Genomic DNA, 144,179 nt, shown 5'->3' on the forward strand with positions numbered 1-144,179 from the left:
CATTCAAAAGCTAGCAGAAGGCAAGAAATAACTAAGATCAGAGCAGAACTGAAGGAGATAGAGACACAAAAAACCCTCCAAAAAATCAATGAATCCAGGAGTTGGTTTTTTGAAAAGATCAACAAAATTGACAGACCGCTAGCTAGACTAATAAAGAAGAAAAGAGAGAGGAATCAAATAGACGCAATAAAAAATGATAAAGGGGATATCACCACCGACCCCACAGAAATACAAACAACCATCAGAGAATACTATAAATGCCTCTACGCAAATCAACTAGAAAATCTAGAAGAAATGGATAATTTCCTGGACACTTACACTCTCCCAAGACTAAACCAGGAAGAAGTTGAATTCCTGAATAGACCAATAGCAGGCTCTGAAATTGAGGCAACAATTAATAGCCTACCCACCAAAAAAAGTCCAGGACCAGATGGATTCACAGCTGAATTCTACCAGAGGTACAAGGAGGAGCTGGTACCATTCCTTCTGAAACTATTTCAATCAATAGAAAAAGAGGGAATCCTCCCTAACTCTTTTTATGAGGCCAACATCATCCTGATACCAAAGCCTGGCAGAGACACAACAAAAAGAGAGAATTTTAGACCAATATCCCTGATGAACATCGATGCAAAAATCCTCAATAAAATACTGGCAAACCGGATTCAGCAGCACATCAAAAAGCTTATCCACCATGATCAAGTGGGCTTCATCCCTGGGATGCAAGGCTGGTTCAACATTCGCAAATCAATAAACGTAATCCAGCATATAAACAGAACCAAAGACAAGAACCACATGATTATCTCAATAGATGCAGAAAAGGCTTTTGACAAAATTCAACAGCCCTTTATGCTAAAAACGCTCAATAATTTGGTATTGATGGAACGTACCTCAAAATAATAAGAGCTATTTATGACAAACCCACAGCTAATATCATACTGAATGGGCAAAAACTGGAAAAATTCCCTTTGAAAACTGGCACAAGACAGGGATGCCCTCTCTCACCACTCCTATTCAACATAGTGTTGGAAGTTCTGGCTAGGGCAATCAGGCAAGAGAAAGAAATCAAGGGTATCCAGTTAGGAAAAGAAGAAGTCAAATTGTCCCTGTTTGCAGATGACATGATTGTATATTTAGAAAACCCCATTGTCTCAGCCCAAAATCTCCTTCAGCTGATAAGCAACTTCAGCAAAGTCTCAGGATACAAAATTAATGTGCAAAAATCACAAGCATTCTTATACACCAGTAACAGACAAGCAGAGAGCCAAATCAGGAATGAACTTCCATTCACAATTGCTTCAAAGAGAATAAAATACCTAGGAATCCAGCTTACAAGGGATGTAAAGGACCTCTTCAAGGAGAACTACAAACCACTGCTCAGTGAAATCAAAGAGGACACAAACAAATGGAAGAACATACCATGCTCATGGATAGGAAGAATCAATATCGTGAAAATGGCCATACTGCCCAAGGTGATTTATAGATTCAATGCCATCCCCATCAAGCTACCAATGAGTTTCTTCACAGAATTGGAAAAAACTGCTTTAAAGTTCATATGGAACCAAAAAAGAGCCCACATTGCCAAGACAATCCTAAGTCAAAAGGACAAAGCTGGAGGCGTCACGCTACCTGACTTCAAACTATACTACAAGGCTACAGTAACCAAAACAGCATGGTACTGGTACCACAACAGAGATATAGACCAATGGAACAGAACAGAGTCCTCAGAAATAATACCACACATCTACAGCCATCTGATCTTTGACAAACCTGAGAGAAACAAGAAATGGGGAAAGGATTCCCTATTTAATAAATGGTGCTGGGAAAATTGGCTAGCCATAAGTAGAAAGCTGAAACTGGATCCTTTCCTTACCCCTTATACGAAGATTAATTCAAGATGGATTAGAGACTTAAATGTTAGACCTAATACCATAAAAACCCTAGAAGAAAATCTAGGTAGTACCATTCAGGACATAGGCATGGGCAAGGACTTCATGTCTAAAACACCAAAAGCAACGGCAGCAAAAGCAAAAATTGACACATGGGATCTAATTAAACTAAAGAGCTTTTGCACAGCTAAAGAAACTACCATCAGAGTGAACAGGCAACCTACAGAATGGGAAAAAATTTTTGCAACCTACTCATCTGACAAAGGGCTAATATCCAGAATCTACCAAGAACTCAAACAAATATACAAGAAAAAAACAAACAACCCCATCAAAAAGTGGGGAAAGGATATGAACAGACATTTCTCAAAAGAAGACATCCATACAGCCAACAGACACATGAAAAAATGCTCATCATCACTGGCCATCAGAGAAATGCAAATCAAAACCACAATGAGATACCATCTCACACCAGTTAGAATGGCAATCATTAAGAAGTCAGGAAACAACAGGTGTTGGAGAGGATGTGGAGAAATAGGAACACTTTTACACTGTTGGTGGGATTGTAAACTAGTTCAACCATTATGGAAAACAGTATGGCGATTCCTCAAGGATCTAGAACTAGATGTACCATATGACCCAGCCATCCCACTACTGGGTATATACCCAAAGGATTATAAATTACTCTACTACAAAGATACATGCACACGTATGTTTATTGCGGCACTATTCACAATAGCAAAGACTTGGAATCAACCCAAATGTCCATCTGTGACAGACTGGATTAAGAAAATGTGGCACATATACACCATGGAATACTATGCAGCCATCAAAAAGGATGAGTTTGCGTCCTTTGTAGGGACATGGATGCAGCTGGAAACCATCATTCTTAGCAAACTATCACAAGAAGAGAAAACCAAACACCGCATGTTCTCACTCATAGGTGGGAACTGAACAATGAGATCACTTGGACTCGGGAAGGGGAACATCACACACTGGGGCCTATCATGGGGAGGGGGGAGGAGGGAGGGATTGCATTGGGGAGTTATACATGATATAACGCCATGCACATGTACCCTAGAACTTAAAGTATAATTAAAAAAAAAAAAAAAAAAATGTTTCAAGCCTTAGTGTCCATAATCAGCAAAGAAAGTTATATTCTACTTTTTCTGTCTAGTAAGTTCAAAATTCTGATTTAACACTGATAATCCTATACTTAACACTAAAAATGACAATTTTTATTGTTACTTGATTGAACATCTATATTCCCCTCAAAAATTCATTCTGATAAAATAGGCCTTATAGTAAAATGATCACTTCTGCAAATTCATATACAGCAATTGGGAAACGAGGGAGTGCACAAAAGGATACAATTAAAATGTTTCCAAAATAGTAATTAATGTACATCAGTAATTTCTAAGGTAAACTTCAGAAACATACTTTTTCCCAAAAAGTTTTAAAAAAGAAAACTCACTCTAAGAACTAAGAGGGGATTGCCTTTGATATTTCTGAGAAGCTTAAAAAGCACTGTGAGCATCATCCTTTTGGAATGAAGCATGAGATTAATAACACTGCTCTGCCTCTTGCAGGGCCTTTTTTTTTCCTTTTGAATGCTCAATTGAGAACAGACCTGTTAGAAAGTTCTCTGTAACCTGGATTTTCCTTTTTTCTGCTAATTCTGTTGTCACATAAGTCACTCTCTGCTGCCCGACTCAGCTAGCACCATTTAAGCCACATGGCAAGTGGAGTTATTACTCAAATCTGTCTCCCTAAAGGCTCAGCGGTTAGGGTTTTTCAAAGATATTTTGGTAGGCAGGGGACTAAGGAATGGATGCTGCTGATTGTTTGGAGACACGATCATAGTGATATAGGAGTAAAGAAGAAATTATTTAGGTGGATAGTGAGGGTAGGGAAGTTCTTGGTAACATTTTTCCTTTAATGAAAAGTAGCCCCAAATCATTTTTTTTTTCTAACAAAGAGCAGCCTGTAAAATCGAGCTGCAGACATAGAAAGGCAAGCTAGAAACTTGCTAGGTGAACGCTGGCAGTTGTGCCAATAGAAAAAGGGGGTACCTGGCGGCTAGGCATGTCCAACATGGCAGCTCCATCTTCCCTTCTCTTTGCCAGCCACATGTACAGTAAGGAGGAGAGAACATGGCACTGGCCAAGTGGAAAGCCCATTTGAATAGTAAGATTAGGGTGGGACGGCCAGCTTCCCCGAATGCTATGTAACTGTCACACCTGGTCCACCTAATCTGTGGGCCCTATGTAAATCAGACATTACTACCTCCAGCCTGTCTATAAAATCCAGTGTACTCTGCTGGGCGCTGGAAACCCCATTTGGATGATCTCTCTCACAGGAGAGAGAGCTGTTCTCCTTTTTCTTTTTTTTGCCTATTAAACGTTTGTTCCTAAACCCACTTCTTGTGTGTGTCCACATACTGAATTTCCTTGGTGCAAGATGACAAACCTCGGGTCTTTACCCCAGACAACAATGCCGCTTCAATAGGTGTTGGAAAATGGTCATCATATGCTGAGTCCCTACAGTACCAGCTGAGTCATGAGTCATGCATTTGGGTCGGGTCAGTAGGTTGCCAGAATGCACAGGCTGAAAAATATCTCAAAAGATCAGTCTTAGGTTCCACAATAGTGGTGCTATCTACAGAAGTAATTGGGGCCAGGTGTGGTGGCTCACACCTGTAATCTCAGCAGTTTGGGAGGCTGAGGCAGGCAGATCGCTGAGGTCAGGAGTTTGAGACCAGCCTGACCAATGCGTGAAACCCTGTCTCTACTAAAAATACAAAAAAAAAAAAAATTAGTTGGGCATGGTGGTGTGTGCCTGTAATTCCAGCTACTTGGGAGGTTGAGGCACAAGAATCACTTGAACCAGGGAGGGAGAGGTTGCAGTAAGCCGATATCACACCACTGCACTCCAGCCTGGGTGACAGAACGAGACTCTGTCTAAAACAAAACAGAACAAAACAAAGAAGTAATTGGGGAAGTTTCCCATCTTGTGACCTCTGGAACAATAGCAGTTTATCATTTTGTTATGCCTGTATCTTAAAAGAATTCATACCTCATTCATAATCTTAACCTAGTGGCCTTTCATTAGTTTTACAAAGGCAGTTTAGTTGTGGGAAGGGCTATGGTCATCCTTGCTTTAAAGTTAAACTACAAACTAAATTCCTCTCAGTTAGTTTGACCTATGCCCAGAAATAACCAAGAACAGCTTGGAGGTTAGAAGCAAGATGGAGTCAACTATGTCAGTTTCTATTATTGTCATAGCTTTGCCATAATTTTGCAGTTTTACTAAGACAAATTCATTATGAATGAAGATATTTCACAGCCTCAGAGTGTCTGTAATTATAATGATGAGTATAAGTAAAAAGTGCCAGAAGCTATCCTACTGTCTTTCTTTGAAATATTTGATATTGTGCATTTTAGGAAACATGGAAAGAACACTGCCCAGCATGGAGGAAAGTAGGGACAAATTATTCTTGATTTTCAAAGGCTTCCTTCTTCTTTCCCAGGTTTCTTATGCAATAAAAAGAGAGATTCTGTTTCCTTACCAGAAAACTACCTATTTAAAGAGACTTGCAAAGGCCAAACCAAAGGTGTGTTAAAGCAGAATGAACTGCCTTTCTGAAATAAGTATTCAGCCTACTTCATTCACACATCAGGCTTCATGATATAACATTGCTGTTATATTTCCATTGGACATTTTCTCTGAGTGTTCTGCCAAAAAGAGCCATTTTTAGAATTGAGAGCTCATGTCTGAATTCCCTATATTTGTACACTAGCTATCACAACCTTTCACATTCTCAAGTGTGTGAAAAAGACTTGAGGTTGAAGAGTAAAGCTATTTGCAGGTGTAGTCATCTCTCAACCTCAGTGAGGGTTTGCAGCTCTTGAAAACTTTTGAGGAAAGCTTTCTGTTTGATGTGGATGATGGTGAGAGTTATTTATGTATTGTGGAGCCAATGTAATTCCTTGGTGAGGAGAATTTTCCCAGCTAATGAGCTAGCAGTTGGGCTTAGGTCAAAGTGAATTAAAGTAGAGCTTTTAAACCTGAGTAGTCACATTCAGAGCGTGTCCCCCTACTTGTAAGGGAGGGTGTTGGTGTTTCTGTATATTTTTTAAAGGTAGAAAGAGTGTGAGTAGGATCTGTACTTTCACTACTTCTAATCCTTTGTGGCTAGGGCTTGGTCATCAATCTTCCTGGCCAAGAGACACCTATTTTTCCCCTGTCTTAATTTTATTAAAGCCACAAAGGCAGAGAGGAGAATACCTATTTATTAATGTTAGATGCTGACTCAAATGACTAACAAGCCCCAGTGCCGCAAGAAATAAACCACCCAGAGTCAGAGCTGGTTCTGTCAAACTTGTTTTTAGATATGTGGTTGTTTTAGACATCAAGGCAGTTTATAAAATAAAATCCTTTCCAAGTTTTATATACTTGAAATGGAGATTAATATATTTTTTGTTTTTATGTACCAGCAGTTTTGAATAATCTCTAATTTTAATCAAAATGATAGATTTTATTTTTTAATTCACTAAAACTTTTCTCTCAAAAAATACAGTCATCTGAAAACAGATAACTGAGGTCATTAAAACCTGATGATGTCTCTCTCACTTTTTCTTTCCATGTATATAGGCATGTGTGTATGTATATGTGTGTGTATGTGTGTGCGAAATGTTCATTTGGAAAGTAAAAATATGTAAGTTTCTTGAACTGCATTAAATAAGAAATTATTTTTACTTTTAATTTTCTTTGAATATAAGTTATTTTCTGACTGACTTCTTACTTTGATATCTCAGATTTAGATAAATAGCAGCTGAAATGACTTGCCATCCAAATGATGGCTAGTACAAATGTGGAGCACTAAAGTTTTCCTGTGTATCCCTGCATACACACATATATGTATATTTTATTGGCATATGTATATAATATGTACCCTGTATATTATATACTATGTTATCTACACACACATACACACAGACACAATGTTTATAGTATATACCCTGTATATCCACTTCTTCACTAGCAGCATTCGCTAGAAAACCATACTCAGAAGAAATAAAGCAATACATAGTGACTGATAATCATATTACTAGATGCTGTTGTGTTGCCATGCTATAATTTGATTTCTAAATTAAGGTTACTGAAAGAGGAGCAATTTAAATTTATGTGACACAAATTCTATACTCCATGGTTATAGTAACTTAATCATTGTAAACATACTGGAGTTCTTTTTATTTGTAATGTCAATTTATTTAATAACTACATAGCCAGCCTGTATTCTACACCCCCACTGCCTTGGCTCTTTGCTGGGAGAAAAACTGAGCCACTTCTATCCTTACAGAATAGTCAGTCTGCCATGATAGCACCGCTCCCTGTATAATAATATGATTTTACCCTCAGTGTTGCTTTTCTATGTTGAATTTGTAGCAGGTCTGTCTGGTCATATGCATATGCATATTATTTAAGGAATAAACTGAAAAGTAGCATCTCAGTGATTATGAATGACGCTGATAGGCCCCTGAGAAGATTCTTTTTTTCTAAGAAGTTATTGGAAGGCCCGTTGGGGAAACTGAAATTCCTGGTTCCTTTTGTTTCTTAATAGAGTCGGACCTGGAAGGCCTTGATGATCTAGGTACTCTTTATGGCAACATCCACCAGCAACTGAATGAAACAATGAGACACCGCAGACACGCGGGAGAAAACGATTACAACATCGAGGTACTGCTGGGAGTGGATGACTCTGTGGTCCGTTTCCATGGCAAAGAGCATGTCCAAAACTACCTCCTGACCCTGATGAACATTGTGAGTAGTGATTCCTTTTTAAAGCTTTTTGATCTTTTAATTCACTTCTCTTATTTGTTGGTACCCTTTGGCAATCTGTGTGAGAACTTCCATGACTGTGCCCTGCATCCAAAATATGTACATGATGGCATTAAATTTAAATTATTGATCTACATATTTAAAATACAAGAATGCTAAAATAAAGGAAGCATAAAGCAAAAGTTTCTTTTGGTTGATCAAGTAGTTTTCCATTGTTATCAAGGGGGAATCATAAATTTAAAAAGCCATAGTGAGATGGAATTAAACCATGAATTGTAATTTTTATTTTGTTCTGGGGATAATCAAAACTCACAGGACTTTGTCCATCTGCTTTGATGTGGCCCATGAAGGATGAAATAGTTCTTTCTAGAATCACTCTGCTTCACAGGATGATGTAGAATGATTTATGCCTGGTAACTCTGTGGATTCTTGTTGTTACAGCTTTTGAACAAATGTGATTTTTTTCAACATTATAAGACCGAAGGTAATGTATTTATTAAAACAAAGCCTACAACTATTGGCACAGTGCTGCACAGCAACCACTAATGGTCTCTTTAAATTTATCTTTATTTCTCCTTTATGAACCTTAATCAGATTCAGAAGAAATTTTGTCAATATCCTGAAACTTGTGTTCTTTCTTTTTAAATTGGCAGAGAACAAATGAGGAGAAATAATAACATGTAAACTACCTACTTGTAAAAGATAATTGAGATGTTGATGTACTCTATATATTTTACCTCATGCCAATATAAAATACGTATTATATCGATCTTACAAATTTATTACCTAAGCCTATGCTCTGTTTTCTTCCCCTATCTCTCAATCCACCCTGCCCCTCGCACAACTTTTGATATTTAATATAATTTCTTGGATATCTATAATTTACCTCTTTCCCCCATGCTTAAGATTAGATTTCAAGCAACTGTAGTGATGGAGAAAAATTATTAATTTCATGAAACATGATTTTGTTTATGCTAATATCTGTTAATAATATTTTGGTCTATTGAGATAGCAATTTATAAAATTACACTTATGCCATATCTCTGTGAAAAGGAAAATGAGTACAGAAATTCAAACACATGTTTATTTGTTCTTGGCACTAATTTCTGTTATGAAGACCAAACAACACACAGAAAACAAATTACTAGCCTTGGCAATAGATGTGTATAGACGATCATCATTTGTGAATCACATGAATGTTTTCAACTCTTGACAATGAACTTTTCGTATTAACCTTTTGACTATTAACTTTTTGCTAGTTGTGTAACTTTGGCATGCTTCTTGGACTCTCTGTCCTGCTTCTGTCCCTTTATCAGCATATTGAGAAAAGTAATATGGATGTTGGGAGGATGAAGTGAGTAAATACAAGTCATCCATTATTTACAGTGCATATACAGATGCACAAATAGAAAATCATATTTTAGCTCTCTATACCAAATTTTACTTTGTAAGTGATCTAAAATTTCAAAATTCCTATGAAGATGTTATTCTTATGTCATTCATTATGTCCCTGGGCTACTTTTTTCTAGTATCTGGAAGACAATCAGTACAGACTTATTTGGCTAGGCTTTTGGAGTAATACAACAGAGATTTTGATATGTTTCTTGTCCTCATAGAACTTATAACTATTAGAGGAGAAAAAAAAATACATGGGAAAATTAGAAGGAAAAAGAACCTAAACAATAAAAGTCATGCTATTATTAAGTCATATTATAGGCAGTGTATCATAAATGCTATAATACTTTAGAAAATGGAGATGTGACCATAGTTATCCAATCATTAAATGATAAAATTATTAAATTGGAATTTAGGAGGGTGAGGCTTTAGTTTTAGTCATACTATTAGTTGGCTTTGTGACCTTAAACAAATCATCTCTTTCTAGGACTTAGTTTTCATCATTATATAAACTTGAAAGATTTAACAAGTTTATTAGTTATGTAATTCATCAAGAAGTTAGGAGTTAAACTGCTTTTAGAGATTTCTTTTCCTGTTTTTGTTGTTTTTTGTTGGCCTTGTTTGTGTTTTTTGAAGGACATGTGAAAATGTGAAGGATTTCTATGTAGGAATGGCTACAGTATATTCACCAGACAGTAAGTAGTAAGTATGATTTTGAGAGTGTCAAAGGAATAACAAAGTGATGCATTTTATGTTTTAAAAACAGTCAAGAAGACTTTTGTTCTTAAATCTATTTAAAAAATGGATAATAGGCTAAGATTCTGTCTCAAATACAAATTATTCTAAATCATCAGAGAATGGAGCTATGAGAGAAAATAATTTTTTTAAACTGAATATATTAGTTGCATTTTAAGTAATTAATATTGGAAAGAGATTTGGAGAGGTAAGAATAACACTTGTCCCCTTCCCTCTCCAACTTCATGACCAACTGAAAGATAGACATGGAAATCACACAGATGAAGAATGAAATAGTTTTATTATTGATTAGAACTGAATTGCACATACAGTTGCATATACTTAAGTGTATAGTCACAAGGTTTTCATTATTCTAAATCAGGTTCTCAACTGAAGATACATTTGTGTCCATGTCAGTTCCCAGGGACATTTGGCCATGTCTATAGACTTTTTTGTTGTTGTTACCACTGGTGGTTGGGGCGGGGGTGGAGGGGAATGCTACTGATAATAGTGAGAGAGGCCTCGGATGCTGCTCCGCATCCTACAGCGCAACAGACAGCCCTACACAGCATAGAATTTTTAATTATCTGGCCCAAAATGTCAACAGTGCTGAGATTTAGAAACCTTGCTCTAAATTAGTCTTATTCCCAACTCTCATCACTCTCCAACTGGATAATTTCAGGTTTTCCCCCTGGTGTCAGGTGTACAACTTTAGGCAAGACAGACAGCAGACTGAAGTCTTCCCTCTCCTCCATACCCACTGCCCTGTTGTAGCCTGTCAGACCCAAAATACTGACCTGAGCAGGCTCTTTCCTTTTCCTGTAATTCATCATCAAATGAGAATGAGAAACAGAAAGAGAAACCAACAATGATACCCTAATGAAGCTAACTCATGGAAATTCAAGACCAGGAACATTCAGTTTTTTTCTAGCAATGTTCAAATAACTATCTCCTGTGCTGGCCATGCTTTATGATTTCTCATGGTCATCTAAAATTATGACTCACCAGGCTTGAGGCCTACATAAACATAGAGACTTAGATGAAATGTCAGATAAGATCCTGGAGAGAAACTGTAGAAGAAAGCTAACAGCAAAAAAAGTTCTATCTTTTTACATTGATTAGGATGAAAGGTATCCCTATGGTAGAGAAAAGATCTTGCTCTCCTTTAAAATTGTTTGTCAACTTTGCCTTGGTTGACTACTCAGCAGATGTGCTCTTCCCTTTACCTGGTTGTCAATTTCATTTCCATATCAGAACCCAGATGGTAGTTCCTGAATTAAGGGAATACTTTTAGGTCCAAGTAATTTGCTTCAGAGTATCACCTTAATTTAAACGGGGCTCCCTTTTAAAGAGAAGCTTATATTTGTTGTGTCATGCTTTTATTGAAAAGAGCTCATGTATTAAGTGTTAAATGTGTATTTAATGAAAGAAGAACAAATGAATATAGATAATGTAGAGGTAGATCACAAACAATCTTGGGAGGGAGTCAGAAATTTTGGACTCAAAACGAGGAAATAGATGGCAAATGCAATGATATAATGGGAGCAGTGTTTAAGAAATAAATGATCAATGATTGTGTATCATATATTCTTTCCAACTATATTGCAAGATGGAAATTACTACAATTTTTCCAGAGGAAACAGAGACTTTTAAAATGTTAATAAAATTTAGCTAAATTTTAAAAAATTATTTACAGTTCATAAAACAGTCTCAAGTAATGATAAGGTTGTAAAGCTAATCATTAAAAAAAGATAGTGTTACTGGGAAGAGAAACTGGCTTAGAATGTTTAAGTTATTTTTAATTTTAACTCAATCATAATTTAAGCATAATGAGAACACTTAAAACACAGTATTTACTATTATATGTCAGCAGTAATGTTAAATCTCTTTGGTTTATCTGCTGTTTTAAATTAGCCATGCAAGTTGTCCACCTTTTGGATACAAATATATTTAATCTATTTCAGGGCCGTATTTCCTAATGACAGTGATGACTGTGCGTGTGAATGAGGTAAAATTCTGTAGGTGTTGCCATGCAAATGTTTGGATACAGGAAAGGTAGCTCACTATGTTAACACTTTTCTCTGGAGGCTTGAGGGTCAAGTGAACAAGTTTGAGCAGGCCCTTGATGATTTCGATATAACTTCCCAAGAAAGGAAGGAGACCCTCTAACTCATCCCCACACCTTTGTGAAGCAGTGGAGAGAATAATCAGATCTCTTCCATCTGCTTTTGTTTAACCTCTTTCTATTTTGTAGATCTTGACATTTCACCAAGCTTCCTATATGAAGAAGAAACACATAGATATGAACATATCCAATGTTTTAGTGTTTCAAATAAGAGATTTGTCATATATGTTAAGCCTTTCTTAGGATTCCATATCATATCTTGTTATATTAAGAAATGTTTAGGCCGGGCGCGGTGGCTCAAGCCTGTAATCCCAGCACTTTGGGAGGCCAAGACGGGTGGATCACAAGGTCAGGAGATCGAGACCACCCTGGCTAATACGGTGAAACCCCGTCTCTAGTAAAGAATACAAAAAACTAGCCGGGCGACGAGGCGGGCGCCTGTAGTCCCAGCTACTTGGGAGGCGGAGGCAGGAGAATGGCGTAAACCCAGGAGGCGGAGCTTGCAGTGAGCTGAGATCCGGCCACCACACTCCAGCCTGGGCGACAGAGCCAGACTCCGTCTCAAAAAAAAAAAAAAAAAAAAAAAAAGAAATGTTTATAGTTTTACTATCTTGTAACATGGTTGATTTGCTGGGAAAGTGGTTCTCAGCTGTGGGGCATGTCTCATACTATAAATATTGACGCATCGTCTGCCTTGTACAAGGCCTATTTTAGGTATTGGGAATATTCCAATAAGCATGATAAAAAATCGTTGACCCTCTTGGAGCTTGCCTGAATCCTCCACTAAGCTTCAAGAGAGTAGAGTTTTTAAAGTTTTAATTTCCTGACATGGTCCATAATTATCACCCCAAACCTCAACAGGTGCAGTTCTCTAATAGGTTGATTGTTCCTTGAGTGCAGTTACTGTATATTATTAAGCCTCATAATTATATCAAAAAGCGTCTGCCGTGTGGTAGACATGCAATAAAATTTTGATTGATTCAGCCTTTTAATAAATATTTTAATGCTATATACCAGGTATATGGTGGTTAACACAAAATAAACTTATTTCCTGACCTCAGCAAGATTATAGACTGGTGGAGAAATCAAATAATTACATCACAGGTTACATAAGAACTATGCAAGGAACTGACAGTTTGCCGGGAAAGAGAATAACAGAGCAAATGGGTGATAGAGGTGATACATAGACATTTTGATTAAGAAAACCTTCTTTCAGGAATTGATTATTAAATTGAGACTTAATGTAAAAGATCCAGCCATTTAATAAGGGCATATGTTTTAGTAACTAAAAGAAGGTCATCGTGGCTCAAGTTTAGTGTGTAGGAGTTAGGCAGAGCTAGGAGAAGAAGGCAAGCATCTTTCAGGTCATGGGAGGAGCTTGAATGCAGTATTAAGTAAAAAATAAAAGCCTTTGAGGGTCGGTTCCTGCTCTCGGTCTTGTAAAGAAAAATTGGAGAGGCCTATGGACAATGAAGACAGACCCAACTGGAAAGTGAATATAAATGTCTAGGCAAGAGAGGATGATTTATTAGACAATGAGGATTGCAGTAATAATAGGTGGTTTATGGTAAAATCAGTAGGATTTGCTATTGAATCCATGGGCTGAGGGAAAGAGATGAATCTACCATAATTTATACTTTTTTTTGACTTGAACATTCTGTTTGTTAATGGTTCCATTTATGTGGATGAGTTGGTCAATGAAGAAAATAGATTATGGAGAATTAAGGTTAGCGATGAAATCTTTGAAGGTACTTGAAATCATCTAGTTTTGAATCTAGATTCAAAATAAAGATTTAATGTTAACAGTGAAGGATAATACTACTAACATTTTAGTTCTTTGTGCCTGAAACTCTGATGAATACTTTATATAAATTATTTAATACTTTCCAACGCTAAGATGCATTCAACCTTAATCCCAGTTTACAAATAAAGAGATTGAAGCTGAAAGAAGTTAAGTGATGTTCCCAGGGTCAGACAGCTAATATGGCAGAGTCAGGACCTGAGCCCAGATCTATATCTGCCTTCTGAGCCTGAAGCTCTTCCTCCCCAAACTTCACTGCCTCTCATTACAAAGTTGAGTCATTTTATATATCTCTTGCTAGTTAAAACTCTGATTCCTTTATCTGTTTCTGTGTCGTGTTGATACAACTCAAGTCTTTGAAATGAGAATTCAGTTAGTTACCTGATTGAATCAAACCAGCTAGCAATCTTGTTTAAAATTCTAACAGGATGATGAGGCAGATTTTTACGGTTAAGAGGGTAGGTTGTTTTCGTGCCAGATATTTTCCATCAGCAACACTGTGCTGTCTGTGACAGGTCAAAGGTATCTTTTTTTATTTGCTAAGATCTTATTTGCTAAGGTCTTCTGGGTCTAATGTGCCTATTAACATTTTTAGAGTCCTGTAAATAATAGAATTTATGCCTTAATCTCAGGATTTATTAAATGATAAGAAAGCAGTTAATTTAAAAGAGTGCCTCCCAGTACAAAGAAACAGTCTTGGACTTCTAAGAAATTATAAATTATTGAGTGAATTCATCAATTTCTTTGTATATTGAAATTAGCTACTTATGATGGACAGTGAACCAGCATAAATGTGTTATCTGAACAGGGCAAGCTTCCCTAACCAGTATTTGTAAAGAAAATATAAACTCCACAGAAGTACCCTGGTCCTTAAAAAGTATTAATGGACTTATTCAAGAGTTAGCAGCAAATATATGTGGTTACTGGTTACTTAACGATGGTTATATAAATACACTACTTTTGATTTTTTAACTTTTTCTGAAAACATTGAATGTGAGTGCAATGCAGATTTACCTGGAAAGTATACATATTCATGCAGCCTTAGCATATCATGTAGCAGTTTTCTATTCTGAGTCATTATCAATAATCCATTTCTTACATTTGAATTCAAATCAATCCTCTAGGCATTTATTCACCTAGCATATATAACCTACCATAGGCAAGGTCCTATTAAATTATTGGGAGACAAAATTAATAAAACATAGCTCCTTTCTACAAGGAGCTAATTGTAGCAGGTAAAATTAACCAATCAACAAATGATAATACAATGTGATAGAGATCTAGAAAATATATTAATCCTCAAGAGATTCAGTTGCAGAGTACTATGTAAACATGAATTGAAAAAGAGAGGATATGGTTTGGCAAATAATGCCAGTGGCCATTGAAATCTTCATAAGAGGACATATCATTTGAGTTGGACTTTTCCAACTCAATTGGCATTTTCCTGCTAGAAAAAGGGGAGAGAGGTTCTTGGAAGATGGGGAACAGCTTGTAACAAGATACTAAAAGTTCATGGAGTCTTTGGAGCCACTCTAGATTGGCTGCATGGTAAAATTAAAACGTATTTAGGGGAGATGGCAGATGAGGAGATGGAAAGAGAAGCTGGGGCTAACTTTAGAAAATAATAAGTGCCATACTGAGTACTTTGAATTTCATCTTGTCAAAGAAGAGTCATAAAGGGTTTTTAAGAAGATTAGTGACTTGATCAGTCCATGTTTTAGAAAGAGATGCATTATTAGAATTATTTGGAGGAGAGAGACTCTGTTAGACACTATGCTATGAACACAGACACATAGTTTCTAAGTTCATAGTGTCTATCTAGGTCCATACTCCTTGTTACGTACACTATACTTCCCTCCCTCAACAAACTGCCTTAATTTCCCCGATGTGAATTGAACATACCAGATCACAGAGACAGATTGCAGCAAGCACAAGTTGTTTCCGCCGCCTTTTATAAAATCATACTCACCTTCCCAGGAATATCCTGAATCTATCACTCTAGAAGTAAGTCCCCACATCACATGCTACCTTAACATAACACAACATCCGCACAGTCTTGCTGATTTAAGAGGTCCCTTAGATTTTTACTGAAACATCTCAGTTTCCTCTTCCTTTCCCCCATTTGCTTTTGCAGCCTCAAATTCCCTTCCTGAAATTCGCACATCCTTGTTTCTTAGGTTACAGATATCAGACTGACCTTATCCTTCCTTACTTGTTCCAGCCTTTATATTTTCCCCGGTTGTAAAACACAGAAAAAGTTTATAGCATCCTGTGCTAACCCATCTTTCTCAATCTTGAGGAAAGGTAAACAATTCTACCTGGGCTTTTGGTATGTGTCCATCGTTACAAAGGACACAAGAGTCTGTAGGGCCTCACAGCTGACTGCCTATTCTCGGGCTTTCCAAAGCTCCTTTGATACTTAAATGAAGTAAAACATAATTCACATAAAAGGAAAGACTCATGTTTATTGAAAACAACCATCGACCCTTACAATCTTCCTTTCTGGAGAGCTACTAAAATGTGCCCAAATCGCCTACATACAAAATATTTACAAAAGTTTTAACCAGTTATTGCAACAGTCTGCATGAGCTGGATGGTTACTAAGCTGCTGGGTGTGGAGGTGGACAGGTTTGAGAGATGTCTGCAGTACTTGGTAGTAAAATGACTCTAATACTTGAAGAAGAAGAAGGAACCAAGGATGATTTAGTCTGTAATTGGGATAAAATATTTAGAAGAGAAGAACAGGTTTTAGAGATGAGATGGGTGTATACTATGAGGTATCCAGGTATACTTCTAAATAGATAGTCCTATTACTAAAGTTGAACGGATGGCCCTCACGCGTGAGAGAGATGAATCATTGTTAGATATAGAAAAGTTTGGGGCCAGGCATGGTGGCTCATGCCTGCAATCCCAGCACTTTGGGAGGCCAAGGTGGGCGGATTACCTGAGGTCAGGAGTTCAAGACCAACCTGGCCAACATGGTGAAACCCCATCGCTACCAAAAATACAAAAATTAGCCAGATGTGGTAGCGTGTACCTGTAATCCCAGCTACTCGGGAGGCTGGGGCAGGAGAATTGCTTGAATCCAGGAGTCAGAGGTTGCAGTGAGCCGAGATGACGCCATTGTACTCCAACCTGGGCAACAAGAGTGAAATTCCATCTCAAAAGAAACAAACAAACAAAGCAAAACAAAACAAAAAAACAAAGTTTGGAATGTATCAGCCTATAGGTATTGGTTGAAGAAACAGCAATGTAGAGAATATTGCAGGGGAAACAGGTATCAAGAGAACAGTCAAAAAACAAACAAACCTTGAGCAACACTGACATGCAAAGGTTAGGCAAAGAAAGTAGAGCAAATCATGCTAAAGAAACAGAATAGTGTTATTGAAGAATATCATGGTAAACAGTACCACATCCCACAGAACATTGTAGATAGGTTTTTTTTTTCTTTTTTTTTTTTTTCATGAAAGAAAGTTGAGAATATTACTATCCCTAGGAAGGAAACAATTAAACAAGGGACATGGAGGGGATTTTTGGAGTGACTGTCTAGAGACTCAGTGCTTCCACCATGACAAAACAGCAACAACAACAAAACACAACATAGAGCAAGGTATTTGCGAAAAGAGAACAGGCGCTGATAGCACATAGACTTGAGAGCTTTGCTAATCATTTGAGGAAAACACTGTGTGTCCTCTCTGGGTCTCAGTCTCTTTATAAAGTAGCAATGAGAATGTCTGTCCTCTATAGGATTCTGAGCTCTCTAATACATGTTGAGCTTTTGCACTTGCTCTTCCCTTTGCCTAGATTGTTTTTTCCCTAAACAGTCTCACAATTATTCCTTCCTGTCCATGGTTCTCCCTTTCCTGACTACCCAATCCCAAATAGTACCCAATCTTCACCTCCTCTTGTCCTCCTCTATCTTGTCACTCATATATTTGTTTTCTTCATTACACCTATTCCCATTTCAAATGACATTGCCTGTATGTCTTTTTGCATTCATTTTTTTCATGCCTATAGGCTGTTTTGCCCAATAGAATATATGCTTCATAAGAACAGAGTGTTTTATGGTATTGACTATTCCATTCTCCACCCCTAGAACATTTGGGCACATAGCAACTGTTCAATAAATATTTGATAAGAGTATCAATAAACAGTAGTTATTATTCATATGAGATTGGAGATGAGGGAAGAGTTGGCAGATTGGAAGACACCTCTGTATTCTGAGGAAAAGGAATATTGAGTATGGGGCTGAGAATCCAAGCAGGTATGAATTTGGAACTTTTACCTACGTAAGAGATAGTTGTGGACAGAGTAATATTTTTTCTCAGTCCATTTCAGAATTCTTTTATATCTAGCCAGAATCACTTAGGCTATCTCGTCAGTACTTGTTTACTTTCAGTTAACCAAAAGTCTCTTTTAAACAAATTTTTGTATATATGTGGTGTTTATTTGCTTCTATATGAATAATAGCAATAATTACAGCTATTTTTTTTTTGTACTTGCAAGGGCCAAGCATCAAGTACTGTACCTATATAAACTCATTTATTACTTTCAACAGTCCTATGAGGATAATACTGTAATTATCCCAGTTTACAGGTGAGGAAACTGAGGCACAGAGACAAATAACATGCCCAGCATCACACAACTAAGATCGAATCCAGGCACTCTAACGCAGAGCTCATGCTCTCCACTGCTAAGCTATCCAGCCTCTCAAGACCTAATCCACCCATCTGAACAAAAAATGAGTATTGCTTTGTTGAAGCCAGACAAAGCTGTTCATCAGCTAGTCAGACAAAGCAGGTCAGATTGTCCTGCCAGCGAAATGTCCTGGGAGAATTTGTCCTGTCCGGGAACAAACCTGGAAGGAATTTTCATTTCAAGGAAAGGAATACTTGATTTGATTTTACCTTTTCCTCCCTCACATCATTGACAAACTCTTCCAACATCAGGTCATCTGAAAATTGAATTAATGTTCTGTTCACCCCTTCTTTCAGTTAATTTAATAAAGACTCTAGGCTCAACCCTGAACACCTCACAGAAAATCTACCCATGGTCCAATAGGTTGGCTCACATGGTGAAAAGATACTCAGTTTTTTTTGTAGATGTACTTTGGTTTGCATTATGCAGTGTCAAATACATCATTTAGAATGTTTATGCTTACTGCTTTTCTTGCAATCCAAACCACTGGTTGTACATTTCACCCTTGATTTCTTTTCTTGTTTAATTTTTCTTCTCTAGCTCCTCTTTATTTCTTCTCAATATTTTGTGGAATACCCTCATACTGGTCATCAATAAATCCTATTTATATTAAATTTAAACTCTGACTCCTCATTTGCTTAAAATTTACATAAGGAAGATTATGAAAAGAAGCTGCAAATTTTACATTCTCTTTCTCAATATGTTTCCACACTATATTCTTAAAGGTTGAGAATCACTATTGATGATTTTAAAACCACATCCTATGCATAATGACAGTGTTGTGGCTTGCAGGTCTGTGGAAGTACAGCAAAATGGGTATAGCTATGACTCTGAAGTCAGACTGCTCATTTTTATCCCTTGCTTGTGTACTAATTGTGTGATCTCAGGCAAGTTACTTAACTTCTCTGGGCAATGAGAACATCTGTCCGCTATAGGATTCTGAGCTCTCTAATTTATGTTGAGCTTTTGCACTTGTAAAATGGAGTTAATATCTCTAAAGTTATTTCAAGGATTACTTGAATTAGTATAGGTAAAGTGTTTAATGCAGTGTCTGGAAGCTGATAAGCTCTCTGTATTATTAGCTGTTCTTTTTGTTGATTTTGCTTTTACTTCAGAAAAGTTACTTTCCTTTTCACTAAAAGTTGTAAAATTACTTTCTTAATAAATAAGAAATTATTTAGAATTATTAAGAATTTCCTAATAAGAATTTAGCCCATCTTGACAGATTCAAATTGCTAATTTAGTATATCCTTTTAGCTATTTCTCTATATTATTTGAGTGTTAAAAACAGCTAAATCATGAGAATTTCCTTATGCCTCTTATGTAATTTTGTAATCAGATGACATTGAAAAAAGTCTAAATAATGATTTTTTCCAATATTTTTCTTTGCTCTTAAGAGTCAAATGAGTAAGCATTTAAAACGTAGCATTTGTCTCAGGTTATAATGTTTTACAATTCTTATTTAATTTCAAGGAGATTGTTTCATTTATGTGTAAATATAGTAAAACACCGGCATACTGACTGGTATGTAAGCACATTCAGGTGAATGAAGCAGCTTGTCCTTTGCCCCTCTGAAGCATGCATACTGCCATCTGCTGGAAATAGCTTTTCAATGATTTTTTCCCAATAATTTTCTTGATAATTTAAACTAGATATTTCAATGAGATTGAGATTTAACAAATTTCAAATAGAAGAATCTTGAGGTCCCTTTCAGTAAAAACTATGATTAGGGCAATTGTTTTTCTTGAACTTTTCAGGTAGATTATGAAAATACACTTGCAATTTTTTTTTAAACTTTGTGCATGGATGGGGGATAGGTGCTCAAGTACTTTGTATTTTACTGAGTATAGTTATATGGCATCTTGCTTGTTTTGAGCAACAACACTGTGAAACAGACAAAGGAAGTAAAATTAGAGTTTGTCAACAAGAAAAGCAAGAATCAGGTTAAATGACCAACCAAAGATCACTCAGTTTATCCATGGCCAAGCTGGGAACAGAACCCAGGGTTTTGAATATCTAATAATATGGTGCTATATTATTTCTCCAACTCTTATCATACTCCATGTGTTTCCGAATAGAAAAACAGTGCATCTCAGGAATTGATAGGGCCTGGCAAGATGAAAAGCAGTCAAATTATTAAGTGTATTTTAGAAGTGAACAATATGGAGGAACTTTTTTAATCCTTGAAAATCAAAATAATAAGGTACAGTGCTTTGTACAGTATAGACAGCTGGTTATTTGCCACATTGAAAGAATACTTTGTGCTGTGTAAAAATATTATTCCCTTGTATTTGATTATTTCTACCTGTAATAATTTATGCATATATTGTGAATCTCAAAATGCGTGCTGACTCAGAACATTATTAAACTGATTTTTGTTTCTACTGGGTCACCCTGTTTTCTAATTAGCCTGGCATAATAGTGACGTTTGTTAAGTAATACTTTTATTTGGATGAATGGTAAATCTGAATTTTAAAAATTCCCTTTTATTCACTTTGTAATATCATATTTGCTATTGAGATTAATAATTTTGTCCATTGTACTTTCTTGACACTATGTTAATTTATAATTCACTAAGTACAAATGAATTTACTAATTTAGGCTGACTATATGTACATTTTATACTAACTCAAATATCACAAGCTATTTGTTATTATTCCCACCTTTCCTTCATTTTATTATTCTAAGACTTTCTGATGTAGGAGCTTCCTATAGCATTGATGTATTACATATGTTGCAGTGTAGCTGTCACTGTTATGTGCATTGGCTTAAGTGCCTCCTACATTTTCTTACTTCTCCTTCTCCAGAAATTAATTCACTCTTTCTGTCTCCTTTTCTTTAGTTTTGTTTTATTGTTATCTAGTTTTGTTTATTTACTAACACTGTTCAACCTTATTTTAACATCAAGTGCGTTTTACATTTCAACTTCATTAAACTAAGTACATGTTATAAGGTGGTGTGCAAAGCCATATTTCTAATTTGAAACAGCTGCCTTACAAGAAGCCTCTTGGGATAGACATGAGTCTCTGAATGAATGTGTTGGTGACAGGCCTGGCTATTGACTTTTAACTTTTATTGCAACTATAAAGTTAGGAATATGTTATCAGATAATGAATCCAGAAGAGGAGGAGTGGAAGAGTTGATTAACTTTTCAATTAGGCAGCATGAAGTGTGGCATAAGATAAGAGAATCAGCCCATGACCAAAAAGCCCATGAGAAACAACGGCTTTTGTCTAACTTTCACTTTTTCTTTATATTGAGCTGAAATTTACCCCTTTAATAATGTGAATGGTTTTAAGTTTTATTTTCTATAGATATACAGAATGAATCAAACCCCTTTTCCATATGAAGGCTATTAATTCTTCTATGTTTTTCTTTTCTACTTCTCATACTCTAATATCCTTAAAAACCCCTTCCTCCCTCTCACTCATAAAATTTTTGAGCAATTTGTTTGCATGAGTTAACTGTCTTAATTCTCACCCTAACCCTGTGAGATGTTATTTTTATTATGTCCACTTTATTGACACTCAGAATAATAAAGGTCTCACAAGCAGTGAGGGGTTGAACCAGGATTTATCTGAGACTATTAATGTGGGGCATTCAGGCTTTTAACCATTATGTCTCCCCAACTCTTCTTTATAAGACACATTTTCTGGCCTCCTTGCTGTTAGCTCTTCTCATGATATATTCATGTTTTGTCAAGCACCTCTGTCATAAGACAGCCCAGAAAAATGCACTCAATACTTCAGGTTTTCTGTAGCCTAGAGTGGGACAACTTGGGCATGAGCTATCTGCCTGCACACTTACACAATCCAAGTGTGCATTGCAGATTTTTTTCCACAGCTTGCCTTATCTTGTGGAAGTATTAAATTGAGTCTTACCAGTCTATGTATGTGAGTATGTGTGTGTGTGTGCATGTGCATTTGTATATATGTATAAATGTATGTGTATATATATTCATGCATTTTTCCACTTAAAAGGACTTTACATCTTTTCTTTTTAAGTTATACTTTGTTATCTCTAGCATATTCTAGCTTAGCCAGATTTTTTACTTCCACCTTCGCTGTTCTTTTCTTGTTTGTGACTTCTACAAATTCAATAAGTATACTTTCAGTCTACATTCAAGACCCTGATTTTTTTAAGGTTTTCTGTGCAGTCACGTTGGATTCTTGAAACAATTCAGTTGAATCTTCTTGGTCTGTGTGACAAATCGAAATATTATGATTTGTGAGTTTCTTGTTTTAGAGCATTCTTCAGTCATTCTTGAGTTATATTTATTTTTAAAGCCACTCTCTATGAGATTATGCCTATCTTTTCTGTGCAGGTTTCAGATTGCTGTGCTTACTGTTCAAATCTCCTGGATCTGAAGCTGAGTTGCAGTTAGTTTTTCATCCCTCTTTTAGTCTTTTTAACAAGTGTCGAGTCGTTGTTTTTGGGAACAGCCAAGAACTTTGCATTCTAGCCTGATAACTCCACCTTTCTCCTTCCTGCTAACATTTGCCATGTTGCTAAGTATTTTTTATTTGCAATAATTTTGCACTAGCTTAATGAGAAGATACAGTTACAGTTCACTTCAGATTCATATCTGCCAATAGCTCACTGTGTGTTTTGCATGTCAGTTAATTTCTACAGGCTTTATTTTCCTCATCTATATAAAACAGAGTTGGACTACAACCTCTGAGGTTGCACTTATTCCAACATCTATGATTTTAAAGTATACCGAGTCACTTTTAGAAATTTCAGTGAACCAAGATCGCACCACGGCACTCCAGCCTGGGCAACAGAGCAAGACTCCATCTCAGAAAAAAAGAAAAGAAAAGAAAAGAAAAGAAATTTCAGCCTAATTTTTTGAAATTGAACAAAAAGCAGTGACTCAGAGTTGCATCCAGGGCTGACATTCATCTGATAGGTACTCGTACAGTCTCCTTAGTAACTTAAATATTGGAGGATTTCTATCTTGTAGCACTTTCAAGCAATCGCCTCAGCTGCCCCACCTGCTAGCTGGCTCTCAGATACACTACCACAGCTCCTGCACACAGACCCCATAGCCATTGGATCTCTCAACCAGACGTAGCACCCCTAGTTGTCACAGAGACACCCCAGTAGGCAAACGCTTGCTGTTTTCCTTTACTGTGGTTGCGGGCAACTCACAGGCTAGCAAATGATTTGCCAAAGTCACCTTCCTGTGGTTGCTTTTGGCTAATGTTATATTTGGATTACATCACACGTAGACTCCTTCTAACACCGCACTAGTATAACAAGACCCTTTTGAACATATCCTGTACGTTCATATTTCTGTGGAGTTTACAGAATTAGCAATTTACATATCCAAAGATTGTTCCAAAGCTAAAAGTAAATGACTACATTTCAGAGTGCAGCTGTTAAACTCAATTTAAAAATAGCAATTTACTTACCTATTTGTGGTGGTTACACAGCTTATATGTACATCTCATGAAATCTTCAGTGTTTCATTTCTTTTAGCAATTATCTTTTTTTGTTTCTAGGTGAATGAAATTTACCATGATGAGTCCCTCGGAGTGCATATAAATGTGGTCCTGGTGCGCATGATAATGCTGGGATATGCAAAGGTAGAATGTCTTAAAAAATGAATTGTAAACATCAGGGACTAGGTTAGCAAATAGAGGACTAAATTGTTCAAGCTACGTCTAACTTATGGCGTAGATATATTCCACATAAACCCCTACTTGCTTGAGATTGAGGAGAATAAACTGCCATGTGAGTGGAGACTTCCAAATTTGAGCAGATGATGAATGATTTTTATGCGGCTGCCATTTGCTTATTTATTTCTGTCTAAAAATGTAGATAATTACCTTGACTTCAGGTGTGACTTATGAATGGAAAGAATGGATACTATTATGAGGAGAGAGAATTTCCTTAGCCTAATGTTATCATCGAGTGTGTGTTCCATTTATTCATTAGAAGCAATTATATTGAATGCCTACTAAGTGGCAGATATTTTCTAGGTGCTTGGAATGTACAATGAAGAAAAAAGACAAAGATCTTTGTCTTCTCTTGATTCACTAAAAACAATGTTGTATATACATATATCTTTCCCCTTAAGAAGAGTGAGGTGCACAGTGAATACTTTTCATTTAAAAGAGCTTTACTTTTTTCAAAAGCAAAAGTTGGATAAAAACGCACATAGTAGGCATTTCATGTAATATAATTGATTTTAGCTACTTTAAGGAGGAAACATACAGGAAACAACTAGCTTGACAACTTTCTTGATTTTTAAAATTACACATCTCTCTCTCATAATTAATCCTCCTGATTATGAAATACTAATGAAGTTGTACATTTAGGAAATAGGGAAAATCCATGTGTTTGCATTTCATTAAATAGTTAACATCTACGTATCATTTTATAATGATAGAGTGTCATCGACCTTTATCACATAAGCCTGACCTACTTTATATTGCCAACAAGGAATATGAGTTAACTCCAGCTGGAAATAACAGCCTCCAATTGGTTGTTAAAGCATTTGTTTGGAAAAGTATGTGATCAGTATATAAAAAAAGGAAGCTGATTTTATTAAGAATGTAAACACTGGTAATAACATTTGCTGAACTATAACAAAATTCAGCCTGTCAGTCAAATAGGGACTAATTTTTGGTTCCAATTTCAAATTTCATTTCATCAGAACTACTCTGAGAAGTGTGGCTAGTGGTTTCTTGAAGGTTGGACCCTTTTCCCCCTGAACTTTTAACTCCTGACCCTAATGTGATGGTAGCAACATTCGATGAACTTATTTTCTTATATCAGAACTGGAAGAGTCCACCCCTCTTCAGTAGCGTAAAGTTTAAAAAAATGGGAGTTTTTCTTTTTTTTAGTGTAAAGTTAATGTAATTTGATGGTTCTGCATAGACTAAGATTTCACCAGCCTTGCCAACTCATGGAAGAATTCATATTCTCCCCAAATGTTGATTAATTCTGGATCAAAAAAATAAACAAAAATCTTAATTAATATTTTATACATTCACATCTCTGGAAAAACATGTCAGAATCTTTCTCAATATTTTTGTTCTCACTTCTATGAAACTCAAATCTAAGCTGAACCAGGAATTATTTAGACTACTAAAATTATTACCTAAATGGTTAATATTAAGTTGCCTCACAATAGCAAATCTCACATCAAACATTCCCGTACTTTGGGAGGCCAAGGCAGGCAGATCATTTGAGGTTAGGAGTTTCAGACCAGCCTGACCAGCGTGGTGAAACCCCGTTTCTACTAAAAATACATACACACACACACACACACACACAAAAGAATAGCAGGGATGGTGGTGGGCGCCTGTAATCCCAGCAACTCAGGAGGCTGAGGCACAAGAATTGCTTAAACCCGAGAGGCAGAGGTTGCAGTGAGTCCAGATCGTGCCACTGCACTTCAGCCTGGGTGAGAGAGTGAGATTCTGTCTCAAACAAAACAAAATCATTCTCATAAATGGTATCACTTGACTTTCCCACAGGTAAAATTGTGAGATTCTCTCTCAAACATAACACAACCATTCTCAAAAATGGCATTATTTGACTTTCACACAGGTAAAATTGATTATTATTAAAATACCCTTCATGGGCATTTAGAATTCATAAATCACAGTGAATATCAAAATAAGCCCTAAATATTATTGAATCATTGTTTAAATACTTTAATCCCAAATTCAATTCAGATAAAATTGTCAAATGAAGCCTTTGGGAAATTGTCATGTGTGTCTTTAACATATTGTTTTCTCTTAGTCCATCAGCCTCATAGAAAGGGGAAACCCATCCAGAAGCTTGGAGAATGTGTGTCGCTGGGCGTCCCAGCAACAAAGATCTGATCTCAACCACTCTGAACACCATGACCATGCAATTTTTTTAACCAGGCAAGACTTTGGACCTGCTGGAATGCAAGGTATTGCCATCAATGTGTAGAAGAAATACTTAAAGTCATGACTTTTAAAACGTAATCCTAAATCAGGCAGTCTATTCAAATGTTCAGCTCTCCACCACCACTTTCCACCACACTCCGGCCAAGCATACATTTTCTTTCTGATGCTTCCAGTGACTTCTGTGGAGTTCTCAATGCTAAAAGCCACTTAAATACCATCATAAATTATACTTGCTTTTCAAATAGTGATTGTGCATTTGGGGGCATGGAGGGGATGCTGTAAAATGCAGTGTGATTTCCTCTAACTGTTTGGAATGAAAAAAGAGATGCCATGAGAAATGACTGCTGCCAAAGAGCTTTCTTCCAAAGTCAGCTTACATTTATCTAATAAATTCTGATGTGGACTTTGGAAGAAGCAGACTGATGATTTTCTTTTCAACATTGATGGAATTTCTGGCTTCCTTCATCAGTACTACGATATGAAGGACCATTTACTAAAACAGAAAGACAGGGCTTAGCTGGTGGGCAGAAGAGAATGGTAACCCCGGGCCATTCCTTCCCTTAGGAAAGGAGAAAATGCAGACACAGTGAATCTTTTTAGAGACCATTACCTGTGGCCTTCCCGAGAGAATGTGACACAATGCTAGTAGGGAAATAAAGCTGCCCCTGTTTCCTGAAAGGCTTTTACTTTTTTTCCCCTAGGCAAAGGTCCAGTTGTAATTCTTAATGAGTCTTCTCATAAAATGAAAATAAAAGTAATTGTTATTCTCTACAGGATATGCTCCAGTCACCGGCATGTGTCATCCAGTGAGAAGTTGTACCCTGAATCATGAGGATGGTTTTTCATCTGCTTTTGTAGTAGCCCATGAAACGGGCCATGTGTAAGTCACTGCTGACAGCTATAAAGCCAAAAAAAGATCTTTTCTTTCCTGCTTCTCCCAGTATTGTTTCCTCTTTGGGCAGAATGCATGCCAGCATGCAATTCTTGTCTTTTGCCAAGTGTGAAGAACTGCAAACAGAGAAGAGGTCATGCACTGAAACTAAATGAGTGACTGGCTTGCAGAGGCACTCCTGTGGTTTTCAGAGCTATAGAATAAGAAAGGCATTTCTGTCAGGTTGCTGTCAATTTCTGTTTCTGTGACTTCTTCAGGAAAGCCACACTGACTTAAAAATACATTATTTCCCAGGGCTTATTTTCAAAACCAAAATTAAGTGAAGGTAGTAGCCCCTGATTCTTACCACTGAGGTCTTTTTTGTTCTAGGTTGGGAATGGAGCATGATGGACAAGGCAACAGGTGTGGTGATGAGACTGCTATGGGAAGTGTCATGGCTCCCTTGGTACAAGCCGCATTCCATCGTTACCACTGGTCCCGATGCAGTGGTCAAGAATTGAAAAGATATATCCAGTATGTCCCCTGCTGCATGTCAGGAGAGTATTTATTTTATAGCTTACAGACATAAAACTGACTCTTAGGACTTGATCATAGCAAAATTCCCAGTAAATGAAAACTATTTTTGATAATAAATATTTTCTTATGACTTAGAACATTCGGCACCACAATTTTATCATGGAGTCATAATACTTGAAGCCATAAGTCTACAATATAAGTAAATTTTTAACTGTAATGTAATTTTCCTTTAGTAAGTTGTTATAGAATCTTTGATTAATGGTCAAACTTGAGGTTGCAGGGAGGACAGTCATGTGGTTCCTGCATATGATACCAGCTGTGCTCTACAGTATAGGTGTCAGGATGTGCCCTACCATACCATGTGGTGGTTTAATTAGTGACTCAAATAATCGTGGCTCTACTACACCCCTAAGTCATGCTTGGTTTACTTTCCTGGCATGAATACAGGTAAAGAGTCTTTTTCTAAATGGAACCGAAACCAAAACCTTAAATATATGTTTTTGTGAAATTGCTGTATGATCTGGGATGAAATTCTAAAGTGTATAAGCAAAGACTACTTTTTTTTTTTTTATCAGGACCTGATTTTTTTAAATGAACATTTAACTACATGCGATATTTTTCTTCCTACAGTTCCTATGACTGTCTCCTTGATGACCCTTTTGATCATGATTGGCCGAAACTCCCAGAACTTCCTGGAATCAATTACTCTATGGATGAGCAATGTCGTTTTGACTTTGGTGTTGGCTATAAAATGTGCACTGCGGTATGTTGCTCAGAGTTGATGTAGATTTTGCATCTTGAAATCTGTTTGTGTAGCTCCTGCTTGGTGAGATTTGCAGACTCACTGGTGCAAGTATAATAATATCTAGCAATTATTTTGTGTTCATTGTGTTGCTATGTGCTACATCTACATGCTTTAAATATATTCTCTTATTTAATTCTCATGACAGACTAGAAGAGAGCTGATGTACTTTTATTTTACAGAAGATAAAACCAAGACTTAGAGATTAAGCAACTTGCTTAAGGCACACAGCTGGTAAACAGGGGAACTGGACTTTGAAACCAAGGCTGCCAGGCTCAAATCTTCATGTTCTTTTCATCCCCTGATTTTTGTGACTTTCAGAGAAGATGACTGTTAAGCCTTAGATTTATTGCTTTTCTTTAGCTTGATGGCAGAATTCCATGTATGTGTGACCATAGGGAAGGATTGTGCTGGTATAGTCTAATAAAAGAATCATGTGGCATAGCATGGGAGTCAGGACCATGGGTCAGGTCCTGGATCTGATACTTTCTTTTTTTTTTTTTTTGAGACAGACTCTTGCTCTGTCGCCCAGGCTGGAGTGCACGATCTCGGCTCACTGCAACCTCCACCTCCCGAGTTCAAGCAGTTCTCCTGCCTCAGCCTCCCGAGTAGCTGGGATTACAGGCATGCTCCACCATTCCCAGCTAACTTTTTTGTATTTTTAGTAGAGACAGGTTTTGCCATATTGGCCAAGCTGATCTCAAACTCCTGACTTTGTGATCCACCCACCTCGGCCTCCCAAAGTGCTGGGATTACAGGTGTGAGTCACTGTACCCAGCTGACGCTTTTTAAATGTATAACCTTGGGCACCATATTTAATCTCTCTGGCCTACTTTCCTTATGTGTAATATGTGGAGAATGATAGTATTTATCTGATAAGATTGGTGTGAGGACTAAATTTGATAATATAATTAAAGTGCTTAGCACAAGAAAGGCACATATGTATGTTCAGTGGAATCCATTAAAACCAGTCTTCCCTGTAACTATTCACATTAGCGTTATGTTTCATTAAATTTCCATATTGGTCTTTAGTAGTTCATTAAAAAAAAAAAAAGAAGGACTTTTTCTATGTTGGAGCAAACTTTGTATGTTAGAGCAAGGAACATAAGTATTTCATGGGGCTAGAAAGAAATTGATCTGCTGTTTGAAACCTTCCATATGCAACCATTTGGTCTGTCTATAAAGTATACACTGTGAGCTCCTAATTACTTGCATTAATGTTTTAGATCGGAGAATTTTCTAAAGCTTTGACTTAATGTCGTGGAAAAGTAGAATTTCCACATTCAGTAATAAGGATTAGAACAAAAAACCCACATCTAAAAATTTGTACTAATAAAAAAATTTCTATGCACATTTCTATGCACATAGGTAATTAGCAGTATAAGCAATAGATATGTGGATAAGCTGTTGTTTGATATTTTTAAAAATCTAGATAATGATTGGTAAGATGTTTACATTTAGAGAGAAAAAGAGCAAACAAGCAAAGAACACACACAAATATACATGTTTGCTTATACAAATATTTGGATATTATAATGTGGTGTGTTAGGAAAATAAAAACCATTCTGAAGAGTATGAAAACCAAGACTAGTCTCGTGCTGTTACTGTCTTACTTGTAACCATAACTATAGCCCTAACCTGTAACCCATATTTCTCAGCTATGGATTGGTATGAGAATCAAATATATGGAAAATATTTCATAAACTGTATGAATGTATTATGATATTTTGTTGCACCTGGAATACTTTATCTTACACAGAAACTTTGACAATTTTTTCTGCTTTGGGTCAACTATTTATAAGTATTAATCATTATCATTATTATTATTATTTTGAGATGGTGTCTCATTCTGTCACTCAGGCTAGAGGGTACAGTGGCGCAATCTCGGCTCACTGCAACCTCCACCTCCTGGGTTCCAGAGATTCTCCTGCCCCAGCCTCCCAAGTAGCTGGGATTATAGGCATGCACCAACATGCCTGGCCAATTTTTTTGTATTTTTAGTAGAGACGGGGTTTCACCGTGTTGACCAGGCTGGTCTCAAACTCCTGACCTCAGGTGATCCATCTATCTCAGCCTCCCAAAGTGCTGGGATTACAGGCATGAGCCACTGTGCCCTGCCCTTTTATTATTTATTTTCAACAATCTATCTCATACCTACAGAGATAAAGAAAAGACATTTTGATAGCTTGAGAGCTGCCAAACCATTATCTTTTCATATTTACAATATTCATGATAATTACTAAGTCTTTAGAAAATTTCCACAGTCTATTTGAAAAACAAAACATAGAAACATCAAGAAAAAACATTAAAAGTCAACCAGATAATCTCAGACAAATCATTGTTTATCATTGTTATTTTAGAAAAGAATAATAAAAGTATTTTCTACCTGAAATTCTTATGCAGTTTTTTGTTTTTTTTTTTTTTTTAATATGTCACAACTTTGGCTATTAACTTGAAATACACACATCCAAGAAACAGGACAGAAGAAACTGTAGAGAATATATTTTTGGTGTATGTCATGCTAGCTGAGAGTTCACTGAGAATTTGATTATCTATCTTCCAGTTCCGAACCTTTGACCCATGTAAACAGCTGTGGTGTAGCCATCCTGATAATCCCTACTTTTGTAAGACTAAAAAGGGACCTCCACTTGATGGGACTGAATGTGCTGCTGGAAAAGTGAGTATATCTGTTTACACAATAAATATGTAGCGTGTTGCATAATTATCATCTTTAAAGGTCTGGAAAGTGGTGAACACAGCTGCACTGTCATTTTTATGAAAACCATAGTATGCAAGGTTTTATTATAGTAATGTACTAAGATAGTATACTAGATCCCTGTGGCTAGGGTAACAAATTATCACAAACTTGGTGGCTTGAAACAATGATTATTTATTCCCTCACAGTTCTAGAGGCCAGAAGTCAAAAATTAATTTCAATGAACTGAAATCAATGTGTGGGCAGGGCCATTCTCCCTCCAGAGGCTCTAGTTGAGAATCTTTTCTTTGCTGCTTCCAGCATCTGGTGGCCACCCCACATTTCTTGCTTTGTAGCTGCACCACTCCAGTTTCTGCTTCTGTGGCCACATTGCCTTTTCCTCATTTTGTGGGTCAAGTCTCCCTCTACCCCTCTCTTATAAGGATACATGTAATGGCATTTAGGACCCCATGGATACATTTTAAAATGTTTAAGTTAATCACATTTGCAAAGACCCTTTTTCCAAATAAGCTAACATTTACCGGTTCCAGGGATTAAGACTTGATATCTTTGGGACTACAATTCAGCCCACTATTGTCAGACTAGGAAGAAGCAGCTCAGCAGACTATCTGCCCCCCTGGTAGTGGGATCTGATTGACCTGCTGGCATCCTATTCCTTGTGAAAGCTGCCCAGAAATAAAGTCATGTGAACTTATACAGAAGATTTGGCCTTGTTCCTTAGGGAAGGATGCCCAGAGGTTTTAAATCTCAAATTGTGTAGTCAGGATTGAATGCTCAGAAATTGGCTTAGTGCCAAGCTATGCTACTCGTAAGGGCAAAGATCCCAAAACAAAGGCATGTTAAGAACTCAAGTTGAAGAGCTTTGACTAGTTTAGAAATGAGAAATTGTAGGCAGGACCAAAACCTGATACAGAAGATTTATATGGTGTTTAGTTCTTTCAAAGCTCAATTTCAAATGTGTATAAACTGTACTTGTGACAAGGATTATATGCATATTAATAATAAAACCTGTCTTTTTAAGTATTTGCACTATATTAGGCACTATGCAAAGCACATTATATACAATGTTTTGCTTTGGGAAAATTCAATATCATAAACTTCTGACTAAAAACAAGAACATAACGAGTTGATTCAGTTTTGCTTTATAAAAATTATATAATTAACTTTTTAATATCCAACTTTCTTAAATATATTGGTGTTATATTGAAATTTATAAAAGTTGAGTTTTAACAAATGCTTTTATTGTATGTAGTATGAAAAAGTAAGTCAAAATGTTGGAGAGGAAAATGACTAACATCTCTTGAGCACCTGCTGTATGCAGGGCACTCTAAGCTGGGTGCCTATAGTATCAGAGTTCTGGTAGCCCCACTTAAGTACTTCTTGGTCAGATGGCCTTCAACTGCTTGTGAACCTTTCTGGGCCTCAATTTTCCTCATCTAATTGGTGATGATTATATATATGACCCATCTATCTCTCAGAATCATTGTGAATGAAAAAATTTACAAGTTAAATAAAAGTGCTTTGAAAGCTGCATAGGTTTTGGACATGTTATATTATCTAAGTCAAGACATATTTTATGTTATCATTTTTAAAAAGATCATATAGCCCTCAAAGTATTCTGATATGAGATAGGTAGTGACAGATGAAGGGTAAAATATTACCAACTGTGCAAGCTGGGTGCTCAAAGAGTTCTTATTGATTATAATGTTTGATGCTCACTGGGGAATGTATCATTTAAAAACTTAGTCTGAGTGAATGTTGTTTTTCCATTTTAATTTTATACTTGAAAAATACAAGTCTAAATTACCCTTTGATAAGGTATATTAATGATACAATTGCTTTTGGATAATTTTAAATGCATCTCCACCTGGAAGAAAAAAGAGCAGTAACAAAGCCCTTTAACTAGATGGTGCTTGTATAACAACTTCAACTTTAGTGTACGCATGATTTTAATAATTACCCTTTGTCATTTTTCTAAGTGGTGCTATAAGGGTCATTGCATGTGGAAGAATGCTAATCAGCAAAAACAAGATGGCAATTGGGGGTCATGGACTAAATTCGGCTCCTGTTCTAGGACATGTGGAACTGGTGTTCGTTTCAGAACACGCCAGTGCAATAATCCCATGTGAGTATATCCTTGTAATTCTTATTATTTTTAGAGAAACCAGAAAATACTTCAATATTATGTTATTAGTATTCTGTTTTATAAAGTGCATGTAAAACACAGGGCAGGAAAAGAAATTGTTCATGGTTCATAAACTAGTCTGTGTTTTCAATACATATCCATTGATCAGTCTTGTGACAAGCAGTCAGTGATGAAGATAAGAAGATCAAATGGAGATTGAATATTTGTAAAGAAGTTGCTGTTCAGGAATATTAAGAAGCTGAACAAGGAAAGTAGGTCACTGTGCCCTAAGGGCGTGGGCATGGGCATGGGCACTGCGAGATTGACTGCCAGAAGCAAGGGAGTGTCCAGGAAAGAGCGGTACCGAGCATACAGACTCACTCTCTTCAGGGAGTGGAATGTGATCGCTTCAGAGGAGGGCAAAAGAAAGATTGTGATAGAAGGCCAGGTGACTGTTGGGGGAAAGTTATCCATTCATTCACTCAGACTACAATTATTGAATCCCTATTGTGTGCTCAGCAATCTTTATGAAGAAAAAAACAACTGAATTATCACATTTAGAGGATTCTTCCTTGTCTAGGGTTTTATATGTGAGCAGCTTTTTCTCTTTGTTTCTGGCAGCAGGATGGCTCTGAGCATGTCTTTCGTAAGACTGTCTGATGCCACATACCTGCCTTCACAGGAAGAGATGATGGTAGTATTAGAAGTAACAAAGACAATAAAAATTAAAAGATCAGCTGAAGTTCATTATGAGCCAGGGTTTGTTAGGAGTGCTTTAAATAATGTCAGCTCATTTAATCTTCACAATTTTCCTCAAAGGGAAAATATATTATTATTTGCATTTTACATATGAGGAAACCGAGTCATGGAGCAATGACCAAAGTTTCTTTGAGCTGCATCTATGTGTTTTATGCATGGTGGAAAAATATCATTGTATTGATTCAATATACATGCTTTTTTTTTTCTTACACACTTTTGCCATGCATTTAAAATATATGATTTGAAAAGCTGATTTAAGTTGAGCTTTGTGTTTTGTTATATTTTTCCACCCAGCAGGGAGAGAAGGGTGCTTTTGGAAAGGGACTGAAATTAGGAAGTATGAGTTCATTCACTTTGTGCTGGCAGCCCAGAAACTCTGGCTTTATGCCCTCAAGCACTGTGTCTGCAAGCTTCAATTGCTAGACAGAAGCCAAAAGGCCTTTTTAAGTATTGTCTTTTCTTTAGGCCCATCAATGGTGGTCAGGATTGTCCTGGTGTTAATTTTGAGTACCAACTTTGTAACACAGAAGAATGCCAAAAACACTTTGAGGACTTCAGAGCACAGCAGTGTCAGCAGCGAAACTCCCACTTTGAATACCAGAATACCAAACACCACTGGTTGCCATATGAACATCCTGACCGTGAGTAGTCTCCTGCTCTTCTCCCTGCTGTGTGGATGGTTACTCACAGTTTAAGCTTTGCCAGCACCAATCCCATGGACTCTTGATCCCTACTTGGTAACTTAGGAAACTTGGTGCTTATAGGAGTAAGTTCTCTTCGGTTTCTAAGAATAAGGCTAAAGTACCCTTTCTGTAAAGAGGTAAGAATTGTGCAATAGTTCCTGGCAAGCAGCACTATCACCATCACTGGTGAAAGACCAGTGGAAAGGAATGCCTGGGAGAGATGTTGGAATTCCTGATTCAACCAAAATCCCTCTACTAGGAAATACTTCTGGAATATTGTGATCTTTCCTTTCTGAACAACTAGAGAAAAATCTAGTACTTTGACAATTGAGTCAGGACCAAGAGAAAGATCATTATTTAGTAACAGAAGATACCTTATAACCTTTTACTTTTGTACTATCAACTAGTATAAAAAATACATTTGGAAATTTTCTTTCAATGTTTCACTTCTTACTTCTGAATTTTTGGTTAAATATGTCCAAGTGGCAACTTTTTGCCATACTTCTTATTTGAGTGAATCAAAGGAAATAGTCATGTGATTACATACACCACTGGGTTCAGTTCAAATCCGCCTTAAAGGAAAGAAGAATACACGTAAGAATTCGAAGTTGCAATGCATTAAGAAGAAATGCATTATTTTTATCTATTTTGGTGAAGTGAGTTGCATCCTGTAAGAGACAAAAACTATGGTAGGTAATTGAGGCAAATCAGAGACATTCTTTAGTGCTCTAATACTACAAAAACTAAACTGGTTTCGAATTAAAATTTATGTAAGAGCTATGGTGAAATCTAGGGTTGCCGGGGGCAGTCCCGGTTTATCCCTGTTGTTCCTGCTATTACTAGAGCCCCTTTTCTAGTTTAGATGATAAATTATATGGTCACCTTAGCTAAAACAAATATGTCAGGTGTACATACTTTTCTCCTTACTCCTTATTTGTTTATACAGTATTCCTTTTGTTTTTGGGAAATCACATTGAAACTTTATATTTAAAAATAAAACAAACTATGCTGTTCAAACATTCCATTTTATGTAAATAGTTAATTTTATCCTCCATCTTCTGCAGCCAAGAAAAGATGCCATCTTTACTGTCAGTCCAAGGAGACTGGAGATGTTGCTTACATGAAACAACTGGTGCATGATGGAACGCGCTGTTCTTACAAAGATCCATATAGCATATGTGTGCGAGGAGAGTGTGTGGTAAGTTCAAATTGCTTTCCCAAAGGCTTTCTACAGTATCTATGTTTACTGTCATTCATCTGCACATTTTTAATTTTTTAAACTATTTTATCTTTGAAATCACATTACAATAAGTGTCCATGAATAGTTCAATAGCTAAAATACATTTGGGAGACATTATACTTTCTCAAATCAAACTTTGGTCACTGGCAGAATCAAGGTTTAAATAATTTTCCTAATTTCCAGCCAAATGCCTTTTCTAAGTATCTCTGAGGCCTCTAGGTTGGGAATACAAATTGGTAAGGATGCATTTGCTTCGGATATTTCAGTAGCCATCTACTATTAAAATATAAGGTCTTTTTAAAAATAATCAGTGCTAAGTGTATTTAATCTTTTGTTGTAAAAATAATAAGACATTTCTTTCTCACCTTCTAATCAATGCTAACTTTAAATGCTAAATTTCACATTAGAACAAAAGTTGTTGAGAAGCAAACATGGTTATTTTTTGCTCCATTTAATCTCATGTTAAAAATGCATTTTATTTCTTGTGTTCATAGTTAAATTGATATGAAATTATCTTATTAACTGAAACACTGCTCCTAATGTATATTTCCTGTATACTTCAGCAAAACTGAAGTGTTGTATTAAGGAGTCTAAAGTAATTGAGCTTACATTTTCCTGAAAGTATAGTATGTTTTGTTCAGCTTTTACCTGCCACAGTACCTAGTACATTAAATGTGTGTGTCCCTTATTTTCCCTGCCACCTTTCATCCCATACTTTTGAGTGCAGTAGTGTATTGTGTATCATTATTCTACAGTGATTTACATTAAGAACATGGCTTGGTTCAGAAAACCTTCAGTATTTCCCCGTTTCATGGGAAAATGTAAATGCTTCCTGGTATTCAAGTTTTCTGCAGTCTGTTCCATGCAGATTTTTCATTGTTCTTTCCTTATCATGAAACACTAACCTTCCATTGGTTTAAATATGGGTTTAGATGTTGACCTCTGAACCCACTTTCCATGAACATACAACCTCTCTGGCTTTGTTGTAACTCGTCTGCTCTCCTGAAATGCTTTTCCATTCTGTGTTTCTTTGGCCCCTGTGAAAGTCTTCACCACTCTTGTGAAGCTTGATCTCACATCCTAACCATCTTTTAAAGATTACACTAATATACAACTCACTATTATACATCATCATAAATGTGAGAGCAGCAAGGGAAAAGCACTTACTGTTTTTTTGTCTCCTCAGCATCAGCTACATCTGTGCTCATTATATGTGTGTTTGATGACTATGACAATTTAAAATGGTGTAAATATTTCATTGGACTAGAGGAAATATATCCTTTATCACTTAGGGTACAAGTCATTTGATTTCCCCCTATTAAAAAAAAACTAAGGTATTAAAAATCATGACTACAGTGGCAGTTCGCTGTAAATTGGCTGACTGTGGGCCATGAAGGGTTCATTATTCTCTGGGATGTTGACCACTACTGGGCACATTAAAATTAGCCACATTTGACATCTTCTCTCTCCAGAAAGTGGGCTGTGATAAAGAAATTGGTTCTAATAAGGTTGAGGATAAGTGTGGTGTCTGTGGAGGAGATAATTCCCACTGTCGAACCGTGAAGGGGACATTTACCAGAACTCCCAGGAAGCTTGGTAAGATGAGGTCTCTCATGAATTTAGTATGCTTCTCTGTGATTTGTACTTTTTGAAGCTTCTTCTTTCAGAAATGCAGCATTTTCTCTATAAACATAACCAAAATTTAGCTGCTGATTTATTGTTATTCAGATTACCTTTTAAGGAACTTAAAAACAAAACAAAACAGAAAAAAACTTTGAATGAATTCGTACTCCATAGTGTCAATGATGAAAAAAATACATACTAAATTTAGAAAAGAAACAAATAAAATCAGTATCGGTTATACTAGCTAGCCAAAATATGTATTTTATTTTGCATTTTTAATAAAATGCAGATTGAATTATCAGAATTGATGTTTATTTTGAATTCCTGTTGCACATAAATTATTGATCAGGAGTTTAAAAATTATAAAACTTTAGATACAACTTTTAAAGTATCACATTAGTTTTACTTATTTTAAAAGTGAACAGTTTTATCCTGTTTATAAATCTAGGAATCTTGGATCTGTATTTCACATAATTTTTAAAAATTTACTTTAAACAAAATTGAGGTACAACCAAAAACTAACCTGAGATATAATTGCTCATGTCTGTAAATGTTTATGCTTGTTACATAGTCAATAACTTGGACTTAGACATACACTGAAGGTTCAAAGGTAGAACAAAAAGCTGTCGTCATACATCAAATAATAGGCAATATTATCCATAGTTTAATAATATTCATTGGAATTTTCATAAAAGATTTGTATACCAATATTTATTACTGAATAATTTCTTGAGTTCGTATCAGATATTCAGTTCTTCAATAAGGATTTATTGGGCAAATGTTTCTGGGATTTCAGCACTTAAAGATAAATTTGATGTGATGTTTGCTTAAGAAGATTTTCATGTCTTCCAAAGAGCTGTTGGTATCTTATAAAATCATGAAAGTAAAACAAAACCAAAGAAATATGGTTTACATTAAGTATATTGTCATCAGGGTGATTTTTCCTTTTATAAAAAAGTCTTCATCCATATGAAATAATTCTCTTAGTTTCTTGTTTTTACTCCCATTGTACCCCAGCTACCTAACTCAATTACTAGGAGAATATATTCTAATGTTTTTCTTGTTACTGATGTCTTTGCTATTCCTGTGTGATAAATTACTTTGTTTTATACTTTGAAAATTGTTCAAAAGCAAATATTGCTGTTTCTGATTGATTGCATTATTTTATTAAAGCAAAGAAATATAATTACATACATGTATTTTCAGTGGAGTCAAATGTAATTTTCTTCATCTTGCTGTGAAATAATGTACTGTGCTTTCTTTATTCGAGTTACATTTTATTCTTTTCTTTTGGATGTAAAATAATTCATTTTGTTTTATTTCCACAGTGAATTAATGTAAAGAAAAGGTTTTTCCATGTTCATTCATTCTATATTATGTACAATATAAAGTATTGGTACTGTTTTTCAGGTAGCTCAAACATTATGCTAAACTTGCAAATCAAGGCCAAAAGAACATTAGAAAATTTTCATCTGTCATACCAATTCAAACAGTTCAAAGATAATCTAACATCCATATCTTTGCACTAATATTGTCATCATAGTGATTTAATAGACTGATTAACCTTTTCCAACAGGAAAACATTTAAGCAAGAGGTGCCATAAAGAATTGAAGTTGCTGGAAAATGAAATCTGCAAGTATTCAACTTCAAATAATCTACTTAGCCTTACTTTCATGCTTAGTCTTACTTTCATTGACTATTAATAGTTTATTGGCATTATCTATTACAAATGCATTGTGACTTCAACACATAAACTTACAGAACATATTTTATATCTTGCCTAACAAAATATATGACTTATGAGATAGTCAATGAAACAACAAGACTTTGATAAACATGAACCCACCACTAATTAAAGACATTCTATTTAAGGGAAGACAAGAGGCGCTTTCACTTTACCCAAAGGAGCTCGTAATATTTCTCTTGCTGAAACAAGAGAAGCTAAAAACGTACTGGGTAAGTTGTAGCAAACTGCAGAAAGATGGGCATCCATAAATGGCATCAAGCTGTTTTGCTCTACTTGGCATCTTAAGCATGTTCCTTCTAGCCACTGTGTACTCAGACAAACATGGTACATTTCATGTGTTAGACTTTACCCCAGGCTAAAGTGCTCAACACCCTGATCCCAAAAGGACCACTTTATTTAGTTAGGACACTAATAAATATTGTGAAAAATTTAGGTAAATCTATTCATAGGTATATATTATTGTACATATACAAATGGCAAAAACACTTTTTTTTCTTATTTCATCCATAATTGTGGATTGATAACTGCATTTCTGTTAATACTCTCCGTAGAATATGTACTGGATGTTTCATAATGTATTGAAGGTGTAGGTTACATAATCTTCTTATATTCATTTATTTATATGATAATGAGATGTATAACATCTGTTCTAATTGACCTGACTATTGTCAGGTCATAATATTTATGATTTATGGGCATAATATTAATTCTAAATGACTGTAAGATAATTTTTAGGACGTGATAATATCAACATAGTATGTGATATATGACATTTACAGTAATAGGAATGATATATGATATTAAAACCCAAAGCAACCAATTAAGCATATTGATTTTCTTATTTCTGGCTTAGGAGGTTTTGAGGTTAGGGTGCATATAAAGGCAATGCGTAACACAATTTGCACACATTTTCCAACTAAGTGGTTTAAAATCCACGTTGTCAATTTGGTTAAAATAGTCCCATCATAAAACTTGTCTAAAGCTTTAAAATTAATGCTGATCACAAGAAAAATGAAAGCACTGATTTTTCTCTTGTAACTCATTTATAATAAAGAAGGCTTTAAATATGAAAATATTTTAATAATTAGAAGTTTATCTATCTGTACTTCCCTCTTAGACTTTTAAAATAATATGTAGGCAGATAACATATCCCAAAAAGTTCACCACTTAAGTGAACTTTCATTAAAAGTTGACTCCACTTGAAAAGGATGGTTTAGAAAACTAGAATCACACAGAAGGACACAGGAAAGTATAGTATTTGCCTGAATTGTTGTTGACATCATTTGAAGGTCAACACAAGATAAGTGACTACTACATTGGTAACAAGATTAACTTTTTTCCCTCTTTAATAAAAAAAAAAGTTTCCTCTAATTTCATGTTGGATGTCACAAAAGCTACCAATGCTTTGAAGTTAATTTCTGAAACTGCTTCTTTAAATTTATGGATGCCCTCTTCTGCATGCAGAAGCAGTAAGAATGTAGTGCTCAACTAACCATGGTTATTGCTTTTGTTTTCTTCTTTGCATCCTACAATATTTACTACACATGCAAAGGGTACCTTAAGATGTTTGATATACCCCCTGGGGCTAGACATGTGTTAATCCAAGAAGACGAGGCTTCTCCTCATATTCTTGGTAAGTGTTTCTGTCTGCTGGATCTGCTTCAACATGCACTGAAACATTGAAATGTCAAAGAAATCGTAAATATAGATATGTGTATATGGACATACATATATGTACATATATGTGCATACACATATGTAAGAATCAAAATCATACATAAATGCATTAATTGAATGTTATGTAGGTTTTTTGGTCATTTCTCCCAACTATGCTTACTTTAAAATACAAAATATTAAAAAATAGAGCTTTAATTTTTTATGGAAACTGGGGTTGGTTCCTAATTATATGAGGGAAAAAATCATTTGACGAGTTTATATTTCTTATACACTTTTTGCTCTGTAATAGGGGATAAGAAAATAAATATGTTAAAATCAACTAAATTAAGGAATGTCAGAAAAATTCATCATACTTATGTTGACAAATAAGTTCTGATATTTTGATTGATCCAATACTGTACATTGCCTTATTTTTATTGTATTTTACATTCTTTGAAAAGCAACCACAGGTGAATTTTAGTAATCTAATCTTAAATTATTCTAATATCTGACATGTGTCAGGTTTTTGACTGGCACATGCAGATCCATTTGCCACAGAGAGCTGATTATAATTTCCACAAGGATATTATTTTTTCTTTTATGAGAAGATTACATGGAAATGTCACTTTAAAGAGCTTTAAATTTAAATTGTATAGACAAGTGTAAACATAACTTTCCTATTCCTTGGCCTATAAGAACACTAAGATAATTTCCGAAACTAAGACATCACATATCAACTCCATGAGAATTTACAGCCAATCGTTTTATTTCAGTTGTGACTTTAAAACATGAATTGTTTTATGGTGTTTCATAGAATTTTTAAACACATTTAAACTATGTTCACTACTAAATGTAATAATAGTCTAGCAGTCAGCTATAGGCCTTTCTCCAGTATTTAAAATTCCTTATTTTTCATCCTAGAATTCATATTAATGTCCTTGGAAAAAATAGACCAGTTTAAAGCCCAAGAGGAATAGATACATTTAATTAAAATTACTCATGTTTTCCACACATTTTCAATAATGGTAGTAACATGAAATTTTGCTTTCTAATATAACATTATATTCTGATAAATCTAAAATTTAAAATCCTAGTCATTATTTTTTACTCACTAAGCCAGCATTTTATTTAATTTTATAATATGTAATAAATGTATACTACATTAAGAATTCCATTAGCAGTAAGCAGCTTTTTCTAACTATATGAGTAGGTGATATGGCTCTGAAATTTTACAATCATGAGAACTAAATTGTTGGCCTGAAAAATTACTTCAACTATGTTGGATGACTATAAATATTTTGACCAACTTTTTAAAAAATGCAATAAATAAACGATCACGTTATATGCTATCCTAGCATAAATTGTTTCTATTAATTATTGAAAAAGTAGCTGTCATTTTCAAAATATTCCCAGTTTTGTAAGGAAATATATAGGATAAATGATTTAGAAACTATTAACCTCTTTGACGATGTTTTCAAATGGGAATATTTGCAAACATTATTTTTGCCTATTTAACCATCTTGCCATATTTTCGACTAGTTGGGAATGCTTCATGAGAGTTTTGAATGCCTAATCAAGAGAATGGGAATAATATCAGAACTAACACCCATTTTGGTTGCTTGCTACTAATAAAGAAATATGGTCATTGATTTGTAGAAAGGATATATGTGCTGTGAATCTTCAGCACTTAATATGATAAAATAAAATGTATGCTGGTTACTCATTTTTCTTCCTTTAGCTATTAAGAACCAGGCTACAGGACATTATATTTTAAATGGCAAAGGGGAGGAAGCCAAGTCGCGGACCTTCATAGATCTTGGTGTGGAGTGGGATTATAACATTGAAGATGACATTGAAAGTCTTCACACCGATGGACCTTTACATGATCCTGTTATTGTTTTGGTATGTGGCATTACGGGCTCATGGTATAGTTGGTTCAGCTTATTTTATAATTAATCTATCTGAAGACACTTTTACCTTGAACATTAAACGTACTTTGAACATTGAAAAATGAGTTGCCTTTTAAAATAATTCCATTTATCTTCCCCCCTATTCTTTGTGCAATATTTTCATGTAATTTATTGTATATATATTATAAACTGAATAAGGCAGCATTCTGATTTTTGACTTAAATAATCAGTTATCTTTTAAAGACAACACTAAAAGTAGATTTTTGTATTTACCCACATATTTACCATTTCGTATGCTTTTCATTCTAGTTTGTAAATCTAACGTTCCATCTAGTATCATTTACCTTCAGTATAAAGATCTTCCTTTAGCATTTCTTGTGGTGTGGGTATATCGGCAAGTAATTCTCTCAGCTTTCAATGATCTGAAAATATCTTTATTTTCACCCTCATTTTTGAAGGATATCTTTACTAGATATAGAATCTGAGGTTGCTAGTTTTTTGTTTTTTTGTTTCCTTTTTTCCCTTCTTTCAACACTGTGTTTTTATGAGCTAGCGAGTTCCAAGGGTTTGGGGGCTGAGCAAAGAAAAAGATATGGCCACAAGGTGGCAGTAGCACACACACACTTTATTTGAGCGCGGCCTCAGCCGGTTTGCAAGTGGGGCCACCACCCAGAGGACAGAAGGGCAAGGGAACTTCGGAGGAAGAGGGGAATCTGAGGTGGTGTATGTGCCTAGGTGGTGTCATTCAGCAGCAGCACAGCAGAGAGTCTGTGGGTCAGAGGCTCCAAGGGAGGCAGCAACGTGAGGTCCTTATAGCCAGAAGGTCTTACTCATATCTAGCAGACGTTGGATGCAGTTTCCTATAGCTGTGCAAAGCAGGCAGTCCCCAAATGGCTAAAACTCCCTCATTTGGGCAGCATTAAAAACAATTGGATGTATGAAAGTTTGTATTTGGCAGCAGAGGGCTTTTGAGCTAACAGATCTCAGCCTCAGCGTGCTGTGAAGAAATAACCTAGGGGCCAATATACAGGGGCCCTCTTTTACTCATTTATACAGCACTTGCCTTCTAGAATCCATCATTTATGTAGAGAAGCCTCATTTATATCGCTGCACTGTGTGTAATGTGTCAGTTTTCTCTGGCTGCCTTTTAGGATTTTCCTCTTCATCTTTTTGTTTTGTCTTGTTGATTTAGCAGTTTGACTGTGATACACTCAGTTTACGGTGTTCTTTGTATGTCTTATGCTTGGGGTTCAGTGAGAATCTTGGCTTTGTAGGTTGATGTTTTTGACGAAATTTGGGTAAATTTCCCATGATGTCTTCTCCTTCATTGTTTTTCCCAAACCATCACCCCCACCCCATCTTCCTCTTTTTTACTCCTAGGACTCATTTAAATTTGTTGAAATTGTTCCACAAGTCTCAGGCTCTGTTCATCCTTTTATAATCTTTTTTAAAATACATTTTTCAGATTGGATTATTCCTTTTGAGCTCTAAGTCTCTGTTTCTCTTATGTGATCTCCAGTCTGTCCTTGAGCCTATCCAGTAAATTTTTCGTATCAGATAGTGCACTTTTCTTTTCTAGAATTTCCATTTGGTTCTTTTTGTTGTAAAAACCATTTTTTGGCTGAATTTTTCATAATGTTCACTCATTACATCTAAGTTACCCTTTAAGTTCTGGGTCTTCACGTTGTCTATTTTTATTTTATGACTCACATTTCCTGCTTCTTTTTTTCTTGTACACTCGACATTTTGGAAGATAAATTGTAAGGTGTCTGGTTTTGTTCTGGCAGGCAGTTAAGTTATTGTCAGATCATCCTGATCCTTTAAGGCCTGGTGTTATTCTTCCTTGCAGCTATTCTATTTTAGTGTTGTCCTTCTTCCCATGGTGTGGCCTTTCTTGGTGCTACGCTTAGCCCTGCCTGGTTTTTGGTATCTCTGTCCCACTCCGAGCACCCCCCTCACCGTGGACTGCCTGGTGTCTTGGCCATACACAGACCAACCCTCAGTCATGGACCCATGGAGATTTCTAGGTGATCTCTCTAAGCAGGCCCCTCTTCTTTAGTGCCCTGCTCTGAAGGTTCCAAACTCTAATCTAGCTCCTCTGCTCAGTCAGACGGCTGGACTGGGCTTGGGCTCCTCCTCTCTGTGTCAGGGTCCAGAACCTGGCCCTTTTCAGGAATAAGACCTGGCTTGTTTCTCTTCTTACAAGGATTGGTATCCTTTGTCATGTTATCCATTGCCAAAAAGAAAAAAAGTTTCTGCAAATATTTTGCCCAGTTGTACAGCTTTTAATATCAGGAAGGCAACTCCATTACTCCCTCATGGATGACAGCAGAAGACATGTACTTGATTTGAAATTTATTGTTAGTTTCTGTTTTATACAGAATTTTTATTTGTTGGATTTCCTATAAAATATTATACTAAAGTCAAATTGCTCCACTCAATTTTTAGTCTTTTTTCCTCTGAAAAGTAGTTCCCTTTTGAAATATCTGTTCGAATCTTTTGCCCATTGTTCAAGTTGTTATATTTTCTTTTTGTTGAGTTTTGAGAGCTCTGTGTGTATTCAAGTCCTCTGTGAAATACATGATTTGCAAATGTTTTCTTCCAGCCCATATGTTGTCTTTTCATTCTTTCAGTAGTTTCTGTCATGGAGCAAAATATTTTAGCTTTACCGAAGTCCAATTTATTAATGTTTTCTTTTGTGGATCAAGATTTTGGTGTTATGAAATTTTTTTGTGTCTAATCCAGCATCAAAACATTTTCTCCTACTTTTTTTGGTAACTGTCTTAGTTTACATTTAGGTATATGAATCACTTTGGGTTAATTTTGTATGAAGTATTAGGTCCTTATTTTTGCATATGGATGTCCATATTAGTTATCTATTGTTATAAAACAAATTACCCTCAAACTTAATAGCTAAACACAAACATACTTATAGTTTCTGTGCAGCATGTATCTGGACACCACTTAATTGACTAGTTCGGGCACAGAGCATCTGATGAGTTTGCTGTCAACTGTGGCTAGAGTCATCTCAGAGCTTGACTGGGGGTTACTCTGCTTCCAAGCTTAGTCACATGGTTGCGAAAGGCCTCAGATGATTGTTACCCAGCTTTTCCATGTGGTGGGTAGCAGTTCATGATTCCTTGCCACCTAAGCCTCTCCATAGGATGTATATACATCCTCACAATATGACACTGACTTCCACTACAGCAAGTGACTCAAGTGAGACAGAACATGGGACAGTGAAACCAAGACGGAATTCTCAGTCCTTTTTTACCTAATCTTAGACATATTTCTTAAACCACCACTATGTCTAGTTATTTTAGCACTATTTGTTAAAAGACTGTTCTTTCTCTGTTAAAATACCTTTTCAATTATGTCAAAAATTAATTATACACATTTATATGGGTCTATTCTATACTCTCATTCTGTTCCATAATAAAATATATATTAAAGTTTTATTTAGATTATTTTAAATATGAATGATTGGAGGCCAGAAGCTCTATTTCACGCTAATATAATTACTTTGTATTATTTTCTAGCAACATGAGTATCTGGCTTTAGAGACCTGATGCTTAACCATCATGATAGATGCTTCAAGACCTGCCCACTGATTATAATCTGACCACAGCAAGTGGTGTGGGCTAAAGGTACAAGAGAGAGATTTGTAGCTAGGAGACGAGGGTGTGGACAAGCAATGTTCTGTCATTATGACATTGCTTTTCCATTCTGAGTTCTGGAACATGGTGGCTAGGCTGTCTGGGGCAAAGAGAATTAGATATCTGGCTAGAGTGTAAGGGTTGTTCGAATGGTGCTTGATTTTTTAATGCTGCTTTAAAAACAAAGACAGAAAAAAGAATAAAAGCCAGATAACCAGATCCTCAACCCCCACTGGTTTTAGTATCACCTCATTTCTCAAACAAAAGGTAGTTGTAAACGTGTAGTTTGGAATACCAATGAATTGCACTTTTCTCCCTTTGCATAATTAGTAAAATCCTATGAAAGCTACATGAAAATCAATTAATTTTTTAAAAGACAAATTTGCCCTGAACAAAATTAAAAGGCAAGAGACAAACTGAGAAAATATTTGCAACTCTTATTACAAAAAGAAATTCATATCTTTAGTGCACAGATTATTTAGGAGAGAAAAAATGTTTGTACAGTTCCAATAAAAACCAGGACAGTCATGCAATGTACAGTATTGAAAATATAAGTGAGTAATAAACTTAGGAAAATTAAACTTTATTAGTTATCAAATAAATAACAACTAAAATCGTGATATTTTTCCCATCCAATTAATGAAGATGAAAATTATGTAATATGTAGTGTCAAATGGCCACTTTCATACACTCTTGTTATTAAAATAACAATTGTTCAAACTGTTCTGGAGGACCATTCACCAGTCTATCAGAAGAACTAGGACTCTAAAGTGTTTGTTCCCTTTAGTCTACTAAGAAAAGCCAGACATCCCCAGAAAGTTGGGAAAATTTCTAATCAATACAAATATTCAAGAGTTACCACACACTTATTAACACTAATACATAACACTTTTAGGATTACAGACTATGCTGACATTTAAAAGTATATTTTCTTTTTTTTAACTATTTTTGTACAAGTGCAATTTAGCTACATCGATATATTGCATTGTGGTGAAGTCAGGGCCTTCAGTGCATCCATCACTGGGGCAATGCATATTGTACCCACCAAGCAAGTTCCCATCATTCAACCCCCTTCCATTTCCCCTGACCCATCTGAGTCTCCAATGACCATCATTCCACACTCCAAAAGCATGTTTTCAAAGAATATTTACTATCTTGAGAAATGTGCATGAAATAAACAAGGCCAGAAAAGTATATATGTCTGTACACACACACACACACACATACACACACACACATACGCACAATGTCTTGAGGAACTATCACAGTAATAAAAGTGACTGGTTTTCTATAGTTCGGTAGAATTATGATTTTTTCCTTTTCTTTATATTTTTCCATAATGTATATATTTTCTGGAGGGAACATTACTATCTTTGTCATCAGAACAAAACATAACAAAACAATTTCCTTTGAAGACAATTTTAAAATGCATTAAAATTTTTAAATTTTAAATTTAAGTTTTAAATTTTAAAATTTTAATCCTTTAATTTTAACTTTAATTCTTTACATTTAAAATTTAAAATCCTTTGAAAAGGAGATGGTATAATTTAAGGAAACCTACAGTGAATCTTATAAAGTTATTATGTTTATAATACAAACTCTTACCCCTCAGTGTATGTATTTTTTAATACTTTTGTGTTAAAAGTGTTATAGATATTTCATCTTCTTCTTAAACAGGGCACATGTGCACTATAGTTGACAGAAATAAAAACATTGTAATTTTTGAAACTATTTGAAAGTTTTCAGTTTTAATAAGAGCAATATTCTGAAATATTTGTAATTTGACACTCAAAATGTAAAACCCTCAGGTGATTTACATATTGATTTCATGTGTATGTTAGATTATACCTCAAGAAAACGATACCCGCTCTAGCCTGACATATAAGTACATCATCCATGAAGACACAGTACCTATGATCAACAGCAACAATGTCATCCAGGAAGAATTCGATACTTTTGAGTGGGCTTTGAAGAGCTGGTCTCAGTGTTCCAAACCCTGTGGTGGAGGTAACAATTGAACACATTTATTATATCAAAATGTAATGCATATAAAACCCAATCTTGCTTCTACCTTTATGGCTGTCTCTAATCGAGGTCACAATCTGAGAAACACCAAACATAACCATCAAAACATCAATACAAAACATTTTTACTGAAAGAATCATCAAATAATAGGATTCCTTTCATAACAGTGACAGACTGTAAAATCTTCTTGTCCTTTTCTCTCAGGTCCTTTGTCTTGCATTCCTGTACTGGTCCTCTTAATCACTTTATTCTTCCCAAACTCCAAAACTCTCCCAAATTCATTGTACTCTGCTTCTCACCTTTCTTCTTCCCTACTTTTACTTTCTATATCTCTCTGCATTTCTACCAGAGTTAATAATAAAAGGGCTATTGGTTGCATGACTGTGTAACTGACTATGCTATGTATTTGAAACCAGATACTGTTCTAAATGCTTTATATATCAATGCATGAATACTCACAATGGCCCTATGCAGTTGGTACTATTGTTACCTCTGTTAAAGTGGTAGCAAAACTGAAGGACACACAAGATAATTTCCCAGAGCACATAGGATTCAAACCCAGATAACCTGGCTTCTGAACACATGCTCTCACTCACTGCACTGTGCTACCTCCGTTCCCTTTCCAGAGTCCATTAAGCTGGACTTAATGTTTCTCAATTTCTCCCATCATCGGTTCCTCTAGTTCTAAACAAGTGCTCCATTACCAATTATCCCCCATGGGCAGGAGAAGGCAAGAGGCTGTTACAAAAATGTCAACAAATAATTGAGAACAAAATTTGTATTAGGCAGTGCTTGTGTAAATTATTTATTTTATAATTTTAAGTTCAAGGCTGTATTTCTAAAGTGTTTTCTTGAGGGAGGCATACAATAGTTAATTATTTTAAATGACATCTCTTTATCCATTACAAGATGCCCATTTAATTTGGACCCTCCCTTCTGCTGTACTCTCAACATTTACTTGGTCACAATATTTGTCAGATATACCTTCTTCATATCTACCACATCTATTCCTTCTTCACCAGACTCCAGTCACCACTTTGGGAGGGACGATTATTGCAATAGCCTTTTAACTAGTCAACTAATATTGATGTTCTTCTCTGCCTTAATTTATAGGGTAATTTTTCTTGAATGAATGCATGAATGAATGGTAAAATTATATTATTTCCCAGATTAAAATCTTTCAGTCTTCTAATATGTTGTCCTGAAGACACAACATCACTTTATGCAGCATTCTTTCTAAGTGAATCACTTGAATCTCATCATTAGAACACAATTAAACAGACCAAATTGTGGAACATTTGATAAAACAAATGGTTTTTAAATTTCAAAAATAGTAAATGCCGTAAGACAAAAAGAGATTCAGTAATTATTTCTGATTGATGGAGGCTACAGACATAACAGTTAAATGCAACATATGATCCTTGACTAGAAAAGGATTGCCATAAATAACATGATAGGGACAACTGAACATTTTGGAATAGGTCTGTATGTTAGATAATAGCATTATGTCTATGTTAAATGTCCTCATTTTAAGAATGATATTATAGTTATATAAGAGAATGTACTTCTGAAATCTATGCTTAAATATTTAGGAGTGACGGATCAGGATATCCTCAACTTTCAAATGGTTTGGCAAAATTATATGTATATTTACACACATACGCATTTATAAAGAAATACAGCAAATGTGGTGACATAAGTCACAAAATCAATCTAGATGAAAGGTATACAAATATTTGTTGTATTTTCTTACAACTTTTGGATAGGTTTGAATTTTTTCAAATATATATACATAATTACAAATATAAAAGTTGATGTTTGAGAGACCCTCAGTAACGCCCTATAACCTTCACAATAATGTCCAAGAACTTGTAAGACACTGAAGGCTTTCAAGATCTGATCCTTCCCTACCTCCTGCCCTCTTCAACATGATACTTCAGCTTTCTGAAGAAACCACAGTTTTTCATATGTTATTTCCTTTGCTTGGAGAATAATTCTGCTTCATTTCCATTACCCCATACTATTTGAACTTCAATATTCTGCTGAAGGAAAGTATTGATCCTCCAAGCTTTCCCCTCCCCTCCTCCAAGTTACAGATCTCTTCCCTCTGTGTTCCTTTAGTGCCCTCTACTGTAAGTTATTTACATAGTTTTCTAAAAGCCTATGTCACTAGATATTGTCACAGTGGTTTTCATATCTATCTCTCACACTAGACTGTATATTTAGAGTCTAGGTCTTTAAGAAGCATGCAGTTGCAATATTTTTTAAATGTATTCTCTGAAAAGGCAAACGTTTTTGTTTATTTAATGTTCTTTGGGACCTTCAGCACCTATTGAAGTGCCAAATTGTATACACTCAATACATATTTATTGAATGGATGAATAAATGTATGAATGAGTGAGTGAATAATCAAGTAACTAACAGCATGAATAAGTGATTAAATCCAAAGAAATTTATTTCCTTTTCCAGGTTTCCAGTACACTAAATATGGATGCCGTAGGAAAAGTGATAATAAAATGGTCCATCGCAGCTTCTGTGAGGCCAACAAAAAGCCGAAACCTATTAGACGAATGTGCAATATTCAAGAGTGTACACATCCGCTGTAAGCATTTATTTTAACTATCGTATCTGTAGGTCAAAATCAGGACTTCACTGCCTTTAGCTCTTTTTAGTTTTGATTTTATTTTCAGTCAAAGCTCTATATATACATGGTTTAAATAGTCAAGTCACTTCACAGGAATTATATAAAGCTCAATTGTGCCTTTCACCACATTCTTGTTCCTCAAAAACAACCACTTTCAACTGTTATATTTATTTTGATATTTGGTAATTACTTGTTTCCTTCTCTCTAAGTCAAATGTTTTTCCTTCTATTCCTTGACTTTTTTGGGAGGTAGGTTAGACATTATACATTGAATTTTCACTGTGAAATGTGAAGATTGTATTATTTTGTGACCACTCTGCAAATGCACACCCAGAGGCCACACTTTCTCCTTCCCTGCTACTCCCGTTGCTGACCTAACATACCTTTTACTGATCGCAATATTCAGGGTTTATATTAACATGTATCTCTCTTAATACCTGAGTCACATAGCATGCACATTATTATGGTTTCTTTCTTGTAATGTTTCTTCCAGAATAAGTGCATATTTTGATTTTATGTATTTGATCTTCTACTACTTTTCTGTAATTCATTCCCAAACTCTCTTTCTCAGTATCAATCCCCTCAAAATACTAAACATCCAAATATCCTGTCACTGTAATCTCCATAGAAACAGAAGAATCTTAGAGAACAGAGTTCTCTGTGTTCCAGCTCCAGCTTGGACTTTTTACCAGCTTTCATCCTAGGGTTTCCTTTCATCATCCTCCTTGGAATTCCTACTACCTTTCTCTTCTGTGGGATTTCCTGTTATTCCAAACTATATATCATCCCTAAGACTCAGAAATATTGTTCTATTATTATCTACACTCAAGTGTTGCTATTGAAAAGTTGGTTGCCATTCTGATTCTCAATTCTTTCTCTATGACCTGTTTTGGTCTCTATGTCTTTCAAAGTTTGTAGGACCGTCATTTTATTCCTAGTGTCCTGAAATCCCAGTGATGACATTGACTTGGTGCTCATTTTTACTCATCATTGTGCTGTGTACTTGTAGAGATTTTTGATTGAAAAATAAAAAATGTATGTTTTTATGGGGTACAGTGTAATGTTTTGATGGATGCATACATTGTGGAATGATTAAATTCAGCTAATTAACCAATCTATCACATCACATACTTATCATTTTTCGTGATGCAGACATTTAAAATCTGCTCTCCTAGCAATTTTGAAATATCCGTTTCATAATTATTAACCATAGACACTATGCTGTTCAGTAGATCTCAAAAACATATTTCTTCTAACTGAAACTTTGTACCCCTTGACCAACATCTCTCCATTACTCCTTCACCCTCACCCAAGCACCTAATCACCACCATTCTAGTCTCCACTTCTATGAGTTCCACTTTTCTAATTCCACATATGGAATCTAGAAAATAAGTGAAGGTCACATGGTATTTGTCTTTCTGTGTCCGACTCATTTCACTTAGCATAACTTCCTCCAGTTTCATCTATATTGTGGCAAATGACACAAACTTTTAAAAATATAAAATGGATATCTTTCATCTCTGGAAGATTTTCTCGTATTTTTTTTTTTAATTCTCCTGTGTTCTTCAGTGTTCTTTCTTTCTGGGACATTTGTAGCTTGGATTTTCTCTCCTATTGTTCATTGTTGCACTTGCTGAGCCTTTCATTTTTGCTCTGATATCATCAATATTTAAGAGCTCTAGGTATTTCTTTTTCAAGGCATTTGATTTTTATTTCACAGATGCAATATATTCTTTTATCTCTTCTGGAGTATCAAGGATTCATTCCCTGTTTCTAAATAATTTATTTTGAGTTCTTTTCTTCCATTTCTCCACACCCACTCCACCTCCATCATTTATGTTAGAGGATTTCCATGTGGTAATCCTGGGATGTTCATACGTGTATAAAAATGCAGGGTTTAGAATGCTGATTAGAAGTTTGCCTTATAGTCATAGCTGGTGGGCTCAACTATAGGGTGATCTGACTCAGCCATTTTATTAAAAGGCCCTCAATTAATTGTATATTTAGGGCTTTTCTTATAAAATAGATTCCGTAGAGCAGAATCAATCTCTTCCTAAGGAGTGTAAGCCAGTTTAAATGCTGTTCTGGAAATGTTATGTGTATAGGTGTCTAAAGCGATCTCACCACATCACAGATGGATTTTTACATAATCTTCTGTTTTTACTATGGTTTCTTTCTCTCTTGATCATGCCTATTGTATCCAGCTAAGTCTGGTTCACATTCTACAGAGGATAATAAACCTCATGTCTTCTGCATTGGAGGAGGGCAAATCACCCTGTATGGTTAAGAATCAGAGGGTCTAATTGCTTCCAAACAGACTTTTCATTAGTTCTCCTGCTTTCGGTCTTGGTTTCACCCTTGTTTTCACAGCTCACACTGTATCTAAGGCCTCTAATCCCTAAATGTTTCTAAAGTTCTGCAGTGCAAGTCAGTTTGCTCATCACCTTATACTGCTGAGTTGGACTTCATTCTTCCTAATCTCCTGAGTTAGTTTCCATATGTCCATCTATTTTCTAGGTTCCTAAATTGTGTTGTTGTGACTTCCTCTCAAATTTCTTTGTCTTTCTAGATTTATAACATTTTTGTCATTTACTTTCATTCTGAGATCTTAGGAGGGAATGGAGGTAATCAGAAGTACCTGTATCTGTGAAGTATATTTGTCTTCAAAAGAGACTCATCATTGAGGTCTTCAAAATTGAGCAAAATTCCTCAGTCCAGTTGTCATGATACATTTTACCTCCAGTTTGACAAGCTAAAGCAGTCTTAAACTGTGAATACCAAAGATTGCCAAGGTTTTAGCATGGTTATATTTTGGTGTCTCTTATATATGGAGAGAAAAAAAAAATTGCAGAGGGAAAGTAACTTTGGAAAAGGCAAAGTTAATTTTAGCCTGAATTACATACAGACAGATTGCATAACCAGATGGAATCAATGGTGACAGCCCTTTGGGACTTGGTAACCATGTGTACTGGAGAACTGTGTGTAATGTCGTATCCACAGCTGATTTGGAAAGTGCTTGGGACACTAACACTAGAATCTGGGAATGTCCCCTGGTAAATATTTTGGAAAATGCCTCTGGAAATACTGCTATCAGGTGCATTTGTGTGAACAGTTTTTACCCAGCCCCAATGCATACCACCCTTACCTCTTGTCAGGCCCAGTAAGGGTTAATCAGAAGAACTGCATTATCCAAATGATATAGATATGTCAGGTAGCCTTCATAGCAACAACTGTAGAAATAAAACCGTCATATCAGTTAAAATATTTAAACATGAGTGAGCTCTCTAGATTTCATAAAAATGTGCCCTCTTCCAACCCAGAAGAAAACATGAGGTTTACCCTCTGTAGAATGTGAACCAGACTTTTAACTGTGTATAATAGACATGATCAAGAGAGAAGGAAACCATAGTGAAAACAGAAGGTTATGTAAGCAAATCGTAAGTGTGTCTTAGCAAGCATTAGATGGATTCTGTTTTAAAAATTCACTGTCAGATGTTTAACACTGTTAGAAAATATGACTGAGAGTGAGTTGGTGCTATCCTTGAAAACTGCCTTCATGCCTGAATCTATAGGGCAACTTTAAGATGAGTTTCAGAAACCCTCTGTAGATCATCCTTTTCGGAAAAGAGAAGGTTTCAGCGTCACTGAGAAGCAGGAAAAAAAAAATTAGTAGGGCATTAAAAGTTTCAACCTGCTATTGCTAAAAAGTGATCCATTATATCCGTCTTTCTGAAACCACTTCCTGAACTGCAGTGTGCCCACTAGGTTGCAAGTCACTCAGAGAGCAGAAGAGTCTAGGCTTTGCGGGTGGGAATGTGTGCACTATACATACCAGTGATAATTTCAGTGTTAAACCCCCGCACCCACAGCTGGGTAGCAGAAGAATGGGAACACTGCACCAAAACCTGTGGAAGTTCTGGCTATCAACTTCGTACTGTACGCTGCCTTCAGCCACTCCATGATGGCACCAACCGCTCTGTGCACAGCAAGTACTGCATGGGTGACCGTCCCGAGAGCCGCCGGCCCTGTAACAGAGTGCCCTGCCCAGCACAGTGGAAAACGGGACCCTGGAGTGAGGTAGGTGTGTGAATTCTGAGCATGCATATGTAAAGTGTGTGTGTAAGCATGTGTAGATATTTTAATTTGGCTTAAACATCAGTTAGGCTTTGTGTGAACTGAGAAACAACTGCATATTTTGTAATTACCTGGAGCTATTAGGAAAAATTAATGCTTTAAAACAGTACCTGCACTTACGTTTAGTTGGTAGGGGCAAACCATGTTTATGTGTTTCATAACATAGTGAAGAAGTCTGATAGATGACTATTCTTTTGTCCAATATTTTTGTTGACTTCCCTGTTCCTTCAGGATAAATTCCAAACCCCTGATACTGAATGCAGGGCCCAGCACCATTTTGCACCGCACTAACTCCTTTTATTCTTTCTTCATTCCTACTCTTTGTCCCAGTTCGAGTAAACTTCCCACTGTTCCAAACAGACCATGCTTGTTTGAGCCTCCTACCTTTCAGCTAACTTGGACTCCCCCTCCTCCTACCTGATAATTTCTCCTTCTCCACCAAAGCTCGTCTCCGTAGTCCTAATGACCATCTTCCAGGTGGTACCTTTCCTGGCAGTTCCTCCTCTACATCTGAAAGGCAGTGCAACTTAACTTTACCATGCTGTTCATGACAAAGTATTATAACTCTGATTCTTGAATCTGTATTTGCCACTAGTACACACATTTCTCAAAAATAGTGTGCCTGGTTTCCTCAGTACTCAGCTAGTGCTTAGCATACCTGTCCAGATGATGTTTGTCTGTTAATTGGCTGACTCCATGTTGCACTGTCAGCTATTACCACCTGTCTTAGATATTTCTAAAGATTCAAAATAAGAAATCTTGGGGTCATAGGAGAATCATTTATAGGAGGAAAGGGCATCAAAAATCAGACAGGAAACTAATGAGGAAGTGGAGAGTAAGCCCAGAAAGGAAGAAACAAGCAAGTTGTCTTATCTATTTCTTGCTGCTTTAACAGAATATCATAGATTGGGTAATTTATAAAGAACAAAAGTTTATTTGGCATATAGTTCTGGAGGCTGCGAAGTCCAAGGGTATGGCACTGGCATCTGAAGAGGGTCTTCCTGTAGCTGAAGGCATCACATGGCAGGGAAGCATGCAAGAGAAACACAGAAGATCCTTCTGTCAGGAGCCCATTCCTGCAATAACTAACCCATTCTCAAGATAATAGCATTAATCTATGCCCATAAATCACCTCTGAGAGGTCCCACCTCTTACAGGTCCCTCTCAACATTATTACAGTGGCAGTTAAATTTCAACCTGAGTTTTGGAGGGGACATTCAAACCATAATACAAGTACAGGTCACCCACATAGGACCGTAATGCTAACTCATATCAAAGGCTCAGTAGAAGTCCCTCCTCCATAGCACCTTCCTAGGGCCATTGCATGGACGTTTCTGAGCTTAGTTTTGAGCAGTAAAGATTTTCATTAGAGAAAAGAACTTAAGAACATGGAATAATAGTAGTTCCAAGGACGCTGAATTAACCATCCGAGGCAACTTATCAGTAAATTCTGCCATCTGTAAGAAAGAAGCAGTGGGGACTTTCAATACCATGATTGGGTCCCTGAGAACAGATATCATCAACATTGTTTTTAGAAACTACAGCAGATGTTAACATTGTTATTAATCATGGCTTCTTTCGTGGGGAATGCTTACTAGGTACCAGGCATTTTGCTACTGCTTTATACACATTGTTTCCTTTACCTTCATTTGGTCCTAAAACAATCTTATAAGGCAGGTATTATTATCCCAGCTTTCCACCAGATAAGGAAGTTGAATCTTATATAGAAAAAACAATGTGCCCAGGCCGGTAAATAAGGGAGTCAGAATATAAACTCAGTGGTATCTATCTTCAAAACCACTGTGCAGCATCACTTAATAGAGAACGAACTCTAGATCTGTGTGTCTCTGTGTGTGTGTGTGTGTGTGTGTATGTGCATGGTCTTGGTGGAATAAATGTCTGTAACCACAGCCTTTGTCTCTGCAGTGTTCAGTGACCTGCGGTGAAGGAACAGAGGTGAGGCAGGTCCTCTGCAGGGCTGGGGACCACTGTGATGGTGAAAAGCCTGAGTCGGTCAGAGCCTGTCAACTGCCTCCTTGTAATGGTAGGTGTCACACCAACTGACTTCACTGCTCTGATGTTTTTAAACCTCAAAAAGCAGAATTTCCTTTTGAGAGAAGTTATAGAATTTATATTCGTTTACTGATAAATAACCAAAGGAAAACACCTGTGAAATATTAGTCCAATTCAGTTCTTTAAGATCAGCATTTGAGGCAATGTCCTACACTTTTTAATTGTCATGACCACTATAGCCCTGCCATTTCTGGCTGGTGACGTTGGGGTGAGGGCTATGCTATGTATATGTAACATCTATCAATTTGTGTTGCTCATAGGAACTACTTAATTTTTCCTTGTTATATTTAACTATAACTTCACATCTTTATTAAAAGGCATAATTTTGCAACGGTTTTGAAATATTTTACTAAAATTATTCAATTTTGATGTGTGGGTAATGTCTCTCAACTCTAAAGCCATTTCCAGTAACTGTCTATCCATAGAGTAACTTCAGACAGACACCTTGCACATAGGATAAAATTAAGCATTTGCCTGACCTACCAACTTGCTGTATGGCAAAAGCAGGGTTTATTGTCTTTATTTAGTCAATTTGCTATTTTAAAACAGCAAAATGGGGCCAGGTGCGGTGGCTCACACCTGTAATCCCAGCACTTTGGGAGGCTAAGGTGGGTGAATCACCTGACGTCAGGAGTTCAAGACCAGGCTGACCAATATGGTAAAACACTGTCCCTACTAAAAATACAAAAATTAGCTGGGTGTAGTGGAGCATGCCTGTAATTTCAGCTACTTGAGAGGCAGGGGCAGGAGAATCGCTTGAACCCAGGAGATAGAGGTTGCAGGGAGCCGAGATCATGCCACTGCACTCCAGCCTGGATGACAGAGTGAGACTCCATATCAAAAAATAAGTAAATAAAACAAGCAAAATGTATTGGATCGTTTCTGTCTCTATCACTGTCTCCTTCTGCCTCCATTTCTATAGCTCTGTCCACATCTGTCTCTATCCTGCACTCGCTCATCTGTGTCTCCACTTGTGCTCCTCTGTCTCTCTCTTATTTTGGGTGTCTGTCTTGCTCTGTTTCTGATGAGCTGTCACCTGCTGCGTGTATGTGGCTCACTTTCTGTGTCAGTCACACATGCTTTTTCTAGTCCTTGCTCTTTCTTCTTGCTCTCCTTCCCTCTCCCTGTCCTAGTCTCCGTGGCTCTACCTCCTGTCGTTCTTTTTCCCTCTCATCATCTCTCTCCTTCTGCCTCTTCCTGTCTCTTCCCCCTTTTTCCTTATTCCGTGTGTTTGTCTCTCTTTCTCTCCCATTTTCTCTTTCTCAGTGTCCTCCTGTCCACCCTCTCCCTTTCTTTCTTTATCCTCCCCTTCCTGTCCAACTTCGTGTGTCTGTCTCTGTTTCTCCATCTCTTCCACCTCTCTCTCTCTCTCTCTCTCTCTCTCCTCTCCCCCTCCCCCTGTCTCTTATCTCCTCCATTGCCTTAGTCTGTTCTAGCTGCTATAGCAATATACCTGAGACTACGTAATTTATTAAAAAAAAAAATTATTGCTCAGAGTTCTAAGTCTAGAAGCCCATGATCAAGGCATCAGCAGATTTAGTGTCTGGTGAGGGCTTCCTAGATGGTGCCTCGTTGTTCTGTCCGCATGTGGTGAAAAGGGCCAAGGAGCTCCCTTGATTCTCTTTTATAGGGCACAAATTCCATTCATAAGCACTTCACCCCGATAGCCTAGTCACCTTCCAAAGGCCCCACCCTGTTAGTACCATCGCCTTGAGGATTAGGTTTCAACAAAGGAATTTTGGGGGCACCCATTCAGACCATACCCACCTTTTTCCTCTCCTTCTTACAGCTCTTTTTCTCTACTCCTCCATCTTTCACTCCTTGTGTCTGTCTCTTTCTCCTCCTTTCTCTTCCTAGCCCCTCCACTGACCTGTCTTTTTCTCTTCCTGTCTCATTTTCTCTCGCCAAGTCTCTCTCTCACTGCCCTCATCTGTTTATTGCATTCTCTCTTCCCTTATATTTTCTTCTCCTCCCTTGTTTTCCTAGCCCACCCATCCACCTCCACCACAGTCTTTCTCTTAAATGCAGTTCTGCTAAATCCATACCAGTGACAAATGTGGACATTGTTTTCACACATTAAAAGACTCAAGACTAAAGAAGTTGCTTTGGGCCGAGCGTGGTGGCTCAAGCCTGTAATCCCAGTACTTTGGGAGGCCGAGACAGGCAGATCACGAGGTCAGGAGATCGAGACCATCCTGGCTAACACAGTGAAACCCCGTCTCTACTAAAAAAAAAAAAAGTACAGAAAACTAGCCGGGCGAGGTGGCGGACGCCTGTATCCCAGCTACTCGGGAGGCTGAGGCAGGAGAATGGTGTGAACCCGGGAGGCGGAGCTTGCAGTAAGCTGAGATCCGTCCACTGCACTCCAGCCTGGGCAACAGAGCCAGACTCCATCGCAAAAAATAAAAATAAAAAAAAATTAAAAAAAAGAAGTTGCTTTGTGCTTGGCCTCCAACACCATAAGTAAGACACTAATTGAATACTGACATCTGCTGAATGGTGTTTTTTGTCAAGAAAATTGGCAAAGCACTATCTTGTCAAATGTTTTATTTTTTTGAAGAAATTTCAGGCTTTAAGTCTTTAACCCTTATAAATTATTTCATTATAAATTTCATTTGAAATATGTTATAGCAAGAACATATCTGACCATGTGGGGGAGACATAGGACTTATATATTTAATCATTTTACTTTGGAAAGTATTGATATATGTAAAAGCTCAAAATACAAATCAAAACCAAAAGAACAAACTTTACTCAGAAGTTTTAACATACACTGTCACCATAATATTTTATTCTTATGTAGTTATTCCTGTTAAGAGGCTACCACTTTGTGAGTAAGCTTTATCGATCTTGGAGCTGGTACAGCTGTGTATTTCTACAGAGGTGCCCAATGGTTAGCAAGAATTTTCTTGATTTTGCTTCTTTCGCCAGAAGAAATTGTTTTGAATATAAAACCAAGGAGCTAATAAGATAGCTTAACTATTTTAGTGATTTCATATCCCTTTTAGTTGTTCTATTGTTCTGAAATCGAGGCCCAAAGGTCAATCCTAAGAGTTCTAAATGGTTGCATGTTTCTACCATATTTCAAGTAAAATAAGTAATACTTTCTACCAGAATCTCAAACTGCTATTAGGATCAAATGGCCTTTTGAGACCATGTGTAAATCTCTTTTCCAGAACTTCTTATAATGATTTGGGGGTGGAACGAGAAGTCTGAAAAGTTTCCTTAATTTTTTTTTAATTGATTGATTTTTTTATGTGACTCCATATTTTGATTGTACCATTTTTTTTTGCCTATAAGCTCTTCCCATTTATCAGTAGGCAAATTACCATAAGGTTAATGTATTCCTTTGCTCACATTTTTCTCAGAATATCTCTCCCATTTCCTCCTCCACACAAAAGTATATTTTGGCCCCAATGAAACCCAGGTTATGAACAGGACTCTGCAATGCCAAAGTGCTCACACTTAGAAATGGGAGACCTTTGGTTGGACTCGTTCTCTAACTCAGAGAAAATAGGTCATACTTCCAAGAGGGGCCTCTGAACAGGGGTGATGAGGGAAAGGGGTTAGGGGAAAAAGAGAGTTCAAGGTCAAATAAGGTCCTCTCCTCTTAAGACCTATAGCCTGACATACACAGAAAGAAGACGTTTCCTTATTTTGAGATATGGGTTTAAAAAAAACGTAAATCACACATGAAGAGAAATTAATATTTAAGGTGAAATCCATTAACATAATGCACAGACATTTATAACATAATTAGATGATGACCTAGCTTATACAAAGTATTCAGCCACATTATACCATATAATAGACCTGCACATATCAAGCATGTATGAGTCATTTCACAATTTGGGAAGTGGAGATAGTATTACAGCTCATTGTTGGTAATTTTAGTCCTCTATTGGCTTTGCTAACTGACTCTCTTTTTTTGTTTCAAACTTTAGAAAAAGGATTTTTCAATTTTGGGGGAGTTATGTAGCAGGTTTCTTAGCAATATAGTATTACCCAATAATACACTGTAATTTTAAGTGATTCTATTACATAAATGCCACAATTGACAGTTCTTTGCATTTATTCTTTGGGAATGGATCAGTGTTTCTGTGTTGCACATCTGCAGGGATGCTACTCTATGCACTGGTTCTGTCAGCAGACAGGCACAGGATATGTCTTTATTTCATAACGTATACCCAGGATGACTGAAACTACGCACAAGTTAACATTTTTGTGATTGGATTTGGATTATCTGAAATCCAATCAGATATTTGGATTATCTGAAATCCAAATCTTGTAGCCTGGAATCAATAAAATTTTAAAGTAATAAAAAAAATGTGTACACATGCAGTATGAAATGTTTTAGAAGTGTTACTTTAGATGTTATCAAGTGTTTTATGAGTATTGCTTTAGTATTTTTTAGACCAAGTGCTGCCAATTCAATGAAATTACATTTTATGAGTGTTACTAAGTATCCTTCAAACATAAAGTACTGTCAATTAAATAAAATTAAGTGTGAGAACCATGAATTATTCATAAGAAATTTGGCATACTTTACCCAAATTTGTGCATTCAGATAACAAGTAATCTGAGAATATTCAATGATAAATATGAAACTATTTTATTCAAACTGGATTTTTTTTTTTTTTTTTTGAGACGGAGTCTCGCTCTGTCACCCAGGCTGGAGTGCAGTGGCGTGATCTCAGCTCACTGCAAACTCCGCCTCCTGGGTTCACGCCATTCTCCTGCCTCAGCCTCCCAAGTAGCTAGGACTACAGGTGCCCACCACTGCACCCGGCTAATTTTTTTGTATTTTTAGTAGATACAGGGTTTCACCGTGTTAGCCAGGATGGTCTCGATCTCAAACTGGAGAACTTTTTAAAAATCAATATGGTATTTTGATTATTCTTTGGAGAATACCTTTGTAAGATTTGTTTTGTTTTTATAAGTGTTTAGTATTTATTTTGATTTCACATTTTAACATAATGTAGGGAATACCCTCTGAGAAAGTCAGAAATACCATAAAATAAAAATACAGATGCCCCTTTGCATCCTAAAAATTTAACCACAGCGTTAAATAAATTATCTTTGCCCATTCTAAAAACAGATATATGTTCCTATTTGGAGAAAAAAAATACCCTCTGTGGTCTGAAGACTTCTGGTGGAAATATTAAAATAATGATCATCACAAGGACTTTGTAGATAAAGAACTATTTATTTTAGTGAATTCATTCTAATGTTCATATTTTTAACGCAAAAGCCTGTGTGGATCACTCCCATAGGTGTCAGATTGCACTTAAATCTTTTTACATTCATTAAAAATGTTCATTTTTTCCTCCTTTCGTTTTATGTTTAGATGCATGTGTTGGTTTATTTTCTTTTTATTTTTGCAGATGAGCCATGTCTGGGAGACAAGTCCATATTCTGTCAAATGGAAGTGTTGGCACGATACTGCTCCATACCAGGTTATAACAAGTTATGTTGTGAGTCCTGCAGCAAGCGCAGTAGCACCCTGCCACCACCATACCTTCTAGAAGCTGCTGAAACTCATGATGATGTCGTCTCTAACCCTAGTGACCTCCCTAGATCTCTAGTGATGCCTACATCTTTGGTTCCTTATCATTCAGAGACCCCTGCAAAGAAGACATCTTTGAGTAGCATCTCTTCGGTGGGAGGTCCAAATGCATATGCTGCTTTCAGGTCAAACAGTAAACCTGATGGTGCTAATTTACCCCAGAGGAGTGCTCAGCAAGCAAGAAGTAAGACTGTGAGACTGGTCACCGCACCATCCTCCCCACCCACCAAGAGGGGCCACCTCAGTTCAGCTTCACAAATGGCTGCTGCTTCCTTCTTTGCAGCCAGTGATTCAACAGGTGCTTCTTCTCAGGCAAGAACCTCACAGAAAGATGGAAAGATTATTGACAACAGACGTCCAACAAGATCATCCACCTTAGAAAGATGAGAAAGTGAACCAAAAAGGCTAGAAACTAGAGGAAAACCTGGACAACCTCTCTCTTCCCATGGTGCATATGCTTGTTTAAAGTGGAAATCTCTATAGATCGTCAGCTCATTTTATCTGTAATTGGAAGAACAGAAAGTGCTGGCTCACTTTCTAGTTGCTTTCATCCTCTTTTGTTCTGCATTGACTCATTTACCAGAATTCGTTGGAAGAAAGCACCAAAGATTATTAAAGAAAAAAATATGTTGCTAAGTTTGTGTTGGTCGCTGTCTGAAGCAGAAAAGGGACTGGAACCAATTGTGCATATCAGCTGACTTTTTGTTTGTTTTAGAAAAGTTACAGTAAAAATAAAAAAGAGATACCAATGGTTTACACTTTTACAAGAAATTTTGGATATGGAACAAAGAATTCTTAGACTTGTATTCCTATTTATCTATATTAGAAATATTGTATGAGCAAATTTGCAGCTGTTGTGTAAATACTGTATATTGCAAAAATCAGTATTATTTTAAGAGATGTGTTCTCAAATGATTGTTTACTATATTACATTTCTGGATGTTCTAGGTGCCTGTCATTGAATATTGCCTTGTTTGACATTCTACAGGTTAATTTTCAAAGCAGAGTATTACAAAAGAAAGTTACAATTACAGCTACTGACAATATAAAGGGTTTTGTTGAATCAACAATGTGATACATAAATTATAGAAAAAGAAAAAAATCACAAAAGCTATAGATATACACATATCAGGTTACCTATTGCCTTCTATACTTATAATTTAAAGGATTGGTGTTTTCATACACTTACGGTCACAGGGATCAATGAATAGTAAATGAACTCGTGCAAGATAAAACTGAAACCCTCTTTCTGGGACCTCAGTAGGCACCGTTGAGGTGTCTTTTGTTTTTGTGTGCGTGTGTTTCTTTTTTAATTTTCACATTGTTGACAGATACAAACAGTTATACTCAAGGTACTGTAATAATCGCAAAGGAAAAAGTTTTGGGATAACTTATTTGTATGTTGGTAGCTGAGAAAAGTATCATCAGTCTAGAATTGACATTTGAGTATAGTAGAGCTTTGAAGCTTTGAAGGCAGGTTCAAGAAAGCATATGTCAATGGTTGAGATATTTATTTTCCATATGGTTCCTGTTCAAATGTTCACAACCACAATGCATCTGACTGCAATAATGTGCTAATAATTTATGTCAGTGGTCACCTTGCTCACAGCAAAGCCAGAAATGCTCTCTCCAGGGAGTAGATGTAAAGTACTTGTACATAGAATTCAGAACCGAAGATATTTATTAAAAGTTGATTTTTTTCTTGATAGTATTTTTATGTACTAAATATTTACACTAATATCAATTACATGTTTTGGTAAACTAGAGAGACATAATTAGAGATGCATGCTTTGTTCTGTGCATAGAGGAGACATTTAAGCAAACTACTATAGCAAACTCAAAAGCTAAAACTGAACTAATTTGATGTTATGCAAACATCTTGCATTTTTAGTAGTCGATATTAAGTTGATGACTTGTTTCCCTTCAAGGAAACATTAAATTGTATGGACTCAGCTAGCTGTTCAATGAAATTGTGAATTAGAAACATTTTTAAAAGTTTTTGAAAGAGATAAATGCGTCATGAATTATACGTAAATGAGAGGAGATAGTGTTATCAGCATAATGATTTTGAGGTCAGTACCTGAACTGCGTAAAAATATATTAGCAAACTAAAATGTAGATAAATTAAACTCTCAAAGCACAGAATGTGCAAGAACTTTTACATTTTAATCATTGTAAACTAACAACTTAAACTATTGACTCTATACCTCTAAAGAATTGCTGCTACTTTGTGCAAGAATTTTGAAGGTCAAATTAGGCAAATTTCAGATAGTAAAACAGTCCCTGAGCCTTAAATCTTTTTTTATTTTTCCTAAAAATTCCCATAGGATAAAATTCTCTCTAGTTTACTTGCGTGTGCATACATCTCATCCACGGGGGAAGATAAGGATGGTCACACAAACAGTTTCCATAAAGATGTACATATTCATTATAATTCTGACCTTTGGGCTTTCTTTTCTACCAAGCTAAAAATTCCTTTTTATCAAAGTGTACACTACTGATGCTGTTTGTTGTATTGAGAGCACGTAGCAATAAAAATGTTAACAAAATATAGATCTGGCTCTATCTAGATTTTATCGTTAGATTCATCATGGGGTAATGGAAACGTGTATTTCCTCTTACACAGTGAAATGGCATCAAATTTATTTACTACTTGTAGTTGTTTGAAAGACTCAAGTGACTGTCTCCTGTTTTCACATCATGGTATATTACAATGATTTTTTTAAAAAACAAAAACAAAGTAAGAGGTGGCTTTTGGTTAAATCTGTCTCATATAACTATGAAGAAGATGAGTAAAGATGGTGAACACGCTCGTATTTCAGAGAAAGAAATGGTTACCTTCTGTTTTTAAAATCTGCAACTTCTGAGTGATTTTTAAATAAAAGCTTTCATTAATTTTGAACCTTCATTACCTGAGAATTGGCGGAAACACATTACTCAAGACTCAGGAGTCTGGGGAGGCAGGAACCATCACAGTGCAAGGCCTTTTGGTATGGAATAAACAAATGGTGCTAAAATTACAAATCTGCACAAAGAACAAGTCTTTCAGATGAGATATTTGGAGACTTACAAGAAGATGCTCACTCCCACTAGTAGTTCAAGGTAAAAACAAACTTCTCATGGTGGAAGATACAGAGCCAGTAGGTCTGCTTTCTATTCCTGAAACAAAATGACAAGATTTCTAAACTTCTCAAGAAGTTATGATACTCTGGTTAAGAGTATGAGCAGTAAAATCAGACTGCTGGTTTACCTCCTGGTTCTAAAGTCAACCAATGGTGACTTGGAGGAGTTACTTAATGTGACTAAGCCTCACTTGTTTTATATGTAAAATGAAGACGATAACACTTCATACATCATAAAGCTGTTTGAGCAAACAAAAATTGAGAATCCTGGAAAAACAATAAACACAGTACCTCATGGGATAGACATTAAGTGTTGGGTAAAAGATTGCCATTGTTATTTTCTCCAGAATATCTATTTTTTAACCATTTATCTTGTGATGCGTGATCAACAAACTTCAAAGGATTCAATTTGAATATTTTAGACCAAGGAAACGATTTCCACAAAGTCCCTTCTGCCCAAAGTATCCCATGTCCCCAAAAGAATGTGGAACACAAGAATAGAAGCAGAGAGTTGCATGAACTATGTATATAATGCAATAGGTTTTTCATAATAGGCACAACCTGGCAAATGACTCCAAAGATGAAGGCAACTGTGTTTTCTATGGTGGCATCCTGTACTACAAGATATTTTGTCCTCAGACTTGCTGCCACCAAGTCAGTCCTCTTCTCTTGATTACAGACTTTCTCTGGGACCTATAGAAGGGGCTCTGGGTCTTATATGCCAAGGGAAGAAGGGCTCATGTATACCCTTTAATCGTAATTGAACTCTATACATTTTGTCCCTGGACAAACAAAAAAAAATCTATTTTGTATTCATTAGTACCTAGAACTGTGCCCTGCTCTTTGTACAAACTTTGCAACTATATTATCTACTACATTCTGTAAAATCTCTGCTGCCGAAAACAGATTTTTCGGAGTTATGACTGTGTATCCCTTCTGTTTTTAGACTTTTTCTGTCTCTGTTAACTTATTTGACAGAAACAGGAACTAGCTAGTGTTGAACTGGAAAGGATCTTTAGATATTATCTAGCCTAGCACTCTTCCTTTTCCAGGAATAGGATTAGGACCCAAAGGTGATGTCTCCAAAATCTCATTTGTGAATTTGGATAGAACTGGGATTAGAAGAGAGATTAGTACTCCAACTTTCAGTTCATTTTTTCTCCCATAGCTAGGACCCATCTATTCTATAAAAATAAGGGACTCCGATGAAAAGAAAGTCAATTATCCCAAGATGAGCAAGTGTCTATGTGGTCATCCTAAAGAAGAGAGCCAAAGTGTGCATTTTGACAGATAAAATGTGAAGGTCTAAGACTGAAGTACTTTGCACTTCCAAATGAACCTGCTGCAACCACCATATTACCCAGAAATGTGTTCAGCTACATGCTAGGGACATCTTCATTTGTTTGTATTGGCAACAGGAATGAGTTGTATTTCTATAGCCTTTCAGAAGACCTGTCCAAAATATTCTGGTTTTGTGTGGAGGGAGGCATTGCAATCCTTATTTTTACATCTCAGATGTTACATAGTGTGTGGAGATAGCAACATAGCATCTAGTGGAATGCTTTAGTTAATTTCCGCAACATTCCTAACATGGAGATTCACTTGTCAGAAGCAGCAGCCACTCTGATTCCATCTGCTTTTGCTCTGGGTTTTCATGACCATTAGAAATGATCTTGAATGATGTGAGTGATCTGGATAAATAGTCTCTTTAGCCATATAGCCAAGTGCATTGTTTTCTTTCCTTCATATTTGTTCTGACTTGAATCTTCAGTGCTTTCTTACATACATTTATTAAATTTACAAGCAGACCCAGGTCTGCATCGTCATATAAGGAAGGATCAAACTTTTGCTTGAATCTGTTTGTGCTTCATGACCCACTTTCTGATCTCCTTTCTCCACCACCAAACTTTTCAAGGGACTGGCTTACATTCTCTGCCTCTCCTCTTTCCCGCCCTTACCAGCATTCACTGTGGGGCCCACTGCAGCCTGTATTCTACCCCAAGCACACAACAGAAGAACCACTCTCAAGTCATTCCTAATTGCTCCTTCTCACTTGAAGAATTCATGGATTCGACAAAATTTTATTGTGCTCTGATTGTGTGCCAGGCAACATTCCAGGTGCTTACAATACAGTAGTGAGAAAATAATGAAAATCCCTGCTGTCCTATAGAGGGTACATTGTAGTAGAAAAAACACAGCAAACAATAATCATCGTGCGTGGCTTTGATATCAAGTACGTTAAAACGTGATTAAGAAGAGCAAAGTGCAGTACTGAGTGGGAGAGTAGTGGCAGACTCATTTAGAGGGTGAAAAACTTGAAGGAAGTAAGAAAATTATTTCTACAATCTCTGGTGAAGAACATTCCAGGAAAAAGCAGCATCCAGTGGAAAGGCCCTAAAGTGCAGTATGTCTGGTAAGTGCAAGGAACAGCAACAAGGACAGTGAAGTGGATATAAGTGTTTGATGGGGTCACTAGGAGAAGATAAAAGAGAAGTAAGAGGTGAGAAATCACACACAATCTCGTGGGTTAGTATAAAAACTCTGGCCTTTATTTTTCCCAGATTCTCTCCAGCATTACATGGCCTTGGTGAAAAGAACCTGGGATTTTGTCTCATGCAACTTGGATTTAAATCCTGTCTTCCATTCACGAACCCGTAGGACTTGTCTCTTTAGTACATAGTTCCCTCATCTACAAAGTTGAATGAAAATATTATCTGATAGACTTCTAGTGTGAATCAAATGAGCTCATGTCCCTAAAACTGTATTTTTAAGGATATTGTTACAGTTGATTTTATTATAAATGTTTATATTATAGACTTTGCCATTGTACAGTCTGGTATTATATAATTTATATGTCAGATGGGACTTTGTAGGATATCCAGGGAAAACACCCTCATTCTCGGTCCCATTGGCTGGCTCCTCCATCTTTCATGACCTCTTATAAAGTTAATTCCAAATCTCCATGAGTAAGCCTTCACATCTATACCAAACCACAAACACATTCCCCTGTGTCTGCTGAACTTCTTACCTCTGCTGTCACAACGTACTTCAGCATTTCTAAAAACCAAGTGATTACTACCTTTCCAAGAAACCTAGGTCTTAGTCCTGTGTTCTGTGTTGCTCATTAAGCTCAGCCTTGCCAAGAACCAGCCATACTTTTTCACTATCATTCTTTTCTTTGTCTTTTACTCTACGTATATAATCAGCTCCCTTGTTCTGTTTATTTCACTTCTAAAATGACTCTTGTCTCTGTTCCCTCTTTTTTCTCCGTTATCTCTCCCTAGTTCACATTAGGCTTTGTCTGGAACTCTCATAATTGACTTGTGAATGTCTCCGTCTCTTTGGGGTCTTCTTCAATGTTATACTCACCCCGCCCTCAGATTTTCTTGTGTGTGTGTCACTATCCTATTCAAGCCATGCCATGCCAAACCAAATAGTATCTATGCTTTCTCTTTTTCATATTTCGTGGTGTTCACTCCACTTTTTATACTCCTAGTTCACAAATCCCATCCCAGATATTTCTATTTTTTTATTCTTGTTGTTCCACATAAAACTAACCCTAGCCTCTTAAGTCCCTATAAAATGAATTCCTTTCTCCTCTGCTATCTTTGTGAATTTGCTTTTAGAGAAGGAAAGGACCATTTCTCAATCTTTGTATACCCAGAGTCTTGCACTCTTAGTAGATATTTGTTGAATAAGTGAACAAATAATTTCTTACCCATTCATTATAATAGACTCAACTTTCTTTCATCTCTTACCGTTCTCACTTACTTTTCCATGTGGTGTTTTCTTCTTACAAGAAGAAAGTAGATTTGCCTGACCAAGGACAACTAGCTTGTCAACTCCAGTTCAGGTTATTATTTCCAAGAGGCAAGTTATTAATAAAATAGTTAAGAAACCTAGTTCCCATATTTACATGGAAGTTTACAACCCTTATTTTGATCACATTATTAGACTTCTTAAACTACTAGATGAAAAAGAAAAGAATCTATACTGTTGTAGTCACTTATACATATCGAGAGTCAGGGTGATTGGAAGAGACACGATTTAAAGTTTATATCGTAGCCTGGCAGAAATTTCCAAATGCAGTGAGAAAGTGTGGTGATCTTATCTAGTCTCCTGTCTTTAAATACCATCTATTGGCTGAAAACTCCCAAAAGTTTTTCTCTACCCCATATGTTCTCTTGAATTCCAGACTCATATTTATAACTACTTACTTGACATTTCCAGTTGGATGACTAGTAGAAATTTATAGCCTAAAAAGTCCAAATTTGGACTCCTATTTTTCCACTTTACTGGCCTGGCCCCCAACCCACCTCATCCAGAATTTTTATTCCTTCCAGTGTCTCATATCAAACCATGGAATTACCCATGAATCTTTGTATTAGTTTTCCATTGTTGCTATTACAAATTACCATAAACTTAATGGCTGAAACAACACAAATATCTTACAGCTCTGTAGGTCTGATACAGGTCCCACTGGGATAAAATTAAAGTGTCAGCAGGGCTGAATTCTCTTCTGGAAGCTCCAGTGGATAATTCATTTCCTTGCCTTTACTGAGTTCTAGCAGCTGCCTATATTCCTTGGCTTGTGGTCCCTTCTTGTTTTAGCACAATTTCTACTTGAATCATCTGACTAAATGTCAATGCACTATATCTCTTCTTAACTACATAGGTACCTAAAGAAAAGACTTATGTGCATTCTCCAACATCACCCATATATAACATACATCCTTTAAAGGCAGAGACATTTAATGGAAGAAATGGCACACATATTTGTCATTGTGTACAGTGAAACAATTAGACACCCAACTTTAACATTAATGGAACAAATCATGGTTGTGAATTGTATGACTGAACTGAAGCTGATGTTTCTAGCAGAACCTCTGTGAAGAACGGTCTAAAGCCCTGCCACTTTTCCATTTGAATAGGTCATTAAACAGTTATATTGTAGAACATTTACCTTCCCAAGCCAGATATGTCACATGAATATTCTCAATTGAAAAAGAAAATAAAAACTTTCCAAGGTACTCTCTTATAGTTAGCTTAGCACTTTGTTATTCAAATATATACTCATTAAATTTAACACACGCACTCCTAGAGTTTATTCCTTTGTTATTCCTCAAATGTATTTTGAGCTTTAAGAATATATTGGATAATTTATAAGCGTATGAAAACATTTCAAAGTTTATAATAATATTCTAAGCTTGTGGTGGTTCACACCTGTAATCCCCTCACTTTGGGAGGTTGAGGCAAGTTGATCACTTGAGGCCTGGAGTTCAAGACCAGCCTGACCAACATGGTAAAACCCCATTTGTAGTAAAAATAGAAAAATTAACCAGGCATGGTGGTATGCACCTGCAGTCCTAGCTACTCAGGTGGCTGAGGCACAAGAATTGCTTGAACCTCAGAGGGGAGGTTAGAGAGCTGAGATCATGCCACTGTACTCCAGCCTAGGTGACAAAGTGAAACTTTGTTGAAAGAAAGAAAGATAGAGATAGAGAGAAAAAGAGAGAGAGAGAAAGAGACAGAGAGAGGGAGATAGAAAGAGGAAGGAAGAAATTAATTCACAATTAAGTTACTCAAAATCCGTAAGTAGCTGATCATAGCTATAATGAGCAATAATCTCTGAAAAAAAGCTTTAGAAAACCTGAGGTTCCTATTTCAACATGTCTATAAGTATTTAGGTTTTCGCTTTCTTCACCCTGGGTTCTCTGTGCTACCTACTTCCTGTTATGCTGTTTAAAATCCTAAAGTAGCATTTGAAGTCCTCCATGATTCAGAAGACAGCGAAGGTGAATTACAGTCCGAGGAAGTCAGGCATTTCCAGAGTGAACTCTACTGCATTTTCACACGCCTCAAGGCCAAATATCTTCTAGCTATTACACCACATTTAAAAATCTAGGATTTATGCCCCAGTAGTGTGTGCTTGACATTTGTCTAGCTCTTCGTCTGAAGTGTAATACAGAGAACACCTGTATGCTCAACCTGATCCGTGCAGCTTCTCTCCACCTTCTCATCTGTCTGTGAGCTGCCTCCCCACTGAGGATACTGCTTCTACTGTGTCTCTCAGGTGGGTGCTGGATATTATCTTCCACATGGCTTAGTATCACAGGGCCTAGAAGTAGATAGGTATCTTCCAGGACCTCATTGCTGCTGCCAGGTTATTTTAATCTCCTCCACTATAAAACATCCAACTGTGAATATACACTCTTCACTACTCTTCTTGTTTCAGTCATCTTCACACTCCCCCCAACTCCCCTCCCAAGACACTACTATCAATTCTTGAAGAGAATAGCTTACCATTACTCTCTTCACCAGTACCCCTATAATTCTTGGTGATTTTAATATCCTCATTGGCAATTCTTTCCATATCGTGGTCTCTCCATTCCCAGAGCCCCCTACTTCAATGATCTCACCATGCATCTTACTTCAGGCCATGGTCTCTGAGAAGTAGTCTGTTCCATGCCTATTTTCTAGCTTCTGGTCACCAGCAATCCTTGGCATTCCTTGCTTGCACATGCATTACTCTAACATATGCCAGTTTTGACATAGCATTTGCCTATGTGTTTCTCTGTCTCTGTGTCTCTGTTTCTCTTCTAAGGACATCAGCCATTGGATTAGAGCCTAAGCTAATCCAGTATGATCTCATTTTAACTAATTATGTCTGCAAAGACCCTATTTCCAAATAAAGTCAAATTCTTAGGTTCCAGTTGGACATTAATTATTGGAGAACATTATTCAAACTAGTGCACCACCAAATTCTTCTTCTCTTCTAGTATACTAGAGCAATTGTTCCTCCTTCTACTTGTGGTCTAGATAATACTTACTCCCACATTTTCCAGGGTGCTCTTTTATTTTTCTCTTGAATAATTAGCCTTTCCTCTTATCTCTACTATTATCATAGAAATACATTTCAGTATCTTTCATACTAAAGATTTACTTGATCCCACATTCTCAGCAACTTCTACCATCCCTTTATTTGTCTGCTCTTCTTTATAGACAAAATTTTCAAAAGAATTGCTTATACATGTTGTCTTCATTTCCTCATTGCTCATCTCTCTTCTTTACCATAGTTTTTTCCACCCCAAACCTCTTCTGAAATTGATCATGTCAAAAAAGTCCCCAGTAACCTCCTGTATTAGTCAAGGTTCTTCAGAGAAACAGATTCATTATAAGAAATTGGCTCCACATTGATAGAGGCTGGCAAGTCTAACTACAGCCTGGTCTGACAGACTGGAAACCCAATGCTATACTTCTACTTTAACAGCAGTTTGCCATAGAGCCAGTGTGGATAAGCCAATGCTGCAGATGCAGGCCAAAGGCGGTCTGCTGGAGAATCTGCTCCTACTTGAGGGAAGCTGGTCTTTTTGTTCTATCCAGGCCTTCAACTGAATGAAAGAAGCCCATTGACATTATGAAAGGCCATCTGCTTACCTCAAAGTCCACCAATTTAAATTATTCTCATCCAAAAATACTCACAGAAATACCTAGAATAATGTTTGACCAACTATCTAGATACCCCTTGGCCTACCCACATCAGCATATAAAATTAACCGTCATGCTGCCATATTGTCAAATCGAATGAATATTTAGTTGCCCTCATATTATGCATCATGGCAGCAGCATTTTAACATAGTTCATTACTATTTGAATTATTTCTGTGTTGCTCTCTATGAAACCATTCTCCTGCTTCTCTTCTGAAACTATTAGTTGCTATTTCTTGTTTTCCTTTGCAGATTTCTCCTCTTCTGCCCAACGTAACATGTAGTTGTTCTTCAGGCCTACATTCTTGGATCTGTTACTGTCTCCTTCTATGTTTTCCTTCTTGCTAAACTTCTTTTCTATGGCTTTAGGGATCCTCTAGAGGCAGGATGTCAACTCCATTTTCATCTCTACTTCAGATCATTCCTCTGAGATTCATGTTCACATGTCTACAACAGCCTATCTAACATCTCTACCTGGATATCTTAGAAGCACCTCAAACTGAACATGCAAGTAGGACTTAATTTCTTCCACACCTGTCCTCCTCAGTCAACCTCCTGCCTGGCCCAATTTCTTCCATAGAAATGGTAACACTTCTACCTGGTTACTTAAGTCAGTTAAATCAAATTATTTCCTTCACTCTCATCTCATACCATATCTATGACATCAAAAAAGCAAAATCTCAGATGTAGCTGTTTAGCTCTACATCCACAGCTTAGTTGATGTGGCCATCAACTCTCACTTGGACTGTGAGTTTCACCATTTCTACTCCTGATTGTATTTAACCCATAACAAGGTAATTGTGTAAGATGTGCCCCAGCTTAAGCACATTAATGGCATTCCACTGTAGTAAGAATAAAATTCAAACTCATTACTCTAGCTCTGTGACCTGACTCCTGGCCCTTTATTCCATCTAGTTCTATTCCATTTCTTCACTTTCCATGCTTTAGCTACAATGATCTTCTTTTATTTCCTTAAGTGCAATGTCTTCCCACCATCTGTTTTTTTGTGTATCCTGCTATTACTGCTTAAAATCTTTTGCATTTTCCCCACTTGTTAGGAGAAATGCAGAGAAGAACAATCTGTTTTGAGCAGATTAAAATAACTTTTAGAAAGTTATTTTAAAAGATTTTAAACGAAAGAAGGAATTCACGAAGTAATAAAAAGAAAGGACAGAAAAAAAAGAGAAAGTACTACCAGGTAAATGCAGGACATGTTGGAAGGGAAAAGGCGACACTTTATAGAAATTGCAAGTAGCCTCATATGCCTTGAACTTAGTGCTTGTGGATATAGTGGGTCCATTTGGGTCCATCTCTACCAGGCCCAGTTCTTCATAAAGCATATGACACTACCTCTGAATATGACAGGGCAGAATTCTACTTGGGGCTAATATGAAACACTGAGATGTTACCGTATTTCTTCTGGACCTAGAGGTGAATATGGTTAGCATTTCAAGTCACCCCAGGGATCCTGGAAAGTTTCATCTAATATTAATATAAACTTTAAATTGAATGTACCTGCAGATGGTAAACTCGATTCTATTACACAAAAGCCTCTCCTATATATTAGATGAATCCTAGGAACCCGTTTTTTAATGTGTCAAGCCTGTTCCTTAGCAAACTATTTTCTTGTTAAGTTTGTGTCACTTAACTTGATTAGTAGCTTAAAGTGCCTTCTGCTTTCTAAAGCATACGTTCTATGCTCAAAGTAAAACCTACCAGTAAGTGAGCAAATATTCTTCGTTCCTAAAATAAAAACCAAATGAAACTTCCCACACCTACTTAACACTCTCTAAAACCAAGGTACATGCTCTCATTTTATTGGGACAGATTATGACTTGCTGGTGCAAAGAACTGTTAAAGGTAATTCTTCTCTATTTTTTTACTAAGAGACACTCCTCATACCAGCATCATGAAATTTATGAATTTGATCACATTTTTAGAGGTTTTCTATAAGATGTTAAATTTGAATTCTTGAGTTAGTGACTGATGTTTATGTTTCAAATCCCTTTTTTCCATTTCAATATTCTGGCTGATGCTACATAGCCTCTTCCTATATTATTGTTCTCACCGTATTTCACAAACTCCTGTGCCCAATATCCATTCACTGGCTCAGTTCTCATTTCTTTTTTCCAGTAGGTTAAACCATAGCCTGTTGAAACTTTTTTTTAATTTTTAAGGTACACAGTAGGTGTATCTATGTATGGGGTATATGAGATACTTTGATACAGGCATACAATACATACTATCACATCAGGGTAAATGAGGGTATTCATCAGCTCAAACATTCATTCTTTCTTTGTGTTATGAACAGTCCACTTGTACTCTTTTAGATATTTCTAAATGTGTAATAAATGATTGTTGACTTTAGTCTCCCTGTTGTGCTATCAAATACTAGATCCTATTCATTCTATCTAACTATATTTTGTACCCATTAACCATCCCTACCAGAATAGGACATTGATAACTTATCAAAGCCTAAGAAAAAAGGTGTAATAAACCCAAATGTATCACACTTAAACTATTTGCTATCAAATACTAGATCCTATTCACTCCATCTAACTATATTTTGTATGCATTAATCATACCCACCAGAATAGGACATTGATAACCTATCAAAACCTAGTAAAGTGTAATAAACCCAAATGTATCACACTTAAAAAACTATTTGCTATACCGATGATGTGTAGTTATTAACAAATAGATTACTGAATCAAACTGCTTCGATTAAAATCCTAACACTGATTTTCTCATCTACAAAATGAATTTAACAATTGTGCCTACTTCATAGCATTGCATGAAGATAAACCAGATAATGTTTAAAAAGTTTTAGCATTATATCAGTGATTGGGTAAACAATAAATTTAGGCATTTTATTTGTTGTTATTTTACTATTATATTTTCATTTCTTGGCTGATTTTTTTCTTGTACTTTTAGCTATTTCACATCTATTTTATATTTACTTAATTTTGCCAAATATAAAATCATAAAGAATAGAGAAGTGTTGTTATTAAGTTGAGTAATACCTATTCTAATTTTGATGTGACATAAAGTAGAAAAGAAAATATCCTTTTTTAAGAGAACAATAATATATAAAAGTCACACTGTATAAGAAGTCTTTCCTTATGTTAAGTGACATAAAGTTAACATGGAAATATTATGCTAAGGAACAAGCTTGACACATTAAAAAAATGGGTTAAGCATACTTGTGAAAATTGGGAACTAATATTTTTCCCATTTTGATAAAAAAATTAGTAAAGATGTTTCTAATAGCTAGAAGGCATATAGTAGACTTTTATATCTATTTTATAGGGATTGGTGGCATTGGATACTAGTGAGCTCCTGGCAACTTTAAGACAAAGTTATATGGCCAGTCTTACGGCAACCAAGATGATCAAAAGCAGGAACTATGGCAGGGAGGGAGCACTGCAGCCTCCCAGAGTGCAAACACATGCCCACGTTAGAAAAGGTAATTCTGATGCTGTGCACACTGGGATTATTCTGATCCACATATTTGATGAACAGTGGAAGAATTCAAAATTACTCATTAAGAACAACCTCATTGATAAGTATGTATAAACAGTAGAGACATAAAATAGAGTTGAATTTAGAAGACAGTAGCGAAGAAAAAAGAGCTTAGCCACTAGTACTTATATTGACTGCCTTCAGCCAAATGCTGTCTTCCTTTCATCTTTTTTCCTACTTTACATGTAGCTCAGAGACTCAGAAAAGCATTCACATCTCAAAATGTAGAAGAAAAATTGATAAAGCTATATAAGGCAAAGACAACACTAATCGGTGGCTTACAGGATTTACAAAGTGCTTAACTTGAGAAACAAAAAAGCTGTAGGGGTGGAAATTTAATGTCTGATGCTAGACAAATTGTTGAAATTAATTATGGCAACATAGGCAAATAGAATATTCAGAATCTTAGAATATTATCCCAGCTGTGTCTGTTACATAAGTTGAGAGAAATAAGAGACAACAATTATGTTTATCTGTGACAGCATTGCAAGGATGTAAGGATATAGAATCCATGAATGATGCTTAGAATGCCACAAAGTATTAAAGCAAATTTATTTGTTAGCTTAGACTTTGAAAGCCTTTAAAAGAGTCAAACCTTTCCTCATCAGTAGATGATGATCAACTTCTATTCCAGTTTGAAATCTAAAATTTTATCTAAAAATATCTCAGTTTTAGCTTCAGGAAGTGCTTATTTTCTGCCACATTAGTCTATTATCAATCTAATTAAACTGCATTTCAAAATTTTCTCTTGCAGTTTTCTGAGAAAATTCTATTTGTCTATTTTCTTTGCTTATTTGCTCTAAATCTTTCTTTCTATCATCATCAATCTGCAAAATTGCTAAACTCGTGCTTTTTTGTGAATTCTCAACTAGAGAAGAAAGGGGTGGAGTCTCTCTCCACTTTTAAGATAATCTGGTTGTGCTTATACACACATTTAGAGATCAAAATTGAGTCCATTTAATTTAAAACAATTGTAATACATAAGCAAAGCAAGCAGAGAATGAGAATAGTTTGGGATAATTAAGAAATCTTCCTATCCCAGCACTTTGGGAGGCTGCAGTGGGCGGATCACATGAGGTCAGGAGTTTGAGACCAGCGTGGCCAACATGGTGAAACCCCATCTCTACTAAAAATTCAAAAAATAGCTGGACGTGGTGGCATGTGCCTGTAATCCTAGTGACACAAGAGGTTGAGGCAGGATAGTTGCTTGACCCCAGGAGGCAGAGGTTGCACTGAGCTGAGATCATGCCACTGTACTCGAGCCTGGGTGACAGAGCAAGACTCCGTCTCAAAATAAGTAAATAAATAAATCTTCCCAAAAGAAAATCATTTTGAACAGGAGGCAAAATGACTACATAAAAAGCAGACTAAAAAGTTTAATACAAAAATGTAATACAACTTTATTCCTTAAACATAGGTTTCTTGCATGACACTCTTGAGTCTTTAACTTAAAATGTCATCAAAATGTTGTAAAGCTAAAAAGTATACATTGTTACACAGTTTTCTAATTCAGAAGTAGTTAACTTCGATTCCATTAATGGGACTTCAGGGTATCCATGAATCTGCTAAAATTATATGCAAAATGTTGTGTGTATGCAGGGATGAATAATTTATGGAGAGATATTTCATTGTATTCATCAATTTAATAAAGGTGGTATGACTTCCTAAAATATTGAAGCTACATTTTTAGAACCTATGTAACATTTTAAGTCAGTCAGAATCCATACCTGTGATCATATCTCCACACACACTAATTTGGACTTGATAATTCATTACATATGCAAATAGTGACATACATCAACAGTTTAGAAGTTTTTCTGATCATCTGGGGTAGTTTTCTTCATAGGATATTTAGCCATTTTAAAATTTGAATACACTTCTACAAAAATGTAATTTATTTCATATCTCAAAATAAACATCTAAATATGTAAGGAACCATACCAAATGACATGAACCACCAAAACGAAAAGAAAAAGTATACAAGGACTTTTACTAGTTAATTTCAATATGACATGGTTTTGATAAGCAATTACCAATGTGGATGTGGTCTTTGTCCAATTCCCTCAATAAGGAATTTCATGAAAAATTATGTCTGATGGTTGTTTCTTCCTTGCCTTCTTCTAATACTCTCGGGAATATGAGCCAGGAATTTCTGCCAAGCCTCTTAATAACACCTCCACCATAAGATTGTCAGAGCAGAAGCTAAATCATGTACATTAAGCATTATATCAATAAATGCCATATGGAAGCTAAAATCTCCACACTGCCATTTAAATCCTTTAATGACTTTCTCTCATTAAAGAGAGAAGGTCATTAAAGCTCCTGGCATCTAGACCAAGCAAACATTTTAACCACTGCCTTCTGGTCCATGCATTCTGTAATGTAGGCTTCTGTGATAGTCTCATTTTCTCCTCTTTATCAGCTATGTTCTTGGCCCCTTGGATTATATTGAAACCATTTCACATGTACATATACATGTTTAAAATAAATGAAAGCAAGCCATTATTGTATATTTCATTACATGATACTACCATTCTCAGTTGAGTGCCACTATCTTGTTCTCTGTTTTCTGTTTGTTGAAGAATCTCTCTTTTAAATAGCCAGAGTTCCCCATTAATAATATTATATTTTATTTTAGAATCAATAGTAATATCATATGCAGAATCACATTTATTTCTAAATGTGAATATATATATACCAACAAAACATGTACATATATATAATTGCATATGTAGCAATATAATGTTAACTTTGCAAAGAGTTGTATGATTCTTAAATAATTCATAAATATTGAAAATGTGACTGTTTGCCTTAACTTCTGATTTCACCATTTTGTTTTGGGAACTCTCTAACCTCCAAAATGTTAATTGAGTATAAAAGAGTAATTATAAAGTCCTTCCAGCAAAACTGAGTACATTAGCTTCGTTTACTCTTACTTATATTTCTTTAACATTTATTTAGCTGTTCACAAAGCACAGCATGTTATAAATTTAAAATCCAGAAGAGATGAAAAGCAATGTTAGAGTGAATTTTTTTTTTTTTTTTGAGACGGAGTCTTGCTCTGTCGCCCAGGCTGGAGTGCAGTGGCCAATCTCAGCTCTTGCTCTGTCACCCAGGCTGGAGTGCAGTGGCCGATCTCAGCTCACTGCAAGCTCCGCCCCCCGGGTTTACACCATTCTCCTGGCTCAGCCTCCCAAGTAGCTGGGACTACAGGCGCCCGCCACATCGCCCGGCTAGTTTTTGTATTTTTTTAGTAGAGACTGGGTTTCACAGTATTAGCCAGGATGGTCTCGATCTCCTGACCTTGTGATCCGCCCGTCTCGGCCTCCCAAAGTGCTGGGATTACAGGCTTGAGCCACCGCGCCCGGCCTTGTTAGAGTGATTTTTTAAAAAAACATAGATATGGCCGGGCGCCGTGGCTCAAGCCTGTAATCCCAGCACTTTGGGAGGCTGAGACGGGCGGATCACGAGGTCAGGAGATCAAGACCATCCTGGCTAACACAGTGAAACCCCATCTCTACTAAAAAATACAAAAAACTAGCCGGGCGAGGTGGCGGGCGCCTGTAGTCCGAGCTACTCGGGAGGCTGAGGCAGGAGAATGACGTAAACCCGGGAGGCGGAGCTTGCAGTGAGCTGAGATCCGGCCACTGCACTCCAGCCTGGGCGACAGAGCGAGACTCCGTCTCAAAAAAAAAACAAAAAAAAAATAGATATGATCACCTTACCTTCCTGTTTTAGTTTCTTTAGTAACTCATAATTCCAGCGTTTGCACATACTGTTCCTTGTTCTAAGTCTATTCCTTCACCAAACACCATTTTCCACTTCCCTATCTAACTCCTGTTTGTAATTCAAGATTCTGTCAACCTCTGACTCCACAGTGACTCCTCTTGGTATCTCCATTCTTCCCTGTGCAGATTTTTAACTCTCCTTTTAACACTGTAATGCCATTTTTATCGCTTTTCTGGATCCCCAATTAAACTGTACAACTTTTAAGTAATGGGCTTTTTATACTCCAGTGCTAGTTGCTAGGAATGTCGAATAATGAATGAATAAATAGATTGATAGATGGAAAAATAACTGAAGTGGACACAATAACAGAAATAATGGCTGACAGTGTAACATTAATGTAATAGATGAACAGATAAAATATGAAAATTCCACATAAATGATGAATGCTCTTGACAAAAGCCAGAATATGATTTAAATTATAGCTCATTTTTTCTATTTAAAGAAGGGAGAAGCACTTACATTATGAAAGAAGAATTTTGAAAAAATGATTATAAAATAAAGCACAAGGTTATTGTTAAAGAAACATTCATCTATCTGCAAAATTCATTTGTTGTCCAACAATTTTTGATGAATGTGTACAGAATATGCATCTATATGGAGACTTGTTCTTATGCCTGATCTTATGACATTTGGTAGGTAGCAGATAAAAGTATCAGTAGCATTGTTATATTTAAGAAAAGAATTTTGGTGGTGAGGGAACTCAAAGAAGAAAACGTAACAAAAAATCATCAAAAGCTAATTTAGTTAAATTTTTTAGCTAAATATTTTTTAGCCAAAGTTTTTTAGCTAAATATTTTTTAGCCAAAGTTTTTTAGCTAAATATTTTTTAGCTAAATATTTTTTAGCCAAGTTTTTTAGCTAAATATTTTTTAGCCAAAGTTTTTTAGCTAAATATTTTTTAGCCAAAGTTTTTTAGCTAAATATTTTTTAGCCAAAGTTTTTTAGCTAAATATTTTTTAGCTAAAACTTTTTAGCTAAATATTTAGCTACATATTTTTCTTTGGTATTGATGCCTCATATGACAAGTGAGTATACTCAGAATACACATACATGTGTCATTCCTTATGTTAAAACACTATTATTCACCATGTACTTATGTTTTAGCTTAATAGTTGTCAGAATATATAGCACTTCTGGTACTTTTTTATTTTTATTTTTTTGGTCAGCCAGGCTAGAGTGCGGTGGTGTGATCTCAGCTCACTGCAACCTCCGCCTCCTGGGCTCAAGCGATCCTCCTGCATCAGCCTCCTGAGTAGCTGGGATTACAGGTGCCCGCCACCACGCCTGGCTAATTTTTGTATTTTTAGTAGCGATGGAATTTCACCATGTTGGCCAGGCTGGTCTTTAACTCCTTACCTCAGATGATCTGCCCACCTCGGCCTCCCAGAGTGCTGGGATTACAGGCATGAGCCACTGTGCTCAGCCGCTTTGTTTTTTGGCAATTTTAAATAAGAATATTCTAGGACGTGAACCAAACGAATGTAGACTGCAAAGGGTCTTAAATGCCCCTAACTAGACCCCTGATTCTGATCTAGAAAAGATAGGGCCCCCTAGAGGACACGAAAATTAATGAGGCTTGTGAAAGTCTTTGGGGAACATTTTCAGTGTTTTCTTTTTCTTTAGCAGAATGCAATATAGAAATAAATAAAAATGATAAAAATAAAACACGTTTTGCAATGCTTTTCTAACTCCAAGTTTTACTTACAAAAGCTCATTATATGTAAACTTGCTTCTAAATTAGTTATAATTATATTCAAATTTTGCAGTGAAGTTTTGAGAAACAAACACAAACAAATTAGAGCCTCAGGACTGAAACTACCTAGCCACAGTGGTGTATAATGAAAAAGAATAGATGGTGAGATTTATGCAGTGAGACAGACAAAAGCATTATCCAGGATGGCAAACACTGGCAAAGCTGAGATTAAAAAAACAAAATCAAAACAAAACGAAAAAGGAGAATGTTTGCGTGAGGGGCAAAACACAGTTAAAAAACAAAAAGGAAAGTCCTTAAGTATGTGCATTTTTGCAAAAAATAAAGCAAATCAATTGAATTGCAAGGGTGGAAGATGACTGAGAATTGACCACCTCTTGTCTATCAAACAAGAGGTGGTCAATGGAAATTTAGCATGCAGTGTTCATCTTTACAAATAATAATACAGCGGAGAGGTAAATAAATGGCCTTTAGGGCCAAATCACCTGTTTTGATTGCTGCTTTGCAGCTTACTAGCTTTGTACACTGGGCAATTCGCATCATCAGTCTTGCCACTGTTTATTCATTTGTACAATGTAGATACTGCTAATATATATGATTACTAATATGCTAATAGGATTGCTATGGACAAAACACACTGAGCAGTGCCTGCCACACAGCAAGCACTGTATACCCATTGCCGCTATTAATTTAAGGTACATAAAATGCTATCAATACTTTCATTTAGCATGCTGTATTTATTGAGTTTCATTGATATTGTTTTATTTGTTCCTTGAAGTAACTGGTCTTTTGTATAGGAGGCCCTAATCTTCTACTTCAGCGCTCCTGGGAATATCCAAATACAGATTTATTAAGTGTTACACAACACTGAATTCATGGAAATTTTTATCTTATGGAAGGAGGCATTATTATAGTTTACATTTAGAGATGAGAGAAATGTTGAATCACATCTTAGTTCACCAGGTAGGCTAGTATGTGGTTGACAACTATGAAACAAATAGCACAGAGTAGAAAATAACCATCACACAAGGTATTTCCTTTTTAATCTCCATTCATTTGTTACCATTTAGATTCTCACTACTTCATGGTTATGTTATTATTCTACTATGTATTACATGACAATCTCTCTGTGTCTCTATCTCACCCACCCACTCCTTTACCTTCTTGTTTCTGCAATGTGCTGCATTCAAAAGATCCCAAAGAGTTTTACTGAAGTCTTATGGAAAGAGTCTGTGGGGGTGAGGAGGGGAGGCTGGAGATTGCCATGCAATACTTTTTAGAAAAGTCTTTTCCTGAAGCTTTGCTATTCTGAAAAGCTGCTTAAAGTTCTCTGTTCTATCTCCAAAACTCCTAGGGCCCCTCTCCTGCCAGGCTCCTAATTCTTCCCTGCTACAAGAAGCACCACACACTTTTCTATGGAACTAAGTTATTTCGTCTGGACATCTTTATTCTACCATCAGGAGACTGTTGCAGTAAATCCTTAAAAGAGAGGATAGCAATTAGAGCTATGATACTGATATTAAGGATGGCACTAAGTGATAGATGAAGTATTTAAAAAATAAAATTCAAGTCTTTAACAGTCAATTAAATATGAAGAAAAAAGTTGGAGATAAAATTGCTAAGCAGATTTCTGGCTTCATAGCATGTTAAGTATATTAAAATGTATCCCCTTCCTACATTATATATAATACTTGATATAAAAAATTGTAATGTTTATAATAATGCTTTGAAATTTATTTATGAACAATTAAAATACAGTAATTTTTATTTGGCTCTGATTTCTCTCAAATCACCATGCACATGTAGAAATTATTGCAAAGTAAAGAAAATCTAATGTACAACTAGTTTTCAAACATAATAGAAATATTATAAATACTAAATCTAACAATAGCAAGGTTGGTATAAAGTTATGTTTTGTTGATCATTACATTTTTAATAATATTTATTCTGTAGTTCTGTTTTCCTATTGCTGAGTGAATAATACTTTTTCTGGTTTCAAAATTTTAGAGGTTCCTAAAAAGCATGTAGTCCATGGGCACTGTGCTTACAGTTCCTAAAGAATAAAACAAACCAAGTTTTAGCAAACGTTAAGGACTTGGTATCACCCATAGAGCCTTTAAATAATGTTTGGGAGACGTGCATTCAGTGGACTGTGCTGTATTTACGCCTAGAAAACCCATACGAAGCCTTGCTAACGTTTTGATGTTCTCAGGGAGACAACCCTCCTTTTGAAAACTTCATAGAGGAAACCATCAACTTGGAAGATATTATTAAACTATTGTTATTTTAAAATTAGAATGTATGCAGAAAAATTATTCTTGGGACAAATTAGTATAAATACAAATGACTTATGTTCTCCCTCCCCAGAGCCTCAGAAGTCTGGTTCTCACTTAAGTTCAGATATACCTCATCTTAAGCTACACCTGTCCTCTGGCAAGAAGTTGCCTTTTGAAAGGTCACAGATGAGTAATACAAAATCATAGAAGTCATTTCTGGTAAAATATTAGATTGCTTTAAATTTGAAGGTAGAACACAGAGCTATCAGCAATTCTTTCTTTTGAAAGTGAGTTACAGGTTGCCTTACAATTTCTTATGGCACATCATTTATATCAAAGAGAACAAGTTAAGGAAGAGAATCTTTTATTATTATTATTATTATTATTATACTTTAAGTTCTAGGGTACATGTGCACAACATGCAGGTTTGTTACATATGTATACATGTGCCATGTTGGTGTGCTGCACCCATTAATTTGTCATTTACATTAGGTATATCTCCTAATGCTATCCCTTCCCCCTCCCCCCACCCCATGACAAGCCATGGTGTGTGATGTTCCCCACCCTATGTCGAAGTGTTCTCATTGTTCAATTCCCACCTATGAGTGAGAACATGCAGTGTTTAGTTTTCTGTCCTTGCGATAGTTTGCTCAGAATGATGGTTTCCAGCTTCACCCATGTCCCTACAAAGGACATGAACTCATCCTTTTTTATGGCTGCATAATGACCAGCATGATCCTGATACCAAAGCCAGGCAGAGACACAACAAAAAAAGAGAATTTTAGACCAATATTCCTGATGAACATTGATGCAAAAATCCTCTATAAAATGCTGGCAAACTGAATCCAGCAGCACATCAAAAAACTTATCTACCACAATCAAGTAGGCTTCATCCCTGGGATGCAAGGCTGCCTCAACATACACAAATCAATAAATGTAATTCATCATATAAAAAGAACCAAAGACAAAAACCACATGATTATCTCAACAGATGCAGAAAAGAGAATCTGTACACACACACACACAAATACACAGTCTCTCTCTCTCTCTCTCTCTCAATCTCTCTCTCTCTCTCTCTCTCTCTCTCGCATACTCAGCGTAGCAAGTAGATGTGACATAATAACAATGATTATGAGAACATAATTTGAATTGCCCGGGGGAGTTTATAAAATACTTTCTCAAGCATAATCTCATTTAATCCTCTTTCTAACCATGTGATGAGGGTAGCACTTAACAGATTTCTAACTAATTTGTTCATTTACATGACATTCAAAGCAGAGTTAACCCAGGTTGTTAAGCTATTGATATGCTTACAATAGCAAGATATGTGATTTGCAAAGCTTTACTTCACCAAGAAACATGAATAAATGGTTACAAATATTTTGAGTGAAGGTAAATGAAAAGACTGGCTGTAAATTTGTAGTAAAGAGAAAAGTTAAAAGATTTTTAAAGTTAATTATCTCCTGATTGTTATCAGAAGATGAAAGCTACTTGAAAATAAACCAAGATAAATTATGATGAGATTTTACCCCTGCTTGACACTATTTTCTTATTTTTGTAACTTAGACATGTATTATGATAAAGAGGAATACAATAAAAATTCATAGAAGCATAATATATGTGAGTCAAATATACCAGTTTGGCAGATCGAGTCATTATAATATGGAGGACCTACATTATATAATGAGCTCAATTTATTTAACAAATAAATTTTGAAAAATACCCTTCTGTTCAAGAAGATGCCTTTCTTTCAGCACCTAAAGAATATGCATTGATGCATTCAGTCAATGATTCTATATTAGCCCACGAAGAACATTTCAACTGAATTTGTGTGAGGAAGGAGGGTGCTGGTGTTGGGGGTGTTAAGTGGGGCTTTATTAGCTTACTACATCTCAAAATTACTTTATAAAATATTGACACATATGACCACATTAAAATTTAAAACTCTTGAAAGTCAAACAGAAATCTAAGAAAATCAGTTATGATATACATGACACAAATCCTCAATATCCTTAAATCATAAAAAAGTCTACAAGTCTATTTACCATTCTTTCTCCTTCATTGATTCATTCCACAAATAGTATGATATTTTTCTAGACCAGAGTTTGGTGAACTTTTTTTTTTTTCCCTCTAAGGACCAGATATTAAATATTTTCAATTGTGTAAGCTATAAAGTTTCTGTTGTAACTACTCAATTCTGCGTTTTAGTGTGAAACAGCCATAAATAGTACAACAAGCGATGGATGTGGCTGCATTCCAAAGAAATGTATTGACAAAAACAGGCACCAGGCTACATTTGCCCCACAAGCTGTTATTTGACAATCTCTAGTTTAGGACATAAAAATAAAGCTATGAGGAAAACAAAGTCTCTGCTCTCAGAGAACTTTTATTCTAATTGTGAGACAAATAATAAATATATCTACACGTGTAAAATGTTAAATGGTGAAGAGATGCTGTATAGCTGAGTAACGAGATAAAGGGTAAAGACAAAAGATGAAAAACAGGTTTGAAAAATAAAAAAATAGATAAAAATACAGAACTCAATCTGTCAGAAACATAAGATGCTGAAAAATCTTATCATTAAAATCAAAGAAGTTGAAACAACATGGCAGTGTAATTTCTCATCTGCTGAAATAGCAATGACCAAAGTCATTACGGTAATTCATAATGTTGTCAAGGATATGGGGAAAAGGCATTGTACTAGACCATTTTCACCCTGTTAATAAAGACATACCCAAGAATAGGAAGAAAAATAGATTTAATGAACTCACAATTCCATGTGGCTGGGGAGGCCTCACAATCATGGTAGTGTCAAGACAGAATGAGGGAGAAGCGAAAGCAGAAACTCCTTCTAAAACCATCAGATCTCATAAGACTTATTCACCCTATCATGAGAACACTGTGGAGGAAACTGCCTGCATGATTCAATGATCTCCCACCGGGTACCTTCCACAACATGTGGGCATTATGGGAGTACAATTGAAGATGAGGGGTGGGGACACAGAGCCAAACCATATCATTCTGCCCCTGGCCCCTGCCAAATCTCAGGTCCTCACATTTCAAAACCAATCATGCCTTCCCAACAGTCTCCCAAAGTCTTAACTCAAAATCCACAGTCCAATTTATAAAGGAATTTATAAAGGAAAATTTATAAAGGAAAGACGCTTAATTGTCACAGTTTTGCATGGCTGAGGAGGCCTTGGAAAACTTACAATCATGGCAGAAGGCATAGGGGAAGCAAGACACTTCAAGGCAGCAGGAAGGAGACTGAATTCAGGAGGACCTACCAGGCACTTTAAAAACCATCAGATCTTGTGAGAACTCACTCACTATCACGAGAACAGAATGGAGGAAACCACCCCTCTGATTGAATTACCTCCACCTGGTCCCTCCCTTGACAGGTGGGAGAGATCTTGAATTATAATTCAAGATGAGATTTTTGGGTGGGGACATAACCAACAAATGAACACACAGAAACAAATGAATTCAAATGAACATACAGAAGTGTTTAACCATGATAATAATGAAAATTCAAATTAAAGTCACAGTAAAATAACATTTTATATCTACCAGATTGGCTCACAGTCCCAACTGATGGTAAGATAGTAGAGCAATGGCAACTTTTGTATACTATTGCTGGAATGTAATTTGCCTTTTTATATAAAAAACTATTTGTCGTTCTAATAATAACAAAGATAAACATACCTACTACCAAACAATTATATTTCTAAGTGTATAACCGAGATGTGGATCCTAGGAAAATTGTTTATAGGAGTAAAAACTGGAGAATACAGAATGGTCATCTATAGTAGAATGGATACATTGATTGTGATATAGTCACACAATTGAGTGTTATTAGCAGTGAAATGAATGAACTAGAGTTACATCCATTAAAGCAGTACATATGGCAAAATGAAAAAGCGAATATGCTTCTTATTTTCAGTCATTCTTAAGGGAAAATTCTCCCAATTGGCTATATTTCAGATATTGCTTTCCTTAATATCTAAGTAATGTAATTCAGCTGTGTGTTGTTAAAAGGCAAAACAACTAAATGCAAGCTTTGCAGGAGTCCTGGAAGAGAGAAAATGGATTTTAAAGTAACAAAACTTATATATTGGCCAAAGTCCACATTGCATGTATGTGCAAAGTTCGTGCATCCATATTCTTCCCATTTTAAATACATATGCATTGGCATCCTTCTATTGATTTTTGAACATCATTATGCTTTCTGTTGCATTATGATCCCCAGACTTCCAGAAACTTGGTCTTTTACATTTTTAACTCAAGAATGAGAATTGTGCCTAGCTTTATGTTTTCTGAAATTTTCTTTAAATGGTCTGATCTCCAATATTAGATGTAAAATTTATTGTGGTCAGTTACAACTCTTCTCTTTACCTTTATTACACCACCTAACACACGAGGAGTTAGAAGACGTTTTAAAAACAGACTTAATGTGTACTTGTTGGTAAGATTATGAAAGTTTACCACCAAATTCCTAAAGATTAACGTATAACCTTCCCATCTTCTTGATAATATCTTTCCTCAAAATGTTTTCATTCTAGAGCACTGTAAAAATGATTATGGGCACAGGCATAGATTAGAAATTAAAATGGACTTGAAAGACTATGTAATCTAAGAAAGTTATATTAAAGGAGAGAAATTGTAATGAATGTTGGATCTGGAACTACCACTGCATTTCCTTGGTGCTACTATTCTTCCCTGCCGTCAGCATTTGAATTATCCTACAGTGTCTACAATAATTGTAGTTTAAAATAACGCTTGTTGAAATGGTTAAAAAATCCTCGTGTGAACAAAGAGGTAAAAATTAAGCTAAATGTTAACATTTGTAAGATTTTAATCTCTTTTTTCCACATAGCATTTTTAACCAATTTGAGCATCATTTTAAGCTATATTTTAAGCTAAAATTTCTACACACACACACTGCAAAAACACTTAGGTAAGTACTTTCCAGAATATTTTCTCTGCTCTGTAGATTTTAATGGGAAAAGCTGTAAATGCTCAAATTAATTGAAAAAGAAAGTGCTGGGTAAAACAAAATTAAACAAATTTCTTAGCTGCAAGATTTTATAGAGCCTTTAATATGTGAAATTGAATTATGACTCTCTAAAAGTACAGTGTAGATTAGAATCAAATAGCAATAGAAATATTGTTCCACAGCACCAGAATTTAGAGATTGCAAATTTTTAAATGGTGATAAAAATTTTCCATTTACCACACAACAGACAAATAAGACAGTAATTGGAGAGAACATAGAAAAAAAGGGTGGGTTTGTTTTTGTTTTTTTTAATAGACAATATGAAGACATGTTTGAATATCAATGGGCTTGATTCAGAAGAGGGAAAGTAAGAAAGAGGATGAGATCTAGATTTCAAGTGAAGAAGGTGAATTAGGAAGGATTTGGGATTCTTATTAACTGTAACAAGACAAAAAATAATGTGGGTAAAGATGCATCCAGCTGGATGGTTTTGTTGTTGGGAGGAAGACTTGGGTCTCATCTGATTGCAGTTGTTTTTCTTCTTAAGAAGAATGATCATCAGCTGCATGTGTTGGAAGGTTTTTGGAGAAAAGTTATGAAATTATCATCTTCAAGGGACGGAAAGTTAAACTTACTAGAAGGCATGGTACAATTTTCTCAATATAAATGTTCATCCGTGATTTGGATATTTTGAAAATGGGTGCCATTGGCAAGGTTCTGTTATTTTGGGCTTGTTTGATTGGGTGTAGGTGTAGAGAATGCAAACAGTTTGTTATTGATGAAATATTGCCAAGAAAGTGGAACAGGAGGAAAGAAGGGGCAAATAAGTTAAACTTTTTGCAATGAAGAGTTATAATGCTTACCTTAAAATTTCTTTGGTAAAATGGGAATTGAGGGCTTGAATGGTGGGAAGAGATAGTGAAAAACTGGTAGGAACAATAGATTAAAGATTTCCATTGTCATCAAATTGCTACCGTAAGGGTACCAGAATAAATGATTCATTATGCTCAGGCAGGTTATCACAGGAGGTAACTAGGTTATATATAACCATATTTCTTAAATGCCTCATCATCTGGACTCAGCCATATTGAGCAATATATGTTAAATTAAGTTTGCAGAAAGTCTTGTTATTTTTAGCATTGATAATTGCATCTTTTGGATAATCTTAGAATCACGGAGTACCAATTTGGAGTCATCAAATTGCAAAACTGTTGAATATTTGGTGGAAAATCAATTTTAAAAATCTCTTGTACATATATTTCCAATACCTGTCTTGTTGAAGTGTTAACAAGATCTTTAACATTTCTAGTAAGCAAAGAGATAGAAACTGGAAATAAGCTCCACAATACCCATTATCCAGGTGTGTGGTTTTGTTGCTGGGAAGAAGAGTTGGCCCTCATCTGATTACAATTGTTTTTCTTCTTTTGAGGAACGATCATCAGCTGGATGTGTCAGAAGATTTTTGGAGAAAAGTTATGAAATTATTATCTTCAAGAGTTGGAAAATTAAACTCACGAGTAGGCATGGTAGAATTTTCTCAAGGTAAATGTTCATTAGTGATCTGAAGAGATATTTTGAAGGTGGGTTCCATTAGGACAGTTTTATTATTTTGGGCATTGGTTGATTAGGTGCAGATGCAGAGAATGCAAATAAGTAATATGATATTAATATGTGTATTGTTATTGATATTTTGTTTATTAAAGATGAAGTTTTTGTTTCATTTTGGTGAATTAAAACATACTTAAATATAACCATAAATTTCCTCTGAAGTTCACTCCACCAAACCTTCTTGCAGACTTAGATCTTAAACTTTTTTACTTATAAAAGTTTCTTTTTTCAGGAACTCTGAAAGTTGAATAGAAAATGTAACATCTGATAATTTCAATTATTTTTCAAGTACATAATGAAGGACAGATATGGTAGAATATGAAATTAATTATCAAGTAGGCCAAACTAATCATATAAAAATAGCGAGGAAATTTTTCACTTCTGGGAAAGTGATTTGATAGATTTTATATACTTGCTGCATACTTGCTTGTTTTCTGCCATACTATAAAGATTGAAAATGAAATACCTATGTGTGCTAGAGGAATTGAGACCGTATTAATTTTTTAGAATGGAGGGCTTTAAAGAAGATTTAAAAAGATTCTAAATTCCAGGAAAAGATATAAATGTATTGACAATGACTCTCTCTCCTTATTTATAGTTATTTAATGAGAATTTACTTAACATTTCAAGATGTTCCTTAAAGAAGATGCATTTTACGGACATGAAACTTATTCAAGTATTCTAATATGCTGTGTTTCATTAAGTGTGAAATATGTTAACTTAGTTCATTGACTCTGAGTGAATTTGTGGATATTTTTGTGGCGTCATCTCCCTTAGATAGAGATAAGGCTGACTAGATTGGACGGTAATGAAGCCTTAGGAAGTTAATAGACTCATTTATATAAATTGGCAAATTATGCAAGGATTCAAGTAAATCTATGCCACACAAGTTTAGAAGCTTAATTTATTCTCGGACATGTCTCCCAATTTGTAACATACTGCAATGAAGAGTCAGTATGTGGTGGGAATAAGGTAGTCTTTCTATTCAGGCAAACTTGGAATAGAATTCATACTCCATCTTTCATGCGACAACATACTTGAGGCTTTTGAATATCTATTTCCTTGTCTTTAAAATGAATATGATTATATATACTTCACAGTCCTTGTGTGATAATTAAATTAGATACTATAGAAAAAAGGCCTTGCTGAGTTCCATTTAGGTCTTTCACTATATGTTAACTGGTCCTGTGCAGTCAGAATAGGTTCAGACACAGTCATAAATCTTTTTTTCCCCCCAGACAGAGTCTTTCTCTATCGCCCAGGCTGAAGTGCAGTGGCACTATGTTGGCTTACTGCAGCCTCTGCCTACCGGGTTTAAGTGATTCTCCTGTCTCAGCCTCTGGAGTAGCTGGGATTACAGGTGCACGACACCACACCCAGCTAATTATTTGTATTTTTAGTAGAGATGGCCAGGCTGGCCTTGAACTCCTGACCTCGTGATCCACTCGCCTCGGCCTCCCAAAGTGCTGGGATTACAGGTGTGAGTCACCGCGCCCAGGCCAATAAATCTGTATAGTATTTAATACGTCTTACAAATAAGATGTTAATCATTAGTAGCAAACTCAAATAATTACTCTGACACTAAGAATTCCACAGTAATAAGTAGTAATTATCGATACTTATGCAAAACTTATTAATTATTGATTTTTCTTAAATCATTTAGATCTTGTTCTCTCAAATATTTTAGCTTCCGCTAAACCAATAGAGTTTAGCCTCAACTTTGCTTCCTACTGTTGAATTGCATCTTTCAAAGCACCTGGTCCTAGAAACTTGATTGTTAAATTAGTCTTGTTCATTAGATAGCGCTGCAATTCATTCATTTTTCCTATTATCACTTACTAAGTTCCCAAGGAACATAAGGCACACGAGTCTTGGTTACCCTCATCGCTCACTTGAATTGTGAAATAACCTCTTAAGTGTTCTCTTAACAATCTGCATTCAACAGCTCAGTTAGTGATTCTCTTAATCCTCAAATCAGAATAGTGTTTTCTTCCCACTTAAATTATGTCAATTACTTCTCATTGCATTTAGAATGAAATCTCCAAGTATGGCCTGCAAAGACCTCCATGGTCTGGTCCTACCCATCTCTGCAAGTTTATTTGGATCCATTCCTCCTGTCCCTCACTATTCTTCTGCCACCTGGGTGTTCTTTCTGTTCCTACAACCTAGTGAAATCTATCATACCACAGGGCTATGGCATATGTCGCTTTCTGCCTGAAATGGTCATCTCAGGTTCTTTAAATGATTATTTCCTTCTCAGCCTTTAGTTCTCAGCATGAAAAATGTTAGCTCTACTGAAATATCTTTTCTTATCACCATATCTAAATGAGTTCTCTTCTTGCTTTTCTTATTATATTATTATACATGGTACTTTTATGTTATTTTATTTTATTGTCTCTTTTTTTCATTTTTGTTACTTACAGGTATTACCCACTAGAATATATTCTACAGGAAGGCAGGAACTACAACTATCTTGTTCACCTTTGTATTTCCTATACTGAATTGTCAAATTACCTGGTGGTGGGTGACAGATATAGAAATTCATGTGCAGTGGGAGATATGGGCACTGATGTTATAGAAACAAATAAGCTAGAGCTTATTAACCGTGACCACAAAAACTACATGCAGTTGATTGTTTAGATAGAAGAAACAATTCCAGGTTGGTTGAAAATTAAGGAATCTCTTACCAATCCAATTTATTATTACTATATTCTAGAAAGTTTATTCCACACATAAGTACGTTCCATATTTAATGAAGAAATAAATTGGCCAGATAATATTTCATTTGGGTCTATATTTCTCACCTAATGTTCTGATGGCCCCAACAATCTAGTGTTGGTTAGGAGAGTTTGAATCTGTTTGTAGCTTCATATTCTCTGGGAAAACTTAACCCAAATTCCCCAATCCTCTTCTGTCCTGCTTCCTACTCCCCCCAGGCCCAGGGAGAGATCAAGCTACAACTATAGCTTTGCCCCTAGGCAAAAATGGCTTCTAAAAATGGTAAGAAGCTGTGTAGACCTTGCTGTCCAGGTAGTGTTTGCCAGATTAGACTAGCACATCCACACAAGCAAACCTATTAGCTTTGCTTCTTTACATATATATATATATATATATATATACACACACACACACATATATATATATATACATGTGCACACACACACACTTTAAGCTCTGGGGTACATGTGCAGAACGTGCAAGTTTGTTACATAGGTATACACGTGCCATGGTGGTTTGCTGCACCCATCAACCCGTCATCTACATTAGGTATTTCTCCTAATGCTGTCCCTCCCCTATTCCCCGACCCCCTGACAGGCCCCAGTGTGTGATATTCCCCTCCCTGTGTCCACGTGTTCTCACTGTTTAACTCCCACTTATGAGTGAGAACGTGCGGTGTTTGGTTTTCTGTTCCTGTGTTAGTTTGCTGAGAATGATGGTTTACCTCTTTTTTTTACAGATCATATTGCAAAGTAAATCTAAGGGGAGACTATGTTTACGGGCAAATAACAGTGTGCCTGTACACACATAGCTTTTTGCAAGCACAGCTAACAAGTCTCAGTATCCAATCTGGTATATTTGAATGGACAAAAACAAATGTCTTAACTAGTATTAACAGAAGTTAAATAATTTCAGATTCTTGCCCAGCTGGAAATACTGCTTGACTGGATATTAACCAGTATGAACTATTTAAATATGTATCCAACTAATTAAAATGAATGTCTCAAATTATATTTCAAAAGTTTCACTTAAAACCTCAACATTCTGCATATATTTTAGATATTTTATTAGAAGAATATTTTTACTAGCAAAACAAGATTTTTCCTTAAACAGATATAATTACCAAAAGTTGTCTGCACTGGGAGTAAACATTATAGAGGTCACTGATTTTGTTTCTATTCTTATTAGTTTTGTCTCCCTTGGTGAGTAATGTATTCCCCTCAAAGTGTTTGCCAAGATAGCACCTCTAGGAAGTTGTTTAGTAATGTTCTTATGAATGGAACAATAGTCCTTTGTGAATCAACATCTTAGTAGCCTCAAGAATGAACATTGAAGGCTGATCTGCTTCCCCTTTAAGTTCTGTTTTTTTCTGGAGAGGCAGGGAGACTGCATCATAGACTTTGGAGTCACACCTATTGGGCTCAACTCATGGAACATCACTTTTTAGGTATGTCATACTCTGTGCTTCACCTTATCTATTAGTAGGGATGAAAAATATGTACTTTACTACATACTGTATTCTGAGGACCAAATGAGATAATGTATGCATGTCTGATCCAGAATAACAATTATTAATGGTATCCTGTTTTTATTCTTGGGATAGCAGAATATCTTGGAAACAGATGAACTAATTCATATAAGAGTATGAAGATAACCAGTGATTTAAGCTATTTGTCTTTCTGTTTATGGTTTACATGCATTTTTTTCTTTTTTCCTTTATATTGATTACCTCACTTCCTTTCTTCATATCTAACACTTGAAGCTAGCTTTCTGTCAGATTTTAAATTCAGAGTTCCAGGAATATTGATTTACATTTAATGGCTGACATTTTGCTTCTGCCAGGTCCTCCTTTTAGCCTCCAGGGGCATTCAAAGGAACTTTTATGATAAATAATTTGAAATGTATCTTACTTTGACAATGATACTTATGGTAAACTTAGATACATATCTAGTTTAAGACAAATGTTGTGTGCATTCTATATGGATATATTGCTAACCTATTCTGACTAGAATTTTCCTCTAGAATACAGTAATATCAAATGTATAATATAATCTAAAAACCATCGCAATTAGAAATAAAAATATTGAAAATTTTAACAAAAAATACATTCCCAAAGACATCAAACCCACTACTACAGGTAACATTTACAAAGCCTACATTATATACCAGGCTTTTGGTGAAGCCTTGTTTATATATTCTATCATTTAATTCTCACAACAACACTGTAAGGTATGTACCGTAATTGTTGTAGATTTATAGAGGCCAGTGAGATTTAGACTAGCAGATTTAGTAACTTTGTTCAAGTCCTGCAAGTGGAAGAGCTAGGACTTGAGCTCCTTGGTTCCTTCTTCTAATCAATAATTATGTTCTCCATGGTACTTGTTTTGTTTTTTCTAAGACCACCAGAACGGGCGTAAAGGAACCAGCGACTAGGCAAGGGTAGGAGCAAAACTGCAAGTTTATTTTGGTCACCTAAGGTGTGGGGAAGAGGTCTGTCGGCCTCCGGCAAAGAAGGCCGACAGAGTCCCCCCGTGGGGCTCTCGGACGGCGTTCCTGGAGTCCTAACATCCTGATAGGAGTGAAGGACTTAGGAAGGCCGTGCGTGGCATCCCTCCGGAGCGGCTTTTCTGGGAGTGGGAGGGCGATAGGCGGGGCACGGGCGTGTCCGGGGGCGTTCCACAGGTGCGACCAGGTAAATCTTGGTCTCTTCAGATTGACGTCACCTGGCGCATGCCCAGTTGGTCTGCACCTTCCTGGGCGTCGGCTGCATTTTCGCCCGCGCGGGAAAAGTTGGGGGGGATGAAGAACCCGGAAGTGCGCCATCTTGCCTCCGTTCGTCCAAACAGTCCAACCTTTTATTGGTAATAGTGATAAAGGGGTGCCGTGGTCTGTCTGGCTACTTCCTGCTGTTAAGGGGCATCATTAAGGTCGGGGCCCATGGTTGGCATTTGGACGTACGGATGAAGAATAAAATAAGGCACAGTATTAGTATAGGAACGAGGTATGGAAGCATTTGTCGGAATATGGGCAAAACCCAGAAGGAAGGTCCTGGCAAGGTTGGGGTGTTAAGGTTTTGTATCTCAGTTTTTTATTTTATTGAGGGTTTGAATGTTAGTGTCTACTAGGCCTGACTTGCTAACATAATAGCAGCACTCTTCTCCAAGGAAGAGACAAGTGCCTCCTTTTTCAGCTGTAAGCAAGTCTAGGGCTCGCCTGTTTTGGGCAGCTACTTAGGCTGTTGAGGTAGTTCGGCGCTGCAGGGAGGCCAGGCTTTCAGCTGATTCCAATAACTAGAGGGAGGAAAACAGCCCGTTTTTTTTTTTTTTTTTTTTTTTTTTTATGGGGGTGGCGTAGTGGCATGGAAAGTTGCTGGAAAAGCTCTGCTACTTCTGCCTGACTGTATAAAGTTAGACTGGGGACCAAGGACACGGGGACATAGAGGGATCAGTTAATGGCTGTATGGTTAAGAGTTTTAGAGAGAGATCAGTTGCACGAGAAATAGCCTTCAATGGGGGCTGTTTGGCCTCCATTGGGTGCCTGAGTATGATTACCTCAGGATGAATTTGGAGTTGAATAAGGGAAAGGAAGGATTGGGCAGTTTGGACGAGAAATAGCCTTCAATGGGGGCTGTGTGGCCTCCATTGGGTGCCTGAGTATGATTACCTCAGGATGAATTTGGAGTTGAATAACGGAAAGGAAGGATTGGGCAGTTTGGATTTCTGGTATAGTGGCGCCTGGAGTGTAAGTGAATTGTGGATGTTTGACCAGTTGTGTTGAAGGCCATGGGCGGGGGCTGCCACTAGGTGGGGGCCTTCTAAAGCCTCACAGAGGAAGCAGTGGGAGAGATTGGTTATATTCACAGTGTAGGTTAAGTCTAGCCTTTGGCAGATAAGTGCGAGCCATGAGAAAGGGGTCTCTATTGTGTGGAGAGAAGTTTGATAGCCTTAAGGAAGGCAACTGGCAGAGCTATGTACTACTGAGTGTGTTCGGCTGTCTTGTGGCCAAGTTTCAGTGATGAGAAAAAATTGCCATACAGTAGGCGGACTAGCAAAGGTCTGAGTGTATGAGTGAAACAGCAATATAAGTATAAAATGAGACTTCATTTTCCGTGTAGTCACGGAGTGTCCCTTGCCACTGGAGATGTTCAATGAAGGTTAGGAGATGGGAGAACCACTGCTCTGGACTATTGTCTGGAGGTAGATATGGGTCTGGGGTTATGTATTGAAAGTCTGATAGGTTTATGTAGAAGATGGTGAGAAAGCGAGCTAAGCGCCAGGGGTCAGGGAGCATGAACTAGTTAAGAAAGTTTTGTAAGTTTGAGGCGAGTGGGGGAAAGTTGAACTGATGTCCACTGATTGTTCCCGGTGGGGGCCCTCTTTAGCTGGGAATGAGGAACGAGTGTGCAGAGTAGTTGTTGGCCAGGCAGCAACTGAGGAGTGGAGTTTTTCGTGGGGTGGATGGCTTTCCGTCTACTCCTACTACAGAGATATTGGATGGAAGGCTAGGTCCAGAGAAGGACGGCAAAACAGAATAGGTAGCCCCGCTATCTATTAAAAAATTAATTGTCTTACCCGCTACCAGGAGAGTTACCCGCGGCTCGGCGAGGGTGATGGGGGTCCCCAAGTCTCGGCACCTTCAGTTGTCGTTGTCGTCCAGATGTAGGAGCTGGAAGGAGCTCCCAGGATCCTGGGAAAGGGGGTCACGTGGAGACGCAGCACCTGTTCTCAGGGTGGGGCAATCAGACTTCCAGTGTCCTCCCTGCTGGCATGCAGGGCAGGGGGTTGCTGGTGGACGAGGCTTAGGACATTCATTGGCCCAATGTCCTGACGCCTTGCACTTATGGCAAGGCTGCATTGGGGCTCGGGGACCTTGCGGACACCTATTGGCATAGTGTCCCGCCTTGCCACACTTATAGCAGGCTCCTTTCGTAGCCTTGGAGTCTGCGGAGTGTGTACTCTCTGGTCTGGGGTTACAATTGGGCCGTAAAGCCGCTGCTAGGAGTTGGGCCTTCTGTTTGAGGCGTGCCTGTCGCACTGCCTCAGCCGTCTCCTCTCTGGAGTTATAGACCTTAAAGGCTAATTTAACCAGATCTTGTACTGGTGCCTGAGGACCATCCTTTACCTTTTGAAGTTTCTTACGAATGTCAGGAGCTGATTGAGAAATGAAATAAGACGCCAAAATGGTGGCCCCTGTGGGGGAGGCCAGATCTAACCGGGTATATTGGGTTAGAACCTCAGTCAGCCTATTTAAGAATGCGGCTGGATTTTCTTCTGGATTTTGAATAATTTCTTTTAATTTGTTAAAATTTACAGTTTTGTTTGAGGCTGTTTGCATACCAGCCAACAAACACTGAACCATTATGTCTCGCCTATGGCGCCCAGGCTGGTTTGCTTGGTAGTTCCAGTCTGGGTCTGCCGAGGGTACTGCTTGCTCCCCTAGTGGGATGGTGGCATCAGTTAAATGTAGTTGGTTGGCGTGCTGCCTGGCGGCCGCTAGGATGCGCTCTTGCTCCTCAGGGTTTAGACCTGAGGTTAGGATAACCTGGAGGTCATGCCAAGTTAAGTCATAAGCCTGACAAAGATATCTAAATTCCTTTATGTAAACGGTGGGATTAGCTGAGAAATCCCCTAAACGCTTTTCAATTTTGGAAAGATCGGCCAATGAAAAAGGGACATGTACTCTGACTACCCCCTCCGCCCCAGCCACCTCTCGCAAAGGCGCTAACACTGTAGGAGGGTGTGGGGCGGGAGTGGAGGCATCAGCAGGGCACTTAGAGCGGGTGTGTGCAGAGACAGGAGACTCAAGACAGCCAGTTGGGGGCCCCGAAGGAAGCACGGGACTGAGTGGATTACTAGTAGGTAAGGAAGAGGAAGGAGGAGTCCGGGCGGAGGGAGGAGAAGTATAGGGCGGAAGTGAGGGAAACCCTAGATCCTCCGGCTGAACAGAAAGGAATGAAGACTCCTCTTTTTCGGGTTCCTGTGAGCCGGCGTCCTTGGCTAGCATAACTTGGGCCGAAGAGCACCGGCTACACAGGTCGGGACGAGAGCGTAAGGCCCAAAAGCCTTGTATGTACGTAATTTCAGACCACTTGCCTAAACGCTGGCAGAAATTGCTGAGGTCGGTCAGAACATTGCGATCTAGGGTGCCCTCCGGTGGCCACTGAGACTGATTGTCTAGTTTGTATCAGGGCCACGCCACAGTGGAAAGGAAAATTAACCGCTTCCTCCTAAGGTCTTGTTCAAGCTGTAAGGTTTTTAAATTGGCTAGGAGGCACCCCAAGGGGGTGCTCTTTGGAAATTTGGACTGGGGGTTTCCCATTTGTTTCCTCTTTACCGACACAATGGACCCAATGGACATGGGAATGGATCCCTGCCTGGCTTCAAAGCATCCTTTGGAACCAGCAGAGACAGAGGAGAGGCTCTTGAAGCCTAAGTGGAGATTACCTTCAGGCGGACGTCTCCGTCCTGAACGGGTCTCCCGAGCCACTTGGTGGCTCCAAATGGACCCCGGACCTGCGCAGGATTTCTGGCCGAGGGAGGTAAAGAGGAGACAAGGGCACTTACCCCAGAGAGGCCGTGAGAGTGAGGGAAGCGGGTCTCAGGTCCTGGTCCGTCTGCGGCGTGGAGCGAGGAGGAGGAGGAGGCTCCCCAGACCCTGGGGGCCCCGAGGAGGGGTCTCCTCCCGGGTTCGGCACCAACTGTTTTGTTTTTTTCTAAGACCACCAGAACGGGCGTAAAGGAACCAGCGACTAGGCAAGGGTAGGAGCAAAACTGCAAGTTTATTTTGGTCACCTAAGGTGTGGGGAAGAGGTCTGTCGGCCTCCGGCAAAGAAGGCCGACAGAGTCCCCCCGTGGGGCTCTCGGACGGCGTTCCTGGAGTCCTAACATCCTGATAGGAGTGAAGGACTGAGGAAGGCCGTGCGTGGCATCCCTCCGGAGCGGCTTTTCTGGGAGTGGGAGGGCGATAGGCGGGGCACGGGCGTGTCCGGGGGCGTTCCGCAGGTGCGACCAGGTAAATCTTGGTCTCTTCAGATTGACGTCACCTGGCGCATGCCCAGTTGGTCTGCACCTTCCTGGGCGTCGGCTGCATTTTCGCGCGCGCGGGAAAAGTTGGGGGGGGGATGAAGAACCCGGAAGTGTGCCATCTTGCCTCCGTTCGTCCAAACAGTACTCACCCTCTATTCACAATTTACTGTCACCATTGTTGTGACTTGAAAACATATGTACACATGCCGGTTATATGCCTTTGATGAAAAGTATTGACTTGAACCTAGTTGAGTGTCTGTTTACAATTCCCGTATATCCATGTAGAAGATTATTTTCTTATTCACAGTTTTAAGGTTAATGCATGATTAAATGACTGATCGATTTATATGTTGAAATTTGCATGCTAGTATACTATTGTTTGTATTTTGTTCTCAGTGCTAGTGAATTTAATGATCTTAAGTACTGGTTTATATTTGCTGCTCATTTGAGGTTTTTCTTTTCTGCCCTACTTCCTCCTTTTTATCATCTCCCTGTTGTTTCCCTGCTTTACTTATGCTGTGAAAGAGTTCCTTGGGTTAGGTCAAACCATATGTGATTTCTATTCTTGTCTGAAAAAAATCTCATATGATGGTATCTAATGTTCATTGATATTAAACCTTTTTTAGTTTTAGATGTGTAAATATCATTTTTATTCCATTTTCTATGTTAACACGGTACCTTTAGTTTTAACAGAAATCATTGATTTTAATATAATCAAATCCATTAACTTTTTAACATATGATTTCTATTAAGAAGCCCTTTCTCCAGTGCTAGTCTCACAGATGTTGTCAAGTATTTTCTTTTATTTGTTTTCCTTTCTCATTCAGGCGATCAATCCTCCTGAAGTGTGCTTTTGCAAATAGTATAAAATGAGACTCAGTTCTATTGTTCTCTGTATAATTAAAGAGTTTTCTTGACACTATGCGTTACAATCAGTCATTTTTCTTCTTTGTTTCACAAGATTGCCTTGGTCATATATTCTTATCTGCTATGATTATAGGACTATTAGCCAATAACATCTTATTTTTATCTGAATGCCATGACTCATCCCTTCTTTTGCTTTCTGAAACCAAAATTATTTTTTTTTCAAACCCTTAATTCTTCCATATTAATTTTAGGACACATTTTTTATTTCTCAGAAAAATCTGGATGAATTTTTGCATTTAAATTATATAATTAGTACATTCATGAATTACTTAATATCAAATTAATATAAAATATGATAAAGCTATTAATATTTGCTATATTTATTTACAATGTTAATTTAATTTATCCCATATATGGATATGGTATGTTTCCCCATTCTTTGGATCATTTTAATTTTTTTTTCTTTTGAGATAGGGTCTTATTTTGTCACTCAGGCTGGAGTGCAGTGGCACAATCATGGCTTGCTGCAACCTTGCCCTACCGGGCTCAGGTGATGCTCCCACCTCAGCCTCCCAAGTAGCTGGGACTGCAGGCACCTGCCCCCATGCCAGTCTAATTTTTGTATTTTTTGTAGAGATGGGGTCTTGCCATGTTGCCTAAGCTGACCTCAAATTCCTGGGCTCCAGTGATCCTCCTGCCTTGACTTCCCAAAGTGTTGGGATTATAGGCATGAGTTCTTTGCCCATCTTTCATTTTAATATCCTTTATTTAAGCTTGAAAATGTTCTCTTTAAAGGTTTTATTCATTCTTTGTTAATTTAATTCCAACCTGATGTGACCATGAGATACATTTTTATAAACTCAATATTACTAGTTAGATGATATCAAATGTTAACACAAAAGTGGAGAAATAACTGGCACGTGCTGCTGATGGGAGTGTAAATTTGCACAGTGATTCCAGAAAGCAATCTGGAAGCTCTTAGTAATTTCAATATTCATGTATCCTTTGTGAGAACATTTCACTCCTGCGCAAACTAATGCCCAAGTCAATGAGGAGACATGACATGCACCAGGATATTGATCCCAGTGTAGTTTGTGAGAGTGAGGAGCACAATGCAAACAAGAAATACATGACATATGGAGGATGTACATAGAGAGGATGTACAGAATATTTTGTAGTAGTTATTAGCAAAAATTTCAGCAACATGGTTAGATCTTTCACAGGTGAAAAAATAGAAAGCTATGAGATCTATAAACACAATCTTGCTTATGTAAATTAGCAAAACGTACACACAAAATCTTATTAAATGTTTTATTTAGATATTCTTTCAAGACATCTCTGAATCATATAACTGAGATGAGAGATTAGTAAAGAAGAAAAATAAAAACAAGAGAAGGCCTTGCAAATGTTCTTGATGATAAAGTGTACTGAATTGGAGCATAGTTCATCTATCCTTTGTGCTTAGGGTAAACAGAGAGAATTTTTTGATAGATTGTACAAATCCTATTGTAGGATGGGAGATATATGCTAGTCAGTTTGGAGTCTCAAAAACCTAGTAGTGAGGGTCTCTATTACTTTTTTTACTACTACTTCGTAATTAGGATTCCTGTCAACCGCAAGCTGAAGTACAATTTTCAGGATAATTTGTGGGCAGAATCATACTAAAAGATGGTACAAATGGTTTGAGTACAAATATTTTACCCAAGTCTTTTCTAATACACTATGAGTAACAATGCATAAATTGATTATAGATTTGTGAGCTCTAAATGTTAATGAAGTCAACTTTTCCAAAGCTGTTTCAAAATGTAGCTCCTGCCTAAACAGAACTTGGCCTGACCTGAGGTATTGACTAAGGCAGCTTATTGTCTTTGACAGGCATTTCAGCTTGTTTATTTATGATACAATTAAAAGAAAGTTTTGAAAGCAAAAGATAATTTGATGACATGTTGGCAGAAACAAAATAGGTTAGATTATCAGAGAATACTCCATCATTTCCCACTTGCCACTAGTGTCCCCCCTTGACACCACATGTATACACACACCTTTCTCCATAAAGTACCCTAAAGTATAACATTCACAAGGCCAGAGCCACATCTGTGTTGCTTGCTATTTTTTATTCTTTAGAATATTGCTCACTAACTAGTACATAACAAATTCACACTAAGTATTTATTAAAATTGAAACAAATAATTGAGGTTAGGTCAAATATTTAGAACATCTTAACACAATAGAGCATTATTACTTAACTTGGATTGATATTTTTAGCATCACATCTTATCATAGACTAAAAACTGCTAAAATCATCATAAATTTAATAGTTAACAAAACTTTGTTTACACTGGTAAACATTAAAGTAATATTGGAAATGGAAGAAAAAGAGTTGTGTTTTGTCATTGGTTAGGACCAACTCTTGGCCACTTTGGTGTTGTATAATGAATGTATCAGCTGTCAAATCAGTGTAGTCACCTAAGCTTAGGTGGAGCACATGTTAACCAGCAGTATCAGACCTGTTTGGTTGATGTTCTTAGGGAGACTTGATAATGTTAAAATAACAAGAAAAGTGTAGTAAATTATGTAGAGAAAGAATATCACCCCCCAAATAATAGTAATATAAAAGACCTTACAGAACTGGATGCTTTCATTCATTGCTTTATTGAAGCAGATTTATTTATCAAATATTTAGGCACCTGCTACCTGCTGAGGATTGTGGTTCTTGCTGGGAATACAGAAATGGACAGAAAGATGGAGTTTGTATCCACATAGAAATTGTAGACTAGATGAAGATACAGATGGTTAAGTAATTACAAAAAAAATGTGTGATAGATACAGTTTTAGAGGTAAAAAGACACTGTAGAGTAGATAGACAAGGTGTCTTATCCAGTATGTGAGGTTATAAAACTCCTTCTAGACGAAGTACTCAATAAGTGAGACATAGCGGTTAAACTGGGTTAGACAGAAAAAAGAGGAAGGAGGAAGTAAAGAGAACAATCTCTACGGAGGGATCAGACTTGAAGGCAAGCAAGACATGGCTTGTTTAAACAAATAAAATCTACACCTTTTACTACCTTGTTAAATGACACTAGACAAAGCATATGTGCCTAAAGGTAAATAGTAGTATTTAGTTGGCACAGAAGAAACTATTCGGGAGACAAAAGTGTCCAAAATTCTGGAAAACATGAATTTCACGCCCAATTAAGCAAAATAAATCCCAGAAAAAAATCATTTCAAGGTTGCTATCTCTCCCTAATCTCACATGATTTATTCATTCACAAATTGGTCCATTCGAGAAGCAACTAAAATGAAACATTTTCTTCCTAATATACTTGACCCATTTACTAGACAATAAGGGACTATTTGGGTCTTTATCTGCAGAACATATTGGAGAGAGAAGTTGTTTTGATTGTATGAATCCTTTTTAAAGGGGAAAAACTGACCAGCAAATAAATAATTCTCTTATGCAGCTCTTAAAACTTCCCATCCTTATCCAACAGGATGTGTATATATACACACACACACACATATATGCACACACACATAATGACAACATATTTAATCATAGAGATTATATTCATATAATATGAAACATTAAAGTATACATGCAATACTTCACTTTTTATAATAATTTGACTAGCTAGTGGAAAGGTATATATTGGAATTTTTCATTTCGGTCTAATTTAGGTTTATGTCAGTAAATAAAGATTTCTTGGTGGCTTACATAACAACTGTTTTTAAACCACAGATGCCATTCCCACAGTTATGTAAATTTTTAATTCTATACTATACATGTTTACTTTTTTGGTTTTTTATATCTCATCAATTTTAGCAAGATGGATACTTGCAAATGGCATTATGGCATAAATGTCATACAGTTATTTCAAAACCAGAGTGAGCTGTTTTCATATATTTTATGCAATCATGATAGCCCTGTTTCAGAAATAGAGTCTGAACCTGTTTATTTTGCTTCTGTCCAAACCACACAGACGACTTATTTGAATGAGCACGTGCTCCCTCCAGGGCTGGGCCTGGAATGTTCTTCTCCATGGTATTCCAGGGGCATAGTTGTTCCTAGTTATTTGCAAGGTTGCCTCCAACATCACCTCCTTGGTGAGATAGCCCATCTTTTGCTTATATAAAGTTTCTTAACCAGTTACTCTCTTATGTATTGTTTGGTTTATTTTCACAAAAATGAATGATTTAATCTTGTTTATTAGTTATTTATTTTCCACACTGCCACCGTTAAAATCTCAGAAGTGATCTCTTCCTTGTTCTCCTCAACCTTGTATGCTTAATGCCTACAACAGATTGGAGAGATATTTGTTGAAGAGATTAGTGAGACATCAGGCCTCCTATGACTCTAACAGGTCATTTTACAACCTCTGATCCCTTAGATTCCGTATTAGGTAAGCCCCTTTTGTAAATAAAATGATCACAAGATATTAGATTTTATAATACCTTCACATATATTCATGGAAACAAACCACTTAAATTCTCCTCTATTGCAACAAAATACTTATACAAATGTGTACACGTGTGCATAAGAATACACATGCAAGAATGCACTGTCAAACACTTTCTCCAATTGATGCCTACAAGTTGTGGGGAGTATGAATTGAGTTAAATTTTCATGTTGCTGAGTCTCTAGGATATTTCCAGGGGAGCATGCAGTTGGGTAACTTGTTGATTCTGCACATCTATTGATTCTGTGTTTATTTTAAGAAGGATAACTACATAATTGAGAAAATGGACAAAGTTCTACGTGAGCATCTATCGCTCTACTTGGCTCTCTCATCGTCTACTCCTTATTCTTCCCAAAGAAAAGGGGATATAAAATTGTTTAGTCAGAGGCAGAAGCGTGATGAGGCTAGAGCTAGTCTATAGGTGATCAGGTCAGTGTGTTTTTAAAGGACTGATCCCATGCTTTGTAATATTTATTTGACTGTTTCTCTTCCAGGAATCCAGCAGTATAAGTGGCATCCAAGAGGTATTTTTCCTTATGTCTTCTCGTCTTCCTCTGTTTTTTTTTTTTTTTTTTTTTCTTTTCTCTCTTTCTCTATCTCTTTATCTTCACTTCCCTGATTGTGCTGGACACTGCGGTATAGAAAAGACCAAAATTTAGTTTCAAAAGGTTAAAGACTTGATTGGTCATGAGACTCGCTGTATAGGTTGCTGTCATTCATCCTTACCACATTTTGTACTGAAGGCGAGTTTAAAGAAGGGTCTTAGTTTTGGCTCTTATTTGCCATTTATTGGTTCTTTTCATATGTATCCCAAGGAAACCCTGTAGGCAGCAGGGATGACTGGCAGAGCAAAATTTAGAATTTCAGAGCCCTTGGCCACAAAATCATTAAACGCTACAAAATCCGACTTCTGCCCTAATGCTTAGAATAATGGCACCGTATTTCTGGAGATATCCTTGAAATGTACACCCATTTTAAAATAATTTTTAAACTGCATTTGGTTTAATTCATGGTTTGTTTTTGTTTGTTTGTTTGTTCATTTAGCTTCCTAATTTATTCTCATAAATAAAACATTCTCCTAGTAAAAAATGGTTCCTTGCACACTCTAGGCTCTTCTATGAGATAGTCTCAAAAACAATATTTGTTTTCTTCTATGCTTTATCATTATAGAAAGTAGATAAAAAAGGAAGAAAAATTTCAGAACACACCTAACCTAATTTTGTAACTTAGTTATACTAGCATAATTTCTCATTTATTTTTATAACTCTTATTATTTCTCTTTTGTCTTATATTCCCAAACTGTCTTTAGATAAATAAAAATTCCCTTATTATTTCAGCTCCATATTGTTTGTATCCCTACTGCACTAGTCTGCAATCACAACAAATGATGTATTTGACCCCATTGTTACTTGGAATCCTTGATCTTTGTTTCCCAGTTCAGTGATTAATTTTCTTACTTTTTCTAATGGAAATCAGCACTATTAGCTTTGGAATATCTGCTAACCATTATCAAGACTATGCAGTGTTCTATGAAGAGATTCGTCCCCCTCTCTATCATCCCCCAATGTTTGCAACATTTATACTTCAAAATAATTGATTCTCTTTTTCTTGGTGTGGATTACTACTTGCAAATATTCTACTAGTTTTTTTTCTAACAGAAAGGAGTTGCATAAACTACTTTCATAATATAATGTTTATCTTTAAATTCTACCGTTATTTATTTTATGAGATCATTTTCAGTCTTTAAGTTTTGAGATCTTTTAAAACTTTCACATAATCTCAACATCTGGCATGACCTAAGCACTGACTTTCAGTTTCTAGACTCTCTAGTGTTTGGGAGATTGGAGTGAAGAAAATTGGATGGTTGATAGGTTCAGCCTGCGTTCTAGTACAGTCTGTCCAGCTCACACTGTTATACTTATCCAACTCTGCAAACAGTTTGAAAGATTCTTTCCTGGGAAAGCACAAATAAAAGGCATATAATTTATTTACAAGTTTGATCTGCTTTTCCTTTTTATTGTCTTAAGATCATGCTACATCCACTGTTTATTCCTTCTCTCAGGACCTGGGAGTTCCACCCGAGTCATGGTCTGCATTCAGTTCTTCCCTGTCTGCCCATAGAGACACACCCTCTAAAGGTGAGGCAATATCTTGTTTCCCAAAGGGTGGTATTAATTTCTTTTGTTAGAAACAAAAGCCATGTTGTTATCTTGATTCCTCTCTTGCCCACTGTGGGGATCATTTGAAATACGTTTGATGCTCATTCGTAGCATCTGTACTAGCCTCTGTGATGAGTAGTTTTTCTCCTCCTTCCTTTTGTTGGATCTTATTTTCTATTTGTGTAGCTGCTACCTCTACTTTCCTGTTGGAAAATAAATGTGTCTTTGTTTCTAAAATGACAGTCTGTAGCCAAGCACAAATATTAGATTTCCCCCAATCCCTAGAGAAAGAGTGAGAGAGAGAAAGACATTAGTAAGTTCAGCACCCAATTCAGAATGTATGCTGTCAGGAAAATAAAATACGTCTTCAAAGAAAATTAAAATGTAAAAAATGTTCACAAATACCAACTAATAAATAAAGATGAAAGAACACTGAAATAATTCATCAGCAAGTCCATGTCAACTGCATTTTCATGGCTAACTTATCATTGAGAGTGAAGAAAGTACAGAGTTAGGGGGCCTGGGGACCAATCGCCAGCAGTAGCATTGACCCCTCTTTAACATGTGGTGGCTGGGATGATGCTTCCAGGAGATCACATGAGGCCTCTTATTACACCAGTTGGAAATAATGTCTCTCTCTAACTGCCCTTGAGGTACTGCTAAACTAAGCAAAGCTTTTGGTCTTCTGCAGTCTTATGCATACAGGATGGTTGTCTCTCCATGAGTTACATATTAAACAATACTGAACATCGTTGTGTCTCTCCCTCACCAACCCACTCTTTCATTTTGTAGCTCTTTATCATTGGTATAGAATATTTCCACACTTTATTTGCTGGTCTTTGACCATAAACACAAATTTATTCCTATGTCGTTTTAGAGATAAAAAAGCAAAATAAAAAAGAATACGTTAATTCTCTTTTTGAAAGCCAGCACTCTAATCTTTGGAAAGTATGAACATAGAACAGTAAGATAAAATGAATGTAATTATCTAGTATACTAGGTCAATCCACAAAAGTATCTGGACAGTAGGTGAATGAGAATCACCTACACTTCCTACAAGATATAAATCTTAAGAGTTGAAAGATAAGTCAAGGGTATCATATTCTTCCTGACATTGACTGTTTTTACTGGACATCAATTAATTTGAAATGTTTCTTTGCTATCCATTTATTGTATGAGTGAATGTCTGTGTGTCTGTGTGTGTATATGTGGGTGCACATGTGCAACAGAGGTTGCCAACAGCATGCTCTTGTGCATAATTTACATTATGTACTTCATTGCTTTAGATGTGTGAACTGAGAAATGCTTCATTTGGAGAAGCTAATAGAGAATAGGCTATGGCAGACTCTCCACAAAGTTACTCAAGCCCTTCATGCTACAGGATTATCTGGCACAAGAACAACATTTATTTGACATGTAAACACAACAAAGGAAGTTTCCATTTAAATGGATATGTTATGCTGATATTTTGAAAGGAAACAATAAATACTCAGCTCTAACTTCAACTGAAGTAAATTTTGGTTTAGAGTAGTTTTGTATTTATATTTCATTTCTTATGGGAAGATTTACCTTTATGATGTTATCTCCCTGAGACACCAGTTTATTATGGGATAGGCTGAGTGTTGCAAATCAGGTCTTAGGATTTCCAGTTATTTACAGCATGTGAAATGCTCTGTTGGCATATGAAAGTGAAGTTGAACATTAAATATTAGCTTATTGTAGCTTATTAGCAAATTGGCACTGAAAATACACTGCATACATGGATGCAGTTATGATCAGAGCCTCTGTGTATCGACAGTGTTAGAAATCTTTAGATAAATACATGTAAGAGATCTCAGTAAATTCTTGCTTCCTCTCTGCTGGAACACCTTGTGTGTCTTTGGGTATTCCAAAATCACATTTTCCTCTGCCCATGTCTCTGTGATTTATAACAGAATAGGAAAGATCAAGGTCAGAGCAGCAGTCTTTAAATGTGGAAAAGCCAGATGCTGCTGGTTATCTATGCATATAAACTAGTTTTAAGAAAAATTAATAAAATGCTTTTTTTCCCCAAATGGACACAGAATAAGTCAAGGATAGAAATTAGTAATGAACAGTAATTAGTTACGATGATATTTTCAGAATTATTGTGGAAATAATTACGATCTCATTTCTTTTTATTTCCCCAAATGGCAAGCATTAATGTTATTTTAAGTTGTTCTTTTCATTTAGCCATAGAGTAGTATTCTATTCTCATCTGCATTTGGATTTCTGGAGCTAATGATCTACATTCAACCTTTTAAAGATTCACTCTTGATTTTCAAATGAAGGAGTTCTTATGTACTGAGTAAGAAATATTGTAACTCTGTGACATCTGTAATTTCTTCCGATATTTTTCTTCCTGCAATAGGGATCACAAACTGACAGCCTTTTGACACACATGTTTAAGCAGATATTTATTTTACTTACAGACTATTTTTAAAAATGGAATACTATCTTTAAATTGAGTATGAAGCCTCCAGTTTGACATATTTCCACTAGATCCTGGTGTTTTTTTAATTGTACTATTTCACTCATTTATGTTCTCTCTCTCTTTTGTCCATGCAACCAGTTGAGTTTGAAAAGTTTTTGTAGAGCTTTGAGCATCTTACTTTCCTCACACTGCTCTTTTGACTGGGTTTCAGTCATAATATGTAAGAATATGAGAATCATTTTGACTTTTTAAAGCTTCTCTTTTCCCATGACTATTTTTAACATCAAAGCCAAAACCACAAGAAAATATATCATGTAGCCTGAAATATTCTTGTACACTTCAAAAATGGTTTGTTCCGTTTATTATGACTGAGTGAAAAAAATTAAACCCCTCTCCCTCTAATCTTCACTTTCTTTGAATATGATTTCTAAAAATAATATAAACTGAGGTTCAAGTTTCTATTTAGAAAATTATTTTATTATCCAAATTTCAAGATACAATATTCATTCATTAAACAAAAGCATTTGAGCACCTACTATATTCTAGGAGTAGTAGAGATTACGTTCCTACTTTCAAGACCCTACATCATAGTGGGAAGAGATAGTCAATAAACATAGTGGTAGTCTTGAGTAGAAGACAATGAAGCAGGGCACTGAGGCTAGAAAGTGATAAAGGGCTGCTACTATTTGACATAGGATAGTCAAGAAAGGCCTCTCCCATGAGGTGACATTTGAACAGAAGCCTAATTGAATTTTTTTAGGAAGAGGCAACAGCAAGTGCAAATGTATTCCTTGAGGCAAAAAATGCCTTTCTGTGCATGGAAAAGAGCACAGCTGTTAGTATGGCTGTGGAAATGTGTAGGAGGATAGATTGGTAGGGAAGAGGGAAAGAGAGAGAGAGGGATTGGGAAAGGGTGGATCACATAGGTCCTTATATTCCATGGTAAGGTTATGGTTTTACTCTGAAGGGGATGGAACAACCTCAAGAGGGTTTTAACCAGGGGAGAAACATGATCCGGCATCTTGCTTTGAAAGGATCACTGAAGCTTCTGGGCAAATGTATAGCAGGGCAAAGGTTGAAATAGGTAGACTGATTAGAAAATTATTAAAATAGTTGAGGTGAAAAACAAGAGTATACAAAAATGAGTTGGTAATTCTGAAGGTAGTGAGTAGTCCGATTATAATATATTTTGAAGTTAAAACTGGTAAGATTTTCTGATGGATTGGAGGTGGGAAGAGAGAAAAAGAGATGAATCAGGGAGACTTCCAGGCTTTTAACCCAAGCAACTGAAAGGAAAGAGGGGCCACACATTGAGAAGGGAAAAGGTGATGGAGCAGCATGTTGAAAGGGGTGTAATTTTTTCTTGTTTGGGACATTTTAAGTTTGAATTGTCTATTTGGCATCCAAATGCTTTTGTTGGATAGGCAGTTACACATTTGAAACTAGAATTCCGAGTATTGGTATAGCCTAGGCACTTACATTGCAGCCCATTTTATTATGTAGATAGTATTTTTTCTTTTTTCTTTCTTTAGCTGTTCCTTTCTTTCCTTTTTTTTTAAGTGACTAGGTCTCTTTATGTTTCTCAGCCTGAAGTGTAGTGTCCAGTCATAGGCGTGATCATAGCCCTGAACTCCTAGGCTCAAGCAATCCTTCTGTATCAGCCTTTTTAAGTAGCTGGGACTAGAGGTGTGTGACACTGTGCCTAGCATGTAGATAATATTTAAAGTACAAGAAAAAAAGACTTCTGAAAAACTGAAAGTTTGAGAAGCGATCTAAGCATGGGCCCCAGAGTACACTAAATCTTAGAGATTGACAATATTATGAAGAAGTAACAAAAAAGACTGAAAAGGAGTAGCCAGTGAGATTGGAGTAGAACCAAGACAAAGGTTTCAAAGAAGCCAAAAAGGAATTCAAGAAGGGTGTGATAACCCAAATACATACAGTTAATAGATCAAGGAAGAGAAGGACTGAAAATTGACCACTGGGTTTCGTAACCTGAGGTTCATGTGTGATCACAGTGAGAATGTTTCCAGTGGAATGATTGGAAAAAGCACTGATTGGAGTGGCTCTAGAGAGAATGAGAGAGGAAGTGGAGAGAGCAAGTGTAGACCACACTTTCTAAAAGTGTTTAAGGAAAACTGAGAGTTTGTCAGTTGCACTGGAGAATGTTTGCAAGGGGCAAACTTTGTACGTACGAAAAATGTAACTGCATGCCAGTGGGGATGATCCAGTAGAGCAGGGGGAAATGATTTTACAAGAAAAAAGGGAAACATTGTAGGAACCATGTAGTAGATGAGAGCATGAGACCATACAGATGGAGGGGCTGACTTTAAATATGACAAAATATATATGGAGTGAGGGCAGATTATGGGTAAAATTTTTGGTAAATTGGAAGATATGACATTGGAAGGAAATTGAAGTTATAGGCTCATTACTTCTATTTCTCAATTTTTATTTAAAAAAAAAGCCCTCAGAAATTATTGTTATGTATAATAGTGTGCTTAGAAATAAATACCTAAAATTTCTAAAAATGTGAAAAAACATTATATAATATGTCATGCGCATCCGTGTGAAGAGACCACCAAACAGGCTTTGTGTGAGTAACATGGCTGTTTATTTCACCTGGGTGCAGGCGGGCTGAGTCCGAAAAGAGAGTCAGTGAAGGGAGATAAGGGTGGGGCTGTTTTATAGGATTTGGGTAGGTAAAGGAAAATTACAGTCAAAGCGGGGTTGTTCTCTGGCGGGCAGGAGTGCGGGTCACAAGGTGCTCAATGGGGGAGCTTTTTGAGCCAGGATGAGCCAGGAAAAGGAATTTCGCAAGATAATATCATCGCTTAAGGCAAGGACCGGCCATTTTCACTTCTTTTGTGGTGGAATGTCATCAGTTAAGGCGGGGCAGGGCATTTGTACTTCTTTTGTGATTCTTCAGTTACTTCAGGCCATCTGGGCGTATACATGCAAGTCACAGGGATGCAATGGCTTGGCTTGGGCTCAGAGGCCTGACACAATATATGTTAAATACTAGTAACGTTAACACTATTAAACTAAGTTTTATATACTTAAGGGTAAAGAGTAAATTCAGTTCTCAAAGTTAATTTAAAAAAGTGACAAATAATTTTTGTGCTTTAAAGAGATGAAATGAAATAATAATTTTTGCCTATACTTGGGGTTTACTAATAAAAAAATTATTTTAGCATTTGTCATATTTTAAGCAACAGGCATACTTTAGCTATGTCTAAACAGACCAAAGAATCTTTATTTTTACAATGACTCCATAAAATACCTAAACATAATTAGAGTAAGAGGTGACAAATTTAATATAGTTTGAACTTCTCCATGAATTCTCTCAGTTTACAATGCCCTTGATCTGGTCATTTTGTAAATTACCTAGAAATATTTCCATTTCAAAAGCAACTGTGGCAGCAAAGAAAAGAATGAGATATATTGTTTCCAAATGAAAAATGTCTTTGAAATCTATCTTCACAACTCTTTACCCACAGGTTAAGCCTGATTGTCTGATTATCACAACAAGTACCAATAATGTTTCATTAACATTATTTATTTTTAGGTATATAATTGGATTAAAAGAGCCCATTAGTGGTAAAAAAGTGAAAGTGAAGTTTTCACTGGAAATAAATCAGCATCATCCTCTTAGCAGATGAAAGATAGCATATTACATAGAGTTTCAGCAAAATTAGAGGAAAGATAAAGTTGTTTTATGATTAAATTAAATTGGCAGAGCACATATTGAGTAACCTAAATCAATCTGCTTTGCTGAGATGGAGTTAATAAAATATTTAAGGTAATGAGAAAAATGAAAAAGATTATCGAAATAAGATTTTAAGTGAAATCTTCCTTTAATCCGTGTTTCATCTGTTATTGAGACTGTTGTTTTAGCTGAGTTATCACAGCATCAAATTGCCTTATTCACATTATGCTGTATTTTGTTGAATCTACCATTTACATAGATAAGAGTTCACTAATATTATTTGCAATAATCAAAATAAATAGACCTTCTTGTTTGCAAAAGTATACTTAAGTAGAGAAGATACAAAATCTTAATAAAAACAAGATATTTTAGTATTGATGGTAACAAATATAAAATATGATTTATATCCTCAGGAATAATAACCACAGTAATATAACAGGGTTGTAGTTCAACATCGACTTACTGAGTGCTGACTATGTACCAGGGACTACTCTTGCATTGGCGATTCAGGGTTTAATAACAGAAGGCAGAAGTAAATAAATTCTAAGAAGGTACAAGAAATAGAAGGGATGAAACAAGTGACGTTTCAGAAAGAAAACGCCATTTGAGCTGTTTCTTGACAGATAAAACCAAAAATGGTTAAGAATGAGGAATTACTAGCTCAATGTTAAGCAGCTTATAACTATATTATATGTACATTATTTCATCAAGTGTGCAATTAAGTGAGGTAGTTGTCTTGTCTTTGGCGTACCTTCCTCCCTACTCCAGGACACTGTCCCCCTGTTGCCCATTTTTAAGTTACAATTTAGAGCATCACCTCTAAGCAGATACGTTCAAATCTTGATTATGCCACATGTAAACATTGTAACTTTAGAGAAATGCTAACTTAATCCTGACAAGTTACACATTCCTTATTTTTCATTAGGGGTAACAGTTCTATATTAAAGAATAATAATAAGGAATACATGAAATATGTAGAGTACTTGGCACTCTGTTTCATACATAAGCACTACACATCAGCAAAACACAATAGTTCTTGCTGTGTTTCTTCCTCTTTCTCTTTCCAAAATTATTGTTATTATTCAGCCAAGGCTTAATGAGAGTGTTTTGAGCCACATAAATAATAGCTACCTGTATCAAATCATGAACTCCCTTCTGCTGATTATAAGTCTCTTTTTTTTTTTTTTTACTGTAACATTTTATGATTCCATTTGGAGGCTATTTTGACAGATTAAATTAATTTGCAATGATTGACAAATGTTCAGTCTGGTCTACTGCCTTTATTTCAACCAACTTGTCCCGATACCAAGTGGCAGCATTAGTTGAGAGCAACTGATCAGCACCTCCTACTTATTCAAGACATGGGACTTACATTTCTCTGCTTTATTCCTCTTCATGGCCTTAAACTCTCTTCTCTATTGCTGACATCCTCTCATCTTGGGCTGGGCACAGTGGCTCACACCTGCAATTCCAGCATTTTGGGAGGCGGAGGTGGGTGGATCATCTGAGGTCAGAAGTTCAAGACCAGCCTGACCAATGTGGTGAAACCCTGTCTGTACTGGAAATACCAAAATTAGCCATGCATGGTGGTGTGTGCCTGTAGTCCCAGTTACTCAGGAGGCTGAGACAGGAGAATTGCTTGAACCTTGGAGGAGGAGGTGGCAATGAGCTGAGATTGTGCCACTGCACTCCATCTTGGGTGACAGAGCGAGACTCCATCTCAAAAAAAAATAAAAATAAAGGAAGTTCTTTAATATTGGGCTATCAAGAAAACCAACAAATCCAACTTCAAGATTTGCATTAGTGAGAAAGAAAGGCGTGGTAGTGGGCCATTTAACAATGACCTGTTCAATTTTTGGACAGTAACTGAATGTATCTTTCAAGGTTTTGATTTCTAAATCTTCATAAAAGATCAGAATTATATTTAGCTTTTAACTTTTATGCACCTAATTTCTTTTTATATACACCCTTTCACTGAGCCAGCTTCCAGTTTCTAGTTTCCAAATGCAAGACAGACTTCTATGTGGAACTTCTCAGTGCATGGGTGGGATTCAAGTTGATGGAAGAGTGGAGAACATGAGAAAAGTGTGTTATATCCTGGCCGCAGTTGACTTTTTACCATTTTAGTTAAATTATTATAAGGGAGTGAAATCCTATCTTTGTAGCTACTTTTAAAAAATTACTATAAATCATCATTTACACACGATGTATTCATTAGAAGAAAGGCTTTATCTTTGATGAATTATCAATATATTAGCTGTTACAGCAATTCTCTTATAACATCTTTTGTATCCATTCATCTCCATAGTGCTGTTATATCCATTAATTATTCCAAGTTATTTAAAGAATGTTTTAGATCAAAATATTTGCAACAAATAAGTCTTTAGATTGTTTAAAAAATGCATCTTGGCCGGGTGCGGTGGCTCAAGCCTGTAATCCCAGCACTTTGGGAGGCCGAGACGAGCGGATCACGATGGTCAGGAGATCGAGACCATCCTGGCTAACACGGTGAAACCCCGTCTCTACTAAAAATACAAAAACTAGCCGGGCGAGGTGGCGGGCGCCTGTAGTCCCAGCTACTGGGGAGGCTGAGGCAGGAGAATGGCATAAACCCGGGAGGCGGAGCTTGCAGTGAGCTGAGATCTGGCCACTGCACTCCAGTCCGGGCGACAGAGCGAGACTCCGCCTCAAAAAAAAAAAAAAATGCATCTTAAAAATAATTATTCACAATTTCCGAAATTTGTTTCATTTTCAGCAGATAAATTGCAAAAAGTTCAATATTAAATTATAAGAATAATATACAAATTATACCAGCATAAACGTTATCCAGGATTATTCAGTTGTAAGATCTAGTGTATTGATTATTTGATTGATTCATTAATCCAGTATTCATTAAATACCTGACAAGAACTGTGCTAGGCTCTGAAGAATATAGTAGTAAACAGAACAGACAAGTTCCTTGTCTTTATCAAAGTTTGAATGTAACTTACTTTTCTCTAAGCTGATTTATAAAACAAAAATAAAAACAAAACAAAACAAAACAAAAACCAGTATTGTGCCCTTTCCCGGTAAATATTCAATTACTTCATGAAATTATTATAGTTGGAAAAACATGTTATAAAGAGAAAGGTCAGCTGGCTTTTCAGATGAGTTCTCAATGATGGTAGCTGTATCTTGGAGACGTCACTGGGGTCAAGGGTTAACCTCTCAGTTATCCAAGTATAGAAACATAATTTAACCAAAAACCTAACCTAACCGTTCATTCATCATGAATATGCCTTGGAAAATGTGGATAGATTTTATATATTAAGTATCTCAGGTCTAAATTCAATGATTGCAGGAAGTCCACACCGTGTATCAATGGAGAATTGTCAATTTTGTATATTTCAGCAGTCATGGAAATGCCTTAGTGGATGGTAAGAAGCAGTGTGAATTAGCAGCGCTAATTCATACTCAGCGCTTAGGAGTGTAATGGGTGGCCTGAGTTTCTTCTAAGACACTGTTTATTTGATTATAGCTGTTAGCGCACAGAGTTATTTCCTGTTAGATGTTAAACACACACACACACACACACGCACACAAAGAAATGTATACCTATTTCCAAAACTTCAGTATTCCATGTTCAAAGTCATGAGATTTGCTTACATGTTATTAGTGTGATTATAGAAACAGCTTTAAGCAGTCCCCAGTATTTTTAATGTAACTACACAGTGTACATACTGAATCTAAATGATAAATACTGTATTGAGAAACATTATTGATAATCAGAAAGTTGTTTGGGGTGCCTGGATTCAAAACAAAATAGTTGAACCATCTTGAGGGATGCTTCATTAAGTCATGGGGTAGCTATGCAACTATTCTTGACACACAACAGAGATTGCTGTCTCTGTGACTGAAACACTGCTCTCTACTGGATATAATATTTCTATATTTATTTAGGCATATAGTCATTGACTCACAAGTCATCAAAATTATCTTGGAAGCTATATATATTAACATTCCTCCTTTTTATGAGAGTTCAGATATATGTTAACATTCTTCCTTTTTATGAGTTTATCAAATGATATTCATAATCAATTTTCCTGGGCAGTGGGGGTTGTAAAACTATCACAGAGAATGCACACATCGATTAAAAGTCATATTTTGATTTCAAAAACATTAAAATGGAAATGAAGATGAATTGTACTGTCAAAGTTTTATTATGGACTGATGAAAAAATTGTTAACTAGGTTAAGTGAAAATTGTATTTCTCTCATAAGGCAGTGTTTGAGTCATTTGCCCTGTGTCTACTCAGCAGTATTTGACTCTTGGGGTCTTCTCAAAGACCTTTGTGTGTCTCTGAGTTGGTCTAGGTAATAAAGATGGGTTGGGCTTAAGGAAGTTTGAGAGAAAGAATTTAGACTCAGCTGAGTTTATATGTACTTGGTTTTACTTGTTAACCAATGAACAATTTGTGGTTGCCTGGAAAATGGCTTCTCAAAATATTTCCATGTCTTAAACCCTGGAACCTGTGAATACTATCTTATATGGCAAGAAAAAATATCTTTGTAGATGTGATTAAATTAAGAATTTTGACAAGATCAGGAATGTTCAGGGTGGTATGGCCATAGACTAAATTAAGAATTTTGAGATGGGGAGGTTATCTTGAATTATCTGGGTGCGCTCCACTGCAACCACATGTAACTTCATAAAGGGATGCAGAGCAAGATTTGGCTACATGTACAGAAGGGGAGGAAATGTGAAAACAGAGCAGAGACAAATCTGAAGATGCTGTCCTTGGAGATTGAACTGGTATGGCTACAAGTCACAGAATATTATTGGCCAGGAGAAACTGGAAGAGACAATGAATAGATTCTCTTTTGCAGCCTCTGCAGGGAGCACAGCCCCACCACACCTTGATTTTGGACTGCTAGACTCTAGAACTGTAAGAGAATAAATTTCTATTTTTCAATGGCACCAAGATTGCGGTAATTTGTTACCACAACCAAAAGAAAATAACACAGGGGTAGTGGAAAATATAGACACAAGATTAAGCATCCACGAAAGTATAGATGTGGCTCCATGTTGCCTCCCCTTTTGTTCATGGAGGTGCACCTGAGACTGGCTCTTCTTAGCAACTGAGTGGTGTGTGAGGAATCTGAAAGGTAAGTCAATATCAAAGCTTATGTTCTCATTTCTATTGTGTTGATACATTTTTAGATAGCATGCAGTTAAAAAACTGTTAAAATTAATGGCAAAATGATTTTTCTTTATTTATTTTCATTAGAGAGACAAGACTATATCAAACAAAAGAGTCTATGGCCTTGGGATTGTATTCTTCTCTGTTAGCAAAGAGAGTGTTTCAGTATGGGTGAGAAGTGTTGCCTAAAGCAAGTCAAAATGTCCTGCAAAATTTTCCTAAACTCTGGCATGGAATTACCATGAGCAAGGTAAATACTCAATCTTATGCACATATGTGTAGGAAAGACAGCTGTAGGAGCCCATTGACATGTATGAAGCTTCTTTCCCTAAACACCCTCTTTCCCCTCACCGAATACTACTCTGCCTTAATTACCCCAAATGTCATACATTAAAATTATCCCCATGTATCTTCAATTAAAGCCATTCACAGTAGTTTCTATCTCTGGAGCAATATTGCCTAATCTGTATTTGAGAGACTCGTTAAAATATACCAATAATATTTCAAAGGATGAGAATTTTCTTAGATTTAAAACTGAGGATACTCCTAATGACTTTAATTGGAGATCAATATCCTCTTGGTCTCTAGCATCATGTTAGTGAAGAAATACTATGGTTCCCTGAACTCTTCTTGCTGCTGGGGGAAAGAAAAGCAATTGGATAGTTAATAACCAGTATTACTTCTTTTCCTCTGATGCCTGTCTCCCTTATGATGGGTGTGTGCAGCCTTACAATAAGCTCCATTTCTCCAGGAAACTTGAATCAGTCTCCATTCTCTGAAACAAAAAGAGATTTTATTACCAAAAACACTTTCTAAAAAACATTTAAAAATGCAGAATAGATTTTATTTAAAATGAATATTCCCCTAGCAACAAAATGAAAACATGAAATGATTTATATTTATGTTTATATTTAACCAAAATGTTACAACTCTACCTAAAAACTTAAAACAAATAATTTAGTTAATGCTTTTCATTGGCTTCACAAAAATCAAGGATAACTACTCTTTGTATAAACATTTGTCATATGGGTGTGTTTATACATGTATAAACATTTATCATATGTATGTGTGTATATACATGTATAAACACATCCATATACATCATAGGTCACATACAATAGTTGCAGGGGCCATTGAAAATAATATGCTAAGAATAGATAAGGCTCAAGGACAGTATCTCTAGCTAGTTGCACTTTCAATGAACTCCAGTAGTCAAGGTCAGTATCTCTAGTTGAACTTTTAATGAACTCTAGTAGGCACCAAGAAGGCAGACAAATAAGAAAGAGCTTAGAGACAAGGAACTAAGCAGAAGGTTACATCTGGGTGTAGAAAGTTTGTTTTGCATTGTGTTATTTTTGCTGACGTGGGCTTTATGGAGTATAAATAAAGTGAGGCGGAGGCTCTAGGCGCGGCCGCCATGTTCTCTGTTTGTCTTTGTCTCTTGTGTCTGTTCATTCTCCAGCACCCCCGGCACGGGCCCCAATAATAGTGAGCATTAGAACTTAATTTTTGTATATTATATTTTTATTATGATACTTTTTGATAGAAGTCTTTTGAAATTGTAGATTATTTTATGTTTTATATAATAACCAAAAAAATGATGCCAGCAGTCTTCAAAGAATAATATTCCAAAAGGTGAAATGCCCCAAGGTATTTTTTTCTGTTGAATTGTTTAATATTGGTAGACATTCCTGATATAAACTCTATTTTAAAAGACTATTTTATATTATCTTAAAATTTTTATTTAGTCAGTAATCAAAAGGATACAATTTAAATGGAAATTTTTGTTCACTATGAGTTTTCTATATCTATATCTATCTATACATAGATATATATATATATATATTTTTTTTTTTTTTTTTTTTTTTTTTGAGACGGAGTCTCGCTCTGTCGCCCAGGCTGGAGTGCAGTGGCCGGATCTCAGCTCACTGCAAGCTCTGCCTCCCGGGTTTACGCCATTCTCCTGCCTCAGCCTCCCGAGTAAGCTGGGACTACAGGCGCCTGCCACCTCACCAGGCTAGTTTTTTGTATTTTTTTAGTAGAGATGGGGTTTCACCATGTTAGCCAAGATGGTCTCGATCTCCTGACCTCGTGATCCGCCCATCTCGGCCTCCCAGAGTGCTGGGATTACAGGCTTGAGCCACCGCGCCTGGCCAGAGTTTTCTATATTTTAATATTGAAAGAAAAAACTCAAAATGTTAGTCATATAGCTCTTATTTTGATGATAGCAATGTCTGTGTCTGGAACTAGATTTGTCAAGATCTGTAACTAGTTGTATAAAAATCCTTGATGTGATTTTCACAATCAACACTAAAGTTGATCAATCCTTTTAAATGTTGTTTTGAAACATTAAGGTTTAGCTTTATTGTTTGGGAATACAATTGAGAAATGCAATCCATTTGAAAAAAAGCCATGGACCTCAATAATTAATCAAATTCAGATCTTTTTAAATGAATAAAAAGATGCATATAATTGGTCCGATGTTAAAGGCAGCTCATAACATAGTCAAGACATAGGTCTGATATTATTTCCATAACAAGATATGTACTCATTGTTAAGTTGTTGTAGTTCTGTGCCTGAGTTTTCCTATTTGTAAAATGGGGATGATGATAGTAAAATATCCATGTCTTAGGGTTGGTCTGAAGATTAACTGAGGCCATCCACAAGAAGCATTAGTACTATGCCTGACACACAGCAAGCACTTACTAAATGGGTGTCTAATATTATTAACTTAGTGATTGGTAATTCTTCCATTTGATGAATACTTATTAAGCATCTACTCTACTTCAGCCACTAATAAGCAGGCATCTAACTAATATGTTAAAAAAATCAAGCAGTAGATTCTGGAATTTAGGTAGAATGCAGGTTAAAATAAGAAACCTAAAGACTTTAATATAGGTTTTGTCTTTTTCCAAATAGAGTACAGCGGTGGGTCAATTTATAAGCTTCACATAAGAGAACACGAGATGGCAGATCTGCCTAAGGATTCTAAGAAGAAAATAAGATTTTATCAAGTATGAATGCATGGAAAACAAAAGGCACAGGGAATGGCAAATGAAAAGAAAAGATAAAAACCACATTTTTTTCTATTGTGTTATTTGGTATCTATTATTAATGTCTATTGATAGTTCTATTGGACATGAGGAAAGGGCATTTCACCTTGTACATTTCACCTTGTACAAAGTGAATTATCTTTTCTTTGATTTACCCAAACTTATATTACATAGCCATTTCATACATTGAAGATAGATGTTTCAAACATTATAGCTATATCATGGACTTAACTGAGGCATCCTACGTGATAATGTGGTATATAATCTATGAAGCACCACACAAATGGTAATTATTTTTATACTTAAAAAAATCTGTATTTAAAGATGTCTGTTCTCCAAAATAATATTTCTTGAAAACATAAATATGCCTCTTTCGCTTTTATTTCCTTAATGCTCTCCCAACGCTGCAAGGATATTTGCTGAATAAGTAAATAAGCACATGCTTCCAGCAGTGCACTGACTGAAAGACTGTGGGACATCTCATATCCAGCTTCACCTGCTGTACAATGTGACCACTCTCTGACCAGTGCGCCATGCAGATAAAATCGATTGAAATGGAGTGTGACTGAAACTACTTTGAATATGAATGGAATTAATTGGCAGGACAAGTACAAGAGCATTGATAGAATCAGTTACATATTTTGCCAAGGTAATGGGGATCAGTGAGAGAAGAGCACTTCCAAGATAATTTCACATTAACTAAATAACCAATGATCACTTTTAAACTTGCTGCTGCTGCCTTCCTGGATCATAGCTAACCTGCTTGGATGCTCTGGGAAATTGGGGGTTGCACAGAAGAAGATACATTTAGGTGAGTCACACCCTATCATTTTCAGAATACTCATTATATTTGTCTTTATAGGAAATAATGTCAACATTATTTTGAAACATAATTGAATAAAGTAAATAATTGTTTTATTTAATGGTGCATTTGAAAAGGTAAAAGCTAATCGATTGATGATTTTATTTGATTTGTGAACAATTTTCACATGTTAATTCACTCTATTTTTTCCCCTAATGTCTGTAAAATACATTTTGTTAATATATCCCTAATTGAAGATATACCCTACGGTAAATGACTTCATGAAAATAATGTTGGAATTATTCAAAATAAATGTCACATATTTTAGCTTAATTAATTTATTATAAAAGTACTTTGACTAAAACAAAATGTGTTTTATTCTTTGAGTAAGAAAAAAGAAAACTTGGCTCCAACTCTACAGACACTTCCAGGCCAATATGGTAACCTGCTTGCAAGGACTCATATGTTCTCTTCAAGGTTCCTAGTAAATGTATTAAATGATAAATACGATGCCATTTAAAATCAAAGCCAATCCATTATAAATAATGGGAACAGGAAAGTTATAGTGGCAGGCTTCTAATTTAGGATTAAGAAACACAAAGTAAAACTAAACACTAAAACTAGCATTTAGGGAAACAGTTACAGGCTTTGAGAATTTTCCCTTCTACCTGCTAAGAAATAGCTTGTAACTGGCCAATCCTCCCACTAAGAACAAGTGAAAAAATGAAAAAAGAAGCACACAATCAAACAACCCGTCTTTGAAGAGTAACTAAGATAGCCAAGATTTAAGGAACCAAGATTCCAGAGAAAAATAAAACTCCTGAGATGATTTTGACTTTCTACACAGAAGCACTATTCTTTTCAAGCAGTTGTTGATTCACAAATTTCATGGATAGAGATGCTTATCAAACAAGAAGAAAGTAATTATTAAAAGCTGAAGAAACTGAATTTTGAGAACTTTCAGCAATCTCATGGACCTGTGAACAAAAAAACAAGTTCAAAGCTGACAAGGCAACAACAACAACAACAAAAAGAAGTGTAAATACCCAAGATATGCAGAAAATGAGACCAATAGTCTGAGCTGCTTTTTCCCTTACAGAGTTTGGTGATTGATTAGTAATTCAAGCCGAGAGGCAGACACGCTAGACTGGAAGTGGCTGCTAATGAGAACTTCCCCCGTTTTGGGAAAGCAGCTGACTTAAGTAATTTTGTAAAACAATATTTGTACTACAAACTATAAGGCTAAAGCCAGAAAAGACTGTTTAAAAACAGTTAGTAAATTTGTTTCTTACAGCAGTATGGATTACCAATTCTGAAATTACTTTATATATGTACTACGTTTGAACAAATAAGTAAATATAATGAAGATGACAACCATATTTCTCACTGTCAGAGAAAAAAGTTATACTGAACAAATGGGAGAATGCTAGGATGAACCCGATTGTTTTGTATTAGAGTGGGAGATATGAGTATAAATATATGACTTAAAACAACCCACATTTATTATATTAGTGTTCTGTAGGTCAGAATTCCAACATGGGTATGACAGGGATATAATCAAGGGGCAGCAGGACTGCCCCTTTGGAGGCCTCTCCCTAGTTCTTGCATGTAGCCCCCTTTATTTCGCAGTCAGCGTGGGGTATCAAACGTTTTTCATGTTGTCATTGTTCTCTGACGACAGCTAAAACATTCTCTACTTTTAAGGACTCATGATTACATTGGTCCCACTTATATTAATCCAGGATAATTTTGCCATCTTGAGGTCCCTGATATTAAGCACATTTGCAAAGTTTCTTTTTCCACAAATGTAACATATTCAGGGGCTCTGAAAATTCTTGTGCGGTCATCTGAATGCCTGTTAACTTAGGCTTTGTACATTTTGGGGCTATATTTTGCCAGCATATATAAGATCTCTCTCTCTCTCTCTCTCTCTCTCTCTCACACACACACACACACACACACATACACACACAAACACATACACACAGATATAAAATCAGAATTGAATTTAACAACTTTTCCTTGTGAAATATAACTTTTATCATCATGTGATTACTCATTTTACTGCCAGTAATTCTATTTGCCTTAACACTTAAATTGTCTTATGGTAAAATAGTCACACCAGAAAATGATTGATAATAAATGCAAAGAGGCAGAAAATTATAGAAGTGACTGAAGTACTCCCAAAGAAGATGTAAGAAAAAAGCTGAAGCCAAAATAATGACATATGAGATGAGAAAGATTTTTTGACTAAAACAAACATATAAACAACAACCTTGAGCTTGAAGACTGAAAAAATATTCAAATTCTTGTTAAAATTGATGAAAGCCCCATTCTTGAAATTAAAAAAAAAAAAATCTCACCCAGGATACAACTTAAAAAACAAAAATACTTTAAAAAATAATAGGTAGCTATGTGGTAGAAGTCATTCTCACTTTGAATACACCTCTACAGTGCTAAATATCAGAAAATAAAATGCTGAAAGAAAATTTATGATGTCACAATTTTATATCCAGTCAAGTGTTCATTCATGTATGAAGGAAATAGAAAGCTATATTAAATATGGCTGTTTTGGAAATTTGCCTCCATCAGGAGTAATTATTTCTTTTGCAGATACTCACTAATCACTTGACTCTTTTTAAAGGAATTGAGAACGCATTTAAAATACCAAAAGAGAGATATTATCAAAGGAGAAAGACTTTAGATAATATAAATAATACTAGGTGATAACCAGGCCTTGTGTGCCCTGGCTGCTCAGTTGGTCCCATGGCCTGTTTAGTTTGAATGCCTGTGCAGTTTGGGACGTCTTCTTCTTGGGAACAAGACGCTGCTGCTGTCCAAAGACAAACCTCGTGAACACTGCCTGCCAATTGCTTCCAATGGGGAAGCAGTCACTCATAACTCAAATGACTGGCAATGATTATTTTTAATTATAACGTTTTTTCTTAATAGGGGCACTGAGAGCCAGGCCCTCTCTATTGTGTAGTAGAAATATCACAAAGTAGTGAGGGGAATGACAGGCCATCGGAGTGGCTGCTGCCACCATGTTGGCTGTAGCAGGGAGGCGCAAGTGTTGTTGGCAGGAGTGGCTGCGGGAACAGCAGTGGCGGCAGTGGGTCCCCTGTGCCCCATGCCCCCAAGGGAGGCGACTGCACCACCCCCACCCTTGCATGGCCAGGCAGAACCCACTTCTAGGACCGGAACTGGACACTCACTGGGACAACCTGACTAAGAGAGGAGCTACTTTCTCTGTTGAGAGCTGAGGAAATGATGGGACAACCAGCTGCAGAGAGGAACTACCCTCACTGCTAAGAGTTGAAGAAACAATGGGACAACCAGCTATAGAGAGGAGCTACTGTCTCTACTAAAAGCTGAACACTTGCTGGGACACGCTGGCTATGAAGAGGGGCTGCCCACTGTGGGTCTCCTATGAGCGGTTCTATTGCTCAATAAAGTTCCTCTTCATCTTGCTCACCCTCCACTTTTCCGTGTACCTCATTTTTCCTGGACACAGAACAAGAACTCAGGACATGCTGATGGTGGGGCTAAAAGAGCTGTAATACAAACAGATAAAACATGCCTTTTGCCTGCCATGTTGCAGGTGACAAGAAGGAGAGAAGAGAGAAGGAGAGAAGAGCTGTGGCCCTGCAGGGAGCGCAAACCTAGGAGCTCCCTGAGCCAGGGCTGTGACAACCTAGGGCTCTGCAATTCCTGGTATTTCCAAGTTTCTGGGAGCCACACCATGTTCTCCGGTGTCAGCTGTGGAAATCACTTATGGTATACCTGGGCTAGCTTCAGCCTCACGGGAGCCAGTGCCCATGCTGGTGCCTGGAGCTGCTGGCCCCGCCATAGCAGGTGTGCCTGGCTGTGAGCAGTGGCTGGATGCCATGCTTGCTCACACACCCCTCACTGCTCCATGTCTGGCTCGCCCTTGGCAGGTATGGGATCCAGGCCAGTAGTGGGAGCTGACTGCAGCCTGCCAGGCCAAGCGGGCAGAATGAGTCCAGCAGCCAGAGCAAAACTCAGGCAAAGCTGCCACTGGTTGCAGAGGTTGCCAGCTGGTGAAGTGACACCCCAAGGATCCCATAACAGTAGCATGATGCACAATTTTCCTGGACTCAGGAAGAAAAAATATGAATGTTGGAAATAATTACTCTCATTTTCTGTCATCTCTCTTTCAAATACTGTCTTGCAACATTTATACATTTTCTTCTGGAAGGGTTTGGTCAGGGCCTGGTAGTACCCTTACTTCTGAGTCAATATTGCAAAGTTATCAATTCCATCTCTTCTTAGATGAAGGAAGAACAGTATTAATAGCAAATGCCCAGACGCCCCACCAACTTGCAAGTAGAATTTTCCAAGGTTTTCTGAAATAACCATTTATGTAAACATCTGTAACATTGTAAGCAAGGTCTCATTCAGTTAAGAGATGCGTAAAGTAAAAACAAAAAGTCAAGAATTGAAAATTTTTTGTGTAAAAATTAATGATTATAAGAAACTAGTAAATATTATTTTTAACGTACAAATTTCTTATAAATTAACTTAGCAAAGAAATAGTATCCTAAATTATATGTCTAAAATGTATAAATAATTATTGAGCTAATAAGTAATAATAGCTAATAAACACAATGTAAGTGTTCAGTCTCACCAATAATACAGAATAGAATTTAAAATGCTATATATTTCTTGTCTAGCAACATCAAAAATATTTAAAAGATAAAAACTTGCTGCAGAGAAGAAAATGTGTTAAAATAGATAGTGCAGGTGGGCATGCTATCCAAGTGAGGAGAAAGATAGTAGACCAAAATGCTTGACAAAAATTTACTTCCTTGCTCTTCTTATTAGAAGACAACTCAAGCTGGTTCACTCTATCGGACACACAACTGTTTAGGCCAAGGATAATTTTTTTTTAACTTTTATTTTAAGTCCAGGGGTACATGTACAGGTTTGTTACAGAGGTAAACATGTATCATGGGATTTGTTGTACCAATTATTTCATCACCCAGGTATTAAGTCTATCACCCATTAGTTACTTTTCCTGATCCTCTCCCTCCACCCACCCTCCACCCCCCAATAGGCCCCAGTGAATGGTGTTCACCTCTATGTGTCCACATGTTCTCATCGTTTAGCTCCTGGTTATATGGTTTGGGTGTGTCCCCGCCCAAATCTCAACTTCAATGATAGCTCCCAGAATTCCCACGTGTTGTGGGAGGGACTCGGAGAGAGCACTTGAATCATGGGGGTAGGTCTTTCCCGGGCTATTCTTGTGATAGTGAATAAGTCTCATGAGAACTGATGGGTTTATCAGGGGTTTCTGCTTTTGCTACTTCCTCATTTTTCTCTTGTGGCTGCCATGTAAGAAGTGCCTTTTGCTTCTTGCCATGATGAGGCCTCCCCAGCTACATGGAACTGTAAGTCCAATTAAACCTCTTTTTTTCCCCCAATTTCAGGTATGTCTTTATCAGCAGCATGAAAATGGACTAATACAGTAAATTGGTACCATTAGAGTGGGGTATTGCTGAAAAGATACCTGAAAATGTGGAAGCGACTTTGGAACTGGGTAACAGGCAGAGGTTGTAACAGTTTGGAGGGCTCAAAAGAAGACAGGAAAATGGGGGAACGTTTGGAACCTCCTAGAGACTTGTTGAATGACCTTGACAAAAATGCTGCTAGTGATATGAACAATAAGGTCCAGGCTGAGGTGGTCTCAGATGGAGATGAACTTGATTTAGGGTATCTGGTGGAAGAAATTTCCAAGCACGAAAGCGTGTAAAAGGTGACTTGGATGCTGTTAAAAGCATTCATTTTAAAAATGGAAACAGCATAAAAGTTCTGAAAATTTGCAGCCTGACAATTCAGTAAGAAAAAGAAAAAATATTTTTTGAGGAGAAATTCAAGCCGGCTGCAGAAATTTGCACAAGTAGCAAGGAACAAATTAATGCCCAAGACCATGGGGAAAATGTCTCCAGGCCATGCCAGAGATCTTCCATAGCAGCCGTTTCCATCACAGGCCCAGAGACCCAGGAGGAAAAAGTTGTTTCATAGATTGGGCCCAGGGTCCCTGTGCTGTGTACAGCCTTGGTACTTGGTGACCTGTATTCCAGCTGCTCTAGTCATGGCTGAAAGGGGCCAATCTAGAGCTTGGGCCATGGATTTAGAGGGTAAAAACCCCAAGCCTTGGTGGTTTTCATGTGGTATTGAGCCAGCAAGTGCACAGAAGTCAAGAATTGAGGATTGGGAACCTCTGCCTAGATTTTAGAAGATTTATGGAAATACCTGAATGCTCAGGCAGAAGTTTGCTGCAGGAGTGGGGCCCTCATGGAGAACCTCTGCTAGGGCAGTGCAGAAAGGAAATATGGGGTCAGAGGCCCCACATAGAGTCTCTAGTGGGGCACCATCTAGGGGAGCTGTGAGAAGAGGGCGACCAGCCTCCGGACGCCAGAATGGTAAATCCACTGACAGTTTGCACCATGTGCCTGAAAAAGCTGCAGACACTCAATGACAGTCCATAAAAGCAAATGAGAGGGAGGCTGTACCCTGCAAAGTCACAGGAGCAGAGCTACCTAAGACCACAGGAACCCACCTGTTACATCAGTGTGACCTAGATGTGAAACCTGGAGTCAAAGGAGATCATTTTGGAGCTTTAAAATTTGACTGCCCTGCTGGATTTCGGACTTGCATGGGCCCTGTACCCCTCTGTTTTGGCCAATTTCTCCCATTTGAAATGGCTCTATTTACCCAATACCAGTATCCCCATTGTATCTAGGAAGTAACTAGCTTGCTTTTGATTTTACAGTCTCATAGGCAGAAGGGACTTGCCCTGTCGCAGATGAGACTATTTGAACTGCAGACTTTTGGGTTAATGCAGAAATGAGTTAAGACTTTGGGGGATGGTCGGGAAGGCGTGATGTTTTGAAATACGAGGGCATGAGATTTGGAGGGGTCAGGGATGGAATGATATGGTTTGACTGCATCCCCACCCAAATCTCAACTTGAATTTTATCTCCTAGAATTCCCACATACAGCGAGAGGGACCCAGGGGGAGGTAATTGAATCATGAGGACTGGTCTTTCCCATGCTATTCTCGTGATTGTGAATAAGTCTCACGAGATCTGATGGGTTTATCAGGGATTACTGCTTTTGCTTCTTCCTCATTTTTCTGTTACTGCTGCCATGTAAGAAGTGCCTTTCACCTCCGTGATTCTGTGACCTCCCCAGCCATGTGAAACCATAAGTCCAATTAGACCTCTTTTTGTTTCCAGTTCCAGGTATGTCTTTGTCAGCAGTGTAAAAATGGACTAATACACCTGGGCTCAGCCAGAGCAGGGCAGAGGATGGCCAAGGGACAAAGAGGGAAGAGAGATAATAGGACTTGAAGACCAGCTGCAGAGAGGAGTAACTTCTCTGCTGATAGCTGCAGAAACAACCTGTGAGCAGAGAGGAGCTACTCCCTCCACTGAGAGCTTCAGAGACCTGCAGAAATGTCCCGATAACCTGCCTGAAGAGAGGAGCTGTCCTCTCCAGGGCCTCTTCTCTGCAGAGAGCTGACTAGTTGACTGGATGCCCTGCCTACAGAGAGGAGCTACCCACTCCTCTGAACTGTTCTAATGCTAAATAAAACTCTTCTTCTTCCCCCTTCACTTGTCTGCATACCTCATTCTTCCTGGATGCAGGACAAGAACTCGAGCAAAGGTGCTGCTGTGACAGAAGTTTCTGGCTAGAATAATCGACACGCCAGAGATCTCATAATAGTGTCATTCTCATTTGAGAATAGCAAAATTAAATATACTTTGAAATGTGATTTTAATATTGGAGCATATTTTGCCTGGAGTTGGTAAGTTCAGTGGTAGGTGAACACAGTCCTTGCAAGGTTCTTATATGTCTGCATTTGATGCCTTTTGTCTCTGATGGAGAAAGCAACCACTAGGCAAGAAAACAGAGTTTGTACATGATTTCAGTGATTCTTTTCAATCTCAGATATTCACATCTTTTTTCCACAGATCCCCACTCACCTAAAAGTTTCATTTGGAATTATTAAATATGGTTTTCCTAAATGTATGTTTTCCTTAACTTTTATGTACAATTTATATAAATAATTAAACTTTCTAAGGATACATTTTTAAAATTTTACTTTAAGTTTGTGGATATATGTGCAAAACGTGCAAGTTTGTTATATAGGTATACATGGTGGTTTGCTGCACCTATCAACCTGTCCTCTCAGTTTTAAGCCCCACATGCATTAGGTATTTGTCCTTATGCTCTGCCTCCCTTTGCCCCTCACCCCCCAACAGGCCTTGGTGTCTTGGTGTCTGGTGTTGCCCTCTCTGTGTCCATGTGTTCTCATGGTTCAACTCCCATTGATGAGTGAGAACACGCAGTGTTTAGTTTTCTGTTCATGTGTTAGTTTGCTGAGAATGATGGATTCCACCTTTATTCATGTCCCTGCAAAGGACGTGAACTCATTCTTTTCTATGGCTGCATGGTATTTGCATATGTGCCACATTTTCTTTATCCAGTCTATTATTGATAGACATTTGGGTGGCTTCCAAGTCTTTGCTATTGTAAATCATGCTGCAATGAACACATACGAATGCATGTGGAGGAATTAAGGATAAATTTGTACTATGGAAAAATGCAAAGTTAATGAAGACCATTTAATATCTGTAATTATATCTTATCTACTCTTAAGATTTGATGGAAATTTACTTTAGATATCTGATGTCTCCATTCCACATAGAATAAAACTTGTCACTTCACTTCAGTTTGTTTTCATACCACATACTGAATTCAACCGATTGCAGAGAGAGATAGTACCATACAGTAACAAGAAAACAGCTCAGGTGTCAGGGTATATGAAATTGGTTTCTCAACTGATTGCAGAGAGAGATAGTACCATACAGTAACAAAAAAACAGCTCAGGAGTCAGGGTGTATGGAATTGGTTTCTCACATTGTTTCTGGCTCCGTAGTTCCGAGCTTGGCACCACTTTTCAGGGTGTTAGCTTATACTTTAGCAAAATGTACATGGATTAGATAAAGCTAAGATTTCTTTCAACTTTAGCATTATCTGTATTAGTGAACACAATATCATTAAGTCTTATGTATTGAATGCACTACTGTGGAAGAATTTGGGGAATAAAATTATACGCTTGATCCAAGCTGAACAGAACAGCAGAGAGAAAGCCCTTGGACCTCTCTCTGAGTATTCATTGCCTGCCTGATGAGATCAGCTCCTCAGGACAGAGTAAAACCAGATCACAGGTGAAGAAATACGAGCTCAGAGAGACCGAATGTAGTTGACCCAGGCAGAGGCATGGGTGGTTCCTTAAATTGTTGGCAATCCTGTTTGAAGGCCTCAAGGTTGATGATATGGTATTCACCTGAGAATTCTTCCGTGTTCTTTGGTCTGTACCTTAGGATTTTTCACCTATGAGTCACCCCTACAGTAACACCTACAAATGTTTATGATTCTGGTTTAAATACAAGTTATAAGCATTCATAAAAGTCACCTATTCAACCACAGAAACTTGGGTTAGAACTCAGAGGTTCTAATTTTTGTAATCTGAGATGGGGCCTGAGGATTTACATTTCTACTTTTGAACAGCATAGTTTAAACTACATATTACAGGGAAGTTAAAACTCAATAGCAGGATCGAGATTAAATGTTTTATGCTGTGTGCTCTAAATTAAGTTACTCTTTCTATGGCTAATTTTCTTCTCCCTTTTCCAAAATTTTAGATAAGATAGCAAAGTCAAGTCTGGAGCAATTTGTTAAAATGTAAGCTTTGTGTTTTTTTTTTAATCGTGTGAGAGGATAAAGAAAAAATCTTTAATAGGAGGAAAACAGTAGGCAGGATTCCTGGATGCTCTATGTCCTTAGAATCTGAAATATGCATAATGCTCTAGTAAAGGAGGTATTACCAAAATTTCTCACATTGCCAAAATTACCACCCCTGTATATATACATATATGGGGGTGTTAGTTTGGATAGTAAAAAGTTAAATGAAAATGCTATACATGCTTTACTTTCTAAGATATTCCCTCATGAAAAAAAAACTTTTCTTACCTCAAAGAGAGAAGTGCATCATCGGTGTTTTCTTGTTCTTAAGTAGTGTTATTACAATATCTGTTGGCTCCATGAGAATTACATTGGGCTGCTACTGCAGATGGTGTAGTAGTGGTTGTTTACTATTAAATTACAGTCAGGGAGAGACAAAAAGCATGCATGTTCCCATGCAGGATGGACCCGTCAAGAGAGGAGCCTGTAGAAGGTGGAATTAGTTTTGAAAGATCTCACATTTTCTTGGCCCAAACCCAAAATCAGAAACCTAGGTAGTTCTCCCAACTCAATAGCCTAAGGCTGCTTTAGTTATACATTGCTCGGTTATGAGACATTTTGTACTTACAGTAAACAGGCAACGCTAACTGAATCATGATTGAAAATAATCCATAATGATCTTTCTGAGACTCAGAATCACTTATGGAATCACCCATTATCTACTTGCTCCTAGCACTGCTCTATGATAGATGGCATGAGTCACAATAGTTTGATTTGAAGATCGAATGAAAACACACATGTAGAATCCCTTGGCACAATGCCTGGTATGTGGTAACTATGCAATAAGTATCCCTCTTTAGCTTCCTTGATCTGAAATATGTGTTCCTTGCTTAATATGTTTATTTAACGTACTAACATTTTATTCATTTAAGAAATTTTCTTTAAAAAAACAAATGTTCCAAAATAATTGGAAATAACATGAATTTTTAAATCCAAAGATATGGATTCACCCCCTAGGTTGACTAATAGCAGAGTTAACCTAGAACCTTATTTTACTCATATTTAATAAGAATTATTCCTTATAGTGTAATATGTAAAAAAGACATTAGCTATGCAAATATTATATTTATAAGCTGTTATAAGGTGTTTATAATAGTACACATACTATCCAGATGTTATAAAAAATTTGTATTATTTGAGATATAGTGTCTAAATTAAAACCCATTATAAAAATCTTGTGAGATAGAGGAAAGAGACACAAAAGAGCATACAGCTTCTGTCTCTCTCTCACACACACACACACCACTACCACATATACACACAATATTGCCTGTAAGCTCACACATTTATATTATTACTCAGGAATTCTCAATTTTGGGGGTCCGATCATATATTTTATAACTACTACTGATACTAAGTGTATCAAAGGAAAACGATTTGCATTAGAAATGGAAACAAAGTGCAAAATAAAATCAGAATATGACCTGATCTGAAGAGACTCTCAATTTAGCAGGGTAGTGATAACAGCCCGTATTGACATAGGGCTTAGCATATGCTGGGCACTGCTCTAAATGCTTTATAGTCATGTGTTGCATCTTCCTCTGCAGAATGAGGTTAATACCCAGTTTACTATGATGATTGGGGATTAAGTCAATTCATATAAATAAAGTTCATGCTACAGTCCTAAGGATATATAAATAAGCATTGTTACAGGATGTTGTGAATGCAAATAATGGGAAATAATTTAAATTAGGTCAGGAACAAAAATGTGCTATTCTATAAGGACACTGAAGTGTCTCATGGAAACCTTAAGTCAGAAATGTCGAGAGACCTAAGAAAAGTTTGCCAAAGATAAGAATCCACAGCCAGAATCTGCTCCTGTTTCATCTTTTTGCTGCTCATCAGGACTGGTCCATTCATGTTTGTTTGCAGATCAGCTTTCTTTTTCTTTCTCTTTTTACTTCCTTTTATTTTCCTGCTCCACTTCCCCTAAGATGATGAGATCATGACTTCTCCACATTTATCACATTCTTATCTTCTCTCCTCATTAATCCATCCTGAGTCAGGTGTCCAACCCTGGTCCACTCAATCATGTCCAGGAATGCAGAATCCTATGGTAAAAATGTGAGTATTGGTAGCTGCACCTTCAGTGAGAGTTTAAAGAAATATGGATGTGAACTGGATGGATGTTTCATAACATCCTCTAAATTTTCAATGAAGACACCACAGTATCCCTATATAAAAGCCTTTAGAAAGTCCTATTCACAAAATGGAATTGAAGAAAATAGAAGTAAAGTTATTAAATGAGTAAGGCCAATAAAATTACGAGGCTCAAACAGAACTTACACAAACAATATGCTAAATTGCTAGTGTTTCATTATGACCTGTCACTATGCAGCAAATGCATAGTTGTATACTATCCATACATGTCTTCTGGACCTGAATCAGTAAATTGCAATTTTAGGAGTACATAGTTTTGGAATTTTAGGCTTGTGAAAGAGACTTAGCATAGTAAATAATGAATACATAGAGGAAGGAATGTTAGAATTCTGAGTGAGCATCTGCAATCAGCTATTCTCAGTCGTGGTTAAAATAGTTTAGCCCACTTTTCTCTAGAATAAGTGAAAGAGTGCAGGAACAGTGATTAAAATAGTCACTTATTTGCATTTTAAGAATGCCTAAAAATGTTTGCTTATGAAAGTCGAAGTAGCAAAATTTACTGTGGTGAATTAGAATATTTCTCTATAAACAACATACTGTCAAAATAAATTAAATAGGTAGTTTTATCCACAAATTACTACATTTTTCTTGGAGTTATGCATCACTGCTATGGAAGGCATACGTTTTAAAATCAATAATAGTATTTTTCAGAAACAGAAAATGTTTTATTATCTGTACTGAATAGTTACTCATACATTATTTAAAATTATAATTTTTTTCTAACATTTAGTTTTTTTCTGTTAAATGTTATTCACTACTGTGTTTTGACCTTTGGTGTTATTAATAATTAAATGTATAAATATCTACATTTATCCTAAAAGCTATATACAACTTCAAATGGATATTTTGCTAAACAAAATAGATTTCCTAGCCTGTGGAAATGGACTTTTATTGTGTTTACGTGTTTAATATTTTTTCTATTTAAGAGTGAAATTGAAATATAGACTCTCATAAAAGGAATTTAGATTCCATCTTTTCCAATCTCCTTTGCAAGTCAGAAACTTCCTCCTATTTCTGTCTGTAGACCTTTAGTTACTAGAAAAATTTTCCTTGTTTCTGAGGTGAAATCTTCCCCCATTAGCTCAACTAATTCATTCATCCATGTAGATCACACTCATAGTTATTTAAACTCTAACCGCAGGCATACACTCACCAACATCCAAGTCTGTGCCATGAAATTCCACATTCCTGGAGGTGATCGAATGGGCCAGGGCTGGACACGTGACTCAAGATATATTAGTGACGAGAGAAGATAAGAATGTGGTTAATATGGATAGGCCATCATGTCCTTATTCTGAGCACAGTGCAGCTCCACTACATTTCCTGGACTTTTGTGTTAATTACTGCCTTCATGCATCATTTGTTTAACTATTCATCTACAGCATCACAAACCTCATTCATGTTCACAATAACTTATAAGACATATACTTTGTGATCCAAATAGAATTACCATATGTCCAAGCATTATTGGATGACTTCAAGGGATTGATTTATATTTATTTGTAGGTTAATTCCAATGCATGCTTTTAAATCATAAACATATTAAGAAGATACGAAAGAAATATGTACACCACAGCTCTGCAGTCCATTTGCTCTCATTCCTGGAGGGACACCCCAGGGAAAGCAAGAAGATAGACTGATCAAATCTCCCTGTATGTCTTCTTTTTAGAAGTGTCTGTTTATATCCTTTGCCTACTTTTTAATGAGTTTTTTTTTTTTTTTTTGCCTGAGTTGCTTAAGTTCCTTATAGATTCTGAACATTAGTCCTTTGTCAGACGCATAGTTTATAAATATTTTATCCCATTCTGTAGATTGTCTGTTTACTCTGTTGGTAGTTTCTTTTCCTGTGCAGAATCTCTTTAGTTTATTTAGATACCAATTATCAATTTTTATTTTTGTTGCATTTGCTTTTGAGGACTTAGTCATAAATTCTTTGCCAAGGGTCAGTTTCCAGAAGGGTACTTTGTAGGTTTTCTTCTAGAATTTTTATAGTTTGACGTCTTATGTTTAAGTCTTTAATCCATCCTTAATTAAATTTTGTATATGGTAATAGGTAGGGGTCCAGTTTTATTCTCCTACATATGGATAGTCAGCCATCCCAGCACCATTTATTAAATAAGGAGTCCTTTCCCTACTGCTTTTGTCAACTTTGCTGAAGATCATAGGTTATAGATTTGTGGCCTTATTTTGGAGTTCTCTTTTCTGTTCCATTCATCTATGTGTCTGTTTTTGTACCGGTACTGTGCTGTTTTGTTTACTGTAGCCTTATGGTATAATAAAGTTGGGTAATCTGGTATCTCTGGCTTTTTTTTTTATTGTAGAATTGCTTTGGCTATTTGGGTTATTTTTTGGTTCCATATAAATTTTAGCATAGTTTTTTTCTAATTCTCTGGAAAGTATCATTAGTAGTTTGATAGGAACAATGTTGAATCTTTAGATTATTTTGGTCAGTATGACAATTTTAACAATATTGTTTGTTTTGATCCATTAGCATCAAATTATTTTCCATTTTTTCAGCAGTGTTTTGCAGTTCTCCTTGTAGAGATTCTTCACTACCTTGGTTAGATGTATTCCTAGGTATTTTATTTTTGTGTATGGCTATGGTAAACAGGATTTTGTTCTTGATTGGACTCTCAGCTTAAACATTGGTGTATAGAAATGCTACTAATTTTTGTCCATTAATTTTGTATCCTGAAACTTTACTGAAGTTGTTTATCAGTTCTAGGAGCCTTTTGGTGAAGTATTTAGGGTTTTCTAACTATAAAATCATTTTGTTGGCGAAGAGAGATAATTTGACTTTCTCATTTCCTATTTGGATGAATTTTATTTCTTTCTCCTGCCTTAATGCTCCTGTTGGGCCTCCAGTAACATGTTGAATCAGAGTTGTAAGAGTGGGCATTCTTGTCTTGTTTCAATTCTTAAGGGGAATGTTCCCAGATTTTGCCTGTTCAGTGTGATGTTGGCTGTGGGTTTGTCATAGATGGCTCTTGTTATTTTGAGGTATGTTCTTTTGATGTCTACTTTATTAAGATTTTTTATGATGAAGAAATATTGGGTTTTATCAGACACTTTCTCTGTGTCTATTGAGATGATGATATGGTTTTTGTTTATACTTCTGTTTATGCAGTGAATCACATTTATTGATTTTGTGTATGTTGAACCTACTTTGCATTCCAGGGATAAAGCCTGCTTGATCAGGGTGAATTAACTTTTTGATGTGCTATTGGATTTGGTTTGCAGCATTTTGTTCAGGATTTTTGTGTTTATGTTCAACAGGTATACTGGTCTGTGGTTTTCTATTTTTCATTGTGTCTTTGCCGGATTTTGGTATTGGGATGATGCTGGCTTTGTAGGATGAATTAGGGAGGAGTCCTTCCTCCTGGAAGAGTTTTGTAGGATTGGTACAGTCAGAATGGCTATTATTATAAAATAAAAGCAAAACAAAACAAAAGCGACCAGAGGTTGGTGAGGCTGTAGGGAAAAGGAAACACATACAATTTTGGTGGGAATGTAAATTAGTTCAGGCACTGTGGAATTCAGTTTGGAGATTTCTCAAAGAACTAAAAATGGAACTACCACCCAACCCAGCAATTCCATTACTGGGTATACACAAGGGAAAATAAATCATTCTACCAAAAATACACATGCACTTTATGTTCATTGCAGCACTAGTCACAGTAGCAGAAACGTGGAATCAACCTAGGTACCCATCAGTGGTGGATTGGATAAAGAAAATGTGGTACATATACACAATGGAACTCTACACAGGCATTAAAAAAGAGTGAAATCATGTTTTTTACAGCAACATAGATGCATCTGAAGGTCATTATACTAAGCAAATGAATGCAGAAACAGAAAACCAAATACCACATATTCCTATATATAAGTGGAAGCTAAACATTGTTTATACATGGACATAAGGATGAGAACAATAGACAATGGGGACAAGTAAGTAGGGAGGAGGACAAGGATTGAAAAAGTACTTATTGTTTACTATGCTTACTACCTGGGTGACAAGATCAGTCATATCCCAATCCTCAGCATCACACAATTCACGCATGTCACGGCCCTGCAGATTTACCCCCAAATCTAAAATAAAAGCTGGAAAAAAAATCTCCCTCTAAATGCACTAATGGTAGACCTCCAGACAGACAATTTGAAGATGTTTTTCAGCAAGTGAATCTTTCTATGGTTTTCTTTCAGCATAATGAACCTAGTTGTGTAGGATTATTTAAGTAAGCTTATAGCATACAGATTTATAGGGTATAGACTTCCTGGATAATGTTCCCTAAGTTGATAGCTATTAGAATATAAATGGAGATGCTGCATGATCTAAAGTCTCCTCTATGTAAATGATTTGACTACAAACATCACTTTAAGACTGAATACTCTAGGCCGGGCGCGGTGGCTCAAGCCTGTAATCCCAGCACTTTGGGAGGCCGAGACGGGCGGATCACGAGGTCAGGAGATCGAGACCATCCTGGCTAACACGGTGAAACCCCGTCTCTACTAAAAAAATACAAAAAACTAGCCGGGCGCCATGGCAGGCGCCTGTAGTCCCAGCTACTCGGGAGGCTGAGGCAGGAGAATGGCGGGAACCCGGGAGGCGGAGCTTGCAGTGAGCTGAGATTCGGCCACTGCACTCCAGCCTGGGCGACAGAGCGAGACTCCGTCTCAAAAAAAAAAAGAAAAAAAAAAAAAAAAAGACTGAATACTCTAATCTGAGTCAGAGCATTGTGGAATGAAAGGACAGGGGAGTTGCATTAGAGATCCTGGATTTCTCCCTGCTTTACTTATGTTTTTACTTATAATATTCTAGAAATAATGAGTAATTATTGATTATGAGCAAGATTTATGATTTGGGGAAACCCAATCTTTTGAGTTAGATCAGATGTTTTAGTGGGCACGATTGTCTTTCAGACCCACAAATCATAATACCTAACATACATTTTAGAAAAAAAAAAGGATGGGATCTAAAAACATGATGAGGGCTTGATTCAAGGATGGCTGGCTACTTATCTTTGGAATTAGGTAGGAAAAGTTTTAAGGTAGATTATGGTAGAGAAATCTCATGAGAAGGATTTGGAGAAAATAACCTTAGATCTGAATGAAATATAAGTAGGGATAAAGGGAAAGAAAGAGAGAAAGAAAGAAAAATACCAAAAATGTTGCTAATAGCCCTGGTTAAATCTAGCCTTCTAAAAGATGTGCCAGATGGAAAAAAATCAGTAATACTGTTTTATTCCTGTTATTGGACATCCTTCTAATGCTCTTATGATCACCAAGAAAGATATTATATTCCCACAAAGTAACTCAATTGATTTATCAAAATCTGAAAAGGTAGGAGGAAACCAAGGCAAGACAACTATCAAAGCACAAGGATATTCTGTTAAAAATTAGGAAACTTTATATGAAAATACCAGAAGAAACCTGGAAAATTATTATTGGCACATTGTAATGCTTGATACTACATTACAGAAGGAATTATGTTTGATGATGGATTTCCAAGTAGCTGAGAACTTTTGTGAGCAGACATCACCAGATAGCATGACAGCTGACCTCCTACATTTGATGAAGGTAGAAGACTGGTTAGCCTACCTTGAAAAAGGTAACTAACCTACATCCTCCCCAATCCACATTTTTTTTTGTTTTATTTATTTATTTTTTTTTAAGGGGTACATAGTAGATGTATATATTTATGGGGTACATGTGATGTTCTGATACAAGCATGCTATATGAAATAAGCACATCATGAAGAATGGGGTATCCATCCCCTCAAGCAAATTCTCCATTGAGTTGCAAACAACACAATTACACTCTTTATTTTAAAATGTATGGTTAAGTCATTATTGATTATAGTTACCCAGTTCTGCTACCAAATGGTAGGTCTTATTCTTTCTATTTTTTATACCCGTTAACCTTCCCCACCTCCTCCACACCCTCTTCCCAACTATCCCTCCCAGCCTCTGGTAACCTTCCCTCTACTCTCTATATCCATGAGTTCAATTGTTTTGATTTTTTTGATCCCTCAAACAAGTGAGAACGTGTGATGTTTGTCTTTTGTGTCTGGTTTATTTCACTTAACATTCTTGATTTTTATTTTTTGGGGTATTCATTGTATGTTTTTTGGTTTGAGGTTACCATGTGGCTTATAAATACTATCTTCTAATCCATTTTTTTAACCTGATAACAACTTAACACTATTTGCATAAACAAATATAAGAACAAGCAAAAAGAAAACTAATAAAAACTCACCTTAGCTTCATCCTCCAGCTTTCTAACTTTTTGCTGTTTTTATTTATATCTTATTGTACTATGTCTTAAAAATTTGCAGTTATTGTTTTTGATTGGTTCATCATTTAGTCTTTTTACTTAGGATAAGACTAGCTTATGCAACACAATTGCAGTGTTATACTATTCCTTTTTGTCTGTGAACTTACTCTTAGCAGAAAGTTTTATTATCATTAGGTGAATATTTATTGCTCATTCATGTCCTTTTCTTCCTGATTGAAGTACTCCCCTTAGCATTTCTTGTAAGACAGGTCTGGTGCTGATGAAAAACCCCAGCTTTTGTTTTCCTGGGAAAATTTTTATTTCTCCTTTATGCTTGAAGGATATTTACAGCAGATACACTATTCTAGGGTAAAAGGTTTTTGGTTTGTTTTCTTCATTAGGCACTTTAAATATGTCATGTCACTCTCTCCTGGCCTGTAAGGTTTCTACTGAAAAGTCTGCTTCCCGACATGTTGGAGTGCCATTTGTATGTTATTTATTTCTTTTCTCTTGCTGCTTTTAGGATCCTCTCTTTATATGTGACCTTTGGGAATTTGATTATTAAATGCCTTGAGGTAGTCGGGTTAAATCTACTTAGTGTTCTATAAACTTCTTGTACTTGGATGTTGATGTCTTTCTCTAGGTTTGGGAAATTCTCTATTATTTTTTATCCCTTTGAATAAACTTTCTACACCTACCTCTTTCTCAGCCTCCTCTTTAAGGCCAATAACTCTCAGATTTCCCCTTTTGAGTCTGTTTTTTAGGTCCTATAGGCATATTTTATTGTTTTTTATTTTTCTTCTTTTGTCTCTTCTGATTGTGTATTTTCAAATGGCCTGTCTTCAGGCTTACTAACTTTTTCTTTTGCTTGATCAAATTCTGCTACTAAAGGACTCTAATGTATTCTTCAGCATGTCAATTGCATTTTTTTTTTTGCTCCAGAATTTCATTTCTCCTTTACTCCTTTTAATTATTTTAATCTCTTTGTTAAATTTATCTGATAGAATTCTGAATTCCTTCTCTGTGTCGTCTTGAATTTCTTTGAGTTTCCTTAACACAGCTATTTTGAATTATCTGTCTGAAAGGTCATATATCTCTAGTTCCCCAGGATTGTTCCTTGGTGCTCTATTTACTTCATTTGGTAAGGTCATATTTTCCTGGATGGTGTTGATGCTAGCAGATGTTTTTGGCATCTGCGCATTGAAGGGTTAGGTATTTATTGTAGTCTTCACAGTCTTAGCTTATTTGTAGCTGTCTTTCTTGAAAAGGCTTTCCAGATATGTGAAAAGGCTTGGGTGTTGCTATCTGAGCTGTTTCTGTGTTAGGGGGCATCCCAAGCCCAGTAACACTGGTTCATGCAAGCTTGTAGAAGTACTACTTTGATGGTCCTGGACAAGATCAGGGAGCATTCTCTGGATTACTAGGCAGAGGCTCTTGTACTCTTCTCTGACTTTCTCCCAAACATGCAGAGTCTCTGTATCTCTCTATTCTGAAGCACCTGGAGCTGGGGGTGGAGTGACACAAGCACCTCTCTGGTCACCACCACCATAACTACACTTCAGGGTCAGACCTGAAGCCTGCAGAGCACTGGATCTCATCCAACGCCTGCTACAACCATTCCTGGCTACTGCCTATACTCACTCAAGGTCCCACAGTTCTACAACCAGCAGGTGGCAAAGCCAGCCAGGTCTGTGACTTTTCCTTCAGAGTGGCAAGATCCCCAGGCACTAGGTGGATCCGGAAGTACCCTCAGGGAGTCAGGGACTAGAATACAAATCCTTAGAGGTCTACCTGGTGTCCTATTGTACTGCAGCTGAGCTGGCCCTCAAACCACAAGATTTCA

General features: G+C 36.7%; 1 protein-coding gene and 1 long non-coding RNA gene across 2 annotated transcripts; one reads left to right on the top strand and one right to left on the bottom strand.

The window, feature by feature from the left end:
• Positions 1-5,331: 5,331 nt before the first annotated feature.
• Positions 5,332-65,687, top strand: LOC117084903 (A disintegrin and metalloproteinase with thrombospondin motifs 3). Its single transcript, XM_033213320.1, has 19 exons — positions 5,332-5,362; positions 7,447-7,706; positions 23,983-24,066; positions 26,234-26,390; positions 27,142-27,247; positions 27,629-27,772; positions 28,406-28,538; positions 31,141-31,254; positions 33,273-33,418; positions 34,643-34,818; positions 35,925-36,058; positions 37,573-37,696; positions 41,024-41,104; positions 42,866-43,029; positions 48,535-48,700; positions 51,188-51,320; positions 55,231-55,438; positions 57,422-57,539; positions 62,953-65,687. The coding sequence occupies exons 1-19, from the start codon at positions 5,332-5,334 to the stop codon at positions 63,519-63,521; spliced, it is 3,048 nt and encodes a 1,015-aa protein (XP_033069211.1). The 3' UTR covers positions 63,522-65,687.
• Positions 65,688-120,290: 54,603 nt separating this feature from the next.
• Positions 120,291-134,558, bottom strand: LOC117086361. The gene is made up of 3 exons (XR_004438305.1): positions 134,472-134,558; positions 134,132-134,327; positions 120,291-120,986 (listed from the first exon to the last, which is right to left on the bottom strand). It is a non-coding gene; the product is annotated as an uncharacterized LOC117086361 (long non-coding RNA).
• Between the last annotated feature and the right edge of the window lie 9,621 nt (positions 134,559-144,179).

This window comes from Trachypithecus francoisi, unplaced genomic scaffold (genome assembly GCF_009764315.1).
Source record: "Trachypithecus francoisi isolate TF-2019V2 unplaced genomic scaffold, Tfra_2.0 Lachesis_group1, whole genome shotgun sequence".
Lineage (NCBI taxonomy): Eukaryota > Metazoa > Chordata > Mammalia > Primates > Cercopithecidae > Trachypithecus > Trachypithecus francoisi.

Coding starts and splice junctions, on each gene's coding strand:
- LOC117084903 (XM_033213320.1), top strand. CDS start 5,332: ATGGAAAGAACACTGCCCAGCATGGAGGAAA. Junction 5,363..7,446: donor ACTGCCCAGCATGGAGGAAA/GTAGGGACAAAT, acceptor TTTTTTTCTAAG/AAGTTATTGGAAGGCCCGTT. Junction 28,539..31,140: donor GCTATAAAATGTGCACTGCG/GTATGTTGCTCA, acceptor TCTATCTTCCAG/TTCCGAACCTTTGACCCATG.